At 51.0% G+C, this 136,129-nt stretch overlaps 7 protein-coding genes, 1 long non-coding RNA gene and 1 pseudogene across 10 annotated transcripts; 7 read left to right on the forward strand and 2 right to left on the reverse strand.

Moving 5' to 3' along the window:
• Positions 1-1,101: 1,101 nt before the first annotated feature.
• MST1R (macrophage stimulating 1 receptor) lies at positions 1,102-13,857 on the forward strand (the record flags this gene model as incomplete). 2 transcript variants are annotated; one of them, XM_079713480.1, is made up of 19 exons in its annotated part: positions 1,102-2,361; positions 5,280-5,468; positions 5,543-5,671; positions 5,845-6,015; positions 6,679-6,836; positions 7,193-7,358; positions 7,472-7,608; positions 8,027-8,188; positions 8,284-8,377; positions 8,532-8,744; positions 8,846-8,992; positions 9,073-9,235; positions 9,405-9,788; positions 10,066-10,146; positions 10,298-10,479; positions 10,574-10,683; positions 10,946-11,111; positions 11,507-11,643; positions 13,407-13,857. In XM_079713480.1, 19 exons carry the CDS (start codon positions 1,102-1,104, stop codon positions 13,588-13,590), a joined length of 4,233 nt encoding a protein of 1,410 aa, XP_079569606.1. In that variant the 3' UTR covers positions 13,591-13,857. The 2 variants fall into 2 exon arrangements, with proteins under 2 accessions (XP_079569606.1, XP_079569607.1); XM_079713481.1 differs by having other exon boundaries at positions 8,535-8,744.
• A 9,309-nt stretch (positions 13,858-23,166) lies between these two features.
• On the forward strand, positions 23,167-26,925 carry LOC307058888 (uncharacterized protein; the record flags this gene model as incomplete). The annotated part of the gene is given in 4 exon segments (XM_079712594.1): positions 23,167-23,256; positions 23,260-23,677; positions 23,680-24,050; positions 24,160-26,925. Coding segments are annotated over 4 exon segments (3,645 nt in total).
• A 6,664-nt stretch (positions 26,926-33,589) lies between these two features.
• CAMKV (CaM kinase like vesicle associated) lies at positions 33,590-41,345 on the forward strand (the record flags this gene model as incomplete). Its single annotated transcript, XM_079712768.1, has 11 exons — positions 33,590-33,635; positions 38,222-38,330; positions 38,440-38,571; positions 38,754-38,828; positions 39,043-39,181; positions 39,325-39,445; positions 39,602-39,677; positions 39,776-39,912; positions 40,073-40,151; positions 40,389-40,476; positions 40,773-41,345. The coding sequence occupies exons 1-11, from the start codon at positions 33,620-33,622 to the stop codon at positions 41,343-41,345; spliced, it is 1,545 nt and encodes a 514-aa protein (XP_079568894.1). The 5' UTR covers positions 33,590-33,619.
• Positions 41,346-44,209: 2,864 nt separating this feature from the next.
• On the forward strand, positions 44,210-69,773 carry TRAIP (TRAF interacting protein; the record flags this gene model as incomplete). The annotated part of the gene is made up of 15 exons (XM_079712532.1): positions 44,210-44,307; positions 50,554-50,611; positions 51,088-51,171; positions 53,566-53,605; positions 54,211-54,338; positions 55,560-55,654; positions 56,155-56,268; positions 57,027-57,114; positions 57,867-57,956; positions 58,404-58,492; positions 66,439-66,594; positions 68,793-68,841; positions 69,115-69,264; positions 69,376-69,426; positions 69,648-69,773. The coding sequence occupies 15 exons, from the start codon at positions 44,210-44,212 to the stop codon at positions 69,771-69,773; spliced, it is 1,416 nt and encodes a 471-aa protein (XP_079568658.1).
• Positions 45,144-45,332, reverse strand: LOC307058845 (small nuclear ribonucleoprotein G-like; annotated as a pseudogene). The gene has a single exon. The product of its transcript is annotated as a small nuclear ribonucleoprotein G-like (transcript).
• A 4,100-nt stretch (positions 69,774-73,873) lies between the features above and the next one.
• On the forward strand, positions 73,874-82,543 carry UBA7 (ubiquitin like modifier activating enzyme 7; the record flags this gene model as incomplete). The annotated part of the gene is made up of 24 exons (XM_079713359.1): positions 73,874-73,929; positions 74,014-74,182; positions 74,280-74,414; positions 74,524-74,630; positions 74,948-75,038; positions 75,139-75,274; positions 75,475-75,572; positions 75,666-75,812; positions 76,227-76,409; positions 76,591-76,698; positions 76,855-76,935; positions 77,013-77,168; positions 77,262-77,427; positions 77,507-77,712; positions 77,811-77,875; positions 77,967-78,150; positions 78,244-78,318; positions 78,561-78,744; positions 79,285-79,367; positions 79,648-79,734; positions 79,826-80,017; positions 81,622-81,714; positions 81,790-81,890; positions 82,338-82,543. The coding sequence occupies 24 exons, from the start codon at positions 73,874-73,876 to the stop codon at positions 82,465-82,467; spliced, it is 3,033 nt and encodes a 1,010-aa protein (XP_079569485.1). The 3' UTR covers positions 82,468-82,543.
• A 183-nt stretch (positions 82,544-82,726) lies between these two features.
• Positions 82,727-84,503, reverse strand: INKA1 (inka box actin regulator 1). Its single transcript, XM_079713309.1, has 2 exons — positions 84,313-84,503; positions 82,727-83,568 (listed from the first exon to the last, which is right to left on the reverse strand). Exons 1-2 carry the CDS (start codon positions 84,361-84,363, stop codon positions 82,768-82,770), a joined length of 852 nt encoding a protein of 283 aa, XP_079569435.1. The 5' UTR covers positions 84,364-84,503; the 3' UTR covers positions 82,727-82,767.
• A 9,043-nt stretch (positions 84,504-93,546) lies between these two features.
• On the forward strand, positions 93,547-100,730 carry CDHR4 (cadherin related family member 4; the record flags this gene model as incomplete). The annotated part of the gene is made up of 19 exons (XM_079713995.1): positions 93,547-93,595; positions 93,948-94,132; positions 94,256-94,418; positions 94,498-94,580; positions 95,091-95,201; positions 95,840-95,943; positions 96,138-96,274; positions 96,555-96,738; positions 96,841-96,994; positions 97,241-97,334; positions 97,610-97,813; positions 97,894-98,033; positions 98,268-98,418; positions 98,499-98,719; positions 98,961-99,103; positions 99,592-99,648; positions 99,750-99,837; positions 100,067-100,094; positions 100,599-100,730. 19 exons carry the CDS (start codon positions 93,547-93,549, stop codon positions 100,652-100,654), a joined length of 2,352 nt encoding a protein of 783 aa, XP_079570121.1. The 3' UTR covers positions 100,655-100,730.
• Positions 100,731-105,848: 5,118 nt separating this feature from the next.
• Positions 105,849-113,186, forward strand: LOC307059607. The gene is made up of 3 exons (XR_013811132.1): positions 105,849-105,969; positions 110,754-110,944; positions 113,047-113,186. It is a non-coding gene; the product is annotated as an uncharacterized lncRNA (long non-coding RNA).
• Positions 113,187-136,129: the final 22,943 nt, after the last annotated feature.

Below are 136,129 nucleotides of genomic sequence, written 5' to 3' on the forward strand. Positions count from 1 at the left end.
AGTGAGAACTACACCCTCATTTCAGAGACTGAGAGGCTGAGGCCCAGCATGGCTTACAGAGCAGGTTAGAGGTGCCCTGAGAGCCAAAGCCCGTGTTTCCCTCATATCAGGGAGGCCCTGGAGCAGAGCCAGGAATGAAGGCCAACCTTTTGTGTTTTATTGTCCCCATCCTACAGCTGCCACCTACTGAGGCAGCAGTGGACAGACCAGAGCTAGGGATGGGCCTCCACATAAGTTGCTTCTCCTCTGACTCTAAAGTCCAGCCAACAGGGCTGGCCCTATCTTATAAATCCCACCTGCCCTGGGCAGGCGGGATGCAATGCACCATCCTGACACCATCCTGTCACTGTCAGCCCAGGGCAGGCCCACAGAGGGATAGTCCCTGCCCACAGAGGCTAGTGCCACTCCTGGGGTCTCTCCACACCTCCCCTCTGGTTCTCCACACATTCCTGGCCTCTGTTCCCCACACGGTGGGTCCCCCAGGCCCTGCCCGGAATGAGTGTCTGAGGATGTTGCTGTATCCTGGCGCTGAGAGAAGAAATAGGCCAGGTGGTCCTCAAATGCGCTGGGGCAACACGCCCCCTCACTTCGCCCAGTCGGTCGTGGGGGGCGGGACGGGACAGCTCAGATCTACTTAACCTCTCTCCAGGCCACTCCACGCACACCCACCCGCAGGCCACTGAGAAAAAGGGGACCAAGTATAGTTGTAGGGCCCAGGCTTCCGAGGGCCAGGAAAGTCGAACAGGCAGAAGGGCTGGGCTAGGCCAGGCGTAGAGCAGGCCCCGCCCACAGGCCCCGCCTCCACATCCTGGCCCCGCCCGCCCCGCCCCTGGCACTCAGACAGACTTTGCTCCAAGCACCGGCTGGGAACGGCAGCTGGGGCAACAGGTGGGGCGGCCTCTCTGCGTGTGTCCCCGCCCGCGCCAGGTGCTCAGACCCGAGGGCAGGAGAAGGCGGTGGGCATCTCAGGAGTCCCGGTGGGGTCGGTGCCCCAGGGCTCCCAGGACCTGCGCTCGACGCTTGTCCGAACCCAGACTTCTCATCGGCTCCCAGCCAGGCTTAGGCCTGCAGGAACCTCCGCGGGGCCCCATTTGGGCCTCGATGGAGCTCCACCCACCGCCATTGCAGCCCTTCCTGTTACTACTGCTGCTGCTGCTGCTGCTGCTGCCGCCGCCGCTGCTACCGGCGGTGCCCGAGACGGGAGGGTCCTGGCAGTGCCCGCGCATCCCCTATGCTGCCTCCCGCGACTTTGACGTGGAGTACTTGGTGCCCAGCTTCTCGGCCGGCCGGCCGGTACAGGCTGTGGCAACCTACGAGGGCGGCAGGGAAGGGAGTGCCGTCTTCGTGGCCACACGCAATCGCCTGCATGTGCTTGGGCCTGATCTGCAGCCAGTTGAGAGCCTGGCCACCGGCCCTGCTGGGGCCCCTGACTGCCAGACGTGTGCGGCCTGTGGCCCAGGCTCCCACGGCCCGCCGGGAGACACGGATGCGCGGGTTCTGGTGCTGGAACCGGTGCTGCCCGCACTGATCAGTTGTGGCTCCAGCCTTCAGGGACGCTGTTTCCTGCATGAGCTAGAGCCCCGCGGGACAGCCCTGCACCTGGCTCCACCAGTCTGCCTTTTCTCGGCGCACCACAATCATCCGGAGGACTGTCCCGACTGTGTGGCCAGCCCGCTGGGCACCCTCGTAACCGTGGTTGATCAGGGCCATGCCTCCTACTTCTACGTGGCATCCTCACTGGACTCGGCGGTGGCCGCCAGCTTCAGCCCACGCTCAGTGTCCATCCGGCGCCTCAAGGCCGACGCCTCAGGATTTGCACCAGGCTTTGCAGCACTGTCAGTGGTGCCTGAGCACCTGGCTTCCTACCGCATCGAATACGTGTACAGTTTTCGTGCAGGAGCCTTCGTCTATTTCCTGACTGTGCAGCCAGCCAACGTGGTAGACGCTCCTGGCGCCTTACACACGCGCCTGGCACGGCTCAGCGCTGTCGAGACTGACCTGGGAGACTACCGCGAGCTGGTCCTCGACTGCCGTTTTGCACCTAAACGCCGGCGGCGCGCCGCCCGTGAGGGCGCGCAGCCCTACCCAGTGCTGCGGGCGGCCCACGCTGCTCCAGTGGGCGGGCGACTGGCCACTGAGCTGAGCATCGCTGAGGGCCAGGAAGTGCTATTCGGGGTCTTCTCGGCTAGCAGAGACAGCGGCCCAGGTGTGGATCCCAACTCTGTCGTCTGTGCGTTCCCTGTAGACTTGCTGGACACTCTCATCGAGCAGGGTGTGGAGCGCTGTTGTGAGCCTCCTGTCCACCCTGGCCTCCGGCGAGGGCTCGACTTCTTCCAGTTGCCCAGTTTTTGCCCTGACCCGGTGAGCAGAAAGAAAGGGCCCTCACTTGTGAGCAGTGTGCACATGCTTCTCTTCCAGCACTGAGAGGGTCTGGGATGGGGAGGGCAGGCAGGGAGAAGTTTTCTCTTCCACCCAATTTCTTAGGGGGTGGTGTGAGGGAATCAGCCAAACAAAGGCCACACTGGAAGCTCATCTCCCAGCCAGGCTAGACCCCGTTGCTACACCATTTTGCTCCTTAAACCCTCTCACTTACCGTGGCCCCTTGCTTTTTTAGGTAATTTCCCTTGTTATGTGAAAATTGGATTACATCATAACTGTCTCTCTACCAGGCATACTTCCAAACTCTGGGTACAATGATGGTTGTCCCTTCCTACCTGCCCACCACATACCTGTCCCCCTTAGGGACACACAAAAAAACAGCGCCCTCCCCCCCACAGGCAGATACTCACAAATTCACCCAGACTCACATCTACTCACGAACATGTTTTCGCTTTCCCCGTGGGAATACTTGTTTTGCTCTGCTTTCTCAAGAGGGTGGGGCAGGAGGTGTCAGAGAATGCTCCCCTCCACCCCTGTTCCAGAGAGCCTTCCAGGCCTTGGAAGTTGGTGGCTTGTCAGGGAGCCTGCATGCCTTGGGCTTTCCTGACCCACTCATCCCTGATTGTTCTTCGTGGGGTGATTGGGGGAGGATTCAGGACGTAGTGAGAAGGTGGCTTGGCTCTAGTAAATTCCAGGAGGCTCACCCCGGTCTTGTGCAAGCAACTAAACATCTGGGGATGAGTAAAGGCCTAGGAGGGGCTGGTTGGATTTGGTTCACCATGTAGCAGTCCCAGGCTTTTACCATAGTTGGGGCCCTTCTCACCCCAGGCAGGAGGTCTCCCACCCTATGCTGAACGAGGTGCTCCTTCCTGCAGACCCTACCCAGGTTCTCTTCAGCCATGGTGTCAGGGAGCTAGAGCAGAGACTAAGAGGATGTTCCTTAAAATGCTTCCCTGGTGACAAACCCAAAACTTATCCCTTGAAGCTATTGAAACAGTCCCACCCTACATTACAAGAGATTAAGCCAAGGAAATGGGGTGAACGAACAAACAAATGGCATTGGACAAGTGGCCTTTCTGGGAGCTAACCCACAGTCACTGCTCTCTGAGTCTTTGGCTGCCCTGTGGCTCTGGCCCTGCTGTGACATTCTTCACTGACTCCTTTTGCTCTGATTGATGCCCCAGTGGTGGGAGAGAATTTACACACAATGAGGGATGGGGGGATCTTCTGCCTCCCTCCTTCAACTCACTCCCTCTGGGTTGAGGAGGCCCTAGGGGTTGAGATCCCTAGTCTGGGTCTGGGCAGCCCTGACTGCCCTCCTCTCCTTCTCTCTGGGGAGTCAGAACCTCTCCCTGACTTGGCTAGTGGTCAGGGGATCAGAAGACACCCAGCACGACTTGGCAGTGCAAGGCTCCAAAAGGACTAATCTCAAGCCCTGCCCACAGGCTGGCCAGGACCCCAGGCAGTGTGTGAACCAGCCTGTACAGTGTTTGTCCAGTGACTGGGCATGCAGCCTCCAGGAAGAAAGCCACTGTGTGCTCATCTTGGCTGCCTTCACGAAGCCTGAGGGGCTCAGAGCTGGTACCTGCCCTCCGTGGGTTCAGATAGGGTTTGAGTCTGGTGGAGTCACCCTCCTCTATGGGGCATTGGATACTTGAGTCTTTTCAGGAGGCTGGAGCCTGGAAATCCAGACAAGCCTGGAAATCCAGAGCTAAAGCCCTGGAGCCCAGGGGCAAACAGACAGTGGTGCAGCTCTGACCAGGGTAGGGCCTCTTTTCCACCCCACAGCCCCACCTGTCCCTGAGTCATACTGAAAACACCTGGCTGGCTTCCTGCTAGGGCCAGGACTTTTACTCACCTCCAGTGAGGACAGAGTCCCAGTCCCCACCCACTCACCCTATAGATCCAGTGTGTGGAGTTTCAGGGCTCAGCTCTATGCTGAGGTCTTGTTCCCAAGACTTATAATCAGCACTGAGGTCTCAGGACTGGGTTAAGCATACTTAGTCTGATAGGGGCCTTCCATCAGCCTTGAGGAGTACCCTTAGGGCTGGCAATGGAGGGTCCCAAGCTACTGGGCCACAGAGCCCTGCCTGCACCTTGCACCCAGCTCCAATACCCTGCATCCATACCCTCACCTCCTGGTTTCCCAGAAGCTTCCACAGCTCGGCACTGGGGCACTGAGTGTCCCCCGAACACCCTCCTGCTAAGAGCAGGGGAGAAATTAGTGTCTCCTGTTACCTGGACCTTCAGGCCTTGGTTTATCCCTCCTGTACCCTGAAGGAGGTACAGGTAGCAGCTGGAGGTACAGGAAGACCTTTGGCATCTCAGGGAGAAGGACGACGTTACCAACCCTGTGCTGGCCAGTTAACCTCAGAGTTCAGCCCCTTAAGCAGGTGGAGAGACTGAAGCCTGAAGAGGGGACAGGGTTTATTGAAGTGCAGGGCAGGACCAGCAGGGGGCAGGAGAGGACTCTGGTCAGGACCTCAGACTTGCGACCTGGCTCGTCTCCTGAGAGGCGATAAGGCCTTTGACAGGTGAGCAAACCTCTCTGAGCCAGTTTCCTTATCTGTATAATGGGGGTGATGAGAGAACCCACTCTACAGCGTGGCTGTGAGGACAGAATGGGGTTGGCTCTGTAAAACTCAGTAACTCATTATCAGAATGGCCATGGCAGGGTAGGGCTAGGTGTAGGAGGAGCCAGCGTTCCAGCCTTGGCCTTCTTCCCTGGCCTTGCTACATCTGAGAGCCCCATGGAGGCGGTGGGGTAACTGGCAGGACTGGGGCCTTCTCCAGCCAGGCCAGGTGAGGGGTGGGAGTTTAGGCTGCTGTGGTCACTGACGGAAGCCCCAAGGGGTCAGTTCATGGAGGTGAGCCCTGACTCCTTCCCTGACCCTCCCCAGCCTGGCCTGGTGGCTCCCAGCCCCAAAACCAGCTGCCGCCACTTCCCTCTGCTGGTCAGCAACGGCCTCTTACGGGTGGACCTATTCAACGGGCTGTTAGGACCAGCGCAGGTCACTGCATTGCACGTGACACGTCTCGACAATGTCACAGTGGCCCACATGGGCACAGCCGACGGGCGCATCCTGCAGGTAGGTCCCTCATCTCCACAGCCCCTTGTCCCGGGATCCCTGTCCCCATTTTGCTCACAGCTGACCTGTCCCAGGTGGAGCTGGCCAGGTCTCTCAACTACTTGCTGTACGTGTCCAACTTCTCACTGGGCAGCAATGGGCAGCCTGTGCATCGGGATGTCAGTCGCCTTGGGGACCACCTGCTCTTTGCCTCTGGGGACCAGGTAAGGTGGGCAGGGTAGGGCCCGGGGCTGGGCTGTTGGGAGCACAGCTTCTCCATCAGATCCAAGGAGGCATTGACACACAGGTCCCCCCACCCTGATCTACAGTAGGACCAGGGGGTCTAAGGGGCTTAGTCTCCCCCTTCAGCCACCCCTGAGCCACCTGTTTGTCCAAGGTCTTCCAGGTACCTATCCAGGGCCCTGGCTGCCGCCACTTCCTCACCTGTGGGCGTTGCCTGCGGGCACAGCGTTTCATGGGCTGTGGATGGTGTGGGGGCATGTGTGGCCGACAGAAGGAGTGTCCTGGCTCCTGGCAACAGGACCATTGCCCACCCGAGCTTACTAAGGTATGGCTTGCCTGGCAGGGTACAGGTAAGTGTGGGACAAACTGGGCCTGGGGTGGAGGTCAGCAGGTCTTAACCTGATCTTCCTCAGGCCTGGGATGTCTTCAGTATTTACAAGGAGGACATTCTTTTTTTTAATTTTTAATAAATTTATTTATTTATTTTGGCTGCGTTGGGTTTTCATTGCTGCGCACGGGCTTTCTCTAGTTGTGGTGAGCGGGGGCTACTCTTCATTTCGGTGCATGTGCTTCTCATTGCGGTGTTTTCTCTTGTCGCAGAGCATGGGTTCTAGGCGCGCGGGCTTCAGTAGTTGTGGCTTGCGGGCTCTAGAGCGTAGGCTCAGGAGTTGTGGCGCACGGGCTTAGTTGCTCCGCGGCGTGTGGGATCTTCCCGGACCAGGGATTGAACCCTTGTCTCCTGAATTGGCAGACGGATTCTTAACCGCTGCGCCACCAGGGAAGTCCCAAGGAGGGTATTCTTGGCAGAGGGGATGGCACATGCAAAGACTTAGAGGCAGAAAAGTATTGAGTGAGGACAAGCAAGTGATCTAGAGTGACTGGAGTGTGAGGCAGGCAAGGAGTGTGGCAGAAAACTTAGGGGAAAGCAGACAGGGCTGAGAGTCCCGACCCATGAAAGGACTCAGGCTATCTTCTCCTCCCCTCTCAGTTCAGCCCCCACAGTGGACCCCTAAGGGGCAGCACGAGACTGACCCTGTGTGGCTCCAACTTCTACCTGCATCCTCCTGGTCTGGTGCCTGAGGGCACCCATCAGGTCACTGTGGGTCAAAGTCCCTGCCGACTGCTGCTCAAAGGCAACTCAGTCAGGTATGACTTGGTCCCTGCCCTTTCTATCCCTGATGAGGATAACCAAGCAGCCCCTTCCCTGTGAGACCCTGTCCTCTGCTTGTATGGGGCAAGGAGGTATGAGGCAAGCTGTAGTAGCTCTGGTTGCTTTCTGTCTGGGGGGACATCTCTGTCCCTTCTTGAGCCTACATATGCCCTACCTGTCTGTTGAGTCATGGCAAAGCTAGTCCCTGCCCCGTCAGATCCTGCCGATCCTGGATGAAGCCATGGGTAGAGAGATGCTATCTTCAAGCTCAGATGAGACCTGTGATTTTTGGTGGGCATGCAACCAGGCCTGTGTGACCCCTGGCTGACCTTGAGTTCCCCTGATGTCCCAGCCAAGTACCCCGGAAGGACTTTCTAGAGGAGCTTGAGTGTGAACTGGAGCCCTTGGGCACGCAGGAAGCCGGGCCTGCCAACGTCAGCCTCACTGTGACCAACATGCCACTGGGAAAGCACTTCCGGGTAGATGGCACCTCCATGCTGCGAGGCTTCTCTTTCATGGTGAGGCCACCTTTCCTTGTTTGTGCCCTTGGCCAGCTGGGCAATTCGGGCAGGGAAGAGTTTGGAGTGGAGTGCCTCCTGCTCCAAGCTAAGCCACCTCCATGCCCTCTTAGGAACCCATGCTGACAGCAGTACAACCCCTCTTTGGTCCACGGGCAGGGGGTACCTGCCTCACCCTTGAAGGCCAAGGCCTGTCTGTTGGCACCAGCCGGGCTGTGCTGGTCAATGGGACTGAGTGCCTGCTGAAACGGTAAGTGCCGGTGGGGAAGGGGATGGGAGGCCACAGGGTCCCACATAGGGGAGCCCTCATCAGGTGGTGCTTGGATCCCTGACAGGGCAGGGGAAGGAGGGCTCAGTCACTCAATGTAGGGAACAGGTCCAGGAAGAAGTGTCTGCTGCTCCCTCCAGCCCACAGGTGGTTTGGGATGGCAAGAGAGCCCATTACAGAGTCCACTGGCTGCAGCCAAGGCTGTGGGGGGAACCTGTTCCCTCCCTGACTTCTTGGAGGCCTTTCTAGGACCACCCTATCTTCAGACAGACCCATGGAGTACGGGCAAGTTGAGGAGATGACCAACAGAGGAACTGGCAGGGGTCAGCAGGCCCCTGGAGGAGTCGGGCCTAGCCATCACATGGAGGGTGCCCCTGAGCCTAATCCCCCTGTTCTGCAGGGTCAGCGAGGGGCAACTTTTATGTACCACACCCCCCGGGGCTGCTACCGCCTGCGTTCCCATTCGCCTGCAGGTGGGGGGCGCCGAAGTGCCTGGCTCCTGGAACTTCCACTACCAGGAAGACCCCATCATGCTGGGTATCAGCCCCAACTGTGGCTACACGTAAGTGCCACCTTCTTGCCCACTCTGGTCTCCTGAGAATGAGGAATCCAGCCTCGGAGAGCACCCCAAGTCCACCACCCTGCTCTCCTCCACAGTGGTTCCCACGTCACCATCCACGGCCAGCATCTGACTTCAGTGTGGCACCTCGTGCTGTCATTCCATGATGGGCGCAGGGCAGTGGAGAACAGGGTGAGTGGGCACTGGTAGCTGCTGAGTGGGCACTGGCCAGGAGGGAGGAAGGCCACACCAGTCCCCTGAGTTCCAGCCCCAGCCCATGCTGGGCTGAGGGGTCTGGGGTGGCTGTAGGTAGGATACCGGGCTAACCACTCTTGCATGGACCCAGCAGTGTGAGGGGCAGCTCCCGGAGCAGCAGTGGTGCCGCCTGCCCGAATACGTGGTCCGAGGACCGCAGGGGTGGGTGACGGGGAACCTGAGTGCCCAGGGGGATGGAGCTGCTGGCTTCACACTGCCTGGCTTTCGCTTCCTGCCCCCACCCCACCCACCCAGCATGGACCTGGTCGCACTGAAGCCTGAGGAGCATGCCATTAAGTTTGAGGTAAGTGGGGGGGATAGGGGGTGGAGACAGTGGAGGGTTAAGGCTGCAGCCTGCCCGAAAGAGATGGGGGCAATGGCCAGCCCTCATGACTGTCTCTGCAGTACATTGGGCTGGGCGCTGTGGCTGATTGTGTGGATGTGAACGTGACCGTGGGTGGTGAGAGCTGCCAGCATGAGCTGCGGGGGGATGTGATTGTCTGCCCCCTTCCCCCCTCCCTGCAACTTGGCAAGGACGGTGCTCCACTGCAGGTAGGCAGCTCAGCTGGCCCTCTACGGGAAACATGGGTTGAGGACCTACAGGCTGGGCCTGAGCTGCCACGTGCCTCCAGGTCTGCGTGGATGGTGGGTGTCACATCCTGGGCAAGGTAGTGCGGCCAGGTCTGGAAGGGGTCCCACAGAGCACACTCCTCGGTGTCCTACTGGCCCTGCTCCTGCTTGTGGCTGTCCTGGCCACCATACTGGTCTTCAGTTACCACCAGAGAAAAAAGCTAGGTGAGCTCTCCACTCCCATCCTGACCCAACCCCACCCCCAAACTCTGACATCTCCAAGTCCCTATATCCTCTCTCTGCCCAGGCCTTAGGGGTCTGCCCACACCTCCTGGGTAGGGGTCAGCCTCTAGGAGCTTGGAGTGGCTGGCTACCAGTAGCCACTTTTCCACAGTCCTTTCTCCGAACCTGGACGACTTGGCATCCCTGGACCGGACCACTGGAGCCATGCCTCTGCCTCTGCTCCGCTCAAGCTCTGACTATAGAAATGGCCTTGGTGAGATGGTGGAGGTGCTAGAAGCTGGGACCATACTTTCTGCTCCACCAGCCCCTCATTCCCTCTCTTCCTCAGCAGCCCCTGCCACTGATGGCCGGGATTCCACCACTCAGGTCCACAGAGTGTCCTTCTCAGGCAACGGGGATGGGTCCCATGTCCCACTGCTGTGGAAAGAGTCCATCCAGCTCGGGGACCTGAACTCTGAGCTCCTGGCCGAGGTCAAGGATGTACTGATTCCCCACGAGCGGGTAGTCACCCACACTGACCGAGTCATTGGCAAAGGTATGGGGGCCAGGCCAGGTGGGGTTGGGGCTCAAGGGATAGTTGGGCAGGACTCTGAGCCTCCATTTGCTCATCTGTGAAATAGGAATTCTGTCTTCCATGGGTTCTGGTGCAGATTAAGTGGGTGTGGGAGGGCTGCAGGCTCTGCCATCATGAGGCTGCTGCTTGTCTTTAATGTCAGGTTGGCCAGTTGGGGCTCTGAGGTCTGGTTGCCAGTGGGAGGCTGTGGTGTGAGCCCTGGGCACTGGGGCCCCTCTCACTGTCTCTCCCTCATCAGGTCATTTTGGAGTTGTTTACCATGGAGAATACACAGATGAGGCCCAGAATCAAATCCACTGTGCCATCAAGTCGCTGAGTCGTAAGTGGAGCAGAGGCTGGCAGGATACTCGTCCCTGCTGTGCTACCACTTCGCTGAGTGACCTTGAGCAGGAGACCTTTCTTCTCTGTTTCCCCATCTGACCCTTGTAAAGGGCCTCCCTGCCCTGGGCCTGACTCCAGCCTCTCTGCAGGCATCACGGAGGTGCAGGAGGTGGAGGCCTTCCTGCGTGAGGGGCTGCTCATGCGCAGTCTGCACCACCCAAATGTGATGGCTCTCATTGGTATCGTGCTGCCGCCTGAAGGGCTGCCCCGCGTGCTGCTGCCCTATATGCGCCACGGAGACCTGCTCCAATTCATCCGCTCACCCCAGCGGGTCAGTGCTCAGCTGGCCCTGGACTGGGGGGCTTGGGCAACAGCTGGGAATGGAGCTGCTCCGTCCTCACCTACTGACCCACCTGTGCCCCCAGAACCCCACAGTGAAGGACCTCATCAGCTTCGGCCTGCAGGTGGCCTGCGGCATGGCGTACCTGGCAGAGCAGAAGTTTGTGCACCGGGACCTGGCTGCTCGGAACTGCATGTGAGCAGCCAGAGTGAGGTTGGGGTGAAGCCAAGGGGCAGAGCACCAGGGCGTGCAGCTAAAGGTGCCTCAGGGAAGGCCCATGCTCCAGTCCTTGCTGTGCAGCCCTGGGCATGTCTTTCCCTCTCTGGGCTTCAGTTTTCCTGTCTGCCCAACGCAGGCTTGAGTCGGACACTGTGGCTCAGAAACCTTGTAAGGGCCTGAAACAGGTGGGTTCAGGGCCTGGTGGGGGCCCGTCCTGAGTGTGATTCTCCCCTCTCAGGCTGGATGAGTCATTCACAGTCAAGGTGGCTGACTTTGGTCTGGCCCGCGATGTCCTGGACAAGGAGTACTACAGTGTCCAACAGCGCCGCCATGCTTGCCTACCTGTCAAATGGATGGCGCTAGAGAGCCTGCAGACCTACAGATTCACCACCAAGTCCGACGTGGTTAGGCCCCACCTGCCCCAGAGTCCACAGGGCCTCTGAGAACACTTGGCCTTACCCATTGATCTCCGGATCGTGATGAGCCCAGGGAATCCCCACGCTGGGCAGCCCCACAGCCCATTCGCCCACCTCTGGGCAGGTGTCAGGGCAAGAGGAGGCTGTGAACTCATTGGCTTCTCACAGACAATCCAGGCCCTGCCCAGCCCCAGCTCTGGACGGCTCTGGTGGTGGGCGGGGACAGAGGGAAGATGCTTGTGAGGTATTGAGGAATGGGCTCTGACTTGGGGGTCAAGCCCCTCATTTCCAGCTAGAGGGCTCTGGGAGGTAGGGGACCTGGGTGGGGCCAACTGTCCCCCCCAGGGCGAGAGCTGAGTCCCTTCACCTGTCTCCTCCCACAGTGGTCGTTTGGTGTCCTCTTATGGGAACTGCTGACACGGGGTGCCCCACCGTACCCCCACATCCACCCTTTTGACCTCATGCACTTCCTGGCCCAGGGTCGGCGCCTGCCCCAGCCTGAGTATTGCCCTGATTCTCTGTGAGTATGTGGAAATGGCAGTGGGAGGGAGCTGGGCCCCAGAGACGAGGAGGGGAGGAGGGGGCCAGAGCCAGAGTTCTTGCCTGGCTCTCTGACTGATTCTCTGGTTGACCTAGAAAGGGACCCTCTCTGGACCTCAGTTTCCTCATCTGTGGTTCCACAACCATTCGAGGCTTGGTGCTGGAGGGATATCACGGTTGCCATGGTAACACCATTCCCAACTCAGAGTCTGGGTTGAGGCCAGTGATTTGATTTCCCAGCACTCCTCTCCCCTCACCCCGCCAAGAGGGGCTGTTTTCCATCTTTTCCTCTTACTTAACCTCAAGGAAAGGTTCCATTAGCTCTCATACTAGCCCCCTCCACGTCTCCAGATCACAATGTTTTTTTCATTGGATATAGTTTCAGATTCCCTGTTCCCAGAGGCATGGCAGCAGCTGTGTTTCATCCGTGCCTGTCGCGTGGTTCAGCTTCATAAGCAGCATGCATGCCTTAGCTGTGCTGGGGTCTTTGAGGTTAGAACAGGAAGAGCCAGGTCGTAGGTGAAGGTGGTTGATGATTACTGTCTCACTCAGCTTGTGCTCCAGAAGGGTATGAGTAACCCTTCCTCACAGCCCTGCCTGCCTTGATTTTGCTTTTTATTATTTATTTCACTAATGAACCTGGTTCAAAGTAAGGGAAATTAACTTCACTGCCTATCTGCCTCCGGGTCAGGCTCCCTGAAACAGATTCTGAGATGGAGGTTTACATGCAGGGGGTTTATTGGTAGGTTGGGGGCGAGGGAAGCAGGACTAGGTAGGCGGAGAAGTTGGGCTGTGATGCAGATGCAACAGAGGCTGCAGTCCATCCCCTGGGGACCTCTGGAATTGGGATGGCCCTTCAGAGTTTTCTGAAATTGAGACCAAGGGGCCCAGGTCTTTGTTCCAGACATCCATTAGTCACTGCTTACAGATGTCCCTGAGGAAGGAGTGTAAGCTTGGAGGAGGCATTTCTTTTCTGCCTAGGGCAGTTCCTAGAGGGGGCCTCAGCCAAGAGCCATCAGAAGTCACAGGGAGAATGAAGGGGGGAAACTGGGTGGCATATCATAGCAGCCTCCATACCAGGGGAAGTCCCTTCTCTCTGGGCTTCAGTTTCCTCATCTGCAAAGCTGGAATGATAACAGTACCACCCTCAGAGGTCTGAGAATTATACGAGATTATTGTGTGTAGGTCACTTTTAGTATCATTTAAGGCAGGGATGACATTTCCAAGATAAAGGGTCATGTATTAGGACCCAACAGACAAACCTAGAGAAACTCTGCTTGGAATCCATGGTGCCATGAGCTGCCCCACACATCTCAGGGCTTTTAATCCCCATTTCACTGGACCTGGGCTTCCTTCCTGGAAGACATGATGATAACCATGATGGCTTGTGAGCTGGGCCCTAAGCTAAGAACTTCACAGGCATCCTCTCACTTTATGCCCCAATAGCTCTGTGATCAGAGAAGACTCCAGAGGCACAGACAGCTTAAGGAACTTGCTCAAGATCACATAGCCCAGGTCACAGGACACAAGAGTCCAGCCTCTCAACCCCTGAGGCAATTCGACCTCTGCCAGGGTGGGAAGGCAGTCGAGAAGAGCTGCCCTTAATTAGCTGATGCAAGGCACCAGGCCCTGTCACCCACTCTCCATCCCATGTGGCCCGCCAGGGGGCCAACAGCAGGTGGACAGCGCAGAATCTCTGGGTAGGGGTGCACCGTGCTCCTCATGTTTTCCTCTACCCGGTAGGTATGCAGTAATGCAGCACTGCTGGGCTGTAGACCCTGCAGCACGACCCACCTTTGGAGCACTGGCAGGGGACATGGAACGCTTGGTGGCCGCGTTGCAAGGGGACCACTACGTGCAGCTGCCTGTGGCCTACGTGAACGTGGGCCCTGGTGCCCCGGACAAGGCAGACATGCCCTCGGAATAGTCGCCATTCCCACCAGTGCACAGGAGTATAGGTGGCCCGGCCCCTCTCAGAGCCACAAAGGCCCACGTGACCTCAGCCCCAGGCAGGCATCGTGGGGTTGGACCTGCGTAGCGGTGGAAGTTAACCCCAAGCTGCCTCTGGACTGGCCTCTGCCCTGTCCCTGTCCCTGCCCCTTAACCTTTAGGGGCACAGGAGGGATGCAAGGCACATTGGTCTCTCACTTCCCAGTGGGGGCCAGTGAGGGGATCCTTGATGCAGTGAGTATTTATGGAGTGTCTGCTGTGTGACTGGCTGCTGGGCACAGGGGACTCAGTGGTGACCACTGGCCCTTAAATCAGTAAGTGAACAAATAAATATTTAATTACAAATTGTGGTAAGTGCTATGAAATAAAAAGACAGGCTGCTTTGAGGGAATGGAAGACAGCCTTAGATAGATGAATAGAGAGGTAAGGGAAACCACCCCAGGAGGTGACATTTTTGCTGAGACTTTGTCAGGTGGGAACTGTGCCAGAAGCGGTCGGGGTAAGAGAGTTTTTGGCAGAGTGAACAGCACATGCAAATACCCTGAGGCTGGAAAGGGGTTGAGTCAGCAAGAAGGCTCCAGAGAGCAGGAAGAGGAGGCCAGGCCCAAATCCAGGTTACAGGGTCCTGGGGGCTTTTGGATGGAACCGAGAGGGGTGGGTTGAATATCCAGATATGCAGCAGCCAGGTTGGCTTCTCCTATTGCCCAGTCTGCCTGTCCCATTCCCCAGGCCCTAACCCCACCCCAGGGCTCCCTGCTCTACCTGCAGCCTTCCCCCAACTCCTCCCGACACCCCCACCCCACTGATAAGTCATGGAGACTTGCTCCCCTTCCCCCCAATCCTGCCAGCATTGCTCTTGCAGCCTTGAAAGAGATGAGCCAGCAGCAAGGCCTCAGCTCCACACTTTCAAGGCACCAGCTTCAAGGTGCAGACTGCTTAGGCTATTTATACTCGTCAAGGCCACTGTACAATACCCACTAGAGGGGCAGGCTCCACCAGAGAAGGAGAACAGCTTCCTCCTTGTACTATCCCTCCCCCGTGCCCTCAATGCTGAGGGGGCCGCTGGGCTCTGCTGGTGTGGATAACTGGAGTATCAGAGTGACTGAGCCCGGGACATGCACTGTGGCGGTTCCTCTCTCTCTCTCTTTTTTAAAAAAAAATTTATTTATTTATTTGTTTGGTTGTGCCGGGTCTTAGTTGCAGCAGGCAGGCTCCTTAGTTGCGGCACATGAGCTCTTTAGTTGTGGCATGCGAACTCTTAGTTGTGGCATGCATGTGGGATCTAGTTCCCTGACCAGGGATCGAACCCGGGCCTGCTGCATTGGGAGCATGGAGTCTTAACCACTGTGCTACCAGGGAAGTCCTGGTTCCTCTCTCTTGCTCAGGTCCCCCATGGCCTCTATCTCATCAGTTGGGAGACCCTGGCTCATCCTAAGGGGCATAAGTTCCCTTCCCTTTGAGTCCCCAGCTCTTTGCCCTGTCATGCATGGAACGCTGGGATTAGGCAAGAGCCCCCTGGTAAGCGGAGTGGGGGTCTCCTTGGGACTGGAGCTGCCTAGCTGTTTTCTACCCATCTGTTGCCTACTCTGTCACCCAGGCCAGAAGGAGGCCCAAATATGGGGACCCAAAGGACTCTGAGGACAGGAGTAAAGCTTAAAAGGAGACTCTCACGCTCAAGTGCAAGGATCTGAAGATCAGGGCCCTATGAGCTGGAGAGGGGAAGAGATGGACTCCGTCTGCCTGTTTACCCCTGCACCTCTGATGCCCATGAGTGCAGGCACAGAGGAGGTTGTAGCCTTGCATGCTCTGTCAGGGACCCTTGGGCTCTCTCTGCCCCATTGTGTCACCCCTGAGGCTGGGAGAGAGGTGAGTGGAATGTCCTGGAGCACTCCCACAGCTGTGGTCCCCGTACCAGTTGGAAAGGACTGTCTCCATCCCTCCAACTAGTAGTCCTTGTGCCCTAACCTCATCTTTGGGATCTAAGGGTCACCCAGGGCTTGGAGCTGGGTGGGGAGTGAGAAGAAGGCTCAGAGGCTTCACTGAAGCTGGACTGAGGCTCCTTCCCCACTGGGCCTCTGCAGCTTATGGACCATGGGCTTCTCTGTTCATAAGAGAGGGACTCAGAGAGAAGGGGGTCTCTGGCTGGGAGGGAAGCTTAGCGAGGAGAGGAGTCCCAGAGAAGGGAGACGGAAGAAGCTCAGGGGATGTCAGGTTTCCTGTGTAGCCAGAATGTGGGGCTTTGAGCCTGTTTCTGGGCCAAGGGCCTCCAGGGCCAGGATTCTCGAGGGAGGGGACACAGTTAAGCAGGTGCTTGCCACAGCTGCACCCTCTCTCCCTGACGCTGCAGCCCCCAAGCTCTGAACTCTTTTCTCAGAGCCACTTGATAGTCCTAAGTCCATCTGGAGTGTTGGGAGCTGGAACTACTTCAGGGTTCCAATTCCTGACTGGGCCACCAGGAAGGAGAGGAAGGGAGGATAGGTTCTAGGCCCCCTGATGGGCTGGGGGGACCAGGAGTTTTCTGAGTGGTTTCCAGGGCTAATGAAGGCTGGACTGCCTTTGCCTTGGGGGAGGCCTGAATAATGGTTGGTCCAAGGAGAAGGTTGCTGGTGGCCCTGGTGGGCCTGGGCCTGCCACTAGGGTGGAATGGGGTGAGCACAGTTTTCTCCCAGGGCTTTGGGAGTCCAGCATTGCCATCATGAGCTGTGGAGAGCGGGTGTCAGTTCCTCTCCTCATCTCCAGTGGGTCTGGGGCCCAGCAGGAGCCAATAAAGGCTGGAGGAAGGCCAGGATGGAAGCTGGGGCTGAGGAAGCAGCAGATGACTCACATCCTCCTGATTGCCCACTGGTGTCGCTGTTGTCTGGCACCTGGAGGGCAAGCATGGGGTAGACCGACCTGCTTTGATAGGGGATCATGAGTCTGGTCTGAGATTCCCCTTATGCCAAAGCCCCAGCCTATCAGAGAATTTCCTCAGGGATCCAAAGGCTCTCTAGGGGGTCACACCTGAGGGTTCTAGACACAGCTCCATTTCAAATCCTGAGAACTTTCTGGGACAGTGGCTTCATCCGTCACTCCCTTGGTTCAGCCCATGAGGTCCCGGGTCCACCTCTGGTGCCATTTCATTAACTAACTCCCTGCACCTGTAGGAGAGAGCAGGACCCTCCAGTGCCGGGTGGGGTTGGGGGACGTGGGCACTGCTGGAAGTGTCTGAGGCTCAGGAAGGCCTGGGATGCACCTCTCACACTTATTGCCTCTGCCCAGAGAGAAGCAGCCCCAGGAATCGGTAGCTGAGCGCTGATCCAGTATCTGCCAGGCCCTGATGAAAAACACCGTTTATGCAATGCTGGGCTGGAGAACTCTCCTCCATGAAGACCCCAGGAACCAAGCATCTCTTCACTCAGAGCCTCTGTTCTGCCCGTGTGAGGGTCCAACCAGCTTGGAGGTGGAGCTACTCCGGCCTGGAGGAGGGGGGATGACTTGATGAACCACCCCCAGCATTCCCCATCCGGCAGAGGGGGGCCAGTTGAGCCTCAGTCTCTCCCTCCATTCTTTTGGGGTTTGTTCCAGTTGGGGTTTTTAACCCAATGAGCCTAGATGCCAAGAGAGCCGAGGACCAGCTCCTGTCCCTCCACAGCTACCCATTCCCCCACAATTTCTGCTCCACCCATCCTGCAGCCCAAACCCTGGAAGGGAAGCAGAAGCACTAGTGGTCCTGAGAGCCAGCCTTTGCTGGGCAGGTGGCAGGAGGGCCCTTGTATGTGGCCCTTGCCTGTCTCCCTGTTGCTCTGTGGGAGCTTGAGGGCGAGGGCCAGGCCCATGACGGTTCCTATTCTGAGCTCAGGTGGTAGGAGCTGAGGGAAGTTGCTGAATCCCTGGGGCTCAGCATGGGGAGAGGCAGAGGGAGCACGAGAGCCAGGGGCATCCTTGCCTTCTCTCCAATCTGTTGCCTTTCTTGTTGGTTTAGCCACTTGCACACTTGCGGTCAGTCTTGGACTGGGCAGTTGGGATCTGGGAATGCATCAGGGAAGGCAGGGGACTCAAAAGCAGCAGCTGGTGGCCAAGATCACAGGATTTAATCAGCTTTGAAGTCAGAGCTCCCTCTCTCATGCTACAAGTCCATCCCCCTGACTGGCTCCAAGCGGCCTGGACCATGGAGACTTAGAGACCCCCAAAGAGTCAGCTCCACCCCTGGGCTCCACGGTAGTGACAGCTTCAGTGAGGCATCAGTTCTGCTGACATGTCTCTCCAAGCTGGGGAGGGCCCTCTTCAAAGGGAGAAAGGAATTGTTTGGGCTACCCCAGTCACTCTGCCCATGTGGGCTCCTGCCCTGGTCTCTCTGACACAGCCGTCTGTTCCTTTTTTTTTTTTATTTTTTAATTTTATTTATTTATTTGTGGCTGCGCTGTGTCTTCGTTGCTGCGCGTGGGCTTTCTCTAGTTGCGGCGAGCGAGGGCTACTCTTCATTGTGGTGTGCGTGTGCGTGCTTCTCGTCACAGTGGCTTCTACTGTTGCGGAGCATGGGCTCTAGGTGCACGAGCTTCAGTAGTTGCAGCACACGGGCTCAGTAGTTGCAGCATGCGGACCCTAGAGTGCAGGCTTAGTAGTTGTGGCGCATGGACTTAGTTGCTCCGTAGCATGTGGGATCTTCCCGGACCAGGGATCGAACCTGTGTCCCCTGCATTGGCAGGCGGATTCTTAACCACTGCACCACCAGGGAAGTCCAGCCATCTGTTCTTAAAGTCGCCCCCACCCTCCACTGGGCCCGGGTTCCTCAGGGACCCTGAGGGAGGGCAGCTCTCCTTACATCCCCTTCACGGGTGTGGTTGGAGGTCTTTTCTTGCCGGGCATGAAGTCCTGCCTCCTCCCCCCACTCCCCGCTGCTGGCTCCTGGATGGGAGGCTGCTCCCAGGGAGGGTGAGGAGCTAGCCGCAGCCTCTAAGCCAGCTGTGGACAGCAGTCAGGGGGGGTGCCAGTGCTGTTGTCCTCCCTCCTGGCTGGTGCGGCTGGCCATCTTTCACGCAGAGTTACGTAAGCTTGAGTCAATTGGAGCTCAGAGCGGTTCATTGTGGGCTATTTTTAAGCTGTAACACATCACAGCAGAGGGGTCACTGCACCATGGCTTGCAGGGAAGGTTGTTTAAACATCTGTTATTTAAATTTCCCTGTGCCTTAAAGCTCAAAAGCCATGTCCTCCTGCACTCTTGGGTTCTGCCGTTCACATCCCAGATGAGGAGGGGATTATCACCCCTCACCCTGCCATAGTTTCCTCTAGGACTGGGGTTTTCTGCACCGTGACTGCCTTTCTTTGGGGTGAAGCAGCGGGGCAGGGAGAAGGGGCCAGCTCCTTCAAACATGGTGCTGCCTCCATGGAATGGGTGCACCCTGAACAGGAGAGACTTCCAGGGAAGCAGGAAGTTAGAGTTCACAGTGGGGAGAGGAAAACACAGACAGAGTGCTGGGAATAGAGCTGAGGTACAGCCTTCCTTCTGGGGGGCTTTGGTTTCCCATCAGGACCCAGAGAGTGTTGATCACAAGGTCCTTGTGGGTCTCTTCAGAAGCCTGCCTCTGCTTGGGCTGTGCTCCTACCTGGAGTGCCCTCCCTCCACAGAACTAAGTGCTGCCCACGTGCAGCCTCTGGGACAGAGGGCTGGTGTCTGAGCCCTTGGACAGTAGGCAGAGATGAACCTCTGGGGAAACAAGCATTGCTTTTCACTCCATTATCAAGTGGTTAGCTGCACTGGGAGCCCTTTAAGGCTCCTTTTTAATTATTTTATTTATTTATTTATTTATTTTTGGCTGCGTTGGGTCTTCGTTGCTGCACGTGGGCTTTCTCTAGTTGCGACGGGCGGGGGTTATTCTTTGTTGCGGTGCACAGGCTCTAGGCGCGCAGGTTTCAGTAGTTGTGGCTCGTGGGCTCTAGAGTGCAGGCTCAGTAGTTGTGGTGCACGGGCTTAGTTGCTCTGCAGCATGTGGGATCTTCCTGGACCAGGGCTCGAACCCATATCCCCTGTGTTGGCAGGCGGATCCCTTAACCACTGCGCCACCAGGGAAGTCCCTAAGGCTCCTTTTGATCCTAGATTTTTGGAGGTGTCGAGTCTTCCCAGAGTACAGGGAGGGGAAGGCAGGTAGACTGGAAGAGTGCAGGGCCAGGGACTTGACAGAGCTGACTCCTGAGAACACAACAGAGCCCAAAATATGTCTGTGTTGGAGAAGCAGGTCTGGGAGACTTGGCTGGACATGAGGTAGAATGGGGCCTTCTGTGCCTCTCCTCTTGATGTCCTTCCTGCCCACCATCCTCAAGGTCTCCTAGGTAGGAGGATTCCAGCCTGATCCACTGGGAAGGAGGGTTTCTCAGACTGAGGTGACCGTCCCCATCTCCTGAAGTCTGACCCTCTCCACAGGGTTTGGGGCCTTCCCCCAAGCCTGCCGGGAGCGGGTCAGGTGAAGTGTGAAGGGAGGCAGTGCTGGAACCCGCCCTCACAGAGGAGCCTCTGTACGGCCTCGCCCTCATACTGAGCTCCTTCCTGTTGCTTCCTGGCCCCTCCATCCCAGACAGCCCTCAGCCTGGGGAATGGGCTCAGCCTGGGGGAGGGGCTCTCCAGGTTGCCATGGTAACATGTTGGCCCTCCTCACTTTCCAGAATCAGAAATAGAATTGGATGCCCTTCTTCCTGGTGAGAGACTATTTAAAAACATGTTGGGGGGAGGGGTACAGGGGCAATGTCCCTGCCTGATGAGGGGGGAGGGGATGGGGGGGTGGGTGCAGGAGGGGGCTGGGTAGAAGGGGCCCAGCCTGGGATCCTCTCTAACTGCCTGCTGCCCCTCCCCTCAGCTGGATAAAGCAGAGGGGCTTCAGCCAGCCAAGAATTCTGAGTACAAAAGACTCAGCCAGGTCCCCCAGGGTATGTAACTAGCCCCTACTCAGCACTGACAGCTTCCTGGGAGGCACTGGCTTAGTGCCCCCCAGGAAAATGCCCCCTTGCATGCCTGAGCCACCTGCCAAGCTATTGGGAGGAGGAACAGGGCCATGTGGGTTACAGCTTGGGTGGGGGCTTGGGGCTGCAGCACTCGGAAGGCAGGCATGTTGGCTCCCCTCCAGCAGGGTCCATGCCAACGTAGCCCTGCGCATGACACCTGTGATGGCACTGTAGTTTCCTGAAGTGTGGGTCCAGGCTGGCTCTACAACTCACTAGCTGCAACCTCTGTGAATTCTCTCTCCTCCCTGTGCCTTGATTTCATCATTTATAAAATAAGGGTGACAGCACCCGGCTCTTGTTGAGTTGCTGTGAGGCTGGGTTACAGTGCTCAGCACTGCCTGGCACAGAGGAAGGGCCCAGTCAATAGCAGTCACTGTTCTTATTGCTATAAGGGGCGTTTGCTTCCCAGGTGGGAAAAGCCTTCTCCTCTCTCCAGGCTGCCTTCTTTGGTCTTTCCTTCGTGGGCCACACCCTTGTCAGATTAGTTGTTCATGAGGACTCCAGCCCTGAAAGGGAGGATTATGCCTCACTGCTGCAGGAGTGGGGCGATGGCTCAGTGGTCGGACAGGCAGGGACTTTCAGGGCCTCCCTCCATGCTTCTCCAGCCCTCCCACAAACACAGGAGGCTGCTACTAGCATCTCTGTCATGGGGAAAAACAAAACAAAATTAAAAAACAGTTTGCTTGGGGCCAGAGATTAATGAAGTTAATAGTGTTCAACAAGTACGTGTGTGTGAATGCACACATGTGCAGGCCACAGACCCTTGGGCTCTGTCACCTTCCTGGGCCATAGTGTGTGGTGAGCAGCAGTGTCCAGACACATCTATCCCCATTCTTTTTTTTTTTTTTTTTTTTGCTGTACGCGGGCCTCTCACTGTTGTGGCCTCTCCCGTTGCGGAGCACAGGCTCCGGATGCACAGGCTCAGCGGCCATGGCTCACGGGCCCAGCCGCTCCACGGCATGTGGGATCTTCCCAGACCGGGGCACGAACCCGTGTCCCCTGCATTGGCAGGCGGACTCTCAACCACTGCGCCACCAGGGAAGCCCCCCATTCTTAACTGAAGGCAGCATCTGGGGAAGGGGGAGGGGGTCGGGGGGCCTGAGACATGGCTGAGTCAGGCTTTGCCCAGTGCCGAGTCAGGAAGGTGCAGATGAAGCACAGAGCTAGCTTTGGTCCCTGGTCACATCGCTTCACACCCCACGGCCAACCGTAAGCACTATTTTTAACTTCTGTGAAAATACACCGCTTCAGAGGACAAGACTACAGCTTCGTTCTCCACAAACCTGTTTCCTGGGTAGAAAGACTGAGGCCTGAAAGGATAGCCCTGGAGGACAGAAGGAGGAGGCCCAGAGCTCATAGCTGGGGGAAGGAGGAAGGTCTGACCCCACCCCAGTCAGAACCTCCAGACTCAGGCCTGTGGCACTGGTCAGTTCCCCAAACTAGGCCTGTCCTCTGTGGCTGCAGGGCACATCTGGGCCTCGGCTGGTGGTCCAGGCAGGTCCCACTCCTCCCTGACCCTCTGCCCATCTACAAAATGGAGGGCAGTACTGCCCACCTCGTCTAATAGCTTTCTTTTCTGTGTGCTACCCAAGTCCAGTCCTTTGTCCAACTTGTCCTAATTGCGTATGCAGTTGTGCCCAATGTGTACCCAGTTCTGCACCCACCATACCCGCACTGTGTAGCCAGCCCTGTGCCCACTGTGTGGACAGCCCCCTAACCACTGTGTCCCCACTGTGCCCCATCCTGTAATTTCCACTGGTGGCCTAGCCCTATGCCCAGTGTTCTGCCCCCCTTCTGGCCAAGGTGAAGTTGACACAATATGACAAGAGCTAGAACATTCTGACTTGAGGGTTCTGAGCAGAGGCCCCACTCCCACCCATGTCGTCCCCATCCCCACCTCTGTGGGATACTGGTCCTGGGCCTCAAGGACATGTGGCTCTGGGGAGGGGGCTCTGTGAGGCACAGGCAGAGGAAAACCATCTGGAGCAGAGAGATTGCCAAGGAGCTGCTGTCCCTGGAGCGGGAGCTGGGGAACATGGGGGAGGGGACTTAGAGCCTGAGCCTGGGCCCCTCACCCACTTCTGCCTCTCAGGACTGAGTGGTGAAGGGGCTTTGCGCCCCACAAGGGCCTCGGGTCACACACTTGGAACTGCATCCCTGGGTCAGGGCTTAAGTCTCAAGTTGCCATGTGGGAAATGGGGAGAAAGAGCCAAGTCTGGCATCTGAGGTAAACTGAGAACCCAGGGACTTCCTCAGTATCTCCCCTGCCTACCTTTTTCCCTTGGCCTTATACACAGTCTTGCCTCTAGGAGCACTGCCCTCCCTCTAGGGCTGGCCTGGGCAGAGTGGCCACCTGGCTGGCAAGGAGAGAGGAGGCCAGTCTAGGGTTGGTAGAATTCACTGGGGTCCCTTGGCCTTTCTACCTCTCAAGATTCCCTGGGCAGGCCCCCATTCCTCAGGGGGGTGGGGCCCCTGGTTTCCCACACTCTCTCACCCTCCCCCAGGTCACTGGGGGCTGTGATGTGTGGGGTTGCCATGGCAATGAAGTGCGGGCAGGGCACCTAGGGCATGGAGCAGGACTATGGAAGTCACCAAGAAAGTGGGGGGCCCTGATCTATCGGGCTCCGAGGGCCACCCCTCAGCTGGCAGCCAGCAGCTGGGTGGTGGCCCTTGAGGGTCCCAGGGACCATGGATAAACTCAGGATCTGTATACTTGAGGCAGGGGTTGTCACTGTCGACCAAGGCCACCCTTGATGGGGCCTATGGCTCAGCCTCCCAGGCCCATACCCACGAGCCCAGTCACCAGCAACTCTGGGACCCTGCTGAGGTTAGCTCCCAATGTGGCTGTGAGCGGGCCTCCCAGGATTCCCTGAGACTCTCCTCCACTAGCTCGTTTCCAGGCTCTATCGTGGGAGCCCAAACACATCTTGTCACAGAGAACAGGACCCTGGCCCTACCGGTGTGCAGGTGCAGTGACGGCACCAGTGACATGGCCCAGCACGGACTCTGCTGTTTCGGGCTTCAGGTGCAGATGGCGGGGGAGGGCAAGGCTCCAGCTAAAGTCCTAGTAGGCTGGGGCAAAGGCCCCTGCAGCCCCAACAGATAGCCCCATTGGGCATTAGGAAGAGCCGGTGGCTACCATATTTTCTTTCAGGGGAGGATGGCTCAGCTGCAGCCCAAGGTCCTCTTCTGGTTCCGGCCCAAGATCAGGGCCAGGGCCAGTGTCCATGTCCGGCTCAGGTGCCTCCAACTCCAACTCCAACTCCAACTCGGGCAAATACTCCAGCTCTGGATACAATCTCAATGTCAGCAGCAGTTGAATCTTACACCTGCAACCTTGACCACCTGATGGATACCAATGCCATCACCAAGGGCCTGTCCCAAGACCTCTTGCCCAGGAAATGTGGCAACCAATGGTCAATCCAGTTGGAGTCTCCCAAAGGGGTCACATCCTGCCAGGACAAAGTGAATTTCCATTCTCAGGATGAGCCTGCCACCCCAGCACGCACTCCAAGAGTCCCCAGACCAGGCCCAGGAGCTTGAGGTTGCCCAAAGGCCGGTGTTACCAAGGCAGCCTGAGAACCAAGTGGAGAAGCCCATGGTCTGTACCTCCAGGCCAGGCAGCCCCAAACCGGGCTCAGGTCCCCCAGAAACCCCCAAGTCCAAGAGGGGTAACCAGGAGATCTGCAGCTCTCAGCCAGGTCAGCAGCCCCTCAATGCTTGCAGCAACACCTGCTCCAATGTGCCGCCACCTGCCTACCAAGTAACCTGCCACAACTCCCCCCCAGTACATCCTCCCAGGGAAGCCACGCAGATACCCCCCTCCAGTGCCCCTACCTGCCAGCTCCGGGATGCTGTGGAAGACCGTGTGCTGGTGTTTGATATGGCCACGGGCAACACCAGGATGGGGCTGCTGTGCCATGACCCCATGGGCTCAAGGGCAGTGCTGGTGGGCCTCATGCCCAGCCACCCATCCATCTATGCCTCTGAAAATACGCCGTCCACCTGGCCGTTGGCCATGCCCATCCTCTCCCTTGACACTGATGGCTCCAGCTTCTGGTCCACTACACCCATGGTGTCCAGCCCCGTGTCCTCCAGCCTTTCATCTGGAAGCTACCGAGAGGTGGCCCTGGTTCCCAAAGAGGCCAGGCTCAACCTGGAGTCACGAGGCTCCCCTGGTACTGAGACACCCATCAGGATGGGGATGCTCACTGGGCGTGTTCCACTGGGAATGTCCCTCCAATTTGGAGAGAGGATACTGAGCCATACCCATGATCCTGGCTGGTCCAAACGTGACGCTGAAAAAACTGAAACTAGTCACACCATTTGGATGCAGGACGCCTCCGGGATGCAGGACACCTCGATGGTCCAGGCCAAGAAACTGCAGTGGACAAACTCAGAGCAGACCGCAGAGCCTGTACCACCAGCCAAAAACCAGCAGGTGCCCAGACCCCTGCTCCAGGAGGATGTAGGCAACCACAATCAGAAAGAGGTCATTACTGCTCACCCTGACAACCCTCAGGTCAAAGGTGCTGGGCACGCCTCCCTCGGTGGTCAGCCCCCACTAGCTGAGCAGCATCCTCTTTCCAGACAGCCCCCTTCGGCCAGTCAGCCTCCCTCTGCAGAGCAGCGTCCCCTTCCCAGGCAGACCCACCTTTCTGGACAGCCACCCCTAGCTGAGCAGGCCCCCTCCACCAAGCAGCACCCCCTTCCTGGTCGGGCCCCTCTCACTGGAGCCCCTATTGCCAGGCAGCTTTCTCTCACTAGACAGCCTCCTTTTTCCCAAAAACCTCCCATCTCCAATGAGCCCACTATCTCAAGAGGTCCTCCCACCACTAGGGAGCCTGGTCAGGCCTCCACCCTGTGCCAGGAAGGTGAGCCATTGGGCCCGCCTACCCATGTGGGGGTACTTCGGGTGACCCCGGCCCCTGAGGAGACCTGTGTCTATGTAAACAGAGAAAATGTTGGTGTCAGTGCTGGTCAAAGCTCCAGCTCACATCGGCTCTCATCATGGCAAGCTGGCGGCTGCCCCAGGGAGCGGGAGGAGCAGCCTTCCCTGCTCACATTCACCACACCTGGTCCTAGCTGCAAGGTCTTGCCCACGGCCATGGTAGGCACTGAGCCCCACGGTCCCCGGTTCAAGCTGACAGCTGAGGACGTTACACACTCGCCAGTGGTCGAACAGCTTGTCCTTCTCCGAGGGGCCTGCTATGAGCTGGTGCCCACCATGGATGTTCTGCCAGTACGGTCCCCAGTGCTCTGCCACCATTCACGGGGCCCCTACCAGGACATGGCAGCCGTGGTGACTGACACAGGCACAGGCTTCACCAAATGTGGACTGGCTGGAGAGGACCATGTCCTCAGTGTGCTTCCCTCACGCGTCCAGCTGCTCCAGCATCCTGTCCAGGGCCAGCCCAGGTACGCAGTGCCTGAGAAACAAGAGGATTCCTACTCGGTGCTGAATCGAGGAGTGGTCTCCAATTGGGATGCACTGGTGCTGTGGCAGCACCTGTTCTATTGCAGGCTGGGTGTGCAGCCCGAGGAGCTGGCTGTGCTTGTGGCGGACTCACCCACCTCACCACGCACCAACCGAGAAAAGGTGGCTGAAATACTCTTTGAGCGTTTCCATGTGCCAGCCATGCAGACGGTGCATCAGGCCCTGCTGGCACTCTATGCTTATGGGTGGACCACTGGGCTGGTGCTGGGCAGTGGCCATGGCACCTCCTATGTGGCACCCATCATCACTGGGGATCTGGCCCCACTTGACACCTACCAGCTGGATGTGGCGGGTGCTGACCTCACTGAATACCTGGCTCAGCTGTTGCTGGCAGGTGGCCAGTCACTGTTCAAGGCATGGCTGGTCAACCAGATTAAAGAGGCCTGCTGCTATGTGACCATGGACATGACAGCTGAGATGGCCCGTGCCCAGGCCCTGGCCCCGGTGGACTTTTTGCTTCCAGACAAGCAGGTTATCACACTGGGCTCTGAGCACTTCTGCTGCCCCGAGGCCCTCTTCCAGCCCAATCTGCTAGGCCTCAATCAGCCAGGCCTTCCACAACTAGCCCTCCTAAGTATCAGTCGGCTGGAGGCCAAGCAGCAGGAGCAGCTGCTGGCCAATGTGGTGCTGGACGGTGGCGGCACCCTGTTGAGTGGCTTTCCTGAGCACCTGAGACAGGAGCTGGGCCCTGGTGCCACTGTGCTGGGCTCTCCACACCGTGCTGTTGCTGCTTCGCTTGGAGGCTCCATCATGGCGTCCTGGGACTCCTTCCAGAGCCTGTGGCTCAGCCGCCGTGAGTACGAGGAGGAGGGCCCATGGGCCACCTATAAGTACCATCTCTGAGCACATAAAAGTTCTTTCTGGTTCTGCTTCTTTTGACCACTGTGGCATATTTTAGGCACAGGGTGGTGGTGGAGGGAAGGGCAGGGATCCAGGGATGTGGTCAGGGATGGGGACCTTGGCACTCCCAAGGCACACCCTGCCTCTACACACTGGAATTCCATGGGCCTTGGCAATCCTATCCTTTCCAGAGAGCCCCGCAGCCCCATGGCTGACATTGGCCCTGGTCTAGCCTGACCTTTATTGCACCCCAAGGGCATCCACAGAGAGTGGCGGCTGTGGGTTTTGCCCTGTTGCCCTGGTGACAAGCTCAATTACCCTTGATTGCCAGCTCGTTGCCATGGCAATTTCAAACATAATGTAATAACCCACACAGCCTGGAGTGAGTCACGAAGGGGGGGCAGCCCCCTCCCCTAGCTCCAGAGGAAAAGACTGTTTGCCTTCCCCCATGTTGGGCCCTCTACGGGGTGCTGAGGCCAGCAACATTGACAACAGCCAAACAGTTCTACAGATGGCTGGGGCCCTGGAGCACTTGTTACCCCAAAGGAGGGTCCCTGTCAGAGCCTGGGCTTCCAGGGGGGAGCTGGCCTGATAATGCAGATACCTCCTAAAGTCAGAACCTTGGCTGGAGCTCTATGCTGGTTTGGCAGGTGCTTCCGTCAGCCAGTCAGAATATGAAGGTATAGGAGTGCTGGCCTTTGGTTCCCTGGGGCAGGAAATCAGGGTGGGGGGCTGATAAATCCTGAATCCTGGGTGGGAGATACAACCTGAGCTGGGGGATGAGGCTCTGGCCTGCTTTGTAGTCTCTGTGGACATGGAGACTCATACCTTATCCTGCCTCTCTGATTATCTAGTTTTGGTGGGAGCCAGAACTGTCAACTTTGGGCTCCCTTCGCCTCCTGTGCCTCCCAAAATGGGCAGCCTCTGCCCACAGGGTGGCCAGGGTAAAGGCCTCGTCAGGAGATCTTCATAGAGACTATGGGGCAATGCCAGTGCCAACTGCCCTGCTCTTGTCCCAAACCCCACTCCGTTTTAAAGGGCCTCCCGCTGTCCCTCTGGTCAGGGGAGTGGCTAGAAGCCACGGCCCCTGACCTTGTCTGGCTCTGAATAGTGGGGGTAGGAATAAAGGTCCATGTCTTCCATGGCCTGGAAGAGCTGAGAGGAAGAATTCACCTCATGTTGCTACTTCCTGCCTGGAGGGCAGCTGGAGGTTGAAGCCAAGACACTGAAGCCAGGACTTCTCTGGTGGTGCAGTGGTTAAAATCCGCCTGCCGATGCAGGGGACACGGATTCGATACCTGGTCCAGGAAGATCCCACATGCCGCGGAGCCAGTAAGCCCGTGCGCCACAACTACTGAGCCTGCGTTCTAGAGTCTGTGCTCTGCAATAAGAGAAGCCACCGCAACAAGAAGCACATGCACCGCAACGAAGAGTAGCCCCTGCTCGCCACAACTAGAGAAAGCCCGCCTGCAGCAATGAAGACCCAACGCAGCCAAAATAAATAAATTAAAAAAAAAAAAGACACTGAAGCCCTACCCTGCTGGTGCCCCTCTGGCTGGGAGCTGAGGGACAAGCCATGCCCCTGTCCCAACCCTGGGTTCTCATCTTTAGTTTGTCCTCTCCACAAAGGGCAAAGACCTGGCTATCCCCACACACACCTGAGAGTGAGGGGCTGCCCTTCGTGGAGAGACTATAAATGGCCAATGATATAAGGTCATCACAGCCCCCACCCACCCCTGGGCATGGTCCACCCTCTTCCCATGTCCAGCTTTCACACTGTGAGTCAGCCTCCACGATCCTGAGGCCTGTGCTAGGTAGGAAGAGGACCAGTGGCTCTAGGGACTAGCTAGCTACAGCGTCCATGTGCACATGCAAGCAAGCATGCCTGGGTGCACACAGAATGCAAACACATGCGCCCCTGGGCACTGCTGCACACACTGTGCTGTTGCCATCTCCTTTGGCATAAGAGCGCACACACACACGGACATAATCACACGTGCGCACATACACCCTGCCACGTGCTCACCCACAGGCACATGGAGTGTGCACAGGACCAAGAAGAGGTGGAGCACTGCCAGCAGCAGGCAGGGCTGTAGCGAGCCACCTCTTCCCCTGCCTCTAAATCCCCCACATTCCAGCTTCTCCTTGGCCCAGCTTTTCTGTGCCTGGATAGCCATGATCTTCAGGAAAGGCAGAAAATGTGTGTGCCACGTGTGGGGTCAGCAAGCCAAGGATCAGATGCACCGTACAACGCAGAGACCCATTGTTTCAATGACAGTGGGCAGACAGCAGGAAAGACTGAGTGCCAGGCCATTCATTCATTCTGCAGACATGAACTTAGCATACTGAGATGAGACACAGAGCTCTGCCCTGCAGATGTCCAGCTTGCCAGAAGATTCCTACCCAGTGGTGGAGTTGGTGCCATGAATGAGACCACCCAGAGCCCAGGGAGCCCAGAGGTGACACCCACCTGGCCTGGAAGCAATGACCAAACCAGGGAAGGATGTGAAGGGCTCCTCAACACCCCCTCTGGAGAAAGATATTGAGGGGTCCTGTTCGAGCAGTCATTTCCCAGGCTAGACTTCCAGCCCCAGCACGAGCTCCAACTTCCTCACTTGGGCAGTCACTCCTGTCAGCAGCTGTGGGGAACCATCCAGGAGAGACTCACTCAACATGGCCAGGGGTTGGGAGATGACCCCACCCAGGATGGGGTCAGAAGACTCACTGAGAGGGTTCTGGTTGGGTGGAGCCCAGTTTCAGACACAGAGAAGCCTAAATCTGGCCTTCAGATACTGGCCTCAAGGCTTGTGGGGGGGCGGGGCAAGCATTTGGTCCATGTGCCTCTGTGACAAGGGACAGAGAAATGGCCAAAGACTTCCTTCAGAGGCTCTTCCCGGCAGTTCTCAGCCTCCTCCAGTCAGGGGCCATGTCTGGTGGGGCACCATGGTGCTGTAGTTCTCCTGTATCCCCATATCCCAGCCCAGGCCACCAGTAGTGATGCTGTTCAGGAAGGGTTCGAGGGTGATTAAACTGTCAAGAAAGCAGAGTCTATGCCATGTCATAGGTAACTTTCAGAGCTTGAGAAATTCAGTGCCACACAGGAGGGGGCAGGCTGAGCCAGCCACCCTGGATGGGACCTTGCAGGAGGGGAGGGGAGGGGAGGATGTGTAGGAGACTCTGCCACCAAGGTCTGGAGCCCTCACTTGCACACACACACCCCAGTGTGTTTACTAGCTAGGGGAGGCCTGTCTGTAGCACAGCTTGCCCTAGCGACTGCCCACTTGGTTCTAAGTGGGTTCCATTCTTTGGGTCAGGTTTGGGGAGCTGGGCAGAACGCCAGTCCCCTGGGGACCACTACCTGCCAAGACACTCCTGTGCAGCTCCAGGACTCAGGCTTTCCCCACACCTTCTACTCCGCACCCTCTACAATGGGCATAGGAAGGCCCCTCCGGTCCTTGTTGCCCGGTCAGTCCAAGGGCCTAAGGGAGCCTTCGAAAGCCTGGCCGGGGCCGGGCAGGCCAGTGCTCACCTTCTCTGCTGCCATCCCCTCCTCAGCCCTCCTTCGAGTGAGATTCCGGGCTCAGGCTCCTCCAGGGTCGGGGCGGAGCCGGCTGAGGGAGGCCCCGCCCCCAGCCCGCCCCCGGCCCGGGGTGCGAATCCGAACAGACGAGCGGCGGGAGATGCTGGAGGTTCGCGAGCCGAAGTGGCTGCAGCTGGCGCCGCGTCTGCCCCGCGTACCCGGAGCGGATTCTGCCCGCCGCCCCCGGAGCCCTCGGCGCCCCACTGAACCCGCGATCGCTTCCTCCCTGTGACCGACCAGCGCTGCAGGTGCGGGGTGACCCGGGAGGGGGTGGCGCCCCCGGAACGTACGTTGTAGGGTCTTAGGGGATTGAGTCTCTGGCTCGAGGTTCGGGTAGCCGAGTGCGCCGGGGCGCTGCAAGGGCTTAGGGTCCCGGCGGGGGCAGAGCACACGGGCTCTGCAGATCCAGGGCTCGGCGTGCGGGGTTGGGCTAAAGTTCCCCATCGCCTCAGACGGGTAGGGGGTCCCAAGGGAAGCCTCTGAGACTCAAGTCCAGGCCAATCTCCCCTCCTTGTCCCCCATCCCACCTACGTCTCGCTGGGCTCCTAATTGTGAAAACATTAACCCTCCAACATTCGTGGTGCCCCGTGGGGGTAGGGCCGGAGGGCTCAGCTGTACCTCTGGACTCCCAGAGCAGCCTCCGGCCCCTCCCAACTGCCCCCGGGCCCCCTCCCTCCCGCTAAGCAGTCACTAATTTCCATGACAACGAGAGTTCTTTATGGGCGACAACCTGAAGGGGGCTGGGCGGGGCTGCCGCGGGGTGGGGGAGGAGGCTCAAGCCCTTGGGGACCAGCAGCCCCCTAGCCAAGATCCATCTTCCAAGCCTGAACTCGAGGGCCCGCCGGGGGTCCAGGACACCGACCCAGCGCTGCGCGGTGCAGCTGGGGGACGCACATGTTTCTGCTGGGAGGTGCGGGGCTGGGTGCTCACACGTGTGCCTCCCGCATGTGTGTTGCTGTGCCAGCGGGGGCGAGTCAGCAGCACTGGGGAAGGGGGTCAGGGTGGCAGCACAGGGGGGAGCAGGGCCCACGGCTGGCAGGGTGAACAATGAGCGAGTGAGTTTCTGCTTTCCCCAGCCTGTAGTGTCTGGCAGAGACCCTAGGCTCTCCCAGCCCCCCATAGCTCTGCCAAACTGCTTTTGTCCGCACCGCTAGGCAGAGCCTGCTTCACCAGGTTCCCTCCCAGGGAGCAGGGCTCTCTGTCCCTCACCAAAAGCTCAGTCTGCAGCAGTCCAGCCCCTGTCCTGCCACCCTCCTCCAAGGCCCAGGCTTTGAGCAACACCCCCCAACCCCGCCCAGGACCACCCGTGGAGACCTGGTGCCCTTCCTGGCCCGCCCCCCACCCCCCACCCCGCCCAACTCCCAGTTGATTCCTGCCAGCTTTAGGCACCTGCTGGGCCCCAGTTTCCTCAGCTGGGAAATTGGCGTCTCCACTCCCCTCGGTGTCAGGCACTGGGCCCTGTGGTATGGGCCCCCAGGTGCCATAGGCTGCTTTTCCCATATCAGCTTCTGGCCCTCCTCTCCAGCCCTTGTCCTGGCAGGTGGGCAGTCCTTGCCCTGGGAGAAGACCACAGAGTCAGTGATCTCCATCCAGGGAAACTGAGGCATAGTGGAGGGATGCTGTGCAGTTGTTATCCTGTTTCTAGGTTGCTTGGGGTGCTGTTTCTGGCCCTAAGACAGGATCCACTGTTGGGGAGGGGGACAGTGGTGGCAGGGAATTAGGCTGAGCTGCAAGAGAGGCCCTGGGGACCCAAGGCCTCTAGAGGACAGCAGATGGGGGGGGTGGCTGGGGAGTCTAGGCAGAGCTGGGTCAGCTGAGAGGAGGGGCTGTAAAGGGAAGCAACCAGGCCTCCAAGCTTCATTTCCACCCCCCAAGCCTGTGCCTTCGACATGTTGGACCTGCCTCACCTAAGCTGCTGCGATGACAGGGAGAGAGGCTGAGGAACTGTTCTGAGGGGACCGCAACCGCTGGCCTCTTTCCCAGAGCTATGGCTGTCCCACACCAAGTTCAGTGCATGTCTAGGGGAATACAGAAGGGGTCAGTCTCAATGGTTCAGGCATCAGGGGCAGCTCCTGGTCCCGGTGTGCAGAGCACATGGTCATGGAGGCCTTAGGGCTCTGCTGGGCATCCACAGGCCCCTTTGAAACCCCCTGCCCACCTTCCCTCCTGTGTCCTTGTGCCTGCATCCTTTTTACTGTGTCAACTCTTTACTCCCCTTCCATCAGAGGTTCTGCCTTTGTCTCTCTGTGTCCCTGCCCCTCTCTTTTCTAAAGTCTCTCAGTTCCCCACCTCCCCTTCCTTGATGGGGACCAGGGTCACAGAACCCATGGGGAAGGAATCAGGCCAAAGTCTCAGGGAATTCTTGGAGAATTTGAATAACACCTCTCCTTTCCCCTCCCCTCCCCTCCCCTCCCCTCCCCTCCCCTCTCCTCTCCTTTTTAAAAAACTTCCATCACCATAGCAACCCTTTACTCTGGGGCCTTCCCTGAATTTCCCCTCCTCCGCTCACAGGGAAGCAGGGCCCCCAGTGAATTTTCCTTCAGGGGCTCAAAGATTGGGACCCCAGGTGCCTGGAAGGGGCCAGCTGGCTCTCGGCTCTGCCTGCTTCTTGAAGGCTGAACTTTCTGGAGGCAGCACCTGATCGTATGCCCACCCCTGAGACTGGAGAGCACCCCCGCCCTCTGCCTGCGCCCTCATTAGATGGGAGAGAGTCAGCAGCAGGAACCACGGACCATGATTTAGCTAGAGCCTGAGGCCCAGCCAGGGCAGCCCCCTGCCCAGTTACCTAAAGCAGTTGGATAGTGGGCGAGAAACTTGACTCTGCCTCCTGACACAGACCTGAGAGTGAGGTCTCTATTTCTGCCGGTCCTGCATCCTGCGAGTGAGGTCTCTGCGGCAGGCTGGGCAGAGCTTGGGCCTAGGCATGTCTATTAGAGCAGGAAACCCAGCCCCAGTCCCTGAGAGAGGAGAGCAGGGAAGGGGAGGGGTTGCCTGCAGGCTGGTGTTCACAGCTGCCACTAAATTGGGAGGTGTTGCCCACAGTTGTTGAGAGGCAGCTGGAGGCCTCCTGGGCCCCCACTGGCCTCCCTAGGTTTACTGCAAGGACTGAAGCCCCACATGGCAGAGGACCAGGGTGGCAGGTAACTCCTGTTTATGGCTACGAAAGGTGGGGCTTGAATCAGGCTGACCCCAGTAGAGGAGGGGCCAGGACTCTCTGTGGGACCCCTGGGCCTCTGGAGCTGGCCTCTGTCCTATTCCGGCCTCCCCGGGGCCAGACTTGTCTTAGGCTACAGTAGGGTCCCTAGGGGACCCTTTATTACCAAGGCAGAGGCTCCATCAGCATTGCCTGAGGGGCCAGACCTGAGGAGCAGGCAGTAGCTAGGGAATGCTTGGCCCTCAGGCTCCCTTAGAGGCTCCCCCAGGCTCTGCACTTCCCCCAAGCTCCCTTTGGACCGCCCCCTGTGCACACCAGTCAGTTTCTCTGCAGAGAATGGAAGGAACCATGTCTTTAGAGAAACGGCAGCTATGGGACTTCTGTGCCCTCCCATGTCCCGTGTGGACTTAAGGCCGAGCCCAGGTCCCGTGTCGTTGTGGGGGGAGCTCTCTATTGTTGGATGTTGAGTCTGGGCTGTCCAGGCCATGGGGGTGAGAAATGCACGCTCTCTTTCTGCCTGGCCTTCTACTGTTCTTGAAGCCGTCCCTCAGCTTCTCCCTGCTTTGGGGCCAGGGCCCCCTTGTTGCAAGCAGGTGCCAGGGGCTTGGTACGCACACCGGCAGCCTCCTAGGCAGCAGCAGTGGGTAGCAGATGGTAGAGTGGGTGGGGGTGGAGGGGACCAAGATGCTAATCTGAAGCAGGGCCCCCTTTTCTCCTCTCTTCGCCCTGGGGCCATGTTGGGGGTGGAGGCAAGTGAGTGCAGTTAGGTTGGTGAGGAGAAGCAGTGACTGGCTGAGATCAGGGCCACTGTGGGAGGGAGGAGACAGATCTGTCCCTGCCCCTGCCATGAGGCTTCAGGACATGGCTCCAGGCTGATGTGACTGAGCAGAGGCCCGGATTTCCGTGGTGGAGACAGACCCCTATGACCAGCCCTGGGTCCCTGCGGGTACGAGTGCCTGTGCACGGCCAAAAGCTGGGCCAAGATCAGGGACGGGCACGTACAAAACCTCCCACGCCATGCGGCTGAGCAGGGAGCTCTTGGTGTGGGGTGGGTGGAGGTGGAGTTTGTGGAAGTTATCTCAGCGAAGGGTGGTTTTGAGCCTCGAGCTTCAGGATCGTTGCAGCCAATCTGTGGCACAAATAACCTTATAATGTCAGAAATCACAATGAAAGAAGAGATTTAGCCCTGGTCTCAGCACCTAGCTCATGTGGAGGCTGCTCCACAGAGAGGCCAGGATGGGCAGTGCCCTTGCCAGTGCCCACAATTCCTGCCATTGGGTGGACACAGTTGAGCTGGCGAGTCACCTGTTGTTGGTTGTTTAGGTAGTTGCTGATTTTTTTAGTGTTAAAAATAACTCTGCCGTGACAAATAGGATACTGATGGGAGGCTTTGGGGGAAGGGCATTCCTGCCAGAGGGAATGGTGTAAGCAGAGCAGCAGAGCTGGGACACAGGTCCCTCCCAGCCCTCCTGGGGGACCTGTAGGCTGAGTTACAACCCTCCCACCCAGTACAGGGTCCTTGGATTGCAGCCTGGGAAGGGAATCGCTTCACATAAGACCAATGAGGGGACTGATGCAAGCCCCCTCCCCCGGATTGTTTGGGCATAGAGATGGGTGGCCGGCAGTGGTGGGTGGCCATGCCTCTGCTCTCAGCTGTGAGAGTGGGATTCTAGCCACAAGCTCCTTCCCGGCAGATGCAGGAGCAGGGCTGTGACCATGGCGGCAAAGATACGCAGTCAGGGACGATCTTCAAAGCTTCTCTTGTTTGCCTCTGCAGTGCCTCACAAGATGGCTTAAGCCCTAGCTTGAATCACACTGATGAAATGCGTTTGTGTTCCCTGAGCCCAAAGAACCTGGATGCGGGAATGATGGAATTTGTTCCCTAAAGCGGAGGGCAAATTTGAGGGATAACTTTCAGGGCTGGGTGCCCTGGGAAGTGGGTAACCTCCGCCAGGGAGGAAGCAAGCAGCAGCCAGGGCTGACCAGGGGGCTTGTGTGGGTCCTGGCCTTTGACCCTGGCTGGCAGAGTCCCTCTGACCAAGCTGCTTCCTCTGGTGGTGGCTTCCTCTCTCCTTCACTACCCTGTGGCTATGAGTCACTTCAGGTAGGGGGGCATCTAGGTAGCCAAGGCCCCAGCCCAGCCCCTTTGCATAGCAAGTGCTAATCGGGGTGGAGGGAGACTATGCATAGTCAGCAGAGGCAGAGCAGTTTCAATGCAGCCTTAGTGTGAAGTGTGTTATCATCCCAGTGTCACACCAACCAGGCATTAAGGAGGCTGACTCTGGGTCAGGTCTGGAAAGGTCCAGACACTGTCACCAATTCCCCTCCTGAAGTTTACCTCTGAGCAAGGGCCGTGAGTGCATTTTCCTGTGGGTGCTGGAGCCAGTCCACTCAGCACCACAGTTGAGGATTGGGCTGGCAGGGTTGCAGACCTGGGGGGTGCCATGGTCCGGGTGCCAGAGTGCCTGGAACCTACTGGAGTCAGCTGCATGTGGTCATCCTTGTGCCTGGAATAGCCACCCCTGGCCAGGGGCCTCTCCCCTGGACCTGATGGTTCAGGTCTCCTGTGGGCCCTGGCAGTGAGGCACTAGGCAGGCTTGTCTTGCTTTTCTGGACCATTACCCTTCATGCCTCCTGGCAAATCCTTTCCCTCTAAGGCCCAGCCCTAATGCTGCTTCTTCTTCAAAGCCTTTCCTCATTTCTCCACCCAGATGGGGGTTCTCCCTCTGAAGAATCCCCCAAGCAATATTTATTTATTTATTTATTTATTTGGTTGCACCGGGTCTTAGTTGCGGCAGGCGGGCTCCTTTGTTATGGCTCATCAGCTCCTTAGTTGCAGCATACGGGCTCCTTAGTTGTGGCATGCGAACTCTTAGTTGTGGCATGCATGTGGGATCTAGTTCCCTGACCAGGGATCAAACCCGGGCCCCCTGCACTGGGGGCGTGGAGTCTTATCCACTGAGCCACCAGGGAAGTCCTGCAGTATTTATTAAATCAGTAAAAGTAATCACAGTACAAATACTAACAGAAAATTAATAAACAATAGATATAAATCTGCCCCTCTGACACCCAATTCTTTCCCCCAAAGAGAACTCTTATTTTCTCCCAGAAAAGAGTCTGTGAGGGGCTTCCCTGGTGGCGCAGTGGTTGAGAGTCCGCCTGCCAATGCAGGGGACACGGGTTCGTGCCCTGGTCCGGGAAGATCCCACGTGCCGCGGAGCGGCCGGGCCCGTGAGCCATGGCTGCTGAGCCTGCGCGTCCGGAGCCTGTGCTCCGCAACGGGAGAGGCCACAACAGTGAGAGGCCCGCGTACTGCAAAAAAAAAAAAGTAAGAGTCTGTGAGTGTACACAGGTATATAAACTTTAAAAAATTTACCCCAATGTAGCACCCTTTACCCACCATCCTGTCCCCTGCTTTTTTTCAGAGACTGTCCTACAGCAGCACATTTTGATCTATTTTATGCTTTTTAATAGCTATCAAGTATTCTTCAGTATGGATAGCCATAATTTTTATTAACATTTTTTATTGTGAAATATAAGAAAGATCTAGGAATGTGCCCAATATGTGTATGTACATTTTTACAAATTATTATAAAGTTGAACACCTGTTAAACCACGACTCAGGTGGTTCTCAGGTTCAGAAATAGATCCTCCAGAATCCCCCCACCCCTAATCACAACCTCTTTGTTTCTCTTAGAAAGACTCATGGTGTTTACTTCCTAGTGTTTCTTTATAATTTTACCAGTATGTCTGTATCCTTAAACAGTATAGGTTAGTTCTGCCTGTTTTGAACTCTGTATCAATAGAATCACACTATATGTACTTGGTATTTTTTTCACTCAACGCCGTATCGGTGAGATTGACCATGTGCTTGCGTAGAGCTGTAGCTCCTCATTTCCACTGTTTTGTAACAATATTCCATTGTGTGACTGACTCTACCACAATACATCCTGCTCTTGATGGATATGTGGGCTGTTTCCAGTTTGGGGCAATTCTGAATATTGCAGCCATGAGCACTCTCGTACGAGTGTCCTACTGCACAAATGTACATAGTTAGCAGTGCAATTGTTGGTACACAGGATATGTTCGACTTCAGTAGTTTTACCAAACTGTTTTGCAAAGGGGAGACTTGCCCTCCACCAGCAGTGCTCGTGTTCTCCACATCTTTGCCAACACTTGGCATCTTCAGACTTGCGGAGATGATTCTCTGATGGGTGGGTAGATACAACCCCTTTCATCTGTGGAATTACTGAAATTTAAATAAATCATTTGATAAATCTTCTTTTGATTGTATATAATGCAAAGTGATTCACGGATATGTCAGCTTACTATATTTTTCATAAGCGCAGGGGCTTGTTGTAGTTCGGGCAGCCAAGCTGAGTGGTTGGAGGTACAGCCAGAAAAGCAGGCACTGGATCTGAGCCTGATTACCCTCTAGCCCTTCCTGGTGTAGACTCTGCCTCTGACTTGGTCTGAGACAGGTTGGGGTTTCCCAAACACAACCTTTACATTGTGGGGAGAAGTGGGCTGTGGTGCAGCTGAACCAGACCCCATCCTGCCCGCAGCTCAGAGCCTGGCAATGCCGTTTGGGTGTGTAACTCTGGGTGACAAGAAGAACTATAACCAGCCATCGGAGGTGACTGACAGATATGATTTGGGACAGGTCATCAAGACGTGAGTGCGGGTCTGTTGGGCAAGGGTGGGTGGGCAAGGGCTGGGGAAGGGGGAGCGGAGTACAGCCCACGCTGAAGCCACGGCTGAGTGGAGTGCCTGCTGGCTGCAGTGAGGAGTTCTGTGAGATCTTCCGGGCCAAGGACAAGACAACAGGCAAGCTGCACACCTGTAAGAAATTCCAGAAGCGGGATGGCCGCAAGGTGCGGAAGGCAGCCAAGAATGAGATAGGCATCCTCAAGATGTGAGTATGAGGCCCAGAGGTGGGGTGGGGTAGGGGAGGTAGCCGGGAAGGGCTTCGAGGTCTGGAGGCCTCAAGCAGTACCAGCCTCTGGCCAGTTAGTCTGCTGTGGCTCACAGTGGCGACCAGAGCCTCTCTTAGGGGTTCACCCAGCCCTATCTATTGGCTCTTCTCTCTGTTGCCAGGGTGAAGCATCCCAACATCCTGCAACTGGTGGATGTGTTTGTGACCCGCAAGGAGTACTTTATCTTCCTGGAGCTGTGAGTGTGGGTCTGGGGTTCCAGGATTCCTCAGTCCCCCAGGTCTTTACCTGCTGTGCCCTCTGCAGCCAGGGAAGGCCCCCCTTCTGGACCCTTGGGGTCCCAGGTCCCTGTGCCTTGCCCAGCCAGCTGCCTGGTGTAGGCAGCCTGCCCACGTGCTCCTGCCCCACCCCCGATCCTGCCCACGCCGGGCTCAGGGGCTGGTGTCCCTCAGGGCCACGGGGAGGGAGGTGTTTGACTGGATCCTGGACCAGGGCTACTACTCGGAGCGAGACACGAGCAACGTGGTGCGGCAGGTCCTGGAGGCGGTGGCCTACCTGCACTCACTCAAGATCGTGCACAGGAACCTCAAGGTGAGGCCAGCAATCAGGTCAAAGGGTCAATTGGCAGCTGGCCTGGGGCTGGGGTGGGCAGCACCTCAGGGCCGTGGTCCAGCCTCTGAGGGTTTCATGGTCTCTTCCTCTGCCCACCCACATGCCATTCCTGGCTGGAGCAGCTGGAGAACCTGGTTTACTACAACCGGTTGAAGAACTCAAAGATCGTCATCAGCGACTTTCACCTGGCTAAGCTAGAGAATGGCCTCATCAAGGAGCCCTGTGGGACCCCCGAGTACCTGGGCAAGCAGGGAGTGGGGCGGGGCAGGGTGGGACACAGACTTCAAGGAGTGGCTCTGGGTGTGGGGGGGAAGGAAGTCCCTATCCCAGCAAATGGGTGTGAGAGGTAAAAGGCCCGGCCAGGTCTGATATTGACCAGCAGGTGGACACTGTTTGCAGCCCCAGAGGTGGTAGGCCGGCAGCGGTATGGACGCCCTGTGGACTGCTGGGCCATAGGAGTCATCATGTACATCCTGTGAGTGGATAAGCCGGCAAACAGCCTGGCAGCCAGGTGGGGTGGGGGTCTGTGTCCATGGCCTTTCTGAGTGACCCTGTCCTTGGGCCCCTGCGCAGGCTTTCAGGGAATCCACCTTTCTATGAGGAGGTGGAGGAAGATGACTATGAGAACCACGACAAGAATCTCTTCCGCAAGATCCTGGCTGGCGACTATGAGTTTGACTCTCCATACTGGGATGACATTTCGCAGGCGGGTGAGGAGGTGCCCAGCATGAGGGCAGAGTGAAGGGTTGGCATGGGGGACTGCTCTCAGCCTTCTCTGTTGGACTCTGATCCTATCCCCGAGCCCATTCATCACCTCTAGACAGTGAAGTGGGGTGCCCAAGCCTAGCCTCTCCCTGGCTTTGTCCCCAGCCAAAGACCTGGTCACAAGGCTGATGGAGGTGGAGCAAGACCAGCGGATCACCGCGGAAGAGGCCATTTCCCATGAGTGGTGAGCAGGGCCCAGGGAGGATGGGAGGAGAGGCCAGGGGTCCCTTGGCCTCTGTCCTCCTCACACCTAGCAGCCTCTATCCTTGAGGCCTCAAATTGGGGTTCAGGGGGCACCCAGAGCTCAGGCCAGCCCAGAGGGTCTGCCTGGTAATCCTTGGATCTTACAAGGAAAGGGCTGGGCACAGTCTCCATGAAGGCCATACCCCCTCAGATCCACACGCACTTGCACCCTTTCCAGGATTTCTGGCAATGCTGCTTCTGATAAGAACATCAAGGATGGTGTCTGTGCCCAGATTGAAAAGAACTTTGCCAGGGCTAAGTGGAAGGTAAGGATTGGATGGCTCCCTTTCCTGGCTTGATCCCAAGTGCTCCTTCTGGCACCACAGTTTCTTGCCTGCATCACACCCCTGCAGCCACACACAGGCTTTTCTTCAACTGTCAGGTGTAGCTGTAGCCACTGCTACTACCTTAGGCAGGTGTGCTGAGCATCTGGGTCCCTGGCCCTGGGTTGGTCAGAGGCAGCCAGGGCACGATGGAATGGTCTGGGTTTGGCCTTCGCAAAGGAATGGATCCAGCTTCTGTAAACCTCGCTCTGAGCCTCTCTCCACTGTCCTTCTTTCAGAAGGCTGTCCGAGTGACCACCCTCATGAAACGGCTCAGGGCACCGGAGCAGTCCAGCACGGCTGCAGCCCAGTCTGCCCCAGCCACAGACACTGCCACCTCTGGGGCTGCAGGCGGGGCCACAGCTGCAAGTGGAGCTGCCCCAGCCCTTGGGGGCAGTGCCACCCCAGCCACAGCGGGTGATGTTACGAAGAGCGATAATGTAGCCCCTGCAGACCGTAGTGCCACCCCAGCCACAGATGGCAGTGCCACTCCAGCCACTGATGGGAGCATCACCCCAGCCACTGATGGGAGCATCACCCCAGCCACTGATGGGAGTGTCACCCCAGCCACCGACAGAAGTGTTACTCCAGCCACTGATGGGAGAGCCACACCAGCCGTGGAAGAGAGCACCATGCCCACTACCCAAAGCAGTGCCACACCGGCCACCAAGCCTGCTGCCACCCCTGAGCCGGCTTTGGCCCAGCCGGACAGCACAGCCCCAGGGGGCGCAACAGGCCAGGCTCCACCCTCTAGTAAAGGGGAAGAGGCTGCTGGCTCTGCCCAGGAGTCTCGGAGGGAGGAGACCAGCTGAGTGGGCAGGCTGTGGGGGGGCGGGGGATGGGCAGGAGGGTGGGAGAGTGGATGAGGGGCTTCTCACTGTACAGAGAGTCACTGGCATGATGCCCTCGCTCTCCCCAGGCCCTGCCTCCCAGCATGGGGCATGTCTGGGGGCCACAGGAGAGCAGTTTCATCTCCTGTGTGTATGTGTGTGAGTGGTGGGCAGGCCAGAGGCAGGACCAGCCCCAGCCCCTGCATGGATTCCTTGTGGCTTTTCTGTCTTGCTAGCTTCATCAGTTTCTGTTTCTTGTGGGATGCTGCTCTAGGGATACTCAGGAGGTCCCTGCACCCCTCCCCCTTCCCTTTTTGCCTCACAATTCCCCCAGGCAGGCCCTGCAGGTCCCATCCTCTCCCAGGCCCTAAATTGGGTGGCCTTGCCCTGAGAGCTGGTCCTCCAGCGAGGCCCTGTCAGCGGTCTTAGGCTCCTGCACATGAAGGTATGTGCCTGTGGTGTGTGGGCTGCTCTAGGTGTGGAAACAGGTTGGTATAGAGAATGCTATAATCTCAGGCAGTATGCTTTAAGACAAGACTGGTCACATGGCTGGGAGCACTGCTTGGTAGCCATGGGGGTCCTCAGAAGTGAAAGAGAATGAGTTGGAAGCTAGAAGCCTCCATCTTTGTCCCTGGGAAGTCACTCCCAAGATTCTTGTTCTATTTCCTGCCCTCCTGGGTCCTGCAGTGGGTTGCCCTGTGCCCTGAACTGCCTGAGCCAGTAATACGGGGAAGGAGGAGCAATGAGGATGTGGCAATGAGATCTGGGAGGGCAGAGTGCAGGCCCAGCACCTAGTGTATCAGCCTAGCTGGGTCCTTACCCTGGGCCAAACAAGGAGTGCTGCCCCTGGCTCTTCCCACATGGGCTCCCTCAGGCTCAGTCCACAGTCCTCTCCATACCTGGGGGCCTGCTGTATGGCAAGTGTCCCATAGTCTGATTCGGGGTTTGCCCTTCACAGGGGCAGATTTTCTGCTCTCTCAATTCAACAACAAAATAGAGAGGAACCCCCTCTATGTCTATGACCCACTTTCCCTTCTATCAAGGCTTGGAGAGAGGCCCAGGTGCCTCTGAGCCATGCTGAGTTGCTTTTGCTGGAATGAGGGAGTGGAACAAAGCTCCCCAGTTTCCTAATGGAGGCTCCCGGCAGGTGCCCTTTGTCAGACCCCACTACAGCCTGGGCAGGCAGCCGCACTGGTCCTGGCCCTCGCTTGGCACTTGGGGGTAGTCCTGCCCTTCTCCCTGCATGCCTGTGGGTCTGCTCTGGTGTATGAAGGTCGGCGGGCTGTGTACCTGCTGAACCTGGCAAATAAATGTCACTCTGCCAAAGCCTCTGGCCACCCTCTCGCCTTTGCTTCCTCTATATTACTGGGGAAGGGCCCCTGGAAGGCAGTGGGGAGGGGAGAGGCCGGGAGTTAGGTTCACAGGTAGTGAGTGGTCTGTGCTCAGTGCCATGCGGATTGCTTGGGCTGAGAGTACAGTTCATCCCTGCCACAGGGTGTTCCTTGATGGTGTGGCAGGGTCCTCTGGACTCCAGAAATCCATGTGGGTGGTGGGTACCGTGCTGGGCGTGTGCCGAGGAATAACCTCTGGTCTACTGTTCTGACAAGTCCTGTTGAACAAGGAGCCCTTATCTTGCCTTAGGCCTAGACCTGGAACCCACCAAGTGTCATCCACCATAGGGAGAGACCTTTGGGCTTCCCTGGGTTGGGGAGTGGATGCAGGGTGGGCATTACACAAAGATTCTAGCCTGCCCTTTGTGTTGATTCCTCTTTCCTGTAAACAACACCTTTGCTTTCCACATAGGCCCCAAGGACTTCACTCAGGGTCTACTTCAGGTAGAACAGATCAGCTTTATATTCTGGGGCTCTGTACAAGGTTTTTTCTGGGGAGAGGGGAGTAACACTGCTAAAAATAATTAATCATGAAAACTCCTAGGAATACTTGTTCCAGCCCAGATCAGCCCAGGTGAACTCACCAGGTATGCTGCTCTTTCTCAGAGAGGACCCCAAAGATAACTTCTCTGATGCGGGAATAAGAAAAAGGTTTGTTAGTCACTCATCTATGAAGCATCTGGGCCTCCAAAATTCCAACCCTACTGCAGTCCCGAGGCAAAACTTGATCCTCTTGAGAGCTAGGAGCTAAAGTCAGGATACTGGCCCTGCCACCTCTAAACTTAGGGATCATCAAGCTTTGCTTGTATAGAGCCAGGGTGAGCTTGAGCTGTCTGGACCTGTGTCCATCTTTCTAGGACCACTCAGAGCGGAAGGCTGAGAGGGTGGAGCGTTCTTTTGGTCTGGGAACTATGGGCTTCCACCATATGGTCGAGCACTGTCCAGAGCCCAGGGGACCCGCTCTCCATCGGGACCGTCGTCCCATTCCCCTACGGCCGCGGTCTTCTCGAGTCCCCCGAAGTGCAGAGGAGGCTGCGCCAAGAGAACAAGGCTGAGAAGCCCGTGCCCAGCGCACCTGGCACCAGCTCTGGCTTGGGGCCATAACTCCCAGTCTTGCCCCAGAAAAGGGCCCGGCCGGCAGCGCAGCTGCGCTCCTGCGGTACCGGCGGTCTTCCCGCGAGCCGCCTGAGAAATACCGCTAACAATTTCAGGCCCGCGCTCGGCCCCAGGATTCTTTACGGCCGCTGGGCCGTTAAGCCCCGCCCCTGAGGGTTCGGCCAATCCGGACCCAACCTTCAGTCCGCGCCTTCACGTTCCTTGTTGCCACTTCCGATCCGCTCCCGGAAGTTGCGCTGCGGAGCCAAATTTGAAGCAAGCTGAGACGCGGAGGCACGGCCACGAAGCTGAACCCGTCGCGTTTTCCTTGGCTACCTTGGCCACTTGAGACCAGTCATCATGCCTATCCGTGCTCTGTGTACCATTTGCTCTGACTTCTTCGATCACTCCCGCGACGTGGCCGCCATTCACTGCGGCCACACTTTCCACTTGCAGTGGTGAGTGACTGCTCTGTTGGAGCTGGGCACTCGCCCCCGTACTGCTACAGGACTGTGGGGTGTCGGGCCTCCGGGCGACCCGACCCCGGAGCCCAGACTGGTGATGAGGACGGCATTAAACGGTGTCCCACGAGAGTTCCTGACCTGGGCAGAGGCGGGTTATGGCAGGCTTCCCGGAGGAGGTGACAGCTGAGCTGAGGTCGGGGGTACAGGATTGGCCTAATGAAGACGGAGTAGGGGTTTCTTTGATCGACTTGCAAAGAGATGCGATTTCAAAATTATTACCGCGGGCAGAAATGAACTTTCACCACATTAGCGAGCCCTTTTGTTTCTTCGAGACCTAGTAGACTACTGGCTACCCGATTTCTTGTGGTTTGTTTGATGGTTTGGAATGATTCTGTCCAGAGTCATCTCGTTGGTCAGACACTTCAGTGTATTCACTGACCCCAGCAAACCCAAGTTAACATCGAAGGGTAAGGAGGTGCTTTCTAATCAAGCCGTTCTGTTGAGTGTGCAGCTAGTGGGGAGATTCCTCTAGCAGCTGTGAACAGGCTGATTCCGAGCTCCTTTTTTAATTGTGGTGAAATATGCGTAACATAAAATTAACCATTTTTTCATTTTCCTTTTTTTTACTCTACACTATTTTATTATAGTAAAAAAATATATAAGATAACATTGAACATTTTAACCTTTTTAAAACTTTTGCAAAAGTTTACTTAACAAAAAAGTTCAGTATGAAAATGTACACAACCTGATTTTTATATCATAGTAAAACAGGCCCTTTGGAAAGGGAGCACGTGGAAACAATTGATTTCTCTGGTGAACACAGCCATTGTTTACACTTGTTCCAAAACTTCTAACATGCTACTCTTTCCTCATATTACCACCATTCCAGTATTGTTCTGTTGCCCAGTAGTTGCCATCTCCACACATTCACCTATCACAAGATTCATAAAGGGATCAAATTCCTGCAATATTCCTTGGACATGTCTGCCACCATTTAATTTCAATGATAACTTCTTCATAAAAATTTAAAATGTATCAGAAGGGTGTCCACTCAGTGAGCTCAAAGATGCCTTGCATTTTAACCATTTTTAAGTGTACAATTCGTGGCCTTAAGTACATTCACAACCTTGTGTAACCATCACCACTATCTATTTCCAAAACATTTCCATCATTCCAAACAGAGCACTGTATCCATTAAACAATAACTCTCCATTCTCCCCTTCCCACAGCCCATGGAAACCTCTATTTTACTTTCTGTCTCCTTGAATTTTTCTATTCTAGCTACCTCATATAAGTGGAATCGCACATTTGGTTCTTTCGAGTCTGGCTTATTTCACTAAGCGTAACGTTTTCAAGGTTCATCCATGTTGTGGCATGTTTCAGAATTTCATTTTTATGACTAACTAGTATTCATTATATGAAAATACCTCATTGTGTTTATCCCTTTGTCTGTTAATAGACATTGGGTTGTTTCTATGTTTCAGCTACTGTGAGTAATGTTACTATGAGCATTGGTGTACAGGTATCTGTTCACGTTCCTGCTTTCATTTCTTTTGGGTTATCCCCAGAGGTGGAATAGCTGGATCATAAATAATTCTATATTTAATTTTTTGGGAAGCTGCCTTACTGTTTTCCACATCAGCTGCACCATTTTACATCCCCAGCAACAATGCACAAGCGTTGCAGTTTCTCCACATCCTTGCCAAAACTTATTTTCTGTTTTGTTTTTTTTCCATAATAGCTATCCTAATGGGTGTCTTCTCTTTTATTGTGTGTGTTTAAAGCTATCAGATTCCCTCTTAGCACTGCTTTTGCTGTATTACACAGTTTTGGTATGTTTTCATTTTCATTAATCTCATGGTATTTTCTAATTTCCCTTGTGATTTCTTCTTTGACCCATTGGTTGTCTAAGAGTGTGTTGTTTAATTTCCACACATTTGTGAATTTTCCATTTTTCTTCTGTTATTGATTTTTAGTTTCATTCTATTTTGATCAGAAAAGATACTTCGTGTGATTTCAGCCTTTTAAAATTTAAGATTTGTTTTGTGGCCCAACATATGACCTTCCTAGAGTTCCACGTGCACTTGAGAAAAATGTGTGTTCTGCTGTTGTTGGGGGGAGTATATGTCTGTTAGGTCTATTTGGTTTAAAGAGTTGTTCAAGTCCTCTATTTACATATTGATTATCTGTATGATTGTTCTATCCATTATTGAAATTGTGGGGTACTGACATCTCCAACTTTTTAAATAATTTTTTTAAATTTTATTTATTTTTTTGGCTGCATTGGGTCTTCGTTGCTGCGTTCAGGCTTTCTCTAGTTGTGGCGAGTGGGGGGCTACTCTTTTTTGCGGTGTGGTGCACGGGCTTCAGTAGTTGTGGCTCGTGGGCTCTAGAGTGCGGGCTCAGTAGTTGTGGCACACGGGCTTAGTTGCTCCGCAGCATGTGGGATCTTCCCGGACCAGGGATTGAACCCTTGTCCCCTGCACTGGAAGGCGGATTCTTAACCATTGAGCCACCAGGGAAGTCCCAACACCTCCAACTTTTATTGGAGAACTTTTTGTTTCTCCCTTCAATTCTGTACAATTTTCTTCCATGTATATATTTCATATATATTTTGTTAGGTGCATATATATTTATAATTGTTATGTCTTGTCGGACTGAACCTTTTATCAATATGTAAAGTCGTTCTTTGTCTCTTGTAAACGTTTTTGACTTAAAGTCTATTTTGTCTGACAATAATATAGTTACCTCAATTCTCTTTATTTATTTATTTATTTTTTTGCGGTATGCGGGCCTCTCACTGTTGTGGCCTCTCCCGTTGCGGAGCACAGGCTCCGGACGCGCAGGCTCAGCAGCCATGGCTCACGGGCCCAGCCTCTCCGCGGCATGTGGGATCTTCCCGGACTGGGGCACGATCCCGTGTCCCCCACATCGGCAGGCAGACTCTCAACCACTGCGCCACCTGGGAAGCCCTCAATTCTCTTTTTGTTACTATTTTTATTCTGCTTGAGATTCATAGGTTTCTTTAACTTGTGGAACAATTACTTTAATCAGTTCTGGGAAATTATCAGCCATTATCTCTTCATGTATTGCCTCTATTCCATTATCTCTTTTCTTTCTATGTTAGTTTTTCATTTCTGCTATAACAGATTACAACTAACTTAGTGGCTTAAAAAACACAGATTTATTATTTTATAATTCTGGAGGTCAGAAGTCCAAAATGGGTCTTGCTTGGTTAAAATCAAGATGGAAGTGGGGCTGTGCCTTCTTTGGCTCATGGCCCATTTCTCCATCTTCAAAGTCAGCAGTGTTACATCTTCAGCTCTCTCTGTATGACTCCAATACTCCTGTCGCACTTACAGGGACCCTTGTGATTACATGGGACACACCTGGATAATCTGCCCAACTCCTTAACTTAATCACATCTGCAAAATTACTCTTGTCATATAAGGTAACATATTCACAGGTTTCAGAAATTAGGACGTACACTTCTTGAGGGGAGGACATTATTCTACCTAACACTTTCTTTCTGGAATTCCTAGTTATATGTATGCTAGACCTTCTCTCAGTATCTTTTATATCTCTTATCATTTCTCATGTATTTTCTATCTTTCTAATTCTCGGTGTTTCCTCTAACCTATCTTTCAATATACCAGTTCTTCAACTGTGTCTAAACTGCTATTAAACTCATCCATTGAATTCTTAATTTTGGCCCTTTTTTCAGTTTTAGAATTTCTGTTTGGTCCTTATTAAATTCTGATATGTCACCTTTTATTTTCGAATTCTCTGCTGATATTTTCTTTCTTTTTTTCTTTAATTTAAAAAAATTATTTATTTATTTATTTATGGCTGCGCTGGGTCTTCGTTGATGCGTGTGGGTTTTCTCTAGTTGTGGCGAGCGGGGGCTACTCTTTGTTGCGGTGCGCAGGCTTCTCGTTGCAGTGGCTTCTCTTGTTGTGGAGCACTGGTTCTAGGCGCACGGGCTTCAGTAGTTGTGGCTCGCGGGCTCTAGAGCGCAGGCTCAGTAGTTGTGGCGCATGAGCTTAGTTGCTCCGCGGCATGTGGGATCTTCCCGGACCAGGGATCGAACCCGTGTCCCCTGCATTGGCAGGCGGATTCTTATCCACTGCGCCACCAGGGAAGCCCTCTGCTGATATTTTCAATCTTAATTTTTATTTATTCAGCATAATGTGTTTATTATGGTCTGTGAAAATCCGAATATCTTAAGTCTTTGTGGATATGTTCTGGTTTGCACTATGTAGTGCTTTTTTCCTTGTATAACTGTTTACTTTAAAAAAATTTATTGAAATACATTACAGGGACTTCCCTGGTGGTGCAGTGATTAAGAATCCGCCCGCCAATGCAGGGGACGTGGGTTCCATCCCTGGTCCGGGAAGATCCCACATGCCGCGGAGCAACTAAGTCCGTGTGCCACAACTACTGAGCCTGCGCTTCAGAGCCCGCGAGCCACAACTCCTGAAGCCCGGGCATCTAGAGCCCGTGCTCTGCAACAAGAGGAGCCACCGCAATGAGAAGCCCATGCACCGTGACGAAGAGTAGCCCCCGCTCACCGCAACTAGAGAAAGCCCGCGCACAGCAACAAAGACCCAACACAGCCAAAAATAAATAAAATAAATAAATAAATAAATAAAACCTTTAAAAGTACAAATATAATAAGTGTGTAGCTTGCAGAATTTTCACAAACTGAACACGCCCTTGCAACCAGAATTCAGAACAAGAAACTAGACATCAGCACTCCAGAAACCTCCTCCTGAGACAGGCTGGGACCTGGGACACTGCCAGAGTGCTTGCACTTGCACCTAGACAAACCTCTCCTCAAGCAACAGAATACAGAGAAACTATAGGGGACTAAAAATAACTACATGTGTGCAGCAGCTAGGGCAAATTACAAACAAAAAGTACAAAAAGGCCCAAACCCAGCTGTCGCTTCTGAAGTGCCTGGAGCAAAAGCAGGGTACTGTGCATGACCCCTGCACACAGCACCACCAAAGGGGTGGGCAGACTACCTAAGCCACCCCTGTGGCTCAATCTGCTGACCCGCCCCCTACACTCACCCCATTTAGGGAACCGGCTCCCCCACTGCCCCACAGTGGGCAAGCAAGGGCACCTGTTGCTTGTTTTTGCTCCCTCAGGTGCAACACAAGTCCCAGTAAAGCCTTGCCTGAATTTCTCCTCTGGCCTCTTATCAGTTTCTATTGATTAAAGAGTCCAACGACCCAGGTCGGTGCACTCTTTCAGTTACTCCCACCTGCCCGCCTTTCCCCCACACATAAGGATAGCCACTGTCTTGACTTCCAGCAACACAGATGAGTTTTGCCTACTTTTTTACTTTATGTAAATGGAGTTATACACAATATACCTTTTTTTTTGTATCTGGCTTCTCTTCCTCAACATTATATTTATGTAATCCATCCATAATTTGTTCTTAGTTGTAGACTCATTCGTTCTCATTGCTGTGTAGTATTCCATTGTGCATTGTTAGCTTTGTATTATAGGTATTTGAAAAATTATTTATAGAAAAAAAATTGAGACCTAGGATTATGGTATCATCTTCCTGAAATGACTCTGTTTCTCCCTGGTCCCTGGGGGTGGGATTGTTTACCAGTAGGAGACTATGTTTTGTTTTTGTTTCTGTTTTGACTATGCTGCACAGCCTGTGGGATCTTAGTTCCCCCACCAGGGATTGAACCCAGGCCCTTGGCAAAAGCACAGAGTCCTAACCCCTGGACTGCCAGGGAATTCCCTAGCAGGAGACTATTTTAATTAAAGTTTAAAGCAGATGGTGCATAGCTGGGCTGTGTTTTGCTTTTACTGCTACTTGCTTTTACCTCTAGTTTATCCTTAATTTGAAAGTGTACCCCTTTGGAGCCCCAGCTTACATGGGGGTATTATTACAATCCCCATCTCTGAGGGAGTCTGGCTTTGACTGTTGACCCCCCACGCCTTGCTCCAAGCCTAGAATGTTGACAAAATTGCAGCTCAGGGGTAGGGAAATCCAAGCCAACAGGGCGCAAAAAAGGGCCAGTTGGTTGGAGTGCTTGTACCAGTCAGGCCTTGTGGGATATACCGTCATGGCCTGTGGTGCTGCCCTCCTGGGTAGGCAGGCATTGGGTCGAGGAGGAGCAGGACAGGCGCTGTTCTGGTCGGGGTGGCTACCTGGCCTGTATGTCTCGCTCCAAGCCATGGCTCACAAGTCTGTTTTTCTGTTTCTCATTCCAGCCTAATTCAGTGGTTCGAGACAGCACCAAGTCGGACCTGCCCGCAGTGCCGAATCCAGGTGAGGGTGGTAGGATGAAAACACCTCAGCTAAAGACAGCTCCTTGCCAGGGAGCAGGAATGAGGAAAGATCTCTGAAGCTAAGCAACGTCTTTGACCTATTTGGACCCTCGTGGTTTGAGGCTGGTCGAGCCTCACTTGTGCCCAAGGATAGCAGGCAGATGGACTCATTGCCTGGGCCAATCTTCACCTGGGTAGATTTGGTCTCCTTCCCTGCCTTTCCCCTGCAATGCCCAGCACCTAGAGTTGGGGTTTCTTTTGAGCAGTTACCACATGGGTCTGCAGTGAAATAACTTCAGTAACCACCAAGCTAGTGGCACAAGCTTGGGCCACCTACAGGGTTACAGAGGTCCTCTCACTCCGAGGGATGTGCTGTGAAAGGTTAGGCCTGAGATGGGCTAGGCTGAATGTACACCCTTGTCCTCCTTGCCCATGACCCAGCTGTGCAGTCATACTGTATCTTGTTCTTTCATTCAGGTCGGTAAAAGAACCATTATCAATAAGCTCTTCTTTGACCTTGCCCAGGAGGAGGAGAGTGTCTTAGATGCAGAATACTTAAAGGTACCCAGAATTTATCTCATTCTACTGAACCCCAAGCCCTCTGAGAGTTCACTTTCTGTTCCTACCCAGGGAGAGTACCTCGAGTATGGAGATGGAGTTCTGGAGGGAAGACTTGGTAGAGATTTCAAGGCAGAGGCTGAGAGAACAGAGGACAAGTGATGATGCTACAGTCATTGGAGAAATACGCTGTTAGTGGGGAGGGGGGCCACTTGACTGTGAGCCCTCCCCTGGGGATTTCAGAGCAATTCTGACCGTAGTTCAGAGTGCCTCTCCTGAAGTTCCCTCACCTCGCAAAGGGTCTACAACCATCTTTTTAGTCGTCAGCCAGGGAATATGTGTGAACCTACTGTTCACAAACCTGCCTGTGCTTCAAAACTGCCTGGGGAACTTGGTATATATCCAGGTGCCTGAGTCTTTCTCAGAGCAGGAATGGAGGGCAGAGCCCCTGGAATCAAGATATGCAGCCAGGATAGAAACCCACACTGCAGGGGAGGATGGGTGGATTCCCTCCTACACTTATACTGCTTCCCCTCCAAGTGTACAGTGTAGCTTTCTTTGTGCACAAAGGGATTGGATTAGCAGAAACCTCTCAAAGAAGTGGGATTGGGGTTCGCAAGTGAACCTGGACTCTGAGGGTTAATTTGCTGGTCATCTGTCAGATCAGGATTCATTTGGCCCTGGTCCCAGGGTGCTGTGATGTCCTTGGAACCTCACTGCTTGAAGAACGTGGAACTTTTATGCTTAACGCTAACATGTTCATCGTCATGGTAACTGCTCCCAGTTTTAAGCCATGTCCTCCCTGTGATAAAGGCAACAAAGGCAGTTTCATTTCTTTCTGGCCTTCTGAGCCAGATCTAGGAGAGAGGGAGGCAAAATCTTGAGTAGTTTGGAGCAAGGGCTTGGAAGGCACCCTGCTTGGGTGTGGAAGGAGCCAGGGGACTAGCGGTAGCTTTGGGCTGGCAGCCATTCTCAGGCAGCCCGTGTGTGCCCTTCTCTACCCACCACTTCCACCCCAGATGTCCGGCCTATTTGACCAGCTCAGCCACCAAGAGCTCCTGCCCCAGAGTCCTGGGTAGAGTTTGACAACAGGGACTTATCCATGCACTGGGGCTAGGCCTTAGTATTGGTCACATGTGATATTCTGAGTCTTTTATTTTTCCTAAACTTATTTTATTTTATTTATTTATTATTTTTGGCTGCGTTGGGTCTTTGTTGCTGCGTGAGGGCTTTTCTCTAGTTGCATTGAGCGGGGGCTACTCTTCGTTGCGGTGCACGGGCTTCTCATTGTGGTGGCTTCTCTTGTTGAGGAGCACAGGCTCTAGGCACATGGGCATCAGTAGTTGTGGCTCGTGGGCTCTAGAGCGCAGACTCAGTAGTCATGGCTTGCCGGTTCTAGAGCACAGGCTCAGTAGTTGTGGCGCACGGGCTTAGTTGCTCCACAGCATGGATCATCCCGGACCAGGGCTCGAACCCGTGTCCCCTGCATTGACAGGCAGATTCTTAGCCACTGCGCCACTAGGGAAGCCCAGTATTGTGAGTCTTGCGTTGACCTGGGAAGGGTAATCTGGAAGAGGATTTTTCTGGATTGCATCTAGCTACCACCATGGACCCTAGGCCAAGCCTTTCAGGTCTGCCGAGCCTGGTTTTCCTGCTTATGGAGTAGGCATGTCTCTTGCCCACAGGGGTGTTGAGTACATGGGACTCCTGAATGGGAGCTGGGCTCAGTTCTGCTTCAGCCTCTCAGTGGTTCTGTGGCAGTGGCTTCGGAACATATGCACGCACTTTGAGAGGCCCATTTGACCCTCACAACAGTCTGGTTAGAGCCTAGAGGTTTCATCCAGGGGTGCAAAGTTGTCCTGGTTCACCTACCTATTGGATTCTGGGGCTGGAAGATTCATGGTGCACAGAGCCAGCTTAGAGCTTGGAGAGGGGCAGACCATGAAGCAGGCAGGACCCAGGGCGGAGGGAAGCAGTGGTGGCCCAAGGTGCTTGGACATCCCAGTTCTCTGTCCCCAGTGAATGCAGCTAATGCCAGAGAGGGTTAAGGCCAGCACAGGTCCAAGGAAGCGATGGAAGCCTCTGCCATGAGACTGACTGCACAGGCGTAGCTCCACTTCTTTTGCCCCTGTTATGCCTCTTTTCCTGTCCTAGGGTCTTGTACCTGAGATTATTTTCGTCCATTTTACCTACTTTTTAAAAAGGCACACAGAGATAAAGCAAGGTTTCTCTCTCCATTGTTGACTTAGCTTGGCCTTGAGGTGCGTAGGGTTCATGCTTCCCTGGGCCCATAGGCCTCCTTGTCCCCTCCTGGGGCTCCCCACAAGCCTTATGGGAGGCTGAGTGGAGGCCAGCTCTGATGCCTTCTTGCTGCTTATTGTGGGTATTGCCTTGCAGAATGAACTGGATAATACCAGAGCCCTGCTTTCCCAGAAAGGTGAGTTCCCAAGGGGCCCTGGGAAGACCCTGACTTGGGTAGTGGAGGGAGAGGCCCTGGGAGGAAGGCCTCCAACCTTCTGGCAGAGCCAGGGGCTCTCCCTGCTTCATATGTCCAAGAGTCCTATCAGCTCTTGTGATTGGCAGAAAAGAAAAGGAAAGGGAGGTGACCGAAGCTGTCCACCTAGATCAGGTGAGCCTCTTCTCTTTGTCTGAGGCTGCTTGCCTAGGACCCGGGCTGGGAGGGGGCTATCTGATAGGACAAAGTATTTGTAGGTGAGGGTTCCACTGCCAAATTTGGCAGGAACTTGTTTGGGTTCTGGGATGATGAATTAACTAGACCCACAGGAGCACGGAGCAGTGAAATCTTTACTCAAGTAGTTCCAAGCATCAGAAAGAGGGTCTCATCCCCTGAAGGAAGAGACTCTGGCTGGGCGTCCCTGGTTTGGTGTCTGCCAGAGAGAGAACCGGGCCACCCAACTTTCTGGCCTGAGACTTGTTCCTCACCTGGCTCTGGGGTGGTGTGCTGGAGCCCAAAGGCCCAGGTTCTCATACTACAGTGTGGACGGGCCTCTCCTCTCCCTCCATCCCCCACCCTTGCTCCAGAGAAGGAAAAACGAGACAGCCAGCTCATCATTGACACTCTGCGGGACACGCTGGAAGAACGCAACGCCACTGTTGAATCCCTGCAGAAGGCCTTAGACAAGGCTGAGATGCTGTGCTCCACCCTCAAGGTGGGTCCCCAGGCCTTGTGGACACAGATTGCTGGGGAGATATAGTTTTAGTCCTGGACTCATCACTCTGGGCTTGTCTTTTGGTTCTGCCTTGGTCAATACCTTGGTTTGTGCAATTGTAAAATGGAGGCAAATCCCATCTTCCCCAGGCTTCCCATGCTGTACCCATCCAGCCCACGAGAAAAGCGTCGTATTGCCTGCACTTACGGATTTTGTACTAGGTAGTTTCGAGAGGTGAGGCCTGCCCAGTGCTTCATGGAGGGGCTGCTCAGCCAAGACCTCAGTGAGGCTGGGCCGTGTTTCCAAAAGTGGTTTGTACTCCACTGACAAAGCCAGCCTGAAGAACCTTCCATTAGCACTCTAGTCCTTGGCTGGGCTGCTCTCTGGAGCCAGATCAAGCAGCATCCCAGGGGCCTTTGAAGTCGGCTGTGCTGAGCTGACCGGGCAGATCAAAGCCTGCAGAGCAAATGGCTCTAGACCCAAATGAATTTTGTATCAGCCTGGGTTGGTGAGCCTCTTGCTCTCCAAGGGGCATGAGGTGATTGATTTGAATCCACAATTGATATTCTGGCCTCGTAGGAAGGAGCAGTCCTTGCTGGATGCCATTTGAAAGGGAAAGGGAGCCATCCTTGTGAACAGATAGGGCCCCAGGGTGTTCATTGTTTCTGTCTCTTCTTCGTGGCTGGCCTGGATCACGTGGCCTGGCCAGTGGGAAGGAAGGAGTGAACCAGCACCTGGCTGCAGAGCAGGAGTCTGCTGGCAGTCCCAGGTCAGAGATGAAGTGGCCAGGTACTGAGGGCAGCCTGGCCAGCTGCCTCTGGCTCAGCTCTCCTACCCCGGCAACTGTCCTTAGGTCTAGATGGTGGATAGCACAGCCTGGATTTGTGCTCCAGGCTTCTTCAGCTTCCTGCACAGCAGGCCACAGGACCCTGGCAGCCCCCAGCAGGCCTATAGATCCTGGGAGTGGGCTGTGCCTATGGTAAGACATATCTCAGGAGGAAGCAAGCAGGGAGGTGAGGAAGCAGCTGGCCTAGGGCCTCTTAGCAGAAAAAGCACAAGCCAGAGTGGGGCCCAGGAGCCTTACCTCCTGGGGGTTGGAGCATATGCTTATCAGCATTTTCAGAAGCATACAGTTCTAGGGTAGTGTTCTCCCAATGACTTTAACCTTGGCCCCTGGGAGCCTCCAAGCAACAGATATGTAGGGGTACGTTTGCTCTTCAGAAGCAGATGAAGTACTTGGAACAGCAGCAGGATGAGACCAAACAAGCACGGGAGGAGGCCCGCCGGCTCCGGAACAAGATGAAGACCATGGAGCGGTGAGCTTGGATCTGGGGCCTGCCCTGTGCCCTTGCACCTGGGGCCCTCTGGGGCACAGCTCTCAGGACTGCAGCAGGGGCTGACTCACCTCTGTAGCTCAACTCTCCATAGGCCATGGGGAGCTCAGGCCAGCTGAGTATGGGCACAGGTCTTACTCAGCCTCTGTGGGCTCCTCTACTTTCCATGGGGGCTCTTGCCACACTCCTCCCTGTCCCTGTTGCCTGTGGCCAAATGACCTGGCAGGGCTTTTGTTCCAGGAACCTCTCTCTGGGGATCCCTGACCTGAGGCTCTCTGTCAACACCCCTTCTTCCTCAGCAGCATCGCTGCAGCTGTGCTTAGCTCTGCTGTGGGGCCTTTCTTTGGACAGACCTGCCTGCTGAAGCATCCTAGCAGCTCAGGCTGTCACCATAGCAACGGCAGCAAAGGGAAGCAGAGCTGCACTGGGTATCTACCCATCAGCCTCCAGATTTTAAATGCCGTGGGCTGGGTGTTTTTCAGGATTGAGCTCCTACTCCAGAGTCAGCGGCCCGAGGTGGAGGAGATGATCCGAGACATGGGTGTGGGACAGTCAGCGGTGGAGCAGTTGGCTGTGTACTGCGTGTCCCTCAAGAAGTGTGTACTCTGGCCCCTCTATCCAAGCCCAGGAGCTAAGCCATGGCACCCCAGCCATGCCTCTCCGTCTGTTGCCCATCTCTTGTAAAGCACAGCAGGTGGAGTTAAGGGGCAGGCTCTGGAGCCATGCTGCCTCAGTTTGAACCCTCACCCCTTTCACCATGTGACCAGGAGCCAATTTCTTAACCTCTCTGATCCTCAGCTTCCTGAATGGAGATAATAATAACTTGCCTCACAGGATTATTGAGAGAATTGAGTGTGAATTATAAGTGTTATTTCTAAAGATGTTGGCACAGCTTTCTGAGCCATGAGCCCCATCATGATATCTGGAGCCTGTTTCCCATCAGCACTGTTACTGACCCTGCCTGGCTTGCATCAGAAACTCAGCTCAGATGTTCACTACAATGGGTGTGAGGTGGGAGAAAAGGGACCACTTGGCTGACAGGCATGGAGGATCCCAGATGCCTCGTGTAGGGGTCAGGTGGTGTAGGGGGCCTCGTAGTGGGACCGGGGCTTCCTGCACACCCTCTCAAATCGCCAGTGCCTGCGGGCAGGCAGGGAACAGAGACTCACCAGCTCTCCCTGCATTGGGCTCCGGACCCTCCACAGCACCACCTGGTCCCCTCTGGGCTCAGGTGTCAGAGTAGGAATGAGAAGGGCTGAGGGCTTGGGCTGGTCTTTGTGTTTGGTTGGTGCTGTGGCTCAGTCTGACCAGCAGGTGTCTGGTGCTGACATGTCTTTCCATGGCCCCTTTATAGAGAGTACGAGAATCTAAAAGAGGCGCGGAAGGCCTCAGGGGAGCTAGCCGACAAACTGAAGAAGGACTTGTTTTCTTCCAGAAACAAGGTAATTCAGTGGGGAGCTGACAGTGAGGGGAGAGGTGGCTGTCCTTTTGTCATGCTCATGTGTGTCTCCTAAGCAAGGCCATGGGGCTGTTGGATGACTCACAGAGGCTGGTTTCTGATCCTTACTGGGCATTGACTCTGGCTACATGGCTTGTCCAGTTAGGGTGGCAGATCAGGCAGGTATCCCCCCAGCCTCTGCACACTTCTGTTCCCCTCTGCTCTTCTGGGTACCTCTCAGCTGGCTGGAGCACACAGGTCCCAAATGTGACAGCTTCAGGAGCCTGTTTTTTGTTCCAGGCCCAGAGTAGGAGGCCTCTTGTTTTGGGGTATTTTTTGTTTTGTTTTATTTTGTTTGTTTGTGTTTTTTGGCCACGCCGCTCGGCTTGTGGGATCTCAATTCCCCAGCCAGAGACTGAACCTGGGCCACGGCAGTGAAAGCCTGGAATCCTAACCACTAGACCACCAGGGGACACCCAGTAGAAGGCATCTTGGAACCTGATTCAGTCAGCACAGCAGTTTTTATTTCTGGGCATGGTGCGTCCATGGGCAAGGGTGTAGGAAGTAGCCCTTGCTCCTGGGCAGCTCCAGATGGACATTGCCGGCCTAAGGTCCAGCCCCATGGAGCTAGGGTCTCCCTCCCGTGTTCCCAGCTCTTCTGGACGCCGGGCTACCACGAGCTGGTGTAGCAGCAGGTGCGGGCAGGGCACATGGGCACCCCTTGGTTCATCCTTTTCTCCTTACACTTTCTTGTAGTTGCAGACAGTCTACTCTGAACTGGACGAGGCCAAGTTGGAGCTGAGGTCGGCCCAGAAGGACTTACAGAGTGCTGACAAGGAAATTGCAGTGAGGGACATCTCTGGCCAGGCGGGAACGAGGGGTGGCTTATGTGCCCTCCAAGAACAGGGCTGGCTAGTTCTGCCCGCGAAACCTTGCACCAGTCAGTGGTGGTGGCTCTGGGATCCCTGCATCCTCCTGGGTCAGGGTGGGTCAGGACATGTGCCTTGGCCCTTGGTCTGGAGCCGGGGCCGCCTCAGCAGAGGACAGAGAGCACCTGGGTCTTCCTCACAGTCTGTCCTGTGCCTACATCCTTGAGACCACCAGAGTAGGGGCTTCACCAGAGAGGGGTTCTGAGGTCGGGTGGTCCTGGCCTCCTGAGCCTGATATTTGGGTTTCAGGCCTTGTTCTGTTCCCAATGGGCTTGCCTTTCGTGTGTGGTGCTCAGTCCTTGGCAGTCCCTCTGGACTTGGTGCCTCAGCATCTCTTTCACTCTCTTCTCTTTCCTTCCCCAAGAGCCTGAGAAAAAAGCTAACGATGCTGCAGGAAACCCTGAACCTGCCACCAGTGGACAGTGAGACTGTCAACCGCCTGGTTTTAGAGAGGTTTGTTGACCCTCTGGGGTGGTGCAAGGGCTATAGGCTGGAGGAGCTCCCTGGTAAGGGTGTCCTCACTCCTCCTGGCTTTGTGTGAGTGGGTGACCCATGTGGGCCTGAAGGCTGTGGACCCCCTGCCCTGGGAGACAGCCAAGATTTAGCTGGAAAGCAGCTTTGAGGTAGATTTTGGGCTCTGACAAGGAGAGGCCAGGGGAGGCCAGAAAGGACCTAGGGCTGGTCAGAGAAAGGGCAGGAGCACCAGCTCAGGGCATCCTGTTTATGGAATGGCTCACCTAATGTATCCGTCTGCCCCAGGTTCTGAAACAACCACGGAAATACTGTTAACTCTTCTGGTTCCAGGAATATGCACATTAAAGCTGCCAGCAGAGGGAGCCAGAGGCAGAGGGATGGGTGTCCTCCTCCCTAGTGTTCCACAGAAGCCAATGGGCTGAGAGGGTCCTCAGGGCAATCTCCTGCCTAGCAGCCCTCCTGATGGTCCAGACAGAAAACACAACCCAGCAGCCCAGCCACTTTTTTTTCCCTGAGGCACACGGCATGCAGGATCTTAGCTCCCCAATCAGGGATTGAACCCATGCCCCCTGCATTGGTATCACGGATCCTTAACCACTGGACCACCAGCGTAATCCCCAACCACTTTTTTTTTTTTGGCTGCGTTGGGTCTTCATTGTGGTGCATGGGTTTCTCATTGCAGTGGCTTCTATTGTTGCAGAGCATGGTCTCTAGGTGCGTGGGCTTCAGTAGTTATGGCGCGCAGGTTCAATAGTGGCTCACGGGCTTAGTTGCTCCGCGGCATGTGGGATCTTCCCGGACCAGGGCTCGAACCCGTGTGCCCTGTATTGGCAGGTGGATTCTTAACCACTGCGCCACCAGGGAAGCCCCCCAGCCCCTTTTATTTGAGCCATTTTTCTTTTTTTAAAATTTAACTATTTATTTATTTAGGCTGCGCAGGGTCTTAGTTGCAGCGTGAGGGATCTTTAGTTGTGGCATGCAGTCTTCTTAGTTGTGGCATGCAGGCTGTTATTTGCAGTGTGTGGACTTCTTAGTTGCGGCATACCTGTAGGATCTAGTTCCCCGACCAGGGATCGAACCCGGGCCGCCTGCATTGGGAGTGTGGCATCTTACCCACTAGACCATCAGGGAAGTCCCTTTGAGCCACGTTTCAAAGTTGGAAAATCATTATGCTCCCTCTTCCCCACATCTGCTCAGTTGCTAGAGCCTGCCCATCTAACTTCTGTGGTGCCTTCCTGACCCTTTTCCTTGCTCCCACCTCCGTGTGAGGCTTGTGACCCATCGTCCCACTCCTCCCCACTGTCCTGTATAGCAGCCCCAGGGCATCATGCCACTCCCTTGCCAAACATCTCCCAGGACACTTGGCACTGGCCTCAGGCACTCAGGGAGCTGGCCTTGTGGGCTGCGGTGGATATTCAGGCTTCAGCCAAATCACACTGCCCAATGCAGCAGAACACCCCTTGCCTTCCTGCTCCTATGCCCTCCTGTGTTTCTGCTCTTCTCCACACTGAAGTGTCAGCTGCCCTGCGGAGCCTTCCCTAGTCTCCTCAGCAGAAATAAGCTCACTGTCCTCTGCACAGGTAGCACTTCTTATTCAGATGCCGTCAGCTGCTAGGGTCCACAGAGGTGCTCTAGAGGCTTTCTGGCGCCTGGTCTACCCACTGTGTACACACTCGGCTGTGAGTAGACCAGGAGCTGCCTCCTAATCTGTGTCCCCACCATCAGTTTCCTCACACACACGCTCCTTCCCCCACACCATAGTACCCGGTCAGCGTCTGAGGTGGGCAGTGAATGCATGCAAGCCAGTTTCCTCTCATTCTCCTACCTTTCATTCCTCAATCTTTCTCTTTCCTTTCATACTTCAGGTCCTCCAGTGTTTCTTTTTTTTTTTTAATTATTTAATTTATTTTTGGCTGCGTTGGGTCTTCGTTGCTGCACGCGGGCTTTCTCTAGTTGTGAGCGGGGGCTACTCGTTGTGGTGTGCTGGCTTCTCGTTGCAGTGGCTTCTCTTGTTGTGACGCATGGACTCTAGGTGTGCTGGCTTCAGTAGTTGTGGCTCGTGGGCTCAGTAGTTGTGGTGCACGAGCTTAGTTGCTCTGAGGCATGTGGCATCTTCCTGGACCAGGGCTTGAACCCGTGTCCCCTGCATTGGCAGGCAGATTCTTAACCACTGTATCTCAAGGGAAGCCCCTTCCAGTGTGTCTTTACGGAACCAGGGCTGCCTGCCTGCCCCAGTTTAGGTCTGAGGGCTGTGGGAGTGTGATGGGCACATGACTCTGTGAGGTCCAGCCTGTGGCTGATTTTGACAAACTAAGCTCTGTTTCTGGTCCCTCATACCTACTCTACCCTCAGAGCCCATCGGCCCAGCCACCTTGGACGCCCCAGGTAACATGAAGGCTCTGTCAGGAGCTTGGCAGGTATAGTACCCACCCTCAGGGAGCTGTTAGTCTCAGTGACGATCTCATGTAGATAGACCTTTAGAACCCAAACTGGGTCAAGGCAGAAAGTAAAAATGCTTTTTTTTAGGATATCACTCAAGGCTGCTGTCTGCAAGCTCCCCATCATGCTCCCTCCACTCTCTATTCCATGGGCCTTGGTGTTTCCACACACTTGTCATCTGTGTCTGGCGTCCACAGTAAGGGGGAGCACAAGCACAGAGGCTTCCTCTGGGTGCCCAGGGACTTTCCATTCCTGCTTTTGCTTACTTTCTTTTTATTTATTTGTTTGGTTGGTTAGTTGATTGCACTGGGTCTTTTTTTTTTTTTTTTTTTTGCGGTACGCGGGCCTCTCACTGTTGTGGCCTCTCCCGTTGCGGAGCACAGGCTCCGGACGCGCAGGCTCAGCGGCCATGGCTCACAGGCCCAGCCGCTCTGCGGCACGTGGGATCCTCCCAGACCGGGGCATGAACCCGCGTCCCCTGCATCGGCAGGCGGACTCTCAACCACTGCACCACCAGGGAAGCCCTGCACTGGGTCTTAGTTGCAACAGGCAGGCCCCTTAGTTGCAGCTTGCATGCTCCTTAGTTGTGGCACGTGGGCTCCTTAGTTGCGGCAGGTGAGCTCCATCGTTGTGGCATGCAAACTCTTAGTTGTGGTATGCATGTGGGATCTAGTTCCCAGACCAGGGATCGAACCTGGGCCCCCTGCATTGGGAGCTTGGAGTCTCATCCACTGCGCCACCAGGGAAGTCCCAATTTCCTTCCTTTTTAAGGCTGAATCAGCAATCACATTTTAAATTTGCACACATTCTTTCTTGCTCACTGAATGCATCCTTGGCAAAATATGCTACCCCTTGTTTTATGGTCTAGCATTTTCATTTCTGTCAGGGCCAGTGTTTGCACATCATGGCCTTTCTCTTGGACTTCCCTCTCATGCGTGGGGGTCCTTGGCTGCCTGTGGCCCTCTGAGGAGGAGTAACAGAAAGGTGTCCTGGGAACCCAACCTTTATGGGCAGGGATTGGGGGAATGTGCAGTCACCTGGTATCATGTCTGAACCTAGGTGCAGGGGGATTTGCCATCAGGTCCAGTACTGGCTGCCCTAAGATCCCGTGGATGGTTTGCAGGTGACTTTAGGAAAGGCCCTTCTCATTCTTGGCCCCAGGTACCAGGCTGACTTCCTGGTGCGCACTCCCCGATGTAGGGAGGGGTGGCACCAAGCTTGCACCTTCCATCAGTACCCCCATTTTCAGGCTTGTTTAATGCATCTGTAAATCCAGGTCTTCCGCGTTCCTCCCTTGCATCCGTAGCCCTCTCCTGGTGGGTTCTGGCTATTGTGTAAGTCTCCTATCCCCTGGCCATGCTCTCTCCCAGATTTTTGTGGAAATCTATGGGTACTGATGATGGCTGCCCATTCCATTTGTTGCAGTAGGGTTATCCTTCACTCCTGTCATTTTAGGGAGGCCTCAGGAGGTAGCTATCACCCCCAACCACAGAGGAGGTGTTTGGAAGACCTCTCCCATGGACCCCAAGAGCCCCTGACCTCCAAGCTGAAGGGAGTTGGGGAGGCCTTTGCTTAGGGTAGGCCTGCCGGTTGCCATGAGTTCATGGAGGACACACTGACTAACTCCCGTGCCACACAGGTAATAGGTCTGCCCAGGGCCTTGGTTGAGTTTTGGGAAGAGGGGTGTCTTGCCCCAATTCCGCAGTCCTCTGGCATGAAGCCCTGTATGTTGGCCATGGGTGACTATCCCAAAGATGATGGTATCACCCAGGAGGACCTAAAGCCAGGCCCTCAACCAGTTGGGGGGTGTATGTGGCCACTAAGCTCTAGACTCTTCCACCTTGTCAGACAGACAGAAAGTGGGAAGGAAAGAAAGACCATTGGCAGGAAGAAAAACAGGGTTCGAGCTTATAAAAGAAGAAGGATTTACCAGGAAGTGTCTGAGGGAACAAGAAATGTGTTCATATGAGCCAGATGGTATGTGGGAGTGCGGGAGGCACTGAGAGAACCTCCTGAGTCTTGAATTTAGTGTTGGGGATGGCCAGGAGGTGTGAGTGAAAAAGATTGGCTTGGCTTGAGCCAAGGCTGGGCACATGCCATGAACACCACTGGGCAAGGTCTGAGGCAATGGCAGCAGGAAGTCCTACCCTGAGCCACCTGGAGGGCAAAATGGCTCTCATAGTCAGACCCTGCCTGCCTCCTGAGTGCACCTCTCCTACCCTGGACCTGGACTTGCTGAGGTTGGTAAATAGTGGCAGAGTAACAGATCTTACAGAAGATTGGCATGGGGCTTCCCTGGTGGCGCAGTGGTTAAGAATCCTCCTGCCGGGACTTCCCTGGTGGTCCAGTGGTTAAGACTCCACACTCCCAACGGAGGGGGCATGGTTTCGATCCCTGGTTGGGGAACTAAGATCCCACATGCCACACAGCATGGCCAAAAGAAAAAAAAAAAAAGAATCCTCCTGCCAATGCAGGGGACACGGGTTCAAGCCCTGGTCTAGGAAGATCCCACACGCTGCGGAGCAGCTAAGCCGTGCGCCACAACTACTGAGCCTGCGCTCTAGAGCCTGCGAGCCACAACTACTAAAGCTCGCGTGCCACAACTATTGAGCCTATGCTCTAGAGCCCCTGAGCCACAACTACTGAAGCCCACGTGCCTAGAGCCTGTGCTCCACAAGAGAAGCCACCGCAGTGAGAAGCCCGAGCACTGCAATGAAGAGTAGCCTCTGCTCACCACAACTAAAGAAAGCCTGCGAGCAACAACAAAGACCCAATGCAGCCAAAAATAAAAATAAATTAAAAAAAGAAAATTATTTAAAAAAAAGAAAAAAAAAGATTGGCATGAGTGGTCCTGACTGCTGCTTTCTGCTGTACTTCCCAGAGGGGGAAGCAAAGCAACGCGTGGAGTTGGGCTGAGGTGGTCTATGCAGCCTTTGCTTCCACCTACAGGCAAGGAAAGGGTAGAGCTTCCAGGGGTCTGGCCAGGGAAAGAAAGAGTCCAAGCTTCCCAGATTGCTTACCTACCCAAGTCAGTGCAGGTAGTTCCTTTCCTCTGATGCTGCACACCCCATCTGGCTCCTGGCCAGAGACTAATACAGCACAGCTCATCCCTCTGTCCCTGAGTAGTGAGAGTAGGGCTGTGGGCAGCTCTGAAAGGCTCCTGAGGGAAAGAGTGTTCTTGGGGCTTCCCCTGCCACTCCCCGGAGTTCTCTGATCACAGGAGCTGGGGAGCCCCACCAGGTCTGGATGGGCTAGAAAAAATCCTGTTGGCTTAAATTTTCTAATAGAATTATACCCCTCCCCCATTAAAAAAAGTAAAAACACATTGTTGAGAATTTGGAAAATATGGACTTATACCAGAGGTAGTCACCATTGACCAGTGGTATATTCCCTTCAAGTCCTTTTTCTCTGTATGTGGTAGAGTGGGGGATGTGTGTGCACAAGTCATGTGATTTTACTATACATAGAGTTTTCTTTGTTTTTTTTCCCCCAATTTTATTGTGGTAAAATATACATAACATAAAATTTACCAACTTTTTTTTTTTTTTTTTTTTTGGCTGCATCCAGTTTAGTTGCGGCACGTGGGATCTTCTTTGCGGCATGCGGAATCTTTCACTGTGGCGCACGGGCTTCTCTCTGGTTGTGGCGTGCGGGTTTTCTCTCTCTAGTTGAGGCACGCAGGCTCAGTAGTTGTGGCGCATGGGCTTAGTTGCCCAGCGGCATGTGGGATCTTAATTCCCCGACCAGGGATCGAACCCGCGTCCCCTGCATTGGAAGGCAGATTCTTTACCCCTGGACCACTGGGGAAGTCCCTTACCAACATTTTTAAGTGTACAGTTCAGTGGTATTAAAGATGTTCATAAGGTTGTGCAACCATGACCAACATCCATCCCCCGAATTTTTGTCTTGTAAAACTTAAATTCTATACTCATTAAACAGTAACTCCCCACTTCCTCCCCCTCCCCCTCAGCCCCTGGTAGCCACCATTCTCCTTTCTGTCTCTATGGTCTTGACTACTCCAAATACCTCATGTAAGTAGAATCATACAGTCTTTTTGTGACTGGCTTCTTTTAGTTGGCATAATGTCCTCAGGGTTCATTCATGTTGCAGAATTTCCTTTTTAAAGCTGAATAATATTCCATTGTATGTATATACCACATTTTGCTCATGCATCCTTTTGTAGATGGACTCTTGGGTTGCTTCCACCTTTTGGCTATTGTGGATAATGCTACTGTAAACACGGATATACAAATATCTCTTTGAGATCCTGCTTCCAGTTCTTTTGCACATACACCCAGAAATGGAATGCCTATATCACTTGATAATTCTAGTTTTAATTGTTTGAGGAGCTGTCTTTCTATTTTCCACAGTGATTTAATCACTTTACGTTCCCACCAACAGTGCACAGGGTTCCAATTTCAGAACATCCTCACCAACAGTTGTTATTTTCTGTTTTTTTTTTTTATAGTAGCCATCCTAATGAGTGTGAGGGGTGTCTCTTGTAGTTTTGATTTGCATTTCCCTAATGATTAGTGGTATTGGGGGTCTTTTCATGTCTTCATTGGCCATTTGTTTGGGGGGGTGGTTTCTTTGGGCCATGCTGCGGCTTGTGGGGATCTCAGTTCCCAGACCAGGGATTAAACCCGGGCCACAGCAGTGAAAGCCCAGAGTCCTAAACATTAGGCCATCAGGGAACTCCCCTTTATTGGCCATTTATAAATCATCTTAGGAGGAATGTCTGTTCAAGTCCTTTGCCTATTTTCGATTGGGTTATTTGCTTTTTTATTGTTGGGTTTTAGAAGTTCTCTATATATTCTGGATTTTAATCCGTTAACAGATATGATTTGCAAATATTTTCTCCCATTCTGTGGATTGCCCTTTTACTCTATTGATAGTATCTTTTGATGTGAAAAATTTTTAATTTTTGTGAAGTCTAATTTTTCTGTTTTTTCTTTTGTTGACTATAGAGTTTTGTATTGCTTTTTAAATTTAACATATGAGCACTTTCCCATGTTATTAAGTTTGCTCTCTAGAAACGCTACTTTAATGTGTATATCATATTCAAGCTATGAAAGTACCAGCCCCCTAGGGGAGTCATTTTGACAGTTTCTAATATTGTGCCATTTGTCATAATACGTAGCACTGGAAGGGACATCCCTCTACTTCAGTCTGTGGTCACCTCTCTGACAGGATCCTTGCACTGCATTCTGAGAAATGAGGCTACGTGAACAAAAGGCCTTTTAGTTGTACATTTGGGTTTTGTGTGAGTTTTTGCTTGCTTCCTTCCATGTCTTCCAGACTTCCACTGTGTGAAGGACTGAGCCAAGTGGTTTTTTCTGTAGAGATTTGGGCTTCCTTGCAGGATGGCTCTAAACCAGGTGTGGGCTCCAGGCCCCTGGAGCTGAGCCATCTCTGATGCTTGAGGGGCTTTTGTCCTTCTGGGCTGCCACTGTGGTCTTGATTAACCAGGCCATCTCTGCCTATAGCCCAGCTCCTGTGGAGATGCTGAACCTGAAGCTTCGCCGGCCAGCCTTCGGCGATGATATTGACCTCAATGCCACCTTTAATGTGGATACTCCCCCAGCCCAGCCCTCCAGCACCCAGCATGGCCATGCCAAGAGGCTCTTCCCAGAGAAGGCACAGTAAGTGGTAGTCCCTGGCCCTTCCACAGCCTGGAGGGAGGATGGCTAAGAGATCTCTGCAGGTCCTGCCCTAATAGCTCTGAGTGGCTGACAGGGTAGTGAGGGTCACCTGGGCTTGGCCATGGCCATGGCTTTGGTTCCAGCTACCTTTCTGCCCTCTCCTGAGTACTCAATCTGTACAAAGCCCTTCTCTTGCTTGTCTCATTAATCTTCACAGTCACCCTTCAAGCAAAGTTGGGGATGTGAATTAGAGAGAACACGGGGGTCCCAGTAGGGGCAGGTCTGGGCTGATGCTGTTGGGAGGCAGGGTGCTCCCAGTACCTTGAATGGGCTCGCTGGAGTCTTAAGTCAAGGACTCTGAACTTCCTCTTCCATTGTGTGCGCCACAGGCTCATGCTTGAGGCAGGACCATATCAGACCATGGAGCCCAGAGCCCTACCACTTAAGGAGGTAGCCCACAGGGGCAGACATGAAAAGCTGTGAGGAGCTGCAGTGGGATAGGTGGGACCTACACTAGCGGTGCAGTAGGACTGGGAGTGGGGAGGCTGTCTCCTTGGCCAGGCAGCCCACTAGTTCATCATGGAGACAAGAGCTACTCCTGCGCATCCATGTAGGTGTACGCTGCTCAGGTAAGGGAGTCAGGGGCTGAGCAAGTTTTTTCTCAATCAAAGACTTTGGACATGAGAGAAAGAAATTGAGATGTTAGGCAGTGGAGGTAGAGGAGGCCCGGGGAGAGGACAAAAGGGAAAGCCAGCTGGATTATCCACCCCTCCCCAGACTCAGGGGCAGAGACACCAATGCTGTATAGGGCCAGGCCTGGTAGCAGTGAGAAACAAACCTAGAGCATGTGGGCTACAGTCAGGGGGCCTATCAGTGCCTGCTCGATACTCTGGCTTCCTCTAGTTGCCTCTTTAGCTATAAAGGTTGAAAGTGGACACCTGGGGCCTGCAGGCTACTATACCTTTTAGAGACATTTCTCCCATCTTCAGTGCCTGTGAGGGAGGTGAGTGAGCCCAGCCTCCCCAGAACCAGACTTGCAAGTGGAGCAAGAGGAGATTCTTCCCATGGTCATCATGTGGCATCACCACAGGCTATGGGGGCAGGAACAGTGGGGTTCAGTATCTGCAGGCCCTGATCCTGCCCCTGTCCTTACGGCTTTGAGAATCCACAGGGTCAGCCTTAGGTCACCATTCTCCCACTCTTCTGGGAACATATGAGAAGAGGGTATCCAGCTGCTAGGGTCCCCAGGAGTTGGATGGAAACACTGTGTCCAGCTCTGGAACTAGGAGTGGCAGACCAGGGCCTGGGGCCGTGATCCATTCTGCCCCAGACCCTCCCTGCACAGATTTATCTAGGGAGATGGCCTAACCCTGTGTTCTGAGAGTACTTTACGGGCTCTCTAACTTACTGAGGGTCCTCTGGAGGTGGTGTCCCCTCTCTGGGCAGATGGGGCTAGGCCTGAGCTCATTTTCAGGGCATGAGTGGCCTTCCTTCTGTGGGTAGTGAATTTGTTGGGCTCTCCAGCCCCACGTACAGCCCAGGATGCAGTGAGGTGACTGAGAGCCCATCATTCCAATGGTGAGCATTCCAGTGGAATTGGTTTGTCCCTGAGTGGAAGCCACAAGATTGGAATATGGCCCAACCTCCCCTGACTCCACCACTCTGGTGGCTGTGGCTATCCAGCTGTTCACAGACCTGCTCTTGGGGTGGGGATTACTGAGGTGCCTTGCCCAGCACGCAGCCATGCCACACGGTGGCTCCCCAAGGGGAATGTGCTGAGCCTGGTTCGCCTGCCCCCCCCTTTAAAACTATATTTATTTGTTTGTTTGTTTGTTTGTTTATGGCTGCGTTGCGTCTTTGCTGAACGGGGGTCTTTCTCTAGTTGCGGCGAGCGGGGGCTACTCTTCCTTGCAGTGCACGGGCTTCTCCTTGTGGTGGCTTCTCTTGTTGCAGAGCACGGGCTCTAGGCATGTGGGCCTCAGTAGTTGTAGCTCACGGGCTCTAGAGCACAGGCTCAGTAGTTGTGGCGCACGGGCTTAGTTCCTCCGCGGCATGTGGGATCTTTCTGCACCAGGGCTCGAACCCGTGTCCCCTGCATTGGCAGGCGGATGCTTAACCACTGTGCCACCAGGGAAGTCCCTCACCTGCCCCTTATGTTTTGCTCACCTGCCTCTTGTCTTCACGTTTCGCTCTTGCAGTTCTCCCGTTCAGGACGTTCTCAAGAAGATGCCCAAAGGCCCCAAGCAGGTAAGGCTTCCCAGAGGAAGCTCAGGCAATCACCCTCCAACTCTGGCCCAGACTGAGTATGAATCTGGCCTTCTGAGAGGTCAGGGTCTTGCTAGAGCCCTCTCACCCCTGGAAGACTGAAGCACTTTGGAGCCACCCTGGGAACCCTACTCACTGCCCTTCCTGCCTCCTGGTGAGGCATCAGAGATCCTGATTCTGTTCCAACACACCTCCTACCCTCCTTGTTTGCTGCCATCCGGCTTATCAAGCCTGGCTCTGGGGTCTCCTCTGCAGGAGTCCCAGCTCTTGCTGGGTGGCCAGCGCTGTCTGGGAGAGCCTGATGAGGAGCTGGCTGGTGCCTTCCCTGTCTTCATCCGGAATGCTGTCCTGGGCCACAAACAGACCAAGGAGACCAGGGCAGAGCCCTGTCACAGCACAGATGCAGTGAGTGTGGTTTCCTACAAGTGGCAAGTGCCAGCCTCCTTGGGGGTGGGGCTGGGTGGCCAGCCCCCTAGCCCATTAGCCTGGCCCACTCACCTCTTCCTTCTGCTTTAGGTAAGGACTGGCTTCGATGGACTTGGAGGCCGGACAAAATTCATCCAGCCTGTATCCTTGTTCTGTAGCATTGGGCTGAGCTGAGCTGTGGCGCCCACATCATCCCTCACCTGTACCCCCAGACCCCAGCCCACCGGTGGCTGCAGCCCCAGGTGTGCAGAGCCAGACCTTACTCAGTATAGCAGGGCTGCCCACCACCAGGTCCGAGCCTTTCCTGCCCTGCATTCCATTCCAGTCCCCTCTTTAGGCCTCTTCCTTGACATTTCCTTCAGACTGACAGGACTATGATCCGCTCACTGCCCGTTAAATCCAAGCCCAAGGCCAGCGCTAAGCAGAGACTGGGGTCCAGGACAGGACTCCCTCCCCGCCAGGCCAAGCTGCGCACCTTCCCGTGGTAGTGAGAACAGTGAGTCTGATCAGTGGCCAGATACATGCCTCTGACTTATAGGCCGAGGACTGCTGACTGGCTTGGCAGATGGTTTGGGGGGCATGGCCCCTATTCTAGGACCAGCCCTGAGGACAAGGATAAACAAGAAGATGGGGGTGAAGGTGAGGCCCAGAAACTGTGCTTTTCCTGCACACACGCCCTGCCCCACCCCCCATCATACTGGGTCTCCCTGTGAGAGCTGATGTGATGGGCTCACTGTTCCCGCCAGCAGGGCTTGCTCCTTATTCCAGGCTCCCATTTATAGCCACGATCAGATGTGGCTGGGCTGATTCTGGTCCTCCAGACCAGGGTTTTTTGTTGACTGTAAGAACCAAAGTGCTTGAGGCTTCTCAGGCAGCCTCAGCCTGCCCAAGCTTCTGCCTGTCTCTGACTTGCTGTTGGCCTGGGCCAAGCAGGGCGGGGAATGGGGGATGGTGGTAGGGAGAGGAGGGGGGCCAGATTTCTTTGTGAAATAAAAAAGGTAGAGTCTTTTCTTCCTGACTCTGGGAGTGTAAATTTGCCCTCACTTTGGAGAACTCTCTGGCATCATTTTCTAAAGCGGGACCTTCACCTAGACCCAGACCCAGCAGCTTCACCCTTAGGCATTTGCCCTCTCATAGGGCACAGGGAGACTAGCAAGAGTGACATCACCTGAGCTTTGTCCACAGTCTCTAACCTGGGCACAGTGCAAAGGCCATAAGCAGGAAAGCAAATGGGTGAACTAGGGTCTAGACACACAGGGAACTCACAGCAAAGCACAACAAATGACCAGTGACACCCCCCTCTTCTCCACCTTTCAACTCTGCCAGCCAAATTGCTAGCCTCTGCATCTTAGCTTCAAAAGCACTTTCTCCCAAAAGACTTCCCTTTGAACTTCTAGCTTGGATGAGGACCCCTAAACTTTCCTCTCTCACTACTGGATGGGAGTTCACCTGTTTCTGCAGATCCCAGCATGGACCTGGTACAGGGGAGAATGCTTCAGGCTGACAGTGCCCAGCTGCTCTCCAGCAGGTGTGGAGGAGCCTTGGGCTTCTTGGGGAGGAAGTGACGCTCTTGGTTATGGGAGTTGGACCCCTCTGGTGCTGCCTTGAGATAAGGACAGTTAGTGAGGGGAAGTGTAGCATCAAGTTAAGGGTGCAGTGGCTGGCTAATAGCTTTCTTATAGATCAGTAACGAACAATTCACATTATTTTTATTTATTTATTTATTTTAAATATTTATTTGGCTGCATCAGGTCTTAGTTGCAGCACATGGGATCTTCGTTGTGGCATGCGAACTCTTAGTTGCGGCACGTGGGATGTAGTTCCCTGACCAGGGATGGAACCTGGGCCCCCTGCATTGGCAACATGGAGTCTTAGCCACTGGACCACCAGGGAAGTCCCAACAATTAAAATTAAAAACCCAATACCATTTACTTCAGCACCAAAAAAGAAGAAGAAAAAAGAAAAATATTTAGGTATAAATCTAACAAGATATGTACAAGATCTCTGTGAGGGAAAACTACAAAACTCTGGGTCTATACATACAATGGAATATTACTCAGCCTTTTAAAAAATTCTGAAACATGCTATAACATAGATGAACCTTGAAGACATTAAGCTAAGTGAAATAATCCAGGCACAGAGGACAAATACTGTATAATTCCATTTATATGAGATACCTAGAGTAGTCAAATTCATAGAGACAGAAAGTAGAATGGTTGTTGCCACGGGTGGGGAAGGAGGGAACGGGAAGTTATTGTTTAATGGGTTGAGAGTTTCAGTTTAGGAGGATGAAGTTCTGGAGATGAATGGTGGTGATGGTGGCACAACAATGTGAATGTCTTTAATGCTACTGAACCGTACATTTAAAGATGTTAAAATGGTAAATTTCATTTTATGCATATTTTATCACAATAAAAAAAAGGACCGAAATTCTGATACATGCTACAACCTAGATGAATGTTGAAAAGGTATGCTAAGTGAAATAAATGAGACACAAAAGGGAAAATACTTTATGATTCCACCTACATTAGGTACCTAGAATAGGCAAAGTCATAGAGATAAAATAGAATAGAAGCCCCAGGGAAACAGGGGATCTAAGATTGTTGAAGAGTTACTGTTCAATGGATACAGTATTTCTCTTTGGGATAAAGAAAAAGTTCTGGGAATAGTGGTGATGTTTACACAATATTGTGAATGTACTTAATACCGCCGAATTGTACATTTAAAAATGGTTAAAACCACAATTTTAAAAAATCTATCTACTTCTATTTCAATAAGAGTTAAAAAAAAATCAGGAATGGATGTTGAATTTCATCAAATGCCTTTTGGTATCTATTTGAAGATACCACTTACTTCAGAATCTGGCCCTGGTTTCTGTACCTAGTAGGTATAACACAGCCAATAAATGTTCACTGAATGAAAAACAAAACAAAACACAATTACCTACTACTTTACACCCTCTAGGATGGATATAATTTGAAAAAAAAAAGGAAAACCAGTTTGGCCATGATGTGGAGATCACTTCTGTACATCGCTTGTGGAAAATAGCTTGTTGTCTGTCAAAAAATTAAACACAGAATTACCATGTGACCCAGCAATTCTACTCCTAGACATATACCCAAAAGAATTGAAAACAAGTACTCAAATACTTGTTCAAGAACAATCGTAGTAGCAGTATTCTTAATATCCAAAAGGTATAAACAACTCAAATGTCAACAGGTGACTGGGTAACAAATTGTGATATATGCCTCTGATGGAATATTATTCATCCATAAAAAGGAATGATGTACTGATACATGCTACAATTTGGATTAACCTCAAAAAGATTATGTTAAGTGAAGGAAAACAGATACCAAAGGTCACATTTTGTATGATTCCTTTTATATAAAATATCCAGAATGGGCAAATGCCTAGCGACAGAAAGCATATAAGTGTTTGCCAGGGGGTGAGATGTGGGATGTGGGATGGGTAGCAATTATTTAACATGGTTGTGGTGTTTTTCAGTGGGTGATGAAGTCTTGAAACAAGAGAGAGATTGTGGTTGCACAACATTGTCAGTACACTAAATGCCACTACATTGTATACTTTAAAATGGTTATTTTAATGTTGTATGGATTTTACCTCAATTTAAAAAAAAGAATTTATGATAGCACCTGGTTTAGCTATTGTGGAGTTTTGTGGGGAGCTGTGGTCCATCCTCTAAAGAACTGGCCCCAAGTTCCTAAGAAGGCAGAAGGGGACATCTGTGGGTGAAGGGTACACAGGACCTCTCTCTTCTATTTTTGCAGCTTCCTCTGAGTCTATAATTATTTCAAAATAAAAGTTTAAATGACAAATAAGGACACGTGATCATGGCTGCCCCATGCCTCCCACTCTCAGGGCTGTCCTGACCAGGCAGCTGTGGGCAGAGGGGAATCCCTGATCCCTGAGGAGATGGCTCAGGGGCACGCAGGTACTCTCAAAGATGCTAGGCTCCACCCCAAGTCTGTAGTTTAAGCCCTGGATGTGGGACGACGTAATCCATAAGCTCTCACAGCCTCTGGGATGGGACTGGCTCTGCCCTCTAGGGTCTCTAAGTCTCTGTGTGTGGTTAGGAGACCAGGCGAGTCCTCAGGACAAGGGAGTTCCCACCAGTACTCTGTGGGCAGGAAGCCCATCCAGGCAGAGGGCCCTGAGGGGGATAGGGGCCTGAGGTTCAGGACATCTAGGGAGCTACAGGAGACCGCCTGGATCCCTCCTCTGGCCCTGCCCCCTTCCTCAAGAGAAATACCTGCTCTCCCAGAGGGGAACAGATCCAGGAATTCTGTCCTACCTTGCCAGTGCCCTAGGGCTGCCAGAACTCTTCTTTGCCAGGCTAGGCTGTGCTGAACAGGCTGGAGGCAGGACCAGGAGCCTGCTCAGTCTAGTTTCACTTTCACTTTTGCTTTCCCACGAAATGACGGAGGAGCCTGGAAGAAAGCTGTGACCAGCAGTGTGCTTCACTCCTTAGCCTTAGTGCCTGTTTGCACTGGCTCCTGCTGGCACTGCCTGCCACACAGAGACCCTATCTGTAAGCGCTGCAGCCTGTTTTCCGGCCCCAGGCCTCAGGATGGATGTCTTGGAGACCTCCAAGTCGCTGGATGAAGAGCTGTACTCGCGGCAGCTGTGAGGCCCGAGGTGGGGAGGAGAGCGGGGTGGCCTTCTGACTTCTGATCTCCAATCGCCTGCCCTCTTACTTCCCACCCACAGGTATGTGCTGGGCTTGCCAGCCATGCAGAGGATTCAGGGAGCCAAGGTGCTACTGTCAGGCCTGCAGGGCGTGGGGGCTGAGGTGGCCAAAAACCTGGTCCTGATGGGCGTGGGCAGCCTCACTCTTCATGATCCCCACCCTACCGGCTGGTCTGACCTGTCTGCCCAGGTGAGGGTCCTGGGGGGCTATGGGTTTCCAGACCATAGCCCTTGGGGATAGGGCCCAAGAAAACTCCTTGCTAAAGCCAGACTGGGTCTCTCTTTAGTTTTTCCTCTCAGAGCAGGACTTGGGAAGGAGCAGGGCTGAGGCATCTCAAGAACTTCTGGCTAAGCTCAATGGAGCTGTTCAGGTGTGCATCCACACAGGTGACATCACCGAGGACCTGCTGCTGGACTTCCAGGTGCCCTCCCATCCCTACTCTCCAGGCCAGCCCAGTGTCCCCCTCCAGCCTTTAGCACCAGGGGGGGCTTGAAGTGCTTCTGGCCCTACTGATCATGAGGTCCACCCAGGTGGTGGTGCTGACTGCCTCGGACCTACAGGAGCAGCTGAAGGTGGGCACCATCTGCCATAAACACGGAGTCTGCTTTCTGGTGGCTGACACCCGAGGCCTCGTGGGGTGAGATGGCTTACCTAGCCTGCCACATCACAGGCAGCAACTGGTCCCAGTGCTGTCCCCAGCTCTAGGCTTGCTCCAGAGCCCCTCCACCCAACCTCAGGCCTGTCCCAGCATCCCCTCTTGATTATACAGTCCCCAGTCCCATTTGTCTGCTTCCTCTACCCCAGCCTCCAGACTTGATCCAGTAAATCCTTCAAGCCTCTCCCATCATTCTTTTCCCGATTCCTCTGGTCTTGCCCTAGTGTACGTCACCCTTCACCACAACTGTGGCAGTTAACCACTGAGCCATCTCAGTGACCCCTCCCACCCCACCACAGGCAGTTGTTCTGTGACTTTGGTGAGGACTTCACTGTGCAGGACCCTACAGAGGCAGAACCCCTGATGGCTGCCATCCAGCACATCTCCCAGGTGGGTGCTAATGTGGGGGGTGCTCACCTACTAAGGAGGGGCTGCCAGAGCCTGTGGAAAGCAGGGACAGGCAGCCCTGAGCAAGCCACCTCTTATCCAGGGCTCCCCTGGCATTCTCACTCTGAGAGAAGAGGCTGATGCCCACCGCTTCAACAGTGGGGATTTGGTGACTTTCTCAGGCATTGAGGGCATGGTGGAGCTCAACGGCTGTGCTCCTCGGCCTCTCCACGTGCAGAGTTAAGTCAACCCCACTCCAACTCCAGGCTCAGTGCCCAGGTCCCCACTGGGGGTGGACACAACCTGGTCCTTGGAGATAAGTTCTCCCTCCCCCTTCCTCAGGGTGGAGCAACATCAAGAATGTAGATGCAAGACAGGATGGGGTGTGGGGAACTACTCAGGTTCAGAGGGCATACTGACCAGGCTCAATCTCCCCCAGGGGATGGGACCTTGGAGATTGGGGACACAACAACTTTCTCTCATTACTTGCGTGGTGGGGCTGTCACTGAGGTCAAGAGACCCAAGACTGTGAGCCACGTGAGTTCAAGTGCATCTGAGGTTGGGGAGCTTGGGCGCCTCGAGGGACCTGCAGTGTTCTGGACATGAACGTGAACCGAGTGCCCCCTGCAGGAGCCCCTGGACACAGCCCTGCTTCAGCCCCGTGTTGTGGCCCAGAGTCCTCAGGAAGTTCACCGTGCCCACTGCCTGCATCAGGCCTTCCATGCACTGCACAAGTTTCAGGAGCTCCATGGCCGCCCTCCTAAGCCCTGGGATCCTGTGAGTGGCCCCGATGCCCCTCCCTCCAGCCTCTGTCTTAACGGGGCCTCACCTACCAAGAGGCAACAATGACTGTCTTACAGATCCAAGACTGAATCCAGAAGCAGTTTCCCACTCATATAAAGGAGATGATAAACACTATCTATAGACCAGAGGCTGGGTCCATGAAAGGGCCAAGCACAAAGCCTGGGGACCCATGCTACTCCTAACCCCTAAGGTCTGGCCTGGAAGGTGCCCCCAGGTTGGGGAAGCCTCCAGGGCCATTGTCTGGCACCGGGCATCCACTAGTGGGGCCCTCCCACTCAGGCTTCTGCTTCCTCTTCTGTGGAACAGGGTGGATGGCTGCCTGAAGGATTCAAATGGGGAGTGGAGCTCAAGCTGGGGCTGCTTTACCCACGGAGTTCTACCCGATAGGTTGATGCAGAGATGGTGGTGGACCTAGCCCAGGCCCTGGAATCACTGAAGGGGACAGAAGGAGAGCCTTTGGAAGAGCAGCTGGATAAGGCTCTGGTGCGGACAGTTGCCCTGAGCAGTGCTGGTGGCTTGAGCCCCATGGCAGCCGTGCTGGGTGCAGTGGCTGCTCAGGAAGTGCTGAAGGTGGGCACAGGCAGAGGCAGGGCAGGGCTGGGAAGGGTGCAGAGGTCGGTGTGGGTGCCACAGGGTGCCCAACACCAGATAGCGTCCCTGGGGGCTTCACCAACCTGGGTGCAGCCCTCAGCCAGGATCTGAGGGGATTAGGAGGTGGGAAGAGTCCCCAGACTGAAGTGCTGACTTCTAGGCGGTCTCCAAGAAGTTTATGCCCCTGGACCAGTGGCTGTACTTTGATGCCCTTGATTGCCTTCCAGAAGATGAGGAGCCCTTTCCCAATCCTGAGGACTATGCACCGGTGAGAACCTAGGGTAGGGGTGCAAGCCTTATCCAAACTCAGGACTGGGGGAAAAGAGGAAGGATGGTCCCAAGATCCTGACCTGGAAAACTGGGTGCAGGAGGGAGATGCAGCACAGGCCATTGGCCATCACTGACCCCTGTCTGTGTCCCCTAGAGAGACTGCCGCTATGACGGGCAAATTGCAGTGTTTGGGGCCGGTTTTCAGGAGAAGCTGAGCCACCAGCACTACCTCCTGGTGAGCTATGTGGTGAGGTTGGGAGTATGTGGAAGGGTAAGTCCTGGCCCTCTGGCTAAGGTTGCTCCTGCTGGCAGGTGGGTGCTGGTGCTATCGGCTGCGAGCTGCTCAAAGGCTTTGCCCTAGTGGGCCTGGGTGCTGGCGGCAGTGGGGGCGTGACTGTTGCTGACATGGACCATGTGGAGCGCTCCAACCTCAGCCGGCAGTTTCTCTTCAGGCCCCAGGACTTTGGTGTGAGTGCCGACCCGTCCCCACACCCGTGTCCTGGACTGTCCTCCCACAATGCTCCCCTTCCCCCACCCAATGTCTTCCTGCTTTCTTCTCAGAGGCCAAAGGCGGAGGTGGCTGCAGAGGCTGCTCACCGCCTGAACCCAGACTTGCAGGTGACCCCGCTCACCTACCAGCTGGATCTTACTACAGAGCACATCTATGGGGACAACTTCTTCTCCAGTGTGGATGGCGTGGCTGCTGCCCTGGACAGTTTCCAGGCCCGTGAGTGCTCAAGCCTAGAACTCACCCCTTGTCCGAGGCTGTGCCAGCCCCACTTCTGACCCTCTGCCCCCTTCGCCAGGGCGCTATGTGGCTGCTCGCTGCACCCACTATCTGAAGCCACTACTGGAGGCGGGCACAGAGGGCACCTTGGGCAGTGCTTGTGTGTTCATACCACACGTGACTGAGGACTACAGAGCCCCCGCCTCCGCTGCAGCTTCTGAGGATGCCTCCTACCCTGTCTGCACCATGCGGCACTTCCCCAGCACAACTGAGCACACCTTGCAGGTGAGAAGAACCCCAGAGACTCCTACCCACCTGGCTCAGTCCTCAGCTGCAGACCTCTTTGCCAACCGGCACCTCATGGTTCCTCCCTCCCCTCACAGTGGGCCCGGGATGAGTTTGAAGGACTTTTCCGTCTGTCTGCCGAGACCATCAACTGTCACCAACAGTAAGACCGCCAACAAGGGTGAATGGGAGTCCAGGCTCCCTAACACCAAGAGGCTTAGGGCTTAGCCTCAGACTTTCTCCTCTGTCCGCAGGGCACTCACGTCTCTGGCACACTTGGATGAGTCACAGGTGCTGACCCTACAGCAGGTGGTGCTGGGTGTCCTGAGAGAGCGTCCACAGACCTGGCGAGACTGCGTGCTTTGGGCCCTTGGCCAGTGGCAACTCTGCTTCCATTATGGCATCACACAGCTGCTGAGCCGCTTCCCACCCGACAAAGTGGGTGGCTAGGGGTCAGGAGGCTGAGGGCCTCCTCAGGAGGCTGAGGGCTCAGGGTGACCCGACTGAGCCCAGCAGCCTCCATTTCCCTAGGTGCTAGAGAATGGAACTCTTTTCTGGTCGGGTCCCAAACAGTGTCCCCGGCCCTTGGAGTTTGACACCAGCCAAGTGAGTGCAGCCCTGAGATGGGAATATGGCCCCTCAGAGTGGAGGTGGGCACCTCTATATTTTGTAGAGATGCACAGATGCTGAGAGGGAGAGAGCCATGTTTGTGCACATGTGGGTGTCCAAACGGGATGCAGGGGCAGGCACTCAAACAGATCCACAAATGGGCAGTGACCCCCACCCCATGCACCCACACAAGCTTGCTCAAGCCCATGCAGCCACCCCTACTCTTGGTCTCACTGCAGGACACGCATCTCCTCTACGTGCTGGCGGCTGCCAACCTGTATGCCAAGATGCATGGGCTGCCTGGCTCACGGGACCAGACTGCGCTCAGGCGACTGCTGAAGTTGCTGCCATTGCCTGACCCCCAGGACTTAGCCCCCATTTTTGCTAGTGACCTGGAGCTGGCTTCGGCTTATGCTGAGTTTGGTGAGGTCCCTGGCCCCCCGTGCTGCCATCCAAAGGCCTGACCCTCCTCAGCCTGTGCTGCAGAAAGAAGATGGGGTCTGGGGGCCCTGAAGCCAACTCAATACCTCTCAGGCCCTCTGACCTTGCTTCTCTGTAGCCTTGGGTTCATCCTCTGGCCCCTCAGTAGGTCCTCTCCCTGCTGCCTACCCACCCCCACCCCACTCCCCCACCCCCATTCCTTTGGGAGACTCTCAGCCAAAAAAACCAAAAACCAAAAACAAACAAAAAAAACACACAAACCACTGGACCCTAGGGAGCAGCTAGCTGTGGCCTCCAGATGAGAACAGAGTCACATAGGTGTGCATGGGTGCACACACACACACACACACACACACAAGTGAGGGCTGGGGCTGCTGGACAGGAGATTGCACCATCCATCAAGGGGTCTCCCTGAAAGTGGTAAGTGATAGGCTTGGCAGGGACCAAGGATAGGCAGCAGGCTCCAGAAGAGTGCAGGACATGGGGGCTAAGGACTGCCCCAACACCCCCTTCCCCTGACAGGCCCTGAGCAGTCGAAGAAACTGCATGAAGCCCTGGAAATCTGGACTGTGGGCCCTCCCCTGGAACCCTTGACATTTGAGAAGGTGGGAGCCCAAGTGGGGGTGAAGGGCCGGGCTAGAGAGGTTGTTGGGGAAGGTCAAGGGCTAAGAAAGTAGATTTGAAGCCCCTTGGCCTCAGTTTTCCTCCCAGAAGGACCCCAGAAGCAGCTCACCTTCCCCGAGCCTCAGCCTCCTTATCTGTTAAGTGGGGAGATGTGAGCATCCACCCCACCGAATTGTGTGAAGAGCTGTGCAGTGGCACAGGGTCGGCCGAGGTGAGGGGCACTGGGACAATGCTAATACTACTGTGCCTTGGGCCTCACAGGACGATGATTTCCATGTGGATTTTGTGGCGGCAGCGGCGAGCCTGCGAGCTCAGAACCATGGGATCCCACCAGCCGACCGCACCAAGGTACCCTGCCCCTTGGGGCTCAGGCCTGGAGGTGGGGGTCAAACCCTAGCCTTATGCCTTGGGCCCAGACCAAATCTCCTGTCCTTGGCAGACCAAGCGAATCGTGGGCCGGATTACCCCAGCCATTGCCACTACTACGGCAGCTGTGGCTGGCCTGGTGGGCCTGGAGCTGTATAAGGTGGTGAGCAGCCCACGGCCCCGCAGTGCCTTTCGCCACAGCTACCTGAACCTGGCTGAAAACTACTTTAGCCGCTGGGTACCTCACGCCCCAGCCATCCAGAAGGTGAGCCCTTGACGCTCCACCCATACCAGACCTGAGTTTTCCCTGCACCTACCCAAACAGGCCCTACTTTAGCTTCAGGCTCTCATCAGGACCCAGACTCTGGGGGAGTCATCAAGACTCCCTCCAGTCGCCTCCCTGCTGCAAAGCCAGGCTGGGACCTGTCAGACACAGGAAGCAGCCATCAGCCACCCCCACCCCCCAAGAGTCAGGGTCTGGGGGAGCTGCAGCTTTAACTCATTAGTGGAGCCAGACATCCCCCGCAGTTCCCTCCTTCCCAGGAGTGCCCCTGAGGGGGAGGGGGGACTAGGGCCCTAGCCCCGAACAGAGCCTAATATCGGCCTGCAAAGCATGGGGATCCTGGCCCGCCCCCTCGACCTGAGTTAAAGGGCACTGAGCTCACCACCACGGGTGTGGGGTGTGCAGCCCTGTGGGGATGTGTGCATTCATGTCACAGGTGTGAGTGCACACAGGTCTGGGCATCCCTGGCCCTGTGGTGTATGGGCATGGAGGGAGCATGCTTGCACATCTGTGTGCCAGATGGCACTGCAGGGCTCTTTCACAATGTGGGCTTGCATGTGTGTGCATGTGAGTACACATGTGGGCTTGTGTACATGTGTCTTCCTTCAAGTGTAGGGCTGTGAATGCCCCTGGCTGTGTGCCCAGGCTCTGCAATAGTTGGCATTTCCTTAGGGCAGAGGAGAGGGTACAGAGAGAATTCCCTCATCAGGGGAGAGGGGAGAGGTCATGGGCCAGCACTGGGCTTTTGCTGAGCAGCCCTGGGGTCCCTCAGGGCACAGCACACAGAGCCCCTTTGTGAGGGGCCCCTCCTCTAGCTAGAACACAAGCTGCCTTTGTCTGTGGAGGAGGGGGAGGGGAAGGGTCCCCCATCTCACCTCTGGCCTCGTCTCCGCTTGACCCCACTGTGTTTTCTGGGGAGCTGGCAGAACTCCTCCTGTCTTGGTCCCTGGCTGCCTGCCACCCTTATGCCCTCAGCTCTGGGTACCAGAACCCCAAGACTCCAGAAACAAGGAAGGAACAAAGGGACAGGAAGAGGAGTCCTCTGTGGACTGTGTTCCTGCTAGAGTCGCTGTGCCCCTTGCCATGTGCCCATGAGTAGTCCAAGGCCCTGGTGGTAAAGGATTAGGGGACAGGATTTACCCCACCCCCAGCATCCAGCCTTGCATTTGAGGAACAAGCAGCTTTATCAGAGACTGCAGCGGCCCTGCTCCCGCTTCCTCAGGAAGCATTGCCCCCCCAACACACACACACACACACACACACACACACACACACACACACACACACACACACACACACACACACACACACACACACACACACGAGACCAGCCCCTGTGATGGATCGCCTGTTTCCCTGTGTGGGGGCCCTGTAGCCCCATTTCCTGTGCTGGCCCCAGCATGGGCGGGGAGGGTGTTGAGATTCTGGGCCCAGATCCCACCTTCCACCCCCACCCCCTGGCTTCTGCTTCCTGCCTCTAGTCCAGCTCCTCCCCTAGGAAAGGGGCCATAAGCTATTGGTAACTGGGGTAGGGGGAGGGTATGTGTGTAAGAAGCTTCTCACTCCTCCCCACTACCGCCCCCCAGTTCCATCACTTGAAGTGGACCTGTTGGGACCGCCTGGAAGTGCCTGCTGGGCAGCCCGAGAGGACCCTGGAGTCACTGCTGGCCCATGTCCAGGTGTGCCCCATTCCTGCCCTTCCCCCAGGCCTGGCCCAGCCTGGCCCAGCTGGCACCTAACCTGTCTCTCTCTAGAAACTAAATGGGCTGAGGGTGAGGATGCTGCTGCACGGGAAGGCCCTGCTCTACTCTGCAGGATGGTCTCCTGAAAAGCAGGACCAGCACCTGTCCCGCAGGTGAGCCCACACCTGGCTTTAACCTCATTCTGTCCCTGGAGGTTGGAGGTGGGGACAAGCAGCATTTCCTCTTCCCAATCCCATGTGGGCCCCTCACACCTTCCTGAAGTTTTCTTTTGCCAAATGGAGCCAGCAAATGGGCTGGGGGTGGGGTGAGGGCCAAGAGCCTGAGGAGGGGCCTCTAGGAGCTGCCTGCTTGGCCAGCTCACGCCCTGCTCAGCTCCCCTTTCACGGCCCACTCCCAGAGGACTCACAGCTTCCTGCCTCCTGCCCACCCCGCCAGCCGCTCCTAAAATAGTTTCAGATGTTTCCTGTCTTGGGCTGCTCCTGCTCCTGGCTTGGGCTCCTTATGGCCCGCCAACACCCTATAGTCCATGCCAGGACGCTCTCTGCCTGCCACTGCTCACCTACTCAATCTCCCCACCCCTCTCCCCCCCATGCCACCAGGGTGACGGATCTGGTGCTGGAGGTGACACGCCAGGTGCCTGAGCCTGGGCGGCGGGTGTTGGTATTGGAGCTCAGCTATGAGGGTGAGAAGGAGGACATTACCTTCCCACCCTTGCACTACAAGCTGTGACAAGGCAGCAGCCCCACCACCCAGCTCTGTTGAGCCATGCATCCCAAGCCCATGGTAGGCGCTTAATAAATGCTTGTTGAAGTAAGGTGTAAGTGGACAGGATGGATGATGGAACACGGGGCAGACACATGGGGTGTGACATGGACATGACAGGGACCCCTGCAGGGAGGGAAAAGGCTCTTTAGATTCGCCTGCCTGAGTTGTGCCTTGCAGGACTGAGGCTGCCTCCTGGAGCCTCAGGGGTATGGAACCAGGACAGTACAGAGAAAGGCCTTTATTGTCCCAGACTGGAGGGCAGGGTCAGAGGTAGCTGACAACATCATTGCAGATGATGGGCTGGCGACTGCGGCAACTCATGAGGGCTGCAAAGCGTGAGACATCTGCAGGCAGTTCGGGTTCCGGGCGAGGTGGGCATGACAGTCGCTTTCCTGCCACTGCTGCCCGGCGTGCCCTGGCCAGCTGGCGCCGCAGCTGCTCAGAGAGGCCAAGCAGGAACTGGGGGGGTCGAGCACGGGCACGGGGCCCACCCCCACTGTCCCCCTCACCTGCTGCCTCGGGCAGCTCCATCCAGTTGTGCACCAAGTCAGCAAAACAGTTGTCCCCCAGCACCAGGGGCTGGCGACTACGACCTCTGCTAAGTAGGGCTGCTGTCCAGTCCTCAGCTTCCAGCCCCTGCCAGTGCTCCAGGCAGGCGTCTGGGGTGGACTTGGGCCGTGGTCGGTGGGCAGGTGGTACACTGGCCGCAGGAGCTCTGCCAGGCAGGGGGATGCCACTGGCCGAGAGGCGCTGTCTACGGGGGGGCCATGCTGAGGGTGCTGGATGCTGGAGTACAGGCAGCTCTTCCTCTCTCCATGTGCTGCCTGACACCTCTGAGAAGCCAGAGTCCCAGTCTAGGGCATGCTCCCTGGGGCCCCCCAAGGCTGCACCCCTGTCTCCTGTCACCACAGCTTCTTCCTCCTCTTCCTCCACACCACAGGCTGAGTCCTCTTCCAAGGCATCTGAGGCCCTGAGCCGGTGCTTGAGCCGCATGCCTGGGCCAGGTTTGGTGGGTTGCGGAAGAGGGCCAGACATTGGGGGTGAGTCTGTGTCCCGGCCACACAGCTGTGGAAGAAGAGAGGGCAGAAGTCGAAGGAGCAGTGCTTGTCACCCCTGTCTGCCTGGTCAGGCCAGTTCCCAAACAGAAGGCCCAGGAGGGCTGGATTGGCCTGCAGGCCTAGGCAGCAAAGCCTCTAGTGGGCACAGGGCCGGCATGGGGCGCTGGCACACGAAGCTCGTGTGGCTCCCATCGACCGACCTGGTGGCAGTCCGGCAGGCTGCAGCACGCAGCGCCGGGCAAGTCGGTACCCGCCACCAGGGCGGGAGGCAGGGTTGCGGGCCTGCATTGGGAAGTCCTGCTCAGGGCTGGCGGGGGATGGCATCCTGTGACTCTTGAGGGATTCAGCTCCCCAAAGCCCGTAGCGTCTTTCAGAGAAGAATAGAGCACCTGCCAGGTGGGGTATAGAGGACAGAGGTACAGGCCATCCTGGAATAGGGGGCATCCATAGCAGCGCCACACCTCTTTAGTCCCTCGCAGCCCCCTGCTCCGCCCCACAAGAAGTTTCTCCCACCAACTTCCTCCGCTGCGCCGGCAGCACGGCCAGCTGGGCGGCTGTTACTTGATGCCCAGCACAGCTTCCAACCGTCCGAAACCCGACGCGGGCCATCTGGGCCATCTGCGTCGCCCCGCCCCCATCCTGTCTTGGATGGGCACTCGGGAGAGCCCCCCACCCGAGTGCCGTTCGGGCAGGAAGGCAGCCGAGCACCCCACACACGTCCTTACAAGCCACACCCGCTCCCAAGCCTCACCAGTTCCCAGCGGAGCTGGCCCAGGAAACTGTCAAGCCGAGCACTGTGCATGCCCGTTCCGGAGCCCCCGCCAGGCCTGCCAGTTCCTCTTCGAACTCCAGCGAGAGGGGTGCGGAGAGGGCCCCGCGGGCCGGCCAGCGGCGCCCTTACCCTCCGCCTGGCTCCGCGGCTCCTCCCTTTCCCTAGCTCCCGCCGTCGCTGCCGCCCCAACATCTGGCAGCCCCGCCCCGCCCCTAGCGCCGCAGCCAATGGGGCTGGGGCGGGGCTGATGTGGCCCCTCCCCCTGACTCTGCCCGGTGGGTGAGCTGGACGCCCACTACCCACTCCACAGCAGCTCTGGGGGGAGGGGGCAGGACGATAGCTGGAAGCTGGGCCGCGTCCGGCCCCTTACTACCCAAAGTCCCGGGCCGTTGAGCTGCCTCCGGGTTCGCTGCATGACCCAGGACAAGTCGCTGCCCTGCGGTAGCCTCAGCTTCCCCATTTTTCCCAGGATAGAGTTGTGGTCCCTCCCGCGCGGGTTCCCCGGCTGCGCCCTTGAGCGGGCAGAGCGCCCCCAATCGTCGGATTTGGTACTGATGTGGCCCACTCGCGGTTCGACCCACTGAATCCGCTCCTGGAGCCGGCCTTGACAGTCCCTGGAAGTCATGGGAGGGGTCCGGCCCCTCAGAGGACTCCGGGAGCGCCGAACCTCTTTGCAGCACCGGGGAGGAGCCTCGGCCAAGGCCCAGACCCCGCCCTATCTGCCCTTGTCTCGGCCTAGCTAAGCAGGGCTGCCCTCTAGTGGGCAGCGCCTGGTTAACTGCGATTCCCGCGGCGACACCCGCATCCCCTCTGCCCCAGACCACATGCGGGCTGAGTACAGGGGGTTACAGCGGGGCTCTCTGACCCAAATGGTCAGAGCCTTCCCTGAGGCCGCTCCATAGTCGGAGGCTAGGTTCAAGGACACAGACTAACTGGAGACAAACTAGACGAGTCAGTAGACAGAAAAATACCAGGGAATGAGGGCGACGGGCCAGCTTGGGAGAGGGGACTCTCAGAGGAGGTGGCATTCTGTATGGGATCTGGATGAGCCATCAAGGGGAGATCAAGAAGAGGGGCATTCTAGGTGGTGGGATCAGCCAGTTAAAGGCCCTGAGAGGACAGGAACTAGACAGGACATAACGTAAAGAAGACCTAGATATCTCTGATGGTGGTAGTTGGGGGAGTGAAGAGGTCAGCAAAACCAGGCTCCTAGCAGTCTTAGAAAAGAATAAGGGGTTTTGTTCTTGGTGTGATGGGGAGCAATGGGGGCTTTTGAGCATCACCTGGGCTGCAAAGAAGGGGGTCCCTTGGGGGAATGTTTTGGAGTTAAAAATCAAGCCTTGCTGATGCATGAGTATGGGAAGAGAAAGAGAAGCATGAAGCATGACTCCTAGATTTCTGGCCTGAACAACTGATTGGATGGAATGGCCATGAATCAATCCAAGCAAGACTGGAGAACAGTGGACTTGGAGATGAAAATCAAATGATCATTTGTGGACATGTGACCCTTAAGATGCCTGTTAGGCATCCAAGAGGAGATGCGGGGTCAGCCCCTGGGTGTGTGACTCTGCTGCCTGGGAGAGAGATCAGGACTGAAGCTTTGGATCTGGGAGGCAAAGCGAGGGGATGCTTTTTTTTTTTTTTCCAAAAAAGAAGTCATCAAGTAAGCAATGCTTTTATTTTTATTTTCACTTATATATTTTTTGAATTTTATTTATTTTTTTATACAGCGGGTTCTTATTTGTTATCTATTTTATACATATAAGTGTATATATGTCAATCCCAATCTCCCAATTCATCCAGTCCCCCCACCCCACCCCACCACTTTCCCCCCTTGGTGTCCATATGTTTGTTCTCTACATCTGTGTCTCTATTTCTGCCCTGCAAACTGGTTCATCTGTACCATTTTTCTAGGCTCCCCATATATGCGTTAATATACGATATTTGTTTTTCTCTTTCTGACTTACTTCACACCGTATGAGTCTCTAGATCCATCCACGTCTCTACAAATGACCCAATTTCATTCCTTTTTATGGCTGAGTAGTATTCCATTGTATATATGTACCACATCATCTTTATCCATTCATCTGTCGATGGGCATTTAGGTTGATTCCATGACCTGGCTATTGTAAATAGTGCTGCAATGAACATTGGGGTGCATGTGTCTTTTTGAATTATGGTTTTCTCTGGGTATATGCTCAGTAGTGGGATTGCTGGGTCATATGGTAATTCTATTTTTAGTTTTTTAAGGAACCTCCATACTGTTCTCCATAGTGGCTGAATCAATTTACATCCCCACCAACAGTGCAAGAGGGTTCCCTTTTCTCCACACCCTCTCCAGCATTTGTTGTTTGTAGATCTTCTGATGATGCCCATTCTAACTGGTGTGAGGTGATAACTCATTGTAGTTTTGATTTGCATTTCTCTAATAATTAGTGATGTTGAGCAGCTTTTCATGTGCTTCTTGGCCATCTGTATGTCTTCTTTGGAGAAATGTCTATTTAGGTCTTCTGCCCATTTTTGGATTGGGTTTTTTTTTTTTATTATTGAGCTGCATGAACTGTTTATATATTTTGGAGATTAATCCTTTGTCCATTGATTCATTTGCAAGTATTTTCTCCCATTCTGAGGGTTGTCTTTTCGTCTTGTTTGTAGTTTCCTTTGCTTTGCAAAAGCTTTTAAGTTTCCTTAGGTCCCATTTGTTTATTTTTGTTTGTATTTTCATTACTCTAGGAGGTGGATGAAAAAAGATCTTGCTGTGATTTATGTCAGAGAGTGTTTTTCCTATGTTTTCCTCTAAGAGTTTTATAGTGTCCAGACTTACATTTATGTCTCTAATCCATTTTGAGTTTATTTTTGTGTATGGTGTTAGGGAGTGTTCTAATTTCATTCTTTTACATGTAGCTGTCCAGTTTTCCCAGCACCACTTATTAAAGAGACTGTCTTTTCTCCATTGTATATCCTTGCCTCCTCTGTCATAGATTAGTTGACCATAGGTGCATCGGTTTATGTCTGGGCTTTCTATCCTGTTCCACTGATCTATATTTCTGTTTTTGTGCCAGTACCATATTGTCTTGATTACTGTAGCTTTGTAATATAGTCTGAAGTCAGGGAGTCTGAATCCTCCAGCTCCGTTTTTTTCCCTCAAGACTGCTTTGGCTATTCGGGGTCTTTTGTGTCTCATACAAATATTAAGATTTTTTGTTCTAGTTCTGTAAAAAATGCCACTGATAATTTGATAGGGATTGCATTGAATCTGTAGAATGCTTTGAGCAGTATAGTCATTTTCACAATATTGATTCTTCCAATCCAAGAACATGGTATATCTCCCCATCTGTTTGTGTCATCTTTGATTTCTTTCATCAGTGTCTTATAGTTTTCTGAGTACAGGTTTTTACCTCCTTAGGTAGGTTTATTCCTAGGTATTTTATTCTTTTTGTTGCAATGGTGAATGGGACTGTTTCCTTAATTTCTCTTTCTGATCTTTCGTTGTTAGTGTATAGGAATGCAAGAGGTTTCTGTGCATTAATTTTGTATCCTGCAACTTTACCAAATTAATTGATCAGCTCTAGTAGTTTTCTGGTGGCATCTTTAGGATTCTCTATGTATAGTATCATGTCATCTGCAAACAGTGACAGTTTTACTCCTTCTTTTCCAATTTGTATTTCTTTTATTTCTTTCGCTTCTCTGATTGCCATGGCTAGGACTTCCAAAACTATGTTGAATAATAGTGGCAAGAGTGGACATCCTTGTCTTGTTCCTGATCTTAGAGGAAATGCTTTCAGTTTTTCACCATGGAGAATGATGTTTGCTGTGGGTCTGTCATATATGGCCTTTATTATGTTGAGGTAGGTTCCCTCTATGCCCACTTTCTGGAGAGTTTTTATCATAAATGGGTGTTGAATTTTGTCAAAAGCCTTTTCTGCATCTATTGAGATGACCATATGGTTTTTCTTCTTCAATTTGTTAATATGGTGTATCACATTGATTGATTTGCATATATTGAAGAACGCTTGCATCCCTGGGATAAATCCCAGTTGATCATGGTGTATGATCCTTTTAATGTGCTGTTGGATTCTGTTTGCTAGTATTTTGTTGAGGATTTTTGCATCTATGTTCATCAGTGATATTGGCCTGTAGTTTTCTTTCTTTGTGACATCCTTGTCTGGTTTTGGTATCAGGGTGATGGTGGCCTTGTAGAATGAGTTTGGAAGTTTTCCTTCCTCTGCAATTTTTTGGAAGAGTTTGAGAAGGATGGGTGTTAGCTCTTCTCTAAATGTTTGATAGAATTCACCTGTGAAGCCATCTGGTCCTGGACTTTTGTTTGCTGGAAGATTTTTAATCACAGTTTTAATTTCATTACTTGTGATTGGTCTGTTCATATTTTCTATTTCTTCCTGGTTCAGTCTTGGAAGGTTATACCTTTCTAAGAATTTGTCCATTTCTTCCAGGTTGTCCATTTTATTGGCATAGAGTTGCTTGTAGTAGTCTGTTAGGATGCTTTGTATTTCTGCAGTGTCCGTTGTAACTTCTCCTTTTTCATTTTTAATTTTATTGATTTGAGTCCTCTCCCTCTTTTTCTTGATGAGTCTGGCTAAAGGTTTATCAATTTTGTTTATCTTCTCAAACAACCAGCTTTTAGTTTTATTGATCTTTGCTATTGTTTTCTTTGTTCCTATTTCATTTATTTCTGCTCTGATCTTTATAATTTCTTTCCTTCTACTAACTTTGGGTTTTGTTTGTTCTTCTTTCTGTAGTTCCTTTAGGTTTAAGGTTAGATTGTTTATTTGAGATTTTTCTTGTTTCTTGAGGTAGGCTTGTATTGCTATAAACTTCCCCTTAGAACTGCTTTTTCTGCATCCCATAGGTTTTGAATCATCGTATTTTCATTGTCATTTGCCTCTAGGTATTTTTTGATTTCCTCTTTGATTTCTTCAGTGATCTCTTGGTTATTTAGTAATGTATTGTTTAGCCTCCATGTGTTTGTGTTTTTTACGTTTTTTCCCCTGTAACTGATTTCTAATCTCGTAGTGTTGTGGTCAGAAAAGATGCTTGATATGATTTCAATTTTCTTAAATTTACCAAGGCTTGACTTGTGACCCAAGATGTGATCTGTCCTGGAGAATGTTCCATGTGCACTTGAGAAGAAAGTGTAATCTGCTGTTTTTGGATGGAATGTCCTATGAATATCAATTAAATCTATCTGGTCTATTGTGTCATTTAAAGCTTGTGTTTCCTTATTAATTTTCTGTCTGGATGATCTGTCCATTCGTGTAAGTGAGGTGTTAAAGTCCCCCACTATTATTGTGTTACTGTTGATTTCATCTTTCATAGCTGTTAGCAGTTGCCTTATGTGTTGAAGTGCTCCTATGTTGGGTGCATATATATTTATAATTGTTATATCTTCTGCTTGGATTGATCCCTTGATCATTATGTAGTGTCCTTCCTTGTCTCTTGAAACTTTTTTTTTTTTTTTTTTTTTTGTGGTTCACAGGCCTCTCACTGTTGTGACCTCTCCTGTTGTGGAGCACAGGCTCCGGACATGCATGCTCAGCGGCCATGGCTCATGGGCCCAGCTGCTCCACGGCATGTGGGATCTTCCCGGACCGGGGCACGAACCCGTGTCCCCTGCATCGGCAGGCGGACTCTCAACCACTGCGCCACCAGGGAAGCCCAAAACGTTCTTTATTTTAAAGTCTATTTTATCTGATATGAGTATTGCTACTCTAGCTCTCTTTTGATTTCCATTTGCATGAAATATCTTTTTCCATCCCCTCGCTTTCAGCCTGTATGTGTCCCTAGGTCTGAAGTGGGTCTCTTGCAGACAGCATATATATGGGTCTTGTTTTTGTTTCCATTCAGGAAGCCTGTGTCTTCTGGTTGGAACATTTAATCCATTCACGTTTAGGGTAATTATCGATATGTATGTTCCTATTACCATTTTCTTAGTTGTTTTGGGTTTGTTTTTGTAGGTCCTTTTCTTCTCTTGTGTTTCCCACTCAGAGAACTTTCTTTAGCATTTGTTGTAGAGCTGGTTTGGTGGTGCTGAATTCTCTTAGCTTTTGCTTGTTTGTAAAGCTTTTGATTTCTCCATCAAATCTGAATGAGATCCCTGCCAGGCAGAGTGATCTTAGTTGTAGGTTCTTCCCTTTCATCACTTTAAGTATATCATTCCGCTCCCTTCTGGCTTGTAGAGTTTCTGCTGAGAAATCAGCTGTTAACCTTATGGGAGTTCCCTTGTATGTTATTGTCGTTTTTCCCTTGCTGCTTTCAGTAATTTTTCTTTGTCTTTAATTTTTGTCAATTTGATTACTATGTGTCTCGGCGTGTTTCTCCTTGGGTTTATCCTGCCTGGGACTCTCTGAGCTTCCTGGATGTGGGTTGCTATTTCCTTTCCCACGTTAGGGAATTTTTCGACTGTAATCTCTTCAAATATTTTCTCGGGTCCTTTCTCTCTCTCTTCTCCTTCTGGGACCCCTATAATGCGAATGTTGTTGCATTTAATGTTGTCGCAGAGGTCTCTTAGGCTGTCTTCATTTCTTCTCATTCTTTTTTCTTTATTCTGTTCTGTGACAGTGAATTCCACCATTCTGACTTCCAGGTCACTTATCCATTCTTCTGCCTCGGTTATTCTGCTATTGAGTCCTTTTAGTGTATTTTTCATTTCAGTTATTGTATTGTTCATCTCTGTTTGTTTTTGTTCTTTAATTCTTCTAGGTGTTTGTTCTTTAATTCTTCTAGGTCTTTGTTAAACATTTCTCGCATCTTCTCGATCTTTGCCTCCATTCTTTTTCCGAGTTCCTGGATCATCTTCACTATCATTATTCTGAATTATTTTTCTGGAAGGTTCCCTATCTCCACTTCATTTAGCTGTTTTTCTGGGGTTTTATCTTGTTCCTTCATCTGGGACATAGCCTTTTCATTTTGTCTATCTTTCTGTGAATGTGGTTTTCCTTCCACAGGCTGCAGAATTGTAGTTCTTCTTGCTTCTGCTCTCTGCTCTCTGGTGGATGAGGCTATCTAAGAGGCTTGTGCAAGCTTCTTGATGGGAGGGACTGGTGGTGGGTAGAGCTGGGTGTTGCTCTGCTGAGTAGAGCTCAGTAAAAGTTTAATCTGCTTGTCTGATGATGGGTGGGGCTGGGTTCCCTCCCTGTTGGTTGTTTGGCCTGAGGTGAACCAGCACTGGAGCCTACCTGGCTCTTTGGTGGGGCTAATGTCGGGCTCTGGGAGGGCTTATACCAAGGAGTACTTCCCAGAACTTCTTCTGTCAGTGTCCTTGTCCCCATGGTGAGCCACAGCCACCCCCTGCCTCTGCAGGAGACCCTCCAACACTAGCAGGTAGGTCTGGTTCAGTCTCCTATGGGCTCACTGCTCCTTCCCCTGGGTCCCAATGCGCACACTACTTTGTGTGTGCCCTCCAAGAGTGGAGTCTCTGTTTCCCCCAGTCCTGCCGAAGTCCTGCAATCAAATCCCTCTAGCCTTCAAAGTCTGATTCTCTAGGAATTCCTCCTCCTGTTGCCGGACCCCCAGGTCGGGAAGCCAGACGTGGGGCTCAGAACCTTCACTCCAGTGAGTGGACTCCTGTGGTATAAGTGTTCTCCCATTTGTGAGTCACCCACCCCGCAGTTATGGGATTTGATTTTATTGTGATTGTGCCCCTCGTACCGTCTCACTGCAGCTTCTCCTTTGTCTTTGGATGTGAGGTATCTTTTTTGGTGAGTTCCAGTGTCTTCCTGTCGATGATTGTTCAGCAGCTAATTGTGATTCTGGTGCTCTCGCAAGAGGGAGTGAGCGCATGTCCTTCAACTCCGCCATCTTGAACCAATCTGAGTGGATGGTGTTTAAGGCCATGTGCCTGTATGTGAGGTTGAAGGTGGACAGAGGATGGCAGCAGTCAGGACTGAGCCCTGGAACACTCCACTGGGTGGAGGTAGGAACGGTGAAGCAGAACCAGCAAAGGAACTGAGCAGGAGCAGCCAGAGAAGTGGGAGGAAGCTGAGAGAGTGTGGGCACTTAGGAGCCAAGGGGAGCAAGCATCAAATGCTGCCGAGGAGGTGAGAGTAGAGAATAAACTGCAGTTTGCAGGTCTCTGAGGACCCCAACAAGGGCATTTTTATGGAGAGAGGGACAAGCTCAACTATAGTGGGTAGAAAAGAGAGTGAGAGGTGAAGAACTGGAGAGGGCGTGTGTAGTCAACCTTTTAAACATTGACATATAATGTAAATAAAATGAACAGACAACTCTCAAAGGTACAGCGCTATAAATGTTAAAATCTGTAGACACCTGTGCAACTGTCACCCAGATCAAGATATAGAATATCACCAGCCACTCCAGGAGGCCACTTTTTGCCCCCTCCAACTGATACCCACAAAAATAACCACCATTTTTATTTCTATCACCAAGGATACCTTTTGTTTGTTGAACGTACACAGGTTTTGAGAGATTTTGCTGATGGTTGGGCTCAGGTTTTATAGGCAGATAATGTTCTTTCTTTTTTTTTCTTTTTTTTGTTTGGCTGTGTTGGGTCTTCATTGCTGCGGTGAGCGGGGGCTACTCTTTGTTGTGGTGCGCAGGCTTTGCAGTGGCTTCTCTTGTTGTGGAGCATGGGCTCTAGGCGCGCGGGCTTCAGTAGTTGTGGCACGCAGGTTCAGTAGTTGTGGCTCATGGGCTCTAGAGCGCAGGCTCAGTAGTTGTGGTGCACAGGCTTAGTTGCTCCGTGGCATGTGGGAGCTTCCCAGACCAGGGATCGAACCCGTGTCCCCTGCATTGTCAGGTGGATTCTTAACTGCTGCATGACCAGGGAAGTCCCTAGGCAGGTAATGTTCTAATGGGAGTGGGCAGCTGGAGTTCAGACTCTGTGGGGTAGCAGGTCCTGGGCCCAGTTTTCCTGGGTTCTGTGCTTGCTCTGTCTCCAAGGACTGCATGACCAAGACTTCCTTGAGCCTCAGTTTCCCTATCTGAAGCTTGATCCTTCTCCCCTCACATCTCCTTTGAATTCTAGTAATAAATAGGAGAATTCATTGGGAGCAGTGAAAAAAATGGAGTTTTCCAGGCCTCTTGATGACTGTAGAGTCTAGAGCTCAGTCACCAGGGCTGGGCAGGGCTAGAATCTTGGAGGCCCAGCTTTGTTTGAGCAACTGACCTGGCAACGGGGTGGGCCTGACAAACACTTCTGGTTTTCTGTAGTCTCCTCTGCTGTATCTTCAGGCCACTATGGTGCTGCTCAGGCCCCTGGTGCTTCTTCTTGCTCTGGTTGTTTCTGGTGAGGAGCTGGTGGGTGGGGGAAGTCCAGTTCTCACCCCCTGACTCCACAGTGGAGTCCTGATCCCTCTCAGATAAGCTACCATGGAGGACAGGGGCTGGGTGGAGCCAGGAAAGGATAAAGATCTGTATCCCCGACCCTCATTCCTTATCTTGGCTGCTTCCTCGACCAAGTTCTCACTCCCAGTCTGTGAAATGAGCTGACCCATGGTTGGATGTGCAGGACAAAGAAGGACTTTTCCTGCTTGTCTCCAGGATGTGGCCAGGCCCTAAGGCAGAAAGGAGGGACTCTGATTGTGTATATGGTTCCATGAGAATGGGGGCCTCCAGCCTGAATCGTCTCTTCCTCACAGACCTCCACTGCCTGCCCTGGTTCATAAATGTCTCTGAGAGCCAGGAACCTGGCACCATCCTTCAGTCTTTCTCCTTCAACTGCTCTTCACACACACCCACCCTGGAGTTGCTCCATGTGCAGCCACCCACCACCTTCTTCAACCCACCTAGCCTAACTAGATGGCAGGGGATCTATGTGGGCAAGGTAGGGTCATGGGCACAACTAGGGACCATGGGGGAACAAGGACAGACCCTAAATTCACAAAGCCAGAGGTGGCATAGGGGGATGGAGATCCTAGGCCCCACATGGCACTGCCCCCTGCCACAGATGACCTTGAGCAGCTCGGCCCGGCTGGATGCCCTGACAGTGAACCACTATGAGCTGCAACTGCGGTTCACATGTGGCAACCATGTGATGGAGGGACCGCTCTCTGTGAATGTGCAGCGGGACCCCAGCCGTATCCAGTGTGCTGGTCGATTTGCCAGCCCAGGTGAGGCCAGGGACAGCAGGCAGGGGGAGTGGGCAGGCATGACCTGAAGAGAACCCCCCATGACCTCCCCTCTGGCCAGCTGGGGAAATCATTCAGGTGCCAGAAACTGTCAAACCTGGGGCCCGGCTGTACACTCTGCTGCTCCCAGGCCAGGGAGCCCAGGTGAGCCCTGCACATGGGCAGTGGTGGTCGGGGGCGGGGTAGGATGGAGGGTCGGGGGGGAGATGGGGAGACCAAGCCCAGCCCCTGCCTGGCCAAGCATAGCCTGCAGAAGAATTCTTTAGTCTACAGCTGAGCCTCAGCAATGATGCATGTTCTTGGAGAGAGCCACTGAGGGCTGCCCACCCCCAATGACTATGGCTGTTCCCATAGAGACATCTCAGGGGCTGAGTTCTTCTTTAAAGTTCTTCTGTGTGTTCTGAATTCTCCATGAAATTTCTGTATCATTTTTGCAATCCCCAAAAGAAATCTAGATTAAAAACAAAATAATTAGTTTAAAAGCAGAGAGGATTGAGGATCAGGGCCGGGGGGACCCCAGGCTACAGTGGCAGTGGCAGGGTATGGGAGAGTTGAGAGTGGGCAGGTACCTGCTGGGTTGTTGGGGGACTTTGACAGGGATGCTTGGGGCACTGAGGGTTGGGGAAGGGGCCTCCAGCATCTCTGTCCTGTCAGATGAGCATCACCAGTGCCCAGGATCCGCCATACTTCCCTGGACCTTTCTCTATCAATGGGCAGGGTTGGCTGCAGGCTCCATCCCAGGGCCTCAAAGGCCAGGCTCAAAAGGTAAGCATGACTTGGGACCTGGAGATATCCATGAATTGGGCATAAAATGGGCAGAGCCACTACCTCCTGGAGGTTTGTTTGTTCCTGACCTCCTCAATCATGCTGCCTTTTCCAGACATAGCCCACACCTGTACCTGCTGCCACATGCTGGCTGTACTCCCACCTTGGCCTGGTTCTGTGCTGGGCTCTGGAGTTCTAGAAAGAAGAGGGACCCCTGGCTCCAGGAGCCCATGGTGCCCCTTATAGAAAGGAGAAAGTTCTGAGGAGTCACACAGGAAGTGAAAGCTCTGGGTACAGTGCCTAGTGTAGTCTGGAGGAGGTTAGAGAAGTTCCTTCTTTAAAACTTCCACGTCTTAGTGACTGACTCTTAGCAACTCTAAGATGATAATTCACATTGTGAGTGATTCAGATATTACTCTTTTGGGGGCTGTATGCATCCTAAGAGAAGGACTTATGACCCAGAAGAGTGAGACACAAAGGAATATCTATCAGCAGAGTGACAGGTCATAGGGAGGAGTGAATGTCGGGGTTCCTTGTGGAGGTCCTGAGGTGGCGCTGCCTATTTGAAGGGATGACTGGGCACAGATATACAGGTAGATACACACCGTGGTTCCCTTCTTGTTTTGTGTGCACCTCAGGTCTTCCAGCTTCAGATCCTGGTGACCTTTGGACAAGGCCGAAGCTGCTGTGGGATGCTGACAGTGAAAGTTTTGCCTGCTCCCTCCAGCGAGGTCTCCTTCCTGTAAGGCTCGCCTACCCTGGGAACAGTGGGGAAGGCAGGACCTAGCCCCAGGGAATTAGGAGTAGGGTTAAGGTGTGGGGCTGCTTGAGCATCCCCAGCTGGCTCCTGTACCAGGGAAGACCCAGGGGAGGGGTCCTCACACCCCGCCGTGGTGGCGGGAGAAAGTAGGAGCCAGTGCCCCCATTTTGGTCCAGGCAGCAAGCCCAGAATATCACCATCCCGGAGAACCTGGTCCCCGGAAGTAAGGTGGTTCAGGTCCAGGCCCGGGGCTTCGATGTGCGCTACGAAATCCTCTCCCCAGTGCCCTGCCGGCTCTTCTCCATCGGACGCGGTGAGGGGCACGGAGGGCGGGTAAGGGGATGCCTCTGCGGCTGGTCTAGAAGCGACCCGCACTACCTCCTTGCTCTCTTGAGAAACGAGCCTGGTGCCGAGGCAGAAACTGGGTCGAGGTCGCGTTTGGGGGCCCGAAGTTAGAAGCGAGCCTTGGAGGAGGCGGCCAAGTGGTCAGTCTCTGCACCCTCCCCCGCCAGCGGATCCGTGGGAGGGTGGGATCTGGACTGAGCTGGGGGCAGGGCCGAACTCTGCGTCCCCCGCCCTCCCAACCCGCCCAGTCGACGGAGTGGTCCGGACAACCTCGCCCCTGGAGCTGGCGCAAGCCCCAGACGCCGCGGTCACTAGGCTGCGGGTGAAGGCCTTTGAGCGGCTCCGGCCGTGGGCCAGCGCCGAGCTTGATTTCAGGGTGGACGTGCAGTCGGTCAACCGCTGGCCCCCGCGCTGTACACCAGCGCTGCTGGTGTGAGTATATGGGAGCCTTACCTTGGCTATTGGGTAGAGCCATGGTTCGCCGCCCAGCCCCAGCCCCAGCTCCCACCCTGCCGCCCTGCCCTCTGCTCTCAGGACTCAAATTCCCGAGACCACGCCTGTGGGCACCGTGCTGAATACCTTCACTTGCACTGACCCGGACTCTCCTGGCTCCACCCTGGACTACCAGCTGCTGTTCCACAGCCCTGCTGGCGCAGCCAGCCTCTGCCTTCAAGACAGAGTCCTGGAGGTGCCCAGTCCCCGACCCCAGACCCATGTGCAGAGTGCTTGGACAGGAAGGGGGGTGGGCCAATGGTCTGCGGGAGCCGAGACCATGAGGGTGAAGGAGATGGTGGTGGAGCCAACCTGCTTTACAGTCTGGAAAACGGAGGGTCAGGGTAGGCTATCTGTGAGTAACCTGGCCTGAGGCAGCCCAGTGTGGCTCAAGGCTCTCCCAGGCCTTGGCTGGGCTTCACCCTCTGGCCCCTCTAACTAGGTGAATGCCACACTGGACTGTGACACTCCTGGTGCCTGCTTTCATCATGCAGCTTCCATCCTGGTGCTTGATAGTGGCCAGCCTCTGATGACCAGTGAGTGACTATGCCCAGGCCTGGACATTCAGGACCGGGTTCTTCTATACCCTTCTTCCTATCCTCAGGATGGGGTCATCTCTCCTCCCTCAGAAACCAATAGGGCAGCATTGTCTCCACCAAAGACCCCTGGCAGAGGCACATTTCTCCTCTCTGAGACCCCTTGGCAGGGGAGGGCTATTGCCCTTCCTCCTTCCAGAGCCTCTACCTCCTTAAGCTGCCAGGGCAGGGCTGGGCAACCCAGGCCAGCTCCCTGACCGCCAAATGCCTTCCAGCTGAGGTGCCAGTACTGGTGATGGTGACACCTGTCAACGAGTTCTCCCCAGCCTGTGTCCCACGCACATTCCGGGTTCGTGAGGATGCAGGGCCCCACACTCTTCTGGGCTCTGTGGTGGGCAAGGACATGGATTACCCGCACAACAGCATTGAGTACTCCACCCCTGGCGGGTCTGCCACTTTTGCTGTGGACCGTCTCAGCGGTACTCCCACCCCAGGGCTGGGATGGAGGGGCGAAGCCAGAGTTGACTCTGCAAGCTGAGGCAGTGGCCACCCCTTCTAGGGGAGGTTCGCCTCCTGGGGCCTTTGGACTATGAGCTGCAGAAGTTCCACAGGCTCACTGTCCTGCTGACTGACCATAGCCAAGACCAGGACCCCACCTGCCACCGCTCAGGCTCTTGCACCATTACCATTGAGGTGGAGGTAATTGAGCCCCGAAACCTTGGAAAGAATTGGAAGGAGTTCATATCTCCCTCTGGCCTTCTGCTTTTGCACTCTGCCTCAGGTTCCTCCACTGGTTGGCTGGAGAGGGATGGGGTCTCACTGTGGAAAGCTTTGGAACCTGTTGCCTGATACCGAGGTTCTGGCTGTGGTGGGAGGAGGCTGAGGGGCTGGCCTGGGGGTTTGGGAGTAGGTGATCTGACTACCTGCCTGCAGGACGTGAACGACCATGCCCCCGAGTGTGAGCCCCCATTTCAGGAGCTCACCATCCACACTCACCTGGGCCGCAGCATGGAGGTGACCAGGGTGTCATGTCGGGTGCCCCAAGAGCCACAGCGCCTGGTTTTCTCCTACAGCATTGTGGGAGGTGAGGGCCAAGGGGACCAGTGGGCTGTGGGGGAGAGGCAGGCCAGCAATGGTCCCCTTCTTCTGCCACTCTGTTTTCAGGGAATAGTCGGAGCCAATTCAGCCTGCAAGGAGCTGTCCTGGTGCACAACGACCTCATGTTGGGGCCCTCCTGGCCAGAGCAGCCCCATACTTATGAGCTATTGATCCGTGTGGCCGATGCAGGTCCCTCCACCCCCCACCTCAGCACCACAGCCACTGTCATTGTGCATCTAGTTCCCTGGAGGGCCAGCACAGTGGCCACCAGCACCCACAGAGCCACAGTGAGGGGAGTCCTCAGGCCCTTGGTGGGTGGGAAGAAAGGATCTTGGAGGATGCAGGGACCTAGTTTTCCAGGTGGAACAATGGGGGAAGGCATTTCGGAGGGAACTGCTGAGTGCAGAGAGCCTGCCAATACAGAAGAGAAATCTGGGGTGTGGGGTGGCCCAGCCCTTGGAGGGCTTTGAAGGCTGGATGATCAGGGCATTTTGGCAGGGCAGTGGTGAAGCTGTGGCCCCATTTCAGGTGACTTCAATGATGACACCCTTGCTTGTGACAGACACGGAGACTTTCTGGCAGCCGGAGCCCTGGTTTGTGGTGGTGCTGACAGTGACCAGTGCCCTTCTCCTCTTGGCTCTGGGCTGGCTCCTCAGCAGGCTCCTGTGGGGGTAGGGTTGCTATCCCTGTACTGACTGCCTCCCCCCAGCCCACTAATGGATCGCATCTGTGATAGCTGGTTTTATCCAAGATTGCCCAAGTTGATGAGCAGACAAACTGATATTCAGGAGGACTGCTCTCCTTCCAGTGGTCATCAGGTTAGAGGCAGAGATACACTAGGAGAAAGTTGTCTCCATTGCTGGCAGAACCCAGTCTTGGAATGAGATGAGGCCCAGGGCTTTAGAATCTGAGTCTGTCATGCATTGGGCATTTACCCCTATTTCTGACCCCTGCCCTCCATTTGAAACCTGACCTTCCCCTAAGACTCTGAGTTTCTTGTGAGCACAGGACTGAACCCAGGGGTAGATGGGAGTAACAATGTGGGCACTGCATACAGACATAGGCTATCCCCAATAAAAGGGGCAGATGAATGGTGCTGGTTTCTGGAGCCAGCAGGTCTGCTGCTCTCACTGCTTGGTCCCTCCTCCTGGCATTTTAGGTTGGCCCAGGTGCTACAGGCACCAAGCAAACCAACCCAGGCTCTACTGCTAAAGAGGTAAGCCTCCTTTGCCTACCTCTATGCCTGGAAGTCCATCTCTTAAACTCAGGCTGGGGCCCAGAGCCCTATCCTGTACTCCAGCTCCTACTTTGCCCCAGTATCCAGGGAACTGAGGGGTCCGTTGAGGGGTTCATGGAGGCACCGAGGATGGAGACACCCCAGGCACCCAGCAGTGTCATGAGTCTGGTATGTCAACCTACCATCCTGTGCAGTGGGTACTGAGGCTGCTGCAGAGTGCTCCCCTGCCAAGCCTGCCCCTTTTCCCATGGATGGCTGTCCCTGTGGGAGGGCCCATGCCAGCACCATCAGCATGGAGGAGGCAGGTGGGCTCCTGACCCTTCTGGGGGCAGGCCTCCACCTGCTCCCCATGGGCAGGGTTCAACTCATTGCACCCTCTCATTCTTCACCTCAGCAGCATTTTGATGGCAGAGCACAGGACCCCCGTGAGTCCCCCTCTTTCCAAACCATTCTCTACTTGGGCCCACTTTCTTTCCATACCCCATTTCAATATCTCTGCCTCCCACCAGGCATCCACTATCTACTGTTTCTCTGAATGGGGTCTCTTCTCACCCCCACTCACCCCTCAGCCAGTGTTTGCCAAACACCTGGCGAACCTGATCTGGTTCCTGCCCGTGGGGGAAAGGGGGGAAGGTGGTGAGGGAAGAGGCCCCCAAATGCTCCACTGTCACCATGAATTATAGCAGAGTAATCTGGCACTGGGCTTAGGGGAGCTGGTGTCCCGTTTTGGGGAATCATGGATGCTTCCTGTGCATTTGAGCCAGACCTCAAAGGATGTGCTGAGAAAGGAGGGAGGGGACAAGCTGGATCAAGCAGAGGGAGGGGTTCACACCAAGGGTCCTGGGATACCTTTCCCTGCCCTTAGGGGAGGGAGGCAGTTCTGCTGAAGCCAGCAGTACCCTCCCTCTCCCCTGACCATCTGAGCTCAGGTACAGGCAGAGATTACCTGTTCAACACGCACACAGGAGCCCGGCGCTGGCTCTGAGGCCAAGAAGCTGCATCATATTTGTGGAATTTCTTCTTCACATGATTATGTGTTTTCAAGTTGATTCAGTAATAAACAAAATTACAAACAGAAGAGTCCTAGCCTTGTAACTTACATGTGGGAGAAGCTCTGAGATCTGTGCTTCCTTGTTCTCACTTGGAGAATGCCCTGTCTTGTGGGAACATTGTAGGGAGTAGTAAGGTTATTTTTCTTTTAAGAAGGCATTGCACAATGCTCTGAAATGTAAGAAGCTGTTATCCTTGCCAGTGACTGAGGGGGACTGAGGGGGCCTCCAGTTGGCCTTTCCCCTCAGAGGACACCTGCTCTGGCAGATGGGAAGGGCCCAAGAGCTTCCTTTTCCCACTGAAAGGAGGGCACTGTTTGTTTGAGAGCCCCAGCAACTTCCAGTGCAGTTTGCCAACTGTATGTGGAGGTTTTCTTGAAAAGGATCTGGAGCTTTTGCATTGAGGTGAGGGTTGGTGCAGACTTGAGCACCCTGTGGCATGGGTGGCCATGGAGGGATTGAGCATAGCCCCCTTTTGAGCAGGTGTTCCTATTTCCTCCTGATCTGTTTCTTCTAGTTCCAGGGCCCTCTGTCCTCCCTGTGCTGAGCTCAGCTGCTGTACATGGCCAGGTGGCCTACAGTAGCCTGCAGGAGGGTGGGTTGTTGGGTGCAGTGCTAACTCACTCCCCATACCCAGCCTGGCATCAGGTCTCAGGTTACTGCCAGCTCTCCCAGAGGCCCTGCTGTCTTGGTGGAGGCTACCTTTACTGTGGTGTCCCCAGGTTCTCAATCTTCTCCCCTCTGTGAAGTCTGTGGACTTGAACCATCTTAGGGTACCAGAGGACCTCCCTTACTGAGTCAGTTACGGTACCCCAGGTGGAGGAAGAAGCTGAGTGCCTTCTGTGGGAAAAATATGCTTCACGGTGCTTCCAATAAAGTGAGGGTGTTAGAGTTGGCCTCAGGGCCAGCAACTTGACAGCAGGCCCTTACTGGAAGGGGTTGCAGGTGGATTTTTCCTGAGCACTTTACCCTGCTCTAAGGGCTTATTAAATCCTCATCTCTGAGGAGCTTGATTTTTATCCTCATTCTGCAGGTGGGGCAACCAAGCCTCAATAGTCACAAAACTAGCTAGTCCAGGCACTTGATGTGGGTCAGGCTGTGTGACTGCATCAGATGCCAAGCCCAGGGCTAGGTTCTCTGCATGGTGGGTAACGGTCTTCCCAAGACTCATAGTTGGCCTCGGGGGCAGATCATGACAATCCAGGGCAAAAGATGTTATAAGAACTCAAGACGAGATGCTCTAGGGTAGGAAGAAAGAGTGCCCGCTGTGTGCCAGGGCTTGTGCTGGGGACTGAATTGGGGACTGAACTCCAGGCAGAAGGACAAACGTGGGCAACAGGCCAGGGACTGCTGGGGCAGCACAAAAGGCTGATGAAGGGCAAAGCTAGGGAAGCCGCTGGGAAGAGGGCATTATACACTGGAGCCAGTAAGAGGAGGCACAAAACCCGGTGCTTACATTTCCAGAGGTGGTGTAACCTTGGCCCGGCCTCCCCCTCTGAGCCTCAGTTTCCTCACTAGGGAGGGACAAGTCCTGCCTTCTAGGGTGAGTGATAAAAAAAAAAAAAAGGGATGTAGCACACAGCAAACATTCCCTAAGCATGCGTGGGAGAAGACGCTGCCGGCTGCGCACGGGGGCCGCGCACGCAGAGATACCAAGGGCGCTACGGACTCGGAGTAGCCAGTGCAAGCTCTGCCTCCAGCAACTCCGGGAACGGCGCGCATGCGCCAACCCGTGCCGTCACAGTCACGTGCTGAGGCGTTCGGCACGGGCCGCGTGAGGCAGGGTCTGACTGACAAGCTAGCCGGCCTGTCAGCGGGAGGCACTCGCCTGGGCGTAGGGCAAGAAGGTTGTTGATTGGGGATATTCTGGGCTGGGGGCGGGTTCTTTGCCGTCCAGGTTACTATGACGCCCGGCCCCCGCCCCCTCGGCTGGCCGCCATCTTGTTGTTGATCCGTACCTAGTGGGCAGCGCCGGGAGGTGGTCCGAGCGGTCGGTTTGGGGCCGCTGCTGCGGGGCTCAGCCAGCTGCGCTGCCTGCCAGGGGGCGGGTCGAAACCTGGAGGCCCGGGGGGCCCAGCTCCCGTGGGGAGCCGTGGGCGCCCGCTGCCCGGGCCGGCCGGTGAGTGACAGGAGCCGGGCCGAAAGACCGGCCTGACGCCGCGGGGCGGGCGGCGGCGGGCGCGGGGTTGGAGCTGGCGCGCGCAGGGAAGGGGTATCGGCTGAGCATCGCTCGATCGTCCTGACGGGCCGCCCGTGGAGCCTCCTAGATGCTGGTGCCGAGGTCGGAGGACGGCCTCGGGGTGGAGGTCCGAGAGCCCCGCTCCCGAGGTGTAGCGGGAAACTAGTTTCTGTGACTACAGCCCTGGGCTGCGCTGACCCGCAGCGCTGAAACGTGTCCAGTGCCAGCTTGATGCTCTCCGGGGTCTTATGTTGTTCCCAGGTGAGAAACACACGTACCATTTTCTTAGATGTCGCTCCTGCGACTGACTTTCAGACCGCTTGAGACTAAGACTAGACGAAACAGTCGAAAGCCCCCGCGAACCAGGCAGGCCAGTGTGACGGCCCTGTGATTCTGACAGGGCGAAGGCCCTCTGCCCGGCGCCTGCCTTCTGTGCTTCTCGGAGCTCACCGTTTGCTTCTTCCTGAAGGGCCTGGTTAAATGTCCATGATGCCCGAATTTTATTTTGGGACATAATTTCTTTGGTTCTGGACCACCACTCTTTGGAGTTGTGGTAAGGCTCTTTTGGCTCTGGGAGAAAGTGAATATTACGGTGGTGAGTTGATTGATTTTATCTCCTAAAGAGATAATCTGGCAAGTGTAATCAGGAGACAAAGGAAATGTGGGAGTGTATTAGAATCAGAAAAAGAAATGAAACTTGTTTTTTGTCTCGTGAATGCCAAATTAACTTTTAATAGAGTAAATGTATCTTGCGCAATGAAAACAGACCGCCAGCCCCCGCTTCTTGTGAGGGTAGGAGGGTTGGACACGCCGGGCAAGGTGTGCAGGTCTAGGAAGAGTTCTGAGTGCTCCAAAACACATTTCTCTTTCCCTGTGGTCCTTTGGCTTCTCAGCATAGGCTCCTGTATATGGTCTTACAGCAAGCCTGCCTGAGACGACTAAGAAGTCAAGCAACAGTACTTTGTGGGTTTGTGTCAGGATCTTGTCACCTCAGAATGTGTAATTTTGAAGGAAACTAGCTGTTTGGTCAGGAGATCTTTCTGGAGAAGATGCTGAAACCAGAGGCAGCTGGTGGCCTGTTGCTGTTTCCCTTACTTGTGAGAAGAGAGAGAAGTTGAGTGAGTAGTTTTTAGATATTTCATTACCCTCCCTTGGGCCATTTTTTGAATGTTGAATGAGTTTTGATTTTAGTGAGACTAGTTCCTTGGGCAGTTCTTTACAAGAGAGGAGGGAGATATGAAAATATTAGGAACTTCTCAAAATGGCCTCAATCTAACTTCCCCCCAGCCCCCCCTCTGATTAACACTTCCTTTAGAAAGTTAAGGCTGCCACAGGGTTAAATTCTCGCTGTTTTCTTTCTTTTTTTTTTTTTTAAAGATTTTTTTTTTTGATGTGGACCATTTTTAAAGTCTTTATTGAATTTGTTACAATATTGCTTCTGTTTTCTGTTTTGGCTTTTTGGCTGTGAGGCATGTGGGATCTTAGCTCCCCAACCTGGGATGGAACCCACACCCCCTGCATTGGGAGGCGAAGTCTTAACTACTGGACCGCCAGGGAAGTCCCCAGATTCTTGCTGTTTTCTATTAAAACAACCCTAAGTTAGGCTCTTAGCATATTTTGCGTATCTGACCTCTTTGAGATATAGAAAGAGACAGATCCACTCAGTCAACTTCACTACACTAACTTTTGCATGCAATTTTAGGGAGGTCAGGGGGTCCTTTAAAGTCCATTTGTGGTCTAACCCTGTGTTAGAACTGCTGCCCCAAGGAAGTTAAAGAATATCCAAGAACTTTATTGCCTTTGTTTAATTCTTTTACTGCCGCATGAATACTTAAGAGTATTGGATGATGCTTGCTTGATTCAGTGTATGTTATTACTCAGAGATAGTTAATAGCAGTACTTCTGTGCTGGGCATTTTTAAGTGCAGATGAGTAGGGATGTTAGAATAGTGGCCCTTCCATCTACTTTAACTTTGTATTTACATAATTCACCTGTAAATGTCAACACTTTTAACTATTATGAGCAACAGACATAATTCACAACTATGGAGATGCTACACCAAAGTCAAACTGCTGCAGACTTATGGGATGAGATCTGATGTCCTAATGTGGCATTTAAGGTGCTGCTGCCCAGCTGGCCCCAACCCACCTCTTCAGAGTTTGTCCTAACCCCACTAACCAAATGGTTTGGTAAACATTCCATACATGATATTTACTTACACAGATGCTTTTACCAGCTAATCCATTGGCTTTTGCCCCTCTTTGCCTTCAATGTCACTTCTCTTTTCTCCAGAGTCCAGCTCACGTCCCTCCTACCTTCTTTGTGAAACACTCCCAAAACATTCCAGTTCTTGGGAATACTCCACTCCCTCTGAACTGCAGTAGTATCATTGCCATTATTAAAAAACCAAACAAGCAAACAAAAAACACAGTATATACTCTTTTGAGAATAATTGTTTTCTCTGATTAGACCTAACCCCTTTCCTATAGAGATGGTGTTTTTGTGTCTTGTACCTGCATGTAGTAGATAAGGACTAAATGTTTACAAAAATGTGCTAAATTTGTCTGAGTTAGAACACCCTCTAATTAAATAGGGAAATGGAGGGAATGGGCAAGTAGAAATGAGAATTTGGCCATGGAACTCCACCTCCTACCCTGCCTGGAGTGCTTGCACTCTAGCACCTTATGGAGGCCCATCCTCATTCTGCAAGAGGCAGCAGAACTTGCTCAAAGTGCATGACTGAAGCCTGAGAACAGAAAGCAATTCTGCATCTCAGAAGGGGCTATGCGGCTCAACCCGCTTCCTGGCTAAGATGCCACTTTTTTTTTTTTTTTTTTTTTTTGCGGCACGCGGTCCTCTCACTGTTGTAGCCCCTCCTGTTGCGGAGCACAGGCTCCAGACGTGCAGGCTCAGCGGCCATGGCTCACGGGCCCAGCCGTTCCGCGGCATGTGGGATCCTCCCGGACCGGGGCACGAACCCGTGTCCCCTGCATCGGCAGGCGGACTCTTCAACCACTGCGCCACCAGGGAAGCCCAAGATGCCACTTTTGACTCTTGGAAAACATGTATTGGGTGAGCATAGCATTGAGATTCTTAGACTCTCTTCTTGGTTGGGTCTTCTCACTGCCACCTTGGGCTTCTGTAAGTACGTCAGTAGTATTTGCTGCTTGTCCTCCTCCCACTGCTGCCCTGAGACTATAAGGAGCAGTGATGGGTAGAGCTGGGGAAAGGCTACACAGTGCACTCTGTCTCTGGCTTGGAGCAGAGAGGCATTTTGTATGTTTGTGCCAGTGGATCTGTGCTTTTGCCCCGATTTTAAATCGGATTTCATTTCTCTTCTTATACTACAGCAGGATTTGAGCAATGAATTCTGAGTGCAAAAACCCAAGACATTTTGGTTCTTTTACAAAAGGTGATAGATTGAGACTTTCATTCATGTTTGTTGCTATTATGGTTTGAAGCTGGGTTTATGTAAGAGGCATTGCAAATGAGTTTTAATGGGAACATACGTTCACTTCAGTGCTGGATCCCTGTTAGGGACTTTATTTTGTTGAGTGCTTAGAAAATCTGATCATTTCTGTAAAAGTTTTATTTGTGGGTGGGGATTTAGCCCATTTATTCCTGTCCCCTCATTTTCCAGAAGGTGAACAGGCTAGGGAAGCAGGTCTAGAATTGGACTCTTTTCAAGTCTAAATTTTGATGTCAGGGAATAAGAGCACTTTGAAGTCCATAAAAATCTGAGCGTATTATGATCGAATGAACACTTCTAAACAACTTACTCTATAATCAAAAAGTTAGATAATGACAAGTGTTGGTGAGGATGTGGAGAAATCAGAGTCCTTATACTCAGCTGGTGAGAATGATGCAGTCGCTTTGGAAAATGGTCTGGCAGTTCTCTAAATGGTTAACGTAGAGTTACCAGCAATTCCACTCCTAGTTATCTACCCAAGCAAAATGAAAACATATGTACACACAAAAACCTGTGTATGAATGTTTATAGCAGTATTATTCATAATAACCAAAGGGGGAAATGACCCAAATGTTTGTCAACCGATAATGGATAAATAAAATACGGTATATACATACAATGGAAAATCATTTAGCAATGAAAAGGAGCAAAGTACTAATATATACTTCAACATGGATGAACCTGGGAAACATTATGCAAAGTGAAAGAAGCCAGACACAAAAGATCACATATTATATGATTTCATTTATAGGACATGTCCAGAAGAGGCAAATCTATAGAGACAGGAGGTAGATTAGTGGTTGCTTAGGGCTTGGGGGTAGATGAGAGGAGAGGTGATGAATATGTTATAAAATTGTAGCGATGGTTGCACATATCTTTTATATACTAAAAACCATTGAATTGTACACTTCATTATTTTATTTTTTTTTTTTTGGCCTTGCCGTATGGCATGAGGCATCTTAGTTCCTTGACCAGGGATCGAACCCATGCCCCCTGCAGTGGAAGCGCGGAGTCCTAACCACTGGACTGCCAGGGAATTCCTGTGAATTGTACACTTTAAGTGGGTGACTTGTATGGTGTGTGAATTATATCTCGAAGCTGTTATAGGAAATAACTTATATAAGTAATATATATTCCCTAGTTTAAAAAAAGATAATATGAGTAACAAGAAGAAATAAAAATAAAGGACCATCCATAATTTTACTGTTAATGTTTTATTGTACAACCAGACTTTTTTTCTGTGTCTTTTAAATTTTACAAAAATGAGATTATGCATTACATCCTGATTTGTACCTTTTTGCAGGTACCTAAGCTTCCTAATGTACCTAATCATATGATTAGGCCTGATGTTATAAGAAGTGCTGAGAGAGCTCCTGTGAGGGGCCAGGGACTGGGGTTTACTATGTGGTATGAGTGGGTTTGGTGGGTCATTATGTATTGTCATGCAGGTATAAGCTTACTAGGAGAGTGAATATGTAGGCTTGAATTAAGGTGACAGCGAATTCGAGGATGTTTAGTAGAGTAAGGATAGTGAATGTGATGAGAGCTGTGAATAGGCTGGTACTTATTAGTGCAAGAGTTGTTTTTCCAATTAGATGTATTAATAAGTGGCCTGCTGTAATGTTGGCAGTTAGTCGTACGGCTAGTGCTACTGGTTGAATGAGTAGGCTAATAGTTTCGATAATTACCAATATGGGAATAAGGAAAGTAGGTGTGCCTTGTGGTAGAAGGTGGGCTAAGGATGTTTTTGCTTTGTTGCAGAAACCTGTAATGACGGTGCCAGCTCAGAGAGGAATAGCCATTCCTATATTTATTGAGAGTTGTGTGGTAGGTGTAAATGAGTGGGGTAACATTCCAAGAATATTTGTGGAGGCAATAAATAGGAGAAGTGAGATAAGTATTAGAGATCAGGTTTGTCCTTTAAGGTTGTGTGTGTTTATTAACTGTTTTGATGTAAGCTTGGTTAGTCATTGTTGAATGAAAATTGTGCGATTGTTAATTAGTCGATTTGGTGTTGGGAATAAAATAGTAGGGAATATAATAATTAGAGTGGTGATAGGGATACCTAATATTATTGGGACTGTGAAAGGGGCAAATAGATTTTCGTTCATATGATGTTTCAAGGGGTTTGTTCTTTTTGTATTTTGGTGAATATTAACTTGGGGTTGGGGGAGTAGGAATGCTTTGAGAGTTTTAGTTGGAATAGTGTGAAGAGGGTTAGGAATATAGATAGGATAGTAAGGAATCATGTTGATGTATCTAGTTGTGGCATGTCATTAGGGGGAGCTTTGGCTCTCAATCTTTTAACTTAAAAGGTTAACGCTAGTTTAGCTTCTTAATGAGATTATAGTATGGATGCAGATCGTTCTTCAAAGTTCTCTAGAGGTACTAGTTCGAGAACGATTGGTATAAAACTATGATTCGAGCCACAGATTTCTGAACATTGCCCGTAGAATAAGCCTGGTCGTGTTGATATCAAGGTTTTTTGGTTTAGGCGTCCAGGGATTGCATCGATTTTTAGGCCCAGGGAGGGCACAGCTCATGAGTGTAATACGTCTTCGGAGGAGACTAGCATTCGGATTGTTATTTCTATGGGTAAGACTATTCGGTTGTCCACTTCTAGTAGTCGTAGCTCTCCTGGTCTTAGGTCTGATGTTGGGATTATTTAGGAGTTGAAATTTAGGTCCTCATAGTCGGTGTATTCGTAGCTTCAGTATCATTGGTGGCCTATTGTTTTTACAATGAGAGAAGGGTTATTAATTTCGTCTATTATGTAGAGGATTCATAGGGAGGGTAAGGCAATTAGAATTAAAATGATGGCTGGAAGGATAGTTCAAATAGTCTCTACCTCTTGGGGATCTATTGTACTGGTATGTGTTAGTTTGGTTGTAAGTATTAGGGTGATGATATAGAGGACTAGGGAGCTAATTAGGAAAATAATTATTAATGTATGATCATGGAAGTGTAGGAGTTCTTCTATAATGGGTGGTGTTGCATCTTGGAAGCCTAGTTGAAAGGGATATGCCATGGAGATATACAGGATTTTCACTTGTGACTTAACTTTGACAAAGTTATGTAAGGTTTTACTAATATCTCATTTATAAAGAAAGACATAGTGGTTATGGTATTGGCTTGAAACCGATTAGAGAGGGTTTGATTCCTTCCTTTCTTGATCATTTTGGGTTGACGTATGCTGGTTCTTCAAATGTGTGATATGGTGGAGGACACCCATTTAGTCACTCAAGGTTCGTGGAGGTGAGGTCTACTGTTAATACTTCTCGTTTGGATGTAAACGCTTCTCAGATAATGAAAATTATTAGTATAACTGCTGTTAGTGAGATGAAAGAGCCTATTGATGAGATAGTGTTTCACGTTTTGTAGGCGTCTGGGTAGTCGGAATATCGTCGAGGTATGCTGGATAAGCCTAAGAAATGTTGTGGGAAGAATGTTAGGTTTACACCTATGAATATAATTATAAAGTGGATTTTTGCTCATGTTGAGTTAAGTGTGTATCCCGAGAATAGTGAGAATCAGTGGACAAATCCTCCTATGATAGCAAAGACAGCTCCTATTGCAAGTACATAGTGAAAGTGGGCGACTACGTAGTAGGTATCATGAAGAACAATGTCTAGTGTTGAATTAGCTAGAACGATGCCAGTTAGGCCACCTACTGTGAAGAGGAAAATAAAACCTAAGGCTCTTATTAGAGCCGGGGATCATTTAATATTCCCTCCGTGAAGTGTTGCTAATCAACTAAAGACTTTTACTCCTGTGGGGGTAGCAATGATTATAGTGGCTGATGTAAAATATGCCCGGGTGTCAACGTCTATACCAACTGTGAATATATGATGAGCCCATACAATAAAGCCTAAGAACCCGATAGAAATTATGGCTCAGACTATTCCCATATACCCGAAAGGTTCTTTTTTCCCCGAGTAGTAGGTTACAATGTGTGAAATTATTCCGAAGCCAGGTAGGATTAGAATATATACTTAGGGGTGACCAAAGAATCAAAATAGATGTTGATACAGGATTGGGTCTCCCCCTCCTGCAGGATCAAAGAAGGTTGTGTTTAGGTTCCGGTCAGTTAATAGTATGGCAATTCCAGCTGCTAAGGCGGGTAGTGACAATAGGAGTAATACTGCTGTGACTAGGACTGATCATACGAAGATCAGTATATTATAAACGTCTGGGTTAGTAAACGATGCATTTACATCAAGGGCTAGCTGGCAGTAAATTAGGGAAGCAGGGTGTAAGGGCAGTGGCGAGTGGTGGGGACTTCGGTGATCTAGCAACCACAGGCCCTATTGAAAGAGTCACTGTTTCTTAGTTTTAGCCAGTTGTTGTGTTACCAGATCTTGTGATTTTTTTTTTTTTTTTTTTAAAGGAAAACCAGGAATCTGGATTTTCATGTGAAATTTCCCGATTTCAAAGTTTGGTGATGAATTAAAATTTGAGCCACTCCAGTGATCAGAGAAGACCCTTTGCAGACCAGAAATGGTGAAAAATTTGAATTGCCTGGTGTACATTCCCAGCTGAGGTGGAACCAGGTGACACTCTGCCGTCTTGTTTCAGCTGGTAATACATATTTCCCTTGATTTCCAGTGAAAGTAGAGTGCTTTCAGATGGAAGTAGAGTGCTCCTATGAAACCTTTCATGAGCCAAACGGCGTAAAGTGAAGAAGCAATTACCTTAGGATACATCTTGCTAGTTGTGGCATGCGAACTTTTAGTTGCAGCATGCATGTGGGATCTAGTGCTCTGACCAGGGATCAAACCCGGGCCCCCTGCATTGGGAGCGCAGAGTCTTAACCACTACACCACCAGGGAAGTCCCCAGTTTACTGTATTTTTTATAGTTTGTTGGGAGAGAGAACTCATATGTAGTATTCCTCTTGCTTGATTGGAATCTTTATTCCTTGGTCTTCATGTTTTTCTTTTGAATAACTAAGTGGATAAGAGAAGGAATTTCTTTTTTAATAGACCTATGAGACAAGTAGTAGTACATTCACTTTACATTTGATGAAATGAGGTGAGAATAACGTTTAGGCCACACAGCCAGGGAGTATCAGTGCTCAGACAGTGCCCATGCCTTGTCATGATAAATAATAGGCTCTGCCTCAGTGTTCATTTAAGTACACATTTTTTTTTTCGCCCCTCAAATGATTGGATTTCCCTGTTAAATTTTTGTTTTCTTTTAAAGTAACTCTTATTGAAGCATAACATATATATAAAGTGCACAAAATTAGATGATTTTTTACACCTAACAACCACCCAGATAAAAAATTAGAACATTTGAATAAATTGGCTCTTGGGGGACTTCCCTTGCGGTCCAGTGGTTAAGACTTTGTGTTTTTACTGCAGGGGGCATGAGTTCGATCACTGGTTGGGGACCTAAGATCCCTCATGCTGCACAGCGTGGCCCCAAAAAACAAAACAAAACAAAAAAGCAAAAGAGCAAAAACAGAACAAAAAAACTGGCTTTTAAAAAAATAGATTTTGGGACTTTCCTGGTGGCACAGTGGTTAAGAATCCGCCTGCCAGTGCAGGGGACACGGGTTCGATTCCTAGTCCGGAAAGATCCCACATGCCGCGGAGCAACTAAGCCCATGTGCCACAACTACTGAGCACTCTGGAGCCCGTGAGCCACAACTACTGAGCCCGTGCACCACAACTACTGAAGCGCGTGTGCCTAGAGTCCGTGCTCTGCAACAAGACAAGCCACCTCAATGAGAAGCCTGCGCACCACAACCAAGAGTAGCCCCCGCTCGCCTCAACTAGAGAAAGCCTGTGCACAGCAACGAAGACCCAATGCAGCCAAAACTTAAATAAATAAATAAATAAATAAAAATTGTTTAAAAAGATAAAAGAACAGATTTTATTTTTTAGAGCAGTTTTAGGTTCATAGCATAATTGAATGGAGAGTTCCCATATACCCCTTGGCCCCACTCATACATATCAACATTCCACACCAGAGTGGTACATTTGTTACAGTTGATGAACATACATTGACACATCATTATCACTCAAAGTCTGTAGTTTATGTACCTTTTATGGGTTTTTACAAATGTATAAGGACATATATCTTACCATTATAGTATCATACAGAATAGTTCCACTGTCCTAAAAAAATCTCTGTTCTTCTGTTCATCCCTTCCTCTCCCCCAGCCTCTGGCAATCACTAATCTTTTTTTTAAAAATATTTTATTTATTTATTTGGCTGTGCTGGGTCTTAGTTGCTGCACATGGGATCTTCATTGTGGCATGTTAACTCTTGGTTGTGGCATGTGGGATCTAGTTCCCTGACCAGGGATTGAACCCGGGCCCCCTGCATTGGGAGCACAGAGACTTAGCCACTGGACTACCAGGGAAGTCCCACTAATCTTTTTACTGTTCCTTTTCTAAAATGTCATGTAGTTGGAGTCATACAGTATGTAGCCTTTTTAGATTGGCTTCTTTTACTTAGTAATGTGCATTTAAGATTTCTCCATGTCTTTACAGAGCTTTGATAGCTCATTTCTTGTTAGTGCTGAATAATCCATTGTGTGGGTGTACCACCATTTATTTATCCATTCACCAGTTGAAGGACATCTTGGTTACTTCTGAGTTTTGACAATTATGAGTAAAGCTACTATATAATTTGTTTTTTATACAAAATAGATCTTGATGTTTGTTTTTCTAGAGTGAAATGCTAGTTCCGTCCTCCTCCCCTTGGCCGTGCTGCGTGGCTTGTGGGATCTTAGTTCCCCAACCAGGGATCGAACCTGGACCCTTGGCAGTGAAAGCGTGGAGTCCTAACCACTGGACGGCCAGGGAATTCCCTCACTTGCTCTTTTTAAAGAAGAATAACGTGCATTTCATATTTGTTGTGAGCTTAGACGAATGTTTAGATTCATAACCTATTATAAAGTGGGCCAAATAAAGCTTTCCTTTTTCTACTTTAGCTTTCATCTGATTATCTTCTGTGCGCTTTAGTGTCCTCATCTTTTATTTTTTTAAATGATATATCAGGTTTTAAAATTTATTTATTTTCCTTTTTTTTTTTGGCTGCATCGGTTCTTCACTGCGGCACACAGGATCTTTGTTGAGGCATGTGGGATCTTTTCGTTACGGTGCGCGTCTGCTCGGGTTTCTCTCGAGTTGAGGCATGCGGGCTTCTCTCTAGTGGCGTGCAGGTTTTCCCTCTCGTTGAGGTGCGCGAACTCAATAGTTGTGGCATGCGGGCTTAGTTGCCCGACCAGGGGTCGAACATGCGTCCCCCACATTGGAAGGTGGACTCTTTACCACTGGACCACCAAGGAAGTCCCTAGTTTCCTCATCTTTTAAATGTGGACAACTTTTCCTTTCCACCTCAACAGCTGTGCACCCTGGCCTGATACCTGGGAAATTGGGCTTTAGGTAGGTAAGTATTTTACTTGGGAAACTATAATCTGTGCTGTGAGCAAACCTTATTGCTGTATGTGGTCCTTATTGAAATACTGGCCCTGTGGAAGGACGAAGGATCTTGGAGCTGTTTGTAAAACTTATTGAGGGTAAAAATCCTTATCTGAAGGTGATGAAAGCAAATCAAAACCAACTTTCCTTTAAGAATTTTATCTTTTCAAGTATAAGACTGTAGTTAGGGTCATACCCCCTGAACAAAGCAGGTCGATTTTCTAGTCCTCGTACAACCTGAGATTAAGGTAAAATCCTTTGGTAGAAAAAAGTTCAGATAATTGGTTCTGATATTCTTCATTTGACTAATAAGCCCTAAAAGCTATGCAAGGGACTTTGTTTCTCCTTTTGGCTCATCTTGGAGCCTTTTGATAACTGTATCCTTTGCTCCCTGTATCCAGTCTGACTGCTGGGTCTGCTGAAGACTATATGAGTGGCTTTGGTACACTGACAGCGTTGCTTGGCTGTACTTTCTTCCCAAGTCAATTTTTTTGTTTTTATGTATTATTACTTCAGTTTTCCCTATTAAAATGTTCAAATTTTGGATTTCCCTGGTGGCTCAGTGGTTAAGAATCCACCTGCCAATGCAGGGGACATGGGTTCGGTCCCTGGTCTGGGAAGATCTCACATGCCGCAGTGCAACTTAGCCTGTGCGCCACAACTACGGAGCCTGCGCTCTAGAGCCCGCACACCACAACTACTGAAGCCTGAGCGCCTAGAGCCCGTCCTCCGCAACTGCTGAGCCCGCGTTCTGCAGCTACTGAAGCCCTCGCTCCTAGAGCCTGTGCTCCGCAACGAGAGAAGCCACCGCAATGAGAAGCCTGCGCACTGCAACAGAGTAGCCCCCACTCGCCGCAACTAGAGGAAGCCTGCGTGGAGCAAAGAAGACCCAACACGGCCCCCCCAAAAAATAAATTCAAATTTTGTCTTAACAGATGTTGTTAATGGAGCCCCATAGAGGCCTTGCATCTGAACTATAGCATTGTCTTGGGAGCTGAACTGGTGATGCCAATATGGTTTCTCCTCTGCCAGGATAGAGAGTGGGGGAAGGTGGGAGACCTCATTTCTTTTGAGTTGGCTTATAAATTAGTTTTATAATGCGATAGCAACTGCTACTGGATTTAGATGTTGTGGTTTTTTCTCTTATATATTGCCTAAGGATACAATTTCAACCACTCTTCTCAAAGTTTTCTCCTGACCATGGACATTGATGCTGGTTGTCAGCACTCAGAGTATTTCCTGGGAGATTTGAAACCCTCCAAGATTATATTATCACCCAAACATTGGAGCTATAATGTGAAGGTTACCAGATACCATGCTTACTTCAGGTGGGATGGTTTCAGAGTGTTAGACATTATTTTAGAGTGTGGGGATTTTGGCAATGTTGTATTCAGTTTCTAGGTGATGTCTAAAGTTGTAGAGAGAATATGTGATATTCTTAAGGGCAAGCCTGGTTCTGAAACTTTTGGTGTCCCGACTATTTAGTTTCTCTTCCTCACATTCTGTGGCCTTGCTTCCCTGTAGTGTGAAAAAGGCACAGGAGTGTTGTCTCTAGTGTCTGAAAGGTTTGGGGTCCCCACATCATTTTGTTAAGGCAGTAAACATTTTTTTTTAATTTTTAAATAAATTTATTTATTATTTTTGGCTGTGTTGGGTCTTCATTGCTGCACGGGAGCTTTCTCTAGTTGCAGCGAGCAGGGGCTACTCTTCGTTGCAGTGCACGGGCTTCTCATGGCAGTGGCTTCTCTTGTTGCAGAGCACAGGCTCTAGGTGCGTGGGCTTCAGTAGTTGTGGCGCGTGGGCTCAGTAGTTGTGGCTTGCAGGCTCTAGAGTGCAGGCTCAGTAGTTGTGGCACATGGGCTTAGTTGCTCTGCGGCACGGCATGTGGGATCTTCCCGGACCAGGGATCGAACCCGTATCCCCTGCACTGACAGGCGGATTCTTAACCACTGTGCCACCAGGGAAACCCAATGCAGTAAACTTTCTGAGCAAATGAACCTCCCTGTGTACTTCCTAGAGTACTAATCTCACTCAATCCTGTATGGAGTGGTGCCTGCCTCCCCAGACTAGATTGAAAAGATCCATCTTGGAGCTCTTCTTGGAACCAGGTGAGGAAGGTGAATGCTGGTATTTCAAGTATTAGTTGTGGAGCCTTACTTAGACAAGTCAGCTGATTTCTCTACTACTTTGCTTGTAATATTGGATTGACAGTACCTAATCTCTTTACCTTATGGTGTTGATCAGATAAAGGGGAAGCTTGTCAAATGGTTAACCTATAGCTTGTTTTATTTTTCTAATTTTATTTTTTAAAATTTATGTATTTGGCTGCGTTGGGTCTTAGTTGTGGCATGCGGGATCTTTTGTTGTGGTGCGTGGGCTCTCTAGTTGTGGCACGCGGGCTTAGTAGTTGCAGTGCACAGGCTTAGTTGCCCCGCGGCATGGGGGATCTTGGTTTCCCGACCAGGGATCGAACCCGCATCCCCTGCATTGGAAGGCAGATTCTTTTTTTTTTTTTTTTTTTTTTTTTTTGCAGTACGCAGGCCTCTCACTGTTGTGGCCTCTCCCGTTGCAGAGCACAGGCTCAGCGGCCATGGCTCATGGGCCTAGCCGCTCCGCGGCATGTGGGATCCTCCCAGACCGGGGCACGAACCCATGTCCCCTGCATTGGCAGGCGGACTCTCAACCACTGCGCCACCAGAGAAGCCCCATACTCTTTTTTTTTTTTTTTTTTTTTTTTTTTTTTTGCGGTACGCAGGCCTCTCACTGTTGTGGCCTCTCCCGTTGCGGCGCACAGGCTCCGGACGCACAGGCTCAGCGGCCATGGCTCACGGGCCCAGCCGCTCCGCAGCATGCGGGATCCTCCCGGACGGGGCACGAACCCGTGTCCCCTGCATCGGCAGGCGGACTCTCAACCACTGCGCCACCAGGGAAGCCCAGCCCCATACTCTTTTAAAATTGCTTATTTGCCTCTCCCCTCTACCTGCTTTCCATCCTCACTTTCAGTTTTCTGAGGGCAGGAACTGTGTTTGTCTTATTACTGCAGTATTCTACAGGGTCTCATTCATTGTGGGTACTCAGCATATATTTGATTATATACTTTAAAAAGGTTTTTTTGCAGATACTATTTTAATGGCACACAACTGATTTGGAGACTGTATAATTGCGACTTAGACACAAACTTGATTTGGTGGAAAGTGTTCTGAAACTTACAAAGACTGCTCAGCTGGAGGATATTGTGTGGGTCAGGGCCAAGCAGAACACTAGATTTTTCAGGCCAGCACAGGGCATGCCTAGGCTGTTTTGGTTTTTGATATTCTGCATGAAAAATAAAATTATTTTTTTAGCATAAAAAGTAAAATGAATGCTAAGAAGTTTCTTCTGTATTTTGGAAGGTGTATTATAAAATATGTGGTTGTGTTAGCTATTTCATGAGTGTCTCCAAAGAAAATGCTGCCTTTAGCTTCAGGGAGCCAAATATTAAGCTTGAGTAACTTCATGAAGCGGAGTGTACCAGGTAGGGCTCCTTAGGCCCTTAAACATCTTAACTTGACTGTTTACAGTGTTGTATTACTTTTCATTGGTAGATTGTGAATAAAGTAGGAGCATGTGGATTTTATGTAGGTAATAAAATTTCTCATTTTAAGTCTATGCTACTTAGCCTTTTCAACTCATTGAAACAACTTTCAGGGTCCATTCAGAAACCACACAGTAATTTGAACAGGTAACAGGAGATTGGAGTAGTGATGGGTTGGCTAGTAAGAAGTAGAGTGAGGGGTTTCCCTGGTGGCGCAGTGGTTGAGAATCTGCCTGCTAATGCAGGAGACACGGGTTCGAGCCCTGGTCTGGGAGAGTCCCACATGCCGCGGAGCAACTACGCCCGTGAGCCACAACTACTGAGCCTGCGCGTCTGGAGCCTGTGCTCCGCAACAAGAGAGGCCGCGATAGTGAGAGGCCCGCGCACTGCGATGAAGAGTGGCCCCCGCTTGCCACAACTAGAGAAGGCCCTCGCACAGAAACGGAGACCCAACACAGCAAAAATAAATTAATAAACTCCTACCCCCAACATCTTAAAAAAAAAAAAAAGAAGTATAGTGAACTCTAAATAATATAGGAGTAGCATATGTAGGAATAGCTACTACCTGTAGGGCTGATACAGAGTGCTTAAGGAAGATACCCTTCTGGGACTGAAATCCATATCTTGTTGGAGGATAGGGTGGCCATGACTAACTGGATGGCAGAGAAAGTCATTGTGGTGTCACACTGGCAGAACGTGTTGGAAATCTATCCTTCAGAACTTGGTGGAAGTCTACCCTCTTGGATGTCAGAGAAAGCCATTTATGGAGGGGTGTCTTGCTGGAACCACTCTGCCACAAAACTGCTTGAGTGAGGTGTCAGAGGAAGCTACTAGACACTGCGTGCTGCTGACCACTATGCATTGCAGGTGTCAGGCACCCATCAGTGACTGGACAGTGCAGGGAGCTGACCGGCTGGCAGGGGCCTGGTGATAGGAGTATACTGGAACCATGTAGAGAAGCCTCCTCTTTTTGCAGAGTCTCTCCAGTGTCCTCTACTGATAAAAGTTTAACATCAGTTGGCAAAGGAAAATATTTAATGGGTTCAGCTCCATTTTTGCAGAGCAGGCCATGATGTTTGGGTTTGGAGCAAAGAGGTAATATATTGATAACTGGTAAACTGCTGTTTGTCAGCACTATATAACAAGTTATTAATTTTAATTAATTAATTTATTTATTTAACAAATAAATAAATAAATAAATATTGGCTGCACCGGGTCTTCGTTGTGGCACGTGGGATCTTTAGTTGTGGCATGTGGGATTCTTAGTTGCAGAATGCGAACTCTTAGTTGCAGCATGCATGCGGGATCTAGTTCCCCGACCAGGGATCGAACCCGGGCCCCCTGCGTTAGGAGTCTGACCTACTAGATCACCAGGGAAGTCCCAAGTTATTAATAATTTGGTAAGTATTTTCTTAACAGAATTCTCTTGTTGCTGCCACCTTATGTTTCCAGTTTGTTTTAATATAAGTGATTAAACCACTGTTCTGTTCTAGCCAGAGACAACTTCTCTGACTTTTTTCATCACATATTAGTTAGGCCTGTTCTAAAATTTCATGGAAGTGGAATAATACCCTGTGTACTCTTGTGTAGGCCTTCTTTCATGCAGTATACTGTTTAGGGATTTATCCATGCTATTGCCTGTATTATTGGTTCATTCCTTTTTGCTGTGAAGTATTTCATCGCATGAACATTCCAGTTTGTTGATCTGTTCCCCTGTTGATGGACATCTGGTCTGCTTCCAAGGTTTGACTTATGAGTAAAGCTTCTGTGAACATTTTTGTACAAGTGGTTTTGGGGAACATATACATTCATTTCTCTTGAGGGGAAATGAATTGCTGGATCATAGGGTAGATGTATGTCTTGTTTTATAGGAAATATTAACACCTTTTTCAAAATGGTTGTACCATTTTAAATTCCGACCAAGAATGTATGAGTTGTGATTGTTCCACATCCTCAGCAACATTTAGTGTGTTGTCAGTGTTTTTGAATTTTAGGCATTTTTGTGAAAGTATTGTGATATCTCATTGTGGTTTTAACTTGCAGTTACCTGATTACTAATGATGTTGAGCACTGGTGTCTCTACTTAATGGTCATTTGTATATTTCCTTTGTGAAGTACAATACTTGTTCAAATTTTCAGCCCATTAAAAAAAATGGAACTGTTAACTTCCGTCTATTATTGTGTTTTAGGAGCTCTTTATATTTTGAATACCAGTCAGATATATGTTTGTGAAAATTTTCTGTCAGTCCATGGTGGCTTGCCTATTTATTTCTTATAAGTATATTTCGAAGATTAGAAGTTTTCAGTTTTGTTGAAGTCTGATTTATCATATTTTCTTTTATGGCTATTGCTTTCTGTGCCCTTGCCTATCTCTAAGTGCAGGAGATTTCGCCTGTGTTTTCACCTAGAAGTTTTACAGTTTTAGCTTTTACATTCAGGTCTTTGATCCTCCTTGAATTAATTTTTGTGTATTGTGTAAGATTGAGGTTGAGGTTCAAACTCCCTCCCCACCCTCCACCAGTATGGATATCTTGTCCCAGTACCAGCACCATTTGCTGAAAAGACTTGTGTATTTGTTATTTATTCAATTACTCCAAAATTCAGCAGTTTAAAACAGCAAACATTTATTACTTCAGTCTCTGAGGCTCAGAAATTGAAGAGGGGCTTAGCGGGGTGATTCTGGTTCATAGTTTCTCAGAAGTTGCCGTTAGTATGTCTTCTGGGGCTGCCAGTGATAGAGGTTTGCCTGGGGCTGGAGGATCTGTTTCCAAGATGACTTACTTGGCTTTTGGCAGGAGTCCTCAGTTCCTTGATATATGGGCTCTCTGAGTACCCTCCTGGTATGCAGTTATGTCCTCCAGAGTGAATGATCCAAGACAGTAAGGAAGAAGCTTCTTATCTAGTCACATACTGTCACTTCTGCCATATTCTGTTTATTAGAATGAAGTCATTAAGTCCATCCCATACTCAAGGAGAGGCGAGAGGAGGGCTCTGCCTTTTGGGGGAAGGAATTGTTGAAAAATTTGATGTAGTTTAAAATCACCACAACTTTCTCTGCTCCTTTGTTTGCTTTAGTACTTTTGTCAAAAATTAATTGACTGTATAGGTATGGGCCTATTTCTAGGGTCTCTGTTCCATTAATCTGTCTATCTATATGCCAGTACCCCACCGCTGTAGCTTTATAGTGAGTCTTGAAGTCACATAGTGTAAGTTGTCAAACTTTATTCTTTATCAAGATTGATTTGGATATTTTAGGTTCTTTGTATTTCCATATACACTTTAGAATTAATTTGTCAATTTCTGTGAAGAAATCTGACATTGTGGTTGGGATTTCATTGAATCTATAGATTCATTTGGAGAGAATTGGCAACTTAACAATATTGAGTCTTCTAATCCATATACATTATATAGATCTCCATTTATTTATGACTTTAATTTCTCTCTGCATTGTTTGATTGTTTTCAGTGTTGAGGTCTTTCACATATGTCGTTAAATTTATTCCAAGATATTTAATGTTCTTTTAATGCTATTGTAAATGAATTGGTTTTTTGTCAATATTATTCTTTTTTTTTAATTGAAGTACAGTTGATTTACAATATTATGTTAGTTTCAGGTGTACAGCATAGTGAGTCAGTATTTTTACAGGTTATACTCCATTAAAAGTTATAACAAGATAATGGCAAGAACTCACTGTTCTATACAGTATATCCTTCTTGCTTATCTACTTTATACATAATAGTGTGTATCTGTTAATCCCATACCCCTTATTTGCCCCTCCTCCCTTCTGTCTCTCCTTTGGTAACTACTAGTTTGTTTTCTGTATCTCTGAGTCTCTTTCTATTTTGTGTATGCATTCATTTGTATTATTTTTTGGATTCCACATATAAGTGATATCATACAGTATTTGTCTTTCTCACTTATTTCACTAAGCATAATATTCTCTGTGTCCATCCACTTTGCTGCAAATGGCAGAATTCTTCCCCTTTTATGACTACGTAATATTCCATTTGTGTGTGTGTATATGTGTATACACACACACACACATATGTATATACACACCCACACATGCATATACTACATCTTCCTCATCCATTTATCTGTTGATGGGCACTTGGGTTGCTGCCATATCTTGGCTATTGTAGCTAGTGCTGCTCTGGACATGGGGGTGCATATATTTTTTCAAATTAGTGTTATAATTTTTTCCAGATATATACCCGGGAGCAGAATTGCTGGATCATATGGTAGTTCTGTTTTTATTTATTTATTTATTAAAAAAATTTTTTTGTTAACATTTTTATTGGAGTATAATTGCTTTACAATGGTGTGTTAGTTTCTGCTTTATAACACAGTGAATCAGTTATACATATATGTATATCCCCTTATATCTTCCCTCTTGCATCTCCCTGCCCCCCACCCTCCCTATCCCACCCTTCTAGCTGGTCACAAAGCACTGAGCTGATCTCCCTGTGCTATGCGACTGCTTCTCACTAGCTATCTGTTCTACATTTGGTAGTGTATATATGTCCATATATACAATACCACTCTCTCACTTTGTTCCAGCTTACCCTTCCCCCTCCCTGTGTCAAGTCCATTCTCTGGTAGGTCTGAGTCTTTATTCCCGTCTTGCCCCTAGGTTCTTCATGACCTTTTTTTTAATTTTTTTTTTTTAGATTCCATATATATGTGTTAGCATGTGGTATTTGTTTTTCTCTTTCTGATTTACTTCACTCTGTATGACAGACTCTAGGTCCATCCTCCTCACTACAAATAACTCAGTTTCGTTTCTTTTTATGGCTGAGTAATATTCCATTGTATATATGTGCCACATCTTCTTTATCCATTCATCTGTCGATGATCACTTACATTGCTTCCAAGCCCTGGCTATTGTAAATAGAGCTGGAATGAACATTGTGGTACATGACTCTTTTTGAATTATGTTTTTCTCAGAGTATATGCCCAGTAGTGGGATTGCTGGGTCTTATGGTAGTACTGTTTTTAGTTTTTTACTGTTTTTATTTATTTAGAGGAAACTCCATACTGGTAAATGAATTTTTTTTTAATTGTAGTAAAATACATATAACATAAAAGTTGCCACGTGAACTGTTTTTAAATGTATAACACAGTGGCATTAAGTACATTCATAATGTTGTGTAACCATTATCACTGTCTATTTCAAGAACTTTTTTCATCATCTCAAATAGAAGCTCTGTACCCATTATATAGTAGCACCCCATTCTCCCCGCCCCCCACCCCCTTGCAGCCTCTAATCCACTTCTATCTCTATGAACTTGCCTATTCTAGATATTTCATATAAGTGGAGTCATGTAATTTTTTTCCTTTGGTACCTGGCTTGTTTACTTAGCATAATGTTTTCAGGGTTCATCCATGTTATAGCATGTATCAGAATTGCATTCCTTTTTATGACTGAATAATGTTCCATTGTATGTATATACCACATTTTATCTATGCATTCATCTGTTGATGGATATGGGTTGTATTCACTTTTTGGCTATTGTGAATAATGCACACTAGTGTATAAATATCTGTTTGAATCCCTGCTTTCAGTTCTTTGGGGTAGGAGTGGAATACCTAGGAGTAGAATTGCTGGATCATATGGACATACTCTGTTTAATTTTTTGAGGAACCACCATTATTGTCTTTCACAGTGACTTCACCATTTTACAATACTACCAGCAGTGCACAGGGTTCCAATTTCTCTGCATCCTCACCAACTTTTGTTTCTGCTTTTTTGGTAATAGCCATTCTAGTGGGTGTGAAGTGGTAGCTTACTGGGGCTTTGATTTGCATTTCTCTAATGACGATGTTGGGCATCTTTTCATGTGCTTATTGGCATTTGTATATGTTCTTTGGAGAAATGTCTAGTGAAGTCCTTTGATCAGTTTTTAATTGGGTCATTTATTTTTGTTGTTGTTAAGTTGTAGGAGTTCTCTTTGTATTCTGGATATTAATCCCTTATCAGACGTGGGATTGCATATATTTTCTCCCATTCTGTGGGTTGTCTTTTCATTCTCTTGATAGTGTCTTTGATGCACAGAAGTTTTAAATTTTGATGAAGTCCAGTTTATCCATTTTTTGGTTTCTTGCTTGTGCTATTGTCGTGATATTCAAGAAATCATTATCAAATCCAAGGTCGTGAAGTTCCCCCCGCCCATGTTTTCTTCTAAGAGTTTTAACTAGTAAGTTTAGGTCTTTGATCCATTTTGTTGATTTTTGTATATAATGTGAAATAATGGTCTAACTTCACTCTTTTGCATGTGGCTGTTTTGTTTTCCCAACACCATTTATTGAAAAGATTGTCGAGACTTTCCTGGTGGTCCAGTGGCTAAGACTCCATGCTGTCAATGCAGGGTGCCCGGGTTCAATCCCTGGTCAGGGAACTAGATCCCACATGCCACAACTCAAGATCCCACATGCTGCAACTAAAGATCCCACATGCTGCAGTGAAGATCCCGCCTCCCACAACTAAGAGCACAGCCAAATAAATATTAAAAAAGAAAGAAAGGAAAAAATTGTCCTTTCCCCGTTGAATGGTATTGGCACCCTCGTCAAAAATCATTTGACCGTATATTTGAGGGTTTATTTCTGGACTTCCTATTCTGTTCCATTGGTCTATATATCTGTCTGCATGCTAGTACCATACTGTCTTGATTATTGTAGCTTTGCAGTAAGTTTTGAAATCAAGAAATGTGATTCCTCCAACTTTGTTCTTAAAGAATTTTGGCTGTTCAGAGTCCCTAGAGATTCTGTATGAACTTCTGGATGGGTTTTCTATTTCTATAAAAACTGCCATCGGGATTTTGTTAGGGATTTTAGATACACATTCCTAAAGCATAATTATTCTTAATAGAGTTTATCTAACAGCTCTTATCTCATTTACATTTTCTAAAAGTTTCTTCACAAGTTACTTTACTTGCTGACAAATTTGTAACAAATATAACAAGATTTTGTGTAGCTTATATTAAACCTAGGCACAATAAAAGCGTTACACTTAATGTTGATGATTCCTAACACATGTCTATATTAATTAGATTAACAAACATTAATACCAGGTATTAATTTAATATTGACTATTTACCATTTCACATGAACCTAAAATTCACGTAGCTTAATTCCTCTTGTATTTAGAATTGTTTGATTTGTAAGCACTTACTTTTCTTTAAGCCATTTAAATAGAGCTCATTTATAAATTAACCTCAGTAATATTATCCAAAGAGAAAGACACATACTGAGACATACACATATACCCAGACAGACAGATAGCTCATATTTTCCGATTGAGATTTAAAATGTCTTGGGCTTCCCTGGTGGAGCAGTGGTTGAGAGTCCGCTTGCCGATGCAGGGGACACGGGTTCGTGCCCCGGTCGGGGAGGATCCCACATGCTGAGGAGTGGCTGGGCCCGTGAGCCATGGCCGCTGAGCCTGTGCGTCCGGAGCCTGTGCTCCGCAACGGGAGAGGCTACAGCAGTGAGAGGCCCGCATACCGCGAAAAAAAAAAAATGTCTCTTGGTCCCTTTCCTTTTTTTAAAAAAAAATATTTCCCATAATTCCTTTGTAGTTATTCCATCAGTCTTTTGGGACCCCATTTGTAATAAGGGCCAGGAACGTGTCCTTTCCAGATATCCTGTCTGCTTGTCTTGCTCTTTATCTTCCTCTTCCTTTTCAAAGTTCCACTCTCCCAAGTCTCCCAATTGTTGTACTTTGATGACTTTGGAGATGGGATTACCTGTCTCATTTAGCAGGAGAGTCACAATTACATGCTTGTAAGTAGAAGGAGCAGTTTTAAAAACTTTATTTCTCATTTGTACAGTCAGGGGAATGTCAGACATATTATCTAGATGTCCAGTAAAAATAGCACCTTTCATAGCGTCTTCCTTTAGTCTCTGGACACAGTCTTTAAGAGTGTACCAGGGACAGTCCCTTCCAGGCCAAGCAGATTCTATAGGATATTTCTTAAGGCACCCTTCAGCGACTATTTCCAATAGATTGGAATCGCCTGGGTGATTAGCTTTATCTCTAACAGCCTGTTGCACAAAAGACTCATTGCTACTGGTGCCAAATTCATGAGCATCTCCATCATCAGTTAATATTCCGGCGGCGCCTGCATCATAGATACGAACTGCCCAAGTAATTAAAGGCTCTCCTGAGTTAACTGTCTTAAAATATCGCTAATCTCATGCTGAGTATAATCCTCCAGAGTATCTTTTTTTATTGCATTCCTCTGAGCATCAGTTTCCATTTTACGCCACCAAGCTTGCTGTGTCTTAAAGTTAGGCGGTTTCAGTTCTTCCTTTGACTGTGGGGCCGACTTCCATCCCAAATCATAATTTTCATCAGATTCTGATTGTGAGCTATCATCCCAGATATCTCCGTCCCATGTATCTGGGTCCCAGTCTACTCCAGCTTTAGCTACTATAGTCAGATGTACCTTCCTTTTATTTACTTTGCCCCGCCACTTTCGATATGTGGCTTGGGCAACTTTAACAGTGGCTTTTTCGGCTACCAACTGGAAAGTGGAGACCTAATCAGCTAGAATATAATTTTGGCATTGAATCATGGACAGTCGTCCTTGTAAGTCACACAGATCTTTTTCCAATTGAGCTTTCTCTTCAGCCGGTTTCTGCTTAGCTTAATGCATCTTACGATAGGCAGAAAGGAGGATCCAGCCTTTCTGTCCCAGCGTGGTACATTCTTGCCCTTTCTCTATCAGCGCGAGCTGTAAATAGCCACATCCAAAGTTTTGGCTCGCTTTGATTTAGATCCCCAGTTCGCACACAGTCCAGTCGATATGCCCCACTCTGCCACTAATGAGCTGTAAGGGAGCTCGTCCCATCCTGGAATAAAAACCTGATTAACTTTAACTTCTTTCTTTTTAAAGAGAGGCATTTTGCTCTACGAATCCTGCTCACAGCGCCAATTTAATGTTTTGCCAAAAGCCTGCTTTCAGTTTCAGGGTTCGTTGGGTTTGCTGGCAAAATAACCACTCGTCTTACACAACTGAACAGATATAATTAATTTTTTAATAGAAGATTACTTAAGTTCAATATACAGTCATTAGAAGGGGATGAATAAAAGTATTCGAGAGATATAACAGAGTGTACATCACCAGATTGGGCCAACACCTACATCCAGATTCAAACAGCAGCTGAGACATCCTGAGTAATAGCAATCTGGAGTCCCAGTGGGGAAGGGTCCTGGGTGGTGCATCCACCCCACAGGTGAGACTTCAGATTGCAGCTCTGGGGGCTTCTGTTTATAATCCCAGGCCACAAACTGATATCATCAGTTTGCGTGAGAAATGAAGCTCTGATTTAACTGTACCAATGCTGTTGGTTTCACCGCTTGAGTCACAAGATTTTCCAGACCCCGGGGACTGGCCAGGTCCCCAGGGCTCAAGAAATTCCAAAACCTACTCCCTTTCTTATCATAATTGTTGCTTGACTCGTGGGTAACAATTGTTATGTGTGCAAGCAGTCACGAGGCCAGGCAGGGTCACAAGTCATTCAGAGGCCTACTTCTGCCTCTGAAACCTGAACAAGACTACTTTACTAGTTTTCCCAAAAACATATTTTGTGGCTCTGTTATGTGCATGTATGTTATAATTGTTATTTCTTCTTGCTATATCTAACTTTTTGTCAATATTTAATATCCTTTGTGTCTTGTAACCTTTTATAATTTAAAGTCTATTTTATCTGCTATTAGTAGAGCCACCTCAGCTCTCCTTTGATTAAGATTTGCATGGAATATCTTTTTCCATCCTTTTACTTTCAACCTCTTTATGTCTTTATATCTAATGTGAATCTGTTGTAGGCAACATATAGATGGATTGATAGATACATATTTTTTTTTTTTTTTTGCGGTACGCGGGCCTTTCATTGTTGTGGCCTCTCCCATTGCGGAGCACAGGCTCCAGACGCGCAGGCTCAGCGGCCATGGCTCATGGGCCCAGCCGCTCCGCGGCATGTGGGATCTTCCCGGACCGGGGCACGAACCCGTGTCCCCTGCATCAGCAGGCGGACTCTCAACCACTGTGCCACCAGGGAAGCCCTTCTGTATGTTTTAAAGTTATTTTATTAGTGATTACCTTGGGGATTAAAATTTACATCTTAAACTGATAACAACCTAGTTTATACAAACACTCTGCCCTTATACACCTCTATCCCTCCCTCTTTTTATTTATTTATGTGTACATATATTTATAAGATTACATCTTTATACATTGTATGCCTATTAACATAGATTTATAAGTTTTATGCATTTGTCTGCTAAATCATTTAGGAAGAAGAGAGAAATTACAAACCATACCAAATATACAATAATACTGGCTTTTATGTTTATCTATGTAGTCATGTTTACCAGTGTTGTATATTATTTTCTTAATGGCTTTGAGTTGCCCTTTCATTTTAGCCTGAAGGACTCCCTTTAGCATTTCTTATAGGACAAGTCCACTGGTAATATACACCTTCAGTTTTTGTTATTTGGAAATATCTTAATTTTTCCCTTCTTTTTTTTAAAATTAATTAATTAATTAATTAATTTATGGCTGCGTTGGGTCTTCATTGCTGCGCGCAGGCTTTCTCTAGTTGTGGTGAGTGGGGGCTACTCTTTCATTGTGGTGTGCAGTCTTCTCATTGCCATGGTTTCTCTTGTTGCAGAGCACGGGCTCTCAGCGCGCGGGCTTCAGTAGTTGTGGCACGTGAGCTCAGTAGTTGTGGCTCGTGGACTCTAGAGAACAGGCTCAGTAGTTGTGGCACACAGGCTTAGTTGCTTCGTGGCACATGGGATCTTCCTGGACCAGGGCTCAAACCCGTGTCCCCTGCATTGGGAGGCGGATTCTTTTTTTTTCCTTAATTTTTAAATTTAATCTATTTTTTTCTACAGCAGGTTCATATTAGTCATCAATTTTATACACATCAGTGTATACATGTCAATCCCTATCGCCCAGTTCATCACACCCCCACCTCCCTGCAACTTTCCCCCCTTGGTGTCCATACGTTTGTTCTCTACATCTGTGTCTCAATTTCTGGCAGGTGGATTCTTAACCACCGTACCACCAGGGAAGCCCCTCTAGTGACTTTTTCATTTCAGTTATCGTACTTTTCAGCTGCAGAATTCCTGTTTGGTTCCTTTTTATAATTTCTATTTCTCTACTGATATTTTTATTTTGTATGTACATCATTTTCCTGAATTCCTTTGACCATTATTTCCTTTAGCCCGTTAAATGTATTTAAGACAGTTGATTTAACATCTTTGACTAATAATAATAATTCGGGGGTGGTGGTGGGATGAATTGGGATTGACATATATACACTAATATGTATAAAATAGATAACTAATAAAAAATAATAATTCCAGTGTCTTTGCTTCCTCATGGTTTTGGAGGTTTTTTTTGTTTTGTTTTGTTTTTTTGGTAAGAAGTAGATTTATTTAGAGATAGAAATTCTGTAGACAGAATGCAGTCCATCTCGAAAGGCAAGAGCGGCCCCAGGGCATGGGGTTGTCTTGGAAAGTGAGGGCAGCAAAGGGAGAAACACCCTTCACAGACAGAGTGTAGGCTGTCTCAGAAGGTGAGAGGCCACGGTGTTTTGTTTTTGGTGTTTTTTGTTTTTTGTCAGATTCTCCTTTTCCTGTGATAAGGCATTGATTTTCTGTTTCTTTGTATGTTTTTAAATTTTTTGTTAAAATGACATTTGAGTATTATGTTGTGGTAACTTTATTAATTTTTTTAATAAAAAATTATTTTTATTTATTTATTTGGTTGCACCAGGTCTTTGTTGCAGCAGGCGTTCTCCTTAGTTGTGGCTGGTGGGGTCCTTAGTTGCGGGTGGCGGGCTCCTTAGTTGTGGCATGCTAACTCTTAGTTGTGGCATGCATGTGGGATCTAGTTCCTTGACTAGGTCACAGGATTGAACCCAGGCCCCCTGCATAGGGAGCATGGAGTCTTTAACCACTGCGCCACCAGGGAAGTCCCTGTTGTGGTAACTTTAGCAGTGTAACTTTCCCACTCCTCAGGTGTTGCTAGTTTTTGCTCATTGAGTATGAGAGCCTTCCATTTGTGACTTTTACAGATAAATTTTCGAAATGTGCATTCCTTATTGTATGTGATAATTGAAGTTTCTGTTCAATTATATCTGCAGTTAGACAGTGACCTGACAAAGATTTCCTTAAATGTCTGGCTCCCAAAAGGGGGAAAAATGAAAACAAGTACTGTTCTCTTAAATCTCTTGGAAGCTGCTTCAGCCTATGGGTGTTGGAACAATGGTCACCAGCCTCTGCCTGCTTCTCAGTGATCAAAAGCAGCCGTCATCAGTCAGAACACACAACCCCAATATTTGGAGGACAAGATCTTTATTGTGTCCACCCTAGCCTCCAGCAAGCTATATCCGGAATGAAGGTAGCCATGCCACTGTTGCTTGCTGTGAGGCTGGGGGTTGGGTAGGTGCTACACAAAAGGCTTAAATTTACCAGTATTCACCAGCCTCTTCATCAAGCTCTGCCTTGGAAGTTTCATGTTTTCCAGCTAGACTCCAGAGTTCCAAAAGTTACTTCAGACAGTTTCTGCCAGCTCATTAGTTGTTTGGGTGAAGGGATGGATTCGTGAAGCCTCCTTCTCTGCCATCTTATATGAAATCAATCCACTAAATTGTCTTTTAATTTCTAATTGTTTGCTGCTAGCATAGAAAAATATAATTGGCTTTTGTATATTGACCTTGTATCCTATGATCTTGTGAAATACACATAGTAGTTTTAGAAGTTGTTTGTAGATAGCTAAGTATTTTCTATGTATTTTATGTATGTATAAAGTATTTCTATTATGTTATCTATGGATAGAGAAAGTCTTGTTTCTTTTTTTCTGGTCTTTATGCTTTTAAAAAATTTTTCTTGCTTTACTATACTGACTGATAAAATGTTGAATAGAAATGGTGAGAATGGACATCTTTGCCTTATTTTGATTATATGAGGGAAATGTTCAGGATTTCACATTGACTGTGATGTCAGCTATAGTTTTTTGGGGTTTTTCATAAATGCTCTTTAGCAGGTGAGGAAGTTTTTTTCAAATTTTTATTTGTGAGAGTTTTCAAGTATGAGTGGGTGTTGGATTTTGTTGAGTGTCTTCCTGTATGGTTTTATTCCTTTCTTCTGTTAATATGATGGATTACATTGATTGATTCTACAGATAGTTAGTCAACCTTGCATCCCACACCTTGTCATATTATTCCATCTGTATGTCACTGAATTTGTTTTGCTAAACTTTTATTTATTTATTTATTTTTGGCTGCGTTGGGTCTTCATTGCTGCGCACGGGCTTTCTCTAGTTGTGGCGAGCGGCGGCTACTCTTTGTTGTGGTGTGTGGGCTTCTCATTGCAGTGGCTTCTCTTGTTGTGGATCACGGGCTCTAGGTGTGCGGGCTTCAGTAGTTGTGGCACGTGGGCTCAGTAGTTGTGGCTCGTGGGCTCTAGAGTGCAGGGTCAGTAGTTGTGGCACACAGATTAGTTGCTCCATGGCATGTGGAATCTTTCCAGACCAGGGCTCGAGCCCGTGTCCCCGGCATTGGCAGGCAGATTCTTAACCACTGCGCCACCAGGGAAGTCCCTGTTTTGCTAAACTTTTAAAAGGGATGTTTGTGTCTGTGTTCATGAAGGATATTGGTCTATATATATATATTTTTTTCTGTCTTTTTTTGCATTCATTTTTTTCTTTCTGTATGGTTCTTTTTTAGTTCTTGTTGTCAGGGTTACCTGATCTCATAAAACAAGTTGGAAAGTGTTCTTTCTCTCCCCATTTTCTGAAAGAATTTGTGCAAGATTGGTGTTATTTCTCCCTTAAATGTTAGATAGAATTTACTAGTAAAATCGTCTGGAATTTTCTTTGTGGAAGGAGTTGTGATAAATTCAGTTTTCTTCATAGATATAGGACTATTCAGATTTTATGTTAATCTTGTGTCAATTTTGGTAAGTTGTATTTTTTAAGGAATTTATCCATTTTTGTTTAAGTTGTTGAACTTATTGGTATGCAGTTGTTCATAATATTACCTTATTATTCTTTTAGTGCCTGTAGGATCCGAAGTGATATCCCTGTTTTTCATCCCTGATAGTGGTAATTTGTGTGTTTTCTTTTCATTGATCAGTTTCTTTAGAGATTTTTATCAGCTTTATTGATTTTTTTTTTTTTGGCTCTGTTATTCATTCTCTCTCTCTCTCTCTCTCTCTCTCTCTCTCATTGAGTTCTCGTATCTTATTTCCTTCCTTGTACTTACTTTGGTCTTTTTCTAGCTTATCAAGGAGAACCTTAAGTCATTAATTTTATATTTCTACTTTTAAAGCTAAAAAACTTTAGCATTGCTTTAGCTGCATCAGGATAGTACATATTTTTGTTTTTTTTAATGAACACTGATTTTATTAAATTTTTAAATTTTTTTAATTTAATTTTTTGGCTGCACCACGTGGCATGGAATCTTAGTTCCCTGACCAGGGATCAAACCCATGTCCCCTGCATTGGAAGCGTGGAGTCTTAACCAGTAGCCCGCCAGGGAAGTCCCTGTAGTACATATTTTTAAATTGATTTCTCATATATTACCTCACCCTGAAAAGTAGGACATACAGTCTCAAGTCTAGCTTCTTGTCAGGGAAAATAAGGTGAATTGGTGTATTGAAGGGTACACAACTTATTAATCATGGGATTGATGCTTGCTTCCAGATTGAGTTCCACTTTTTTTGTTTGTTTGTTTTTTGCAGTACGCGGGCCTCTCACTGTTATGGCCTCTCCCGTTGCGGAGCGCAGGCTCAGCAGCCATGGCTCACGGGCCCAGCTGCTCCGCGGCATGTGGGATCTTCCCGGACCAGGGCACAAACCCGTGTCCCCTGCATTGGCAGGCGGACTCTCAACCACTGCGCCACCAGGGAAGCCCCCACTTTTTTTTTTAAATATAGGTTTTGACTCTCAGAATCATGAGAGCTCTCTACATGTCCAGGCTGTTCAGTTCCTTGTATCACATGAAGGTCAGGAAAGGAAGCTGAGAGAATGGAGAGATTTGGAACATGCCCTTAAGGAGTGATATTTCTTTGGAGATATCTCTACACTCTTCTGAGTTGGGAAGTAGTTGTGTGGGTGAAAGTTAGGCCCTCCTCTATCTAGAACTATGAGTTATCTATGAGGTAGATAGAAGTTCTTTTCTGATTTTTAAAAAATTTTATTTATTTATTTATTTAGGCTGTGTCGGGTCTTAGTTGCGGCACATGTGATCTTCGTTGCCGTGTGTGGGATCTTTAGTTGCGGCATGTGGGATCTTAGTTGCGGCATGCAGGATCTTAGTTGCGGCATGCGGGATGTAGTTCCCTGCCACGGATTGAACCCAGGCCCCTTTGCATTGGGAGCTCGGCGTCTTAACCACTGGACCACCAGAAAGTCCCTCTTTTCTGATGTTTAAAGGTGCTTGAAAGTACCTTTTAAAATTCTGGTGTTTCACTGGAGGGTAGAAGACAGAATCTGTCTTGACAGAGCAGTCAAACTCTATTGTATTTTGTGAGGCATTAAACAGGTCATTTGCGTCTTCTGTTTACAGGTTTTCCCCACATTCACTGTCATTTTGCGTGTTGCTCATCCGCTTCTGGGTACTTGCTAATAAAATCTTTATCCACAGGATAGATGTTCAGATATGTCATAGTGTGGCCGCGAATGGTATGTGGTTCTAAGTGGAGGAACTACCTGTTGAATTTGTGCTCTGAAATCTCCTTGCATTGTTTTCTGAATGTCTGACTATATAAGGAAATATGCTATGTGGGCCTTGAAGGGGAGAGGTCTCACAGGAGGTCAGGAACATAGGATATTAAGAACATGGTCCATGGAGGAGAGAACCTAAGTTGGTCTCAGCCCCTTTGTGGGAGTAGCTGCAGATTATCCCAAAATAGCAAAACTCAGCAGTGCTATATTTTGTGGTGGACACTTCATTGTATCCCCCAACTACAGCTGAACACAATACAGTGCCCATGTCTGAGGAATTTGGTTTTTGATTATAGTTTCAGGTAATCTGCAGAGTAGTATAGTATCAAGACCTTTAAGTATGTGATTTCACCACCAAAGGCAGTCCTCTGGATTGTAGCCATATTTGATTTTTAGGTGTATATTGCCTCTTGGTGTGCCTCTTTTAAATAGTACAGAATTTGGTGATTTAAAACTCCTTTGGAGTTCTAACAGTTGTGTGGTATCATTGAGATGTCACAGGAAAGACAGGAGCTATTCTATGGTTGCCTAACTCCTTACTCTGGAGATTTTCTTGTTTTTAGCTAGTAGTCATCTTTCATGGCAGGGGGTGGGGGATCTAAATGAGGCCCCCAAGTAATCTGAAAAGCTCAATGCTGTGACCAGAACTTTGACTTCCCCTCTCCTAGGTACAGGAGATTTTATTTCCATGTTTTACCTCTTTAACAGGACACATGTGAATATCAGTAGTACAAGGTAGCGGATTTGTACCTGGAGTGACTCCCAGTTATAAACTCAGAGTTACAGCTAATTGAAATTTGGGTGAGTGACAAGGATTATTTTTCTTTTGTTTCTCTTCTGAAATAGAGCAGATTTTATTCAAAAAAATTTTATGGTGGGGGGAAATCTCAAGTAGGGAGGTGTCTACATCAGTTTCCCAGTCACCTTAGGGTGTGTTCACCTCTGCCTCAGTCCTGTCAGCTTGCCTCCACTGTGCTCAGCTTCTCTTTTAGTTGAGCTGCAATAGGATGGTAGTAAAGAAAAGGAACTAGAGTTACCAGTCATGTCAGGAACCTAGGTTGCTAGAACAAGCCTTGTACTGTTCCTTTGCATCTTTCAGTTGTGCAGAAGCTTCTGTCTTCAGCTTTGGGTCTTCAGTGGGATCAGTAGTATGAGATAATAAGTCTGGAAAGCTCCCCATTCCATACATTAGCATTTTAGACAGTCTCATTTTAAGTGTTCTTTGGTTTTGTGTTCCTTTTTGAACCATTTCTCCTATCCTTCTACATGTGTGCTTTCTAGGTATGACCATGTTTGTATTCAGTTCTAACTGTGCTAGGCAGAGACTTAACCTAATCCAGGTATGGCTTGCCTGAACTGACTAGTCACAGCACAGGTATTCCTTTGGATTCTTGTTAAAGAATAATCCCGTACAAATTGTGAGCAGACACTGTTTCTGGTGGGAAGGATGGGGCGCCTTTGTTTCCCCTTTCTTTTTGGTGTTTTCTAGTTTTGATTTCCCTATATCATTTTGGACCTGTGTTCTTAAAATTCTGTCCTCAAACCTCTTTACTTACACTGTTTTGAGCACAGTTGAAATAGACACTTTCAAAAGGATCTTTACTAAAAAAAAAAAAAAAAAAAAGAAAGTGTATATATATACACATATACATATACATATATATATATATATGTCTGGGGAAGCACAAGTTTCTAATCTTTAGAAATACAGTAAAAAAAAGGAAAGGGGTTCACTGGATTTTACTTAGCTTCTCTCTTTGTCCTAAATTAATTCTGTTCTGGCTGTTTCTTGATGGGCTGGCACATCTCAGGCATCCTGCCAAGTTTCCTTTCCTCCCTGTTTGCTCTCAGCCTGGTGTCCTCAGGAGGATGCCACTGTGTCCCTTGCTCCTGGATAGGACCAAGATGTCTAAACAAGAGGATAAACAAAATAGATACCTTTAAGCCTTTTCCCCCTTCTCCTTTTTTCAAACCCCCCAGATTGCTCTAGGCCTCTGCACATCTTTCTGGTTTCTAGGTGAGGGATGTCCCAGTCCCTGGTAGATTGGAAGGGCAGGCTCAGGTTGGCAGCCATACTTACCTCAAGAACGTTCCTTATATTTCTGTCTTCCTTAAAGGAGAGGTTTGTGAGCATCTGCTTGAAACAGTCCTTAGGGGTGAAGGAAGGAGGATTGTTCTCTTTCACCCTCATAAATATACCTAATCTGTATCAGTACCTATGGTCTCATACGTAAAAGCACTAATTGACTTGAATTTCGGAAAGCATTAGGTTCCCTTGATTTTATATGCTTCAGAGAACAAACATGCTTTCATGTTAGTTTTCAGCTGTAGTTTTGGGGTTTTTTGTCCTTGAGTTTGAGAGTATTTCAGTATCTTTTCCTGTTAGAGTCCGTATCAGCTTATTATTTCTGAAATAGTTAGAAATTAGTTTTCATAAAGTCCAGAGCTATGTAACCAGAGCTTTATGTGTTGTTCTTTTCTGTTAGAGTGACTTATCAGTCCACTGTGTTCTTTTCAGTTACGAATGATTTTGCTGTTTTTCCCTTGGATTGTATCGGAGAATAAAAAAACAAATGAAAGATACATTATTGCCAAAATTTTACTTAGCATTCCTGTCTTATCAAGTTTAAATTACTTTTAAAAGACTTTTAAAATACTAAGTAGGACTTCCTGGTAGTGCAGTGGTTAAGAATCCTCCTGACAATGCAGGGGACACGGGTTTGAGCCCTGGTCTGGGAAGATCCCACATGTTGCGGAGCCGCTAAGCCCCGTACGCCACAACTACTGAGGCTGCACTCTGGAGCCCGCGAGCCACAACTGTTGTGGCACACGGGCTCAGTAGTTGTGGATCGCGGGCTCTAGAGTGCAGGCTCAGTAGTTGTGGTGCATGGGCTTAGTGGCTCCACGGCATGTGGGATCTTCCCAGAGCAGGTCTCAAACCTGTGTCCCCTGCATTGGCAGGAGGATTCTTAACCACTGTGCCACCAGGGAAGCCCTCATATGCTTTTTTAAGGGCG

Source organism: Hyperoodon ampullatus (assembly GCF_949752795.1).
Source record: "Hyperoodon ampullatus genome assembly, chromosome: 10".
Taxonomy (NCBI): Eukaryota; Metazoa; Chordata; class Mammalia; order Artiodactyla; family Ziphiidae; genus Hyperoodon; species Hyperoodon ampullatus.

What these genes read in the sequence shown, in the direction of transcription:
- INKA1 (XM_079713309.1), bottom strand. Translation starts at nt 84,363, where the DNA reads ATGCACAGTGCTCGGCTTGACAGTTTCCTGGGCCAGCTCCGCTGGGAA. An exon ending in GCCAGCTCCGCTGGGAACTG is followed by an intron (nt 83,569 to 84,312) that starts GTGAGGCTTGGG and finishes CTTCTTCCACAG; the next exon opens with CTGTGTGGCCGGGACACAGA.